The sequence below is a fragment of the Paramisgurnus dabryanus genome, chromosome 12 (genome assembly GCF_030506205.2).
Source record: "Paramisgurnus dabryanus chromosome 12, PD_genome_1.1, whole genome shotgun sequence".
NCBI lineage: Eukaryota > Metazoa > Chordata > Actinopteri > Cypriniformes > Cobitidae > Paramisgurnus > Paramisgurnus dabryanus.
Genome location: NC_133348.1, coordinates 10,853,118 through 10,997,296, shown reverse-complemented (window position 1 = coordinate 10,997,296; position 144,179 = coordinate 10,853,118). Strand labels below are relative to the sequence as shown.

The 144,179-nt window shown below is 36.9% G+C and overlaps 5 protein-coding genes and 1 long non-coding RNA gene across 11 annotated transcripts in view; 4 read left to right on the top strand and 2 right to left on the bottom strand.

Moving 5' to 3' along the window:
• arhgap39 (Rho GTPase activating protein 39) overlaps positions 1-23,561 on the bottom strand; it is a 51,892-nt gene extending 28,331 nt beyond the window's left edge. For 2 of the 4 annotated variants that reach the window (XM_065256483.1, XM_065256485.2), the window contains exons 1-2: positions 23,411-23,561; positions 518-907 (exon numbers count right to left, since the gene is read on the bottom strand). In XM_065256483.1, coding sequence (XP_065112555.1) covers positions 518-907; positions 23,411-23,421 — 401 coding nt within the window. In that variant the 5' untranslated portion in view covers positions 23,422-23,561. Of the gene's footprint in view, positions 1-517; positions 908-8,483; positions 8,672-23,410 lie in introns of those variants that run through there. The other 2 variants (XM_065256484.1, XM_065256486.2) reach the window with 2 other exon arrangements.
• Positions 23,562-24,702: 1,141 nt separating this feature from the next.
• On the top strand, positions 24,703-27,394 carry c12h8orf82 (chromosome 12 C8orf82 homolog). Its single transcript, XM_065256487.2, has 3 exons — positions 24,703-24,962; positions 25,044-25,092; positions 26,071-27,394. Exons 1-3 carry the CDS (start codon positions 24,828-24,830, stop codon positions 26,520-26,522), a joined length of 636 nt encoding a protein of 211 aa, XP_065112559.1. The 5' UTR covers positions 24,703-24,827; the 3' UTR covers positions 26,523-27,394.
• Positions 27,395-27,966: 572 nt separating this feature from the next.
• naprt (nicotinate phosphoribosyltransferase) lies at positions 27,967-36,972 on the top strand. The gene is made up of 13 exons (XM_065256489.2): positions 27,967-28,314; positions 30,355-30,482; positions 30,564-30,646; positions 30,762-30,892; positions 31,787-31,902; positions 32,061-32,254; positions 32,607-32,747; positions 34,640-34,724; positions 34,812-34,892; positions 35,770-35,872; positions 36,303-36,463; positions 36,551-36,658; positions 36,757-36,972. The coding sequence occupies exons 1-13, from the start codon at positions 28,065-28,067 to the stop codon at positions 36,841-36,843; spliced, it is 1,668 nt and encodes a 555-aa protein (XP_065112561.1). The 5' UTR covers positions 27,967-28,064; the 3' UTR covers positions 36,844-36,972.
• A 1,115-nt stretch (positions 36,973-38,087) lies between these two features.
• rhpn1 (rhophilin, Rho GTPase binding protein 1) lies at positions 38,088-51,800 on the top strand. Its single transcript, XM_065256490.2, has 16 exons — positions 38,088-38,496; positions 40,176-40,291; positions 40,498-40,626; positions 42,152-42,227; positions 42,318-42,395; positions 42,476-42,600; positions 42,689-42,855; positions 46,232-46,329; positions 46,876-46,965; positions 47,114-47,270; positions 48,517-48,627; positions 48,703-48,897; positions 49,002-49,078; positions 49,163-49,306; positions 49,422-49,568; positions 50,816-51,800. Exons 1-16 carry the CDS (start codon positions 38,395-38,397, stop codon positions 50,999-51,001), a joined length of 1,998 nt encoding a protein of 665 aa, XP_065112562.1. The 5' UTR covers positions 38,088-38,394; the 3' UTR covers positions 51,002-51,800.
• Positions 51,801-60,522: 8,722 nt separating this feature from the next.
• hlx1 (H2.0-like homeo box 1 (Drosophila)) lies at positions 60,523-63,831 on the top strand. Of its 3 annotated transcripts, none has more exons than XM_065256491.2 (4): positions 60,523-61,199; positions 61,658-61,840; positions 62,112-62,296; positions 62,965-63,831. In XM_065256491.2, exons 1-4 carry the CDS (start codon positions 60,731-60,733, stop codon positions 63,274-63,276), a joined length of 1,149 nt encoding a protein of 382 aa, XP_065112563.1. In that variant the 5' UTR covers positions 60,523-60,730; the 3' UTR covers positions 63,277-63,831. The 3 variants fall into 3 exon arrangements, with proteins under 3 accessions (XP_065112563.1, XP_065112564.1, XP_065112565.1); XM_065256492.2 differs by having other exon boundaries at positions 60,550-61,199; positions 61,658-61,837; positions 62,965-63,829; XM_065256493.2 differs by lacking the exon at positions 61,658-61,840 and having other exon boundaries at positions 60,576-61,199; positions 62,965-63,825.
• Positions 63,832-66,885: 3,054 nt separating this feature from the next.
• LOC135738526 (uncharacterized) lies at positions 66,886-109,094 on the bottom strand. The gene is made up of 3 exons (XR_010528712.1): positions 109,015-109,094; positions 108,695-108,774; positions 66,886-66,973 (listed from the first exon to the last, which is right to left on the bottom strand). It is a non-coding gene; the product is annotated as an uncharacterized lncRNA (long non-coding RNA).
• Positions 109,095-144,179: the final 35,085 nt, after the last annotated feature.

The window sequence follows — 144,179 nt, the reverse complement described above, 5'->3', positions numbered from 1 at the left end:
ATATATCAAGGATCTGGCGTGGCCTAGCCTGTTTCCAGACCTAAACCCAATATAGAATCTTTGGAGGGAGCCCAAACTCTGTGTTTCTCAGCGACAGGCCAGAAATCTGACTTATCTACAGAAGATCTGTGTGGAGGAGTGGGGCAAATTCCCTCCTGCAGTGTGGGCAAACCTGGTGAAAAACTACAGGAAACGTTTGACCTCTTCAATTGCAAACAAAGGCTACTGTACCAAATATTAACATTGACTTTCTCAGGTGTTCAAATACTTATTTGCAGCTGTATCATACAAATAAATAGTTAAAATTGAATTCTGGATTTTTTAGATTACGTCTCTCATAGTGGACATGCACCTACGATGACAATTTCAGACCCCTCCATGACTTCTAAGTGGGAGAAATTGCAAAATAACAGGGTGTTCAAATACTTATTTTCATCACTGTATGTGTCGCGAATATGAAAAAACGTGAACGCCCAGTCAGTGTGACATATTGAGCGATGTTTGCATCCTCGCCCACCTCTCTCCCTCCTCATTGGCTGATGTTTTCTCCTCCTGGTCCTGCGACGATGTCGTGCTGACGGCACTGCGGGCGGGGCTGCTGTCAGCGGAAGCGCTGGTCGTCGTAGCAATAGGGGGCGGAGTAGTGTTGGTGTTCTGCTTCAGGGTTTGGAGCTTGGCGAGGGGAATGATGTCACAGCTGTGGGGGCGGTGCCAAACGGTGCGTTGGGTCGAAGCGTTGTAGTAGTAGAATCTGGACGTTTTCGAGTCGAAAAGCTCCCACCACTGGTCCTGTCCGCTGCGCTTGATCCGGACGCCGGCCGGGGCGTCCCACACGCACTCGCCCGTCAACAGGTTGGCATACATTCGCTCTCGAGTCCGCGGCTCGATGATCTCCACCCATTCCAACCTAAACACACACAAAAAACACTTTGGTGAGGATGCATGCAAAGCAAACAGATGACAACAACAAATCTTGTTGAACTCACATTGTGTATAAAGCCTATTCATTAATTATTTTTATTATTATTATTGACCTCATCACACAGGTTTTTGATGTTTATGAAACAAAGACATGTGCTGAAGAATGTTGCAGTTATGACTTTATTATAGTGTTTGCCATTGAGTGATGAGATTTTAATTTTATTGTGTATTTGTGTGTGCATGTGCATGTGCATGTTTGTGTGTGATCATCAATCCCTTTAAATCCCATAGTAAATTTCTTTAGATCACATAATCAGATCTAATCTGCTCTAATCCTGAATAACCTGATCGCTCAAATCCTGTTGAAAGCATTTTTGGGAAGCTGGTCAGAGGGGATTCTGGGTAATTTGATCCGTCTGGATCATCCGTCTGAATGTGCTGAAGCATATGATCAGATTCCTCTCTGCAGAATTTCAATATGTTGAGAGTGCACACCTAATGGATCTTCAGATGTGTATCAATGTCTATTCATAAGAGAAGTGCTCACAAGTCAATCGTCTGGAGACCACAGATACACCAAATGAGTCTGCAATGAAATACACTACACAGTGCCGTATACTGCATAGTGCTGAAAATCAAAGTCCCTTTGGGAAAGTCGCGCCACTTGGCGGCAATGTTTCCAACACCTCTAGGCTGTTACTTCAGTCATGTAAGACTAAAGTCCTATCTAATGGAAAAAGACAGATATCTTTAAAATTGCGTGCTAAAACCGCTCCCTCGTTCACTCATTCACTATTCCCTATAGCAAAAAACAATTGAGTCCACTGTAGACGGTTTCAGCAGTAACAACATAAACAAGCGGCTTTCGTTCTTTTAAAGTAGTTTATTTATATAACAAGCAAAATTAACAACACGTAGATTACATAGGAACACAAAACATTTGTTATTTTCGATGAGGTATTTGTTTAAGGGCGTTTTCACATTAGCACTTTTGCTGCGCACCCGGGTTCGATTGACATCAGAGTTCGGGACATTTGGATGATGTGAACGCTGTCTTCCGAACTCGGGTGCGCACCCGCAAAACGTACTCGAGTCCGCTTAAAAAGGGTGGTCTGGGGTTCGTTTCATGTGAACTCCAGATCGGTTTTGCTGCTAATGTGAGCGCAATCGTACCAAATCGCGGAAGTGAACCGCTGTTAATTACGTATTATATGGAATGTCCCACCAAAACAGACGTGTGTGTTTGTGTGCGTGCACTTACATTGACAACAAAATGCATAGAATGCGTGCTTTGGTTTTGTTTTCAAAGAAATAATACAGAAACGCACTTTCGTCTGTCTGCCGCAAACATACTAAAGTCGTTTCGATGACAACGCGGTCTGTCCGCCGACGTCAATTTTTGCGGAGGCATTCAGAAATCATCTCTCTGCTTGCAGTTAGTCAATCACACTTGTCGTCTTCTCTTTTACAGCGGTTGCCAAGCAACATGAGAACGCGCCGGCTGCAGCTTGATGATGTAAGCGTACCGCGGTTCGGATGCAAAAATAATATGTGAACACAGTCCATGGGGGGCATTGGTAGGGGGGAGCAATCGAACTCGGGTTCGGACCAGGCAATCGCACCAAATATGAAACCGCCCTAAGAGTTCAGTTTCAGCAACTAGTCAGACCATTAAACAAACAGAAACTGGATGTAAAGTTCGGACCAGACACTTATCGCATCACCGGACGTGTGCCCAATGGAACCGTCTATATAGGGATGAAGGGAACGAAAATGAGTGAGCGATTTCGGACACTGACGTAAATACCATGTGTCAGAAAGCTGTCGCAGAGATTCGTCATAAACCCTTACACCTGTGTGGCTTTATGGATTGTACTGTGAAACGGTAAAGTCTTCTTTCTTACCGTTTGTCATGTTTATTGTATTAGTTAATAATAAAGAGAACAAAACAACTGCTTGTCATATTTATTTATTGTTGTTTATTTATTGTTGAATAAAAATATGTATTAGATTTTAAATAAAAGATATTGCAATTATTTTTTATTTGTTTATTTAAAAAAGCAGAAAATAACTGACAACAAGAATATCCTTTAGCTGATTCCAGTCACGCATTCGTCTCCCGTTGCATCATGGGAAATATGAGTGAGCGAGTGTACATCGAATGTACCCTCAAAATCAGAGTACATTATGGGCAAAAAGAAGTGTAAAAATGTAGGGAATGAAGTTGTTCACTCAAGTTTCGGACACCACTACAAAATGGCCGACCCCCAATATAGACCCCCAAAGTGCACTATAGAGTGGATAGGGAGCGGTTTCAGACACAGCTTGTGACATAATTTCTTGTTCTTAAATATAAAACACATTTATCGGGGTTGTTTCGGCAACGACACCCTCGCAAGACTCTATACAGAGCCCCTCCCCCAGATAATCGTTATCGAATGTTGATTGGTTCTTTTAAAAGAGCAGTGTGTAATTTTTAGAAGGATCTCTTGACAGAAATGCAAAATAAACCCCTTTCATAATAAACCGTAATCTTTTTATTACATTAGAATGAGATGTTTTTATCTACATACACCGAGGGTCCCCTTACGTGGAAGTCGCCATTTTGTGCCACCATGTTTCTACAGAAGCCCTTAACGGACAAACTTTTTTTACTAAGTTGCCTCCGACGATTACATGTTTTTCCGGTGACGGCTACCATAATTTCTCTATGCGTTTTAAAAGCGAAGGGTGAGCTGTGGACTGAGCCGTTAGTTGCAATTCGCAACTACACCACTAGATGCCGCTAAAATGTACACACTACACCTTTAACTGGAAGGCGGGACTTTCATCGCCAGAGCAGACAAATATGGAGTGTTGCATTGTCATGTATTCATAGTAATAGCACGCTCAATCTTGTTATATCCAATATCTTTGATAAAAAAGAATTAGAATACAATAATAAAACACTACAAGATATACATTTTTAATTAGGGCTGTGCAATTAATCGTTTTTTTTTTATTCAAACGATTACAAAAACTATAAAAAAATAAAACAGCCCTACTATTAATAATTTTAAATATTAGTATGCTACTGTACATTGTTAACTGATCTCACTATGATGCATGTCTAGTTATTATTAAAGCCCTTAAGGAAGTCACGTCACTGCGCCGCCATATTTGCAATTTTGAACAAAAAACGAAAAAGTCTCTCTCTTATGGGGCATACTCACCGAACATGAATTAAATGTTTTACCCGAGTAGATTACATACAAAGTTAATGCAAAGACACGAATAGAAGCAAACTCAAGCGGGGCAATGCAAACGACGCAAATTGTGCAGCGTGACTGTGGTGAAAACATGCGCTATTCGCCTCAAACGCGGATTTGCGCAAGTTGAAAATATTCAACTTTTGGTTGTTTGGTGTGGAAGCAGCATTAGAAGAATCCATTCTTTAACGGTTGGCGATTGGCTTTTTTTACTGGGAGGCGGGACTAGAGCGGCCATTCTGACTATTGTGATTTCCCCCGTTCATATGTATTCCAGTGACGCATCTTGTAAACATCAGATATCTTTGTTATTAAAAATAAATAAAAACTTAATAGTAATTTCATTTAAAAAATCTTAACAAACAGTAAGCTAGGATATAATATATTAAGGTCATGTGACAAGATTTAAATCTAGCATTTTTATTGCTACACGTATAATATACTGTACATTATTTAGCAGTGCCTTAATCTGTGTGCCTTGACTGCATACTTCATCTATCATAGTAAAACCTCGCTATGTACAAATACTGCAGTAACAGTATAAGCAGTGGGTTAACTTAATACATCATTGTGAACAAATCCCAGGACAAATACATAGAAATATGAGCCATCATTAAAGGCGAACAGTGTGATTTATTATGATTTATCATTTAAAAAATAAACCATCTCTTACTAACTGACTGTATTTAACATGTTGTGGTCTGGTAAGTGGAGATCATTTACAGTTATAGACAGCGATCAGTGAAAGATCACATGTTCTGACTGTGATCTTATGGGTGGGGTCGCAGCAGATGTGCATCTATTGATTGACAGGCGGTCCGCTGCTGCAGTGCTGTTAACAGACGCCATCTGCACCAATTACAGACTCCACTTCACAAAGACGACAAGGAGGTGAGATTTAGAGCTGTCAATCAATGTGTCACCGCTATTCACCGCGTACTTAAGGTAACCGCAGGGGTTCGGATGAATTACAGCCAGTCTTTAAAATCAAGTCATTTTCATACAAATGAGTTCAGGAAAATGTATGTGCTTCATAAAAACACAGAATTACACGACTTTGATCTCTTCTGTATGAATGATGATCGTTGTGAAAATGCTGGGTTATTTATAACCCAGCATTGGGTTAAAAAGGAAGTTGGGTTAAATATACCCATTGTTGGGTCAAATATTAAAATTTTTAGCCCAGTTAATTTAACCCAAAGGCACAAACTCATGGTAATATAAAAAACACATATGCCATTTTATTTCTATGAAAAAATACTACTATTACACTACTATATCTTTACGAATCCTAGATCTGTCCTCAAATGTTCATATTTCATGCTGTTGTTCATCAGGGCTTCAAGATGTTAAACAAATGGCTGCCCACATTGGTTAACAGACACAGTTTTTTAAGTTATATCAGTGGATCGACAGAAACATATCATTCATTCAACTCCATCCATCATTAACTGACATTTCATCTTTGTATTGTCTGACTGTAAGCATCTTACTGTAAATTCAGTATGAATGTTCAAACACAATGATCCTGTGAGTCGAGTGTGCGTGTACGCAGCGAGACGGCCGAGCGTGATTGTATCAGTACAGGAGAGAGAGTGATGAGTCTATCAGGACTGCCACCATAAAACTCAATTAACACAAGCGACACTGACATCTCATTTCAAACAGAATTAATGGACCAATCACTGTCCTAAACTCATCCTGAAACTCAATGTAAAGTCAAATCTATTTATAGATCAGTGAGGTCAGAAAAGAGTCTCAGATGCTCTTAACAGCAGATAAAAAGATTTTCAAGAACATAGGCTTGGGAATGCTTGAAAAACAAAACGCTGCAGGGCTATTCAATTTAGTCATGGTTTCGTATGTCAAACAATTTTGCATACGAAATTTGCCTTATTTGCCTTAATAATTCATCATTTACGCAACCTCATGTCAATATGTGTGAAACACAAATGGCGCTTTTCCATTGGATAGTATGGCCCGATACGGTACAACATGGCTTATTTTGCTTTACTTTGGCACAGCTTGGTTTTCCATTGGAGTTCAGTGCGGCTTCAGAGTGGGTGGGATTACTTATGTTGCATACACACCAAACTTGAATCATCGCATTCCTTACTCTAGATTTAACTTCATTTCATACAAATTTTTTGCTTGAGTTGAAAATTTTCAACACATTTCAGGATTAGCGCATTTTCATGGCAAACGTGTTACCCAATTCGCGTCATTTGCATCACTTGTCGCAAGTTTGCATCTTTTCGCATTTTTGGATTGACTTTGTATGTAATCTACTAGCACAAATCGTTGAATTCAGGTTTGGTGTGTACGCCCCATTGTTTTCATAGTTACGCCATGACATCATAGTAAAACCGGGAGTATTGGAGCATATCGCTTGAATGGTGTTCTTGATTCTCGGCATGTGGATGTTTTTTCCTGCTAAAAGAGAATATGGGAACTTATACAATGAGGCACAGATGACGACATCACTTGGTTTGCTCGACGGCGCACGAGGATAAGTTAATTTGCATTTAGCAATGACGCTAATAGTGGCGATTCTCTCTAACAAGTCAGTGATCTGCAGTGTTACACGTCTACAAGTTTTAGCGTCAGTACGGCTCATCCAGTAAATAAAAGTAGGTATCGGGTACTAGGTACTGTACACATTGGAAAACCCCCCAAAAGTGAGCTGTCATACTATATAATGGAAAAGCGTCAAATGATTTTCTACGGATCTCTTCTGCATGCAATGAAAGTTTATAAGAATATTTGTTACATCATTTACAGCGGGGAAAATAAGTATTTGACACATTAGCATTTTTATCAGTAATTTCTAAGTGGGCTATTGACACAAAATTTCCACCAGATGTAGCCATCAAGCCAAATATTGAATTCATACAAAGAACATTTAAGTATACAAGTTGAGTCATAATAAATAAAGTTAAATGACACAGGGAATAAGTATTGAACAGACTTTATTTAATACTTTGTAGAGAAGCCTTTGTTGGTGATTACAGCTTCTAGATGCCTCTTGTATGGAGAGACCAGTGGTCTGCATTGCTCAGGAGTGATTCTGGCCCATTCATCCACACAAATAATCTTTAAATCTTGAAGGTTCCTTGGGCCTCTTTTATGAACTTTTATCTTCAGTTCTCTTACTGTGCCATTCAAGCAACTTGATTTTCTTTCTTTGAAACCACTTCATTGTTTCCTTGGTTTTGTGTTTGGGATCATTGTCTTGCTGTCTTGTCCACCCTCTTTTCATTGTCAGCTTTCTGGTAGATGGCAGCAGATTTTTATCCAGAATGTCCCGGTACAGTTCTACGTTCATCCTGCCTTCAATAATATGAAGTCTGCCAGTACCCCTTGCTGAAAAGTAGCCCTAAACCATGATGCTTCTAACCCCAAACATAACTGTTGGTATGGTGTTCTTGGGGTGGTGGGCAGTGCCATTTCTTATCCAAACATGGTGTGTAGAATGACTGCCAAAAAGTTATATTTTGCTTTCATCTGACCATACTATAGTCTCCCAATGACCCACAGGCTTCTCCAAATGCTCTTTCGCAAACTTTAACCGAGCTTTTTGTTCAGCAATGGAGTCTTGCGTGGTGAGCATGCATGGATGACATGGCGGTTCAGTGCATTGCTTATAGTTTTCTTGGAAACAACAGTACCTGCTGAAGCAAGGTCTTCCTGAAGTTCTTGGAGAACTCTCCTGATAATTTACTCAATGTGTATACTTAAATGTTCTGATTTCTTTTTATGAATTCAATATTTGGCTTGATGGCTACATCTGATGGAAATTTTTTGTCAATAGCCCACTTAGAAATCTTCTTACTGATACAAATGCTGATGTGTCAAATACCTATTTTCCCAGCTGTATCACAATAACTTAACAGCTTTGAATGGTTCAGCTTCATTCATGCAGAAATTGGTAAATAAGTATTTATTTGTATTATTTGGGTGGTGGTAACGTTTCGAAAAGTACACCTTTTTTACCTTAAGGGTGCACATTAGGATCTAAAGGGTTATTGCACCAGTGACTGCAGTGCATTTGTACATTTTTTTCTGAGAATGTATTACATAAATATTATATTAATTACTAGTTTTTCTGACATAATTCTTCTCAAAGCACAAAAAACATGCAATTTGTGCTTCTACTTTTAGAAATGGTAATGTGACATCAAAGTCTAATTTATGTATGCAAATTGCAGCCAAATTGATAGATGCACTTATCATAAAAAAGCAAAATTTTATTGATCGTTCAACAAGATAAAGCTTTATATATGCTTGATATTATATCTGAAATCATGCACTTACACCAGAATACAGAATTATGTTGAAGCAACAGAAATCCCTCTTCATTTTCCTCCTCACTGCTCTTGTTTAATATTCAGCGTCTCAGGATGTTTTAGTGCTTTAGATTTATTACCAGAGGTTAAGTGTGAGATGTAAGAGGCAGGGAAAGCCATCCTACAGTCTGATCTCCGTCCATCCCTATTTGACAACTGATAAGAGCAAACGATAATGATTAATATCTCAACAAGTAAATGTAAAACTAAATGGAGACAGATAAATGGGTCAAAAAACTGGACAGGCCACCACACGAAATGAAATATATATACTTCTTCTTGTTTCAAGGTCAAAGAAGAAAATGTCTGCTGTCTCTCTCTACTCTGTTCTCCAGACATAATCTGACCGCTCGACGGGCTCATGATCAATATTAATCCTAATAAAAGTCATATCTGCAGAAACATCTCATCCACTTTCATCTCTCAAAACCTCCTCCTGTGTGTCGCAGGAGCTCTGCGTTTACTTTGACCTTCACAAACTGAGAAATCTCATGAAAACATTCATGATCTGGAGACACAGTCCATCACTGTGTGACTGTAACCGTTATCTGTAAAACAGACTGCAGAGATTCGGTCTCTGAATTATAGCTGATACACCCAAAACAAAAACTAGTTTTAGCTTGTGCTCAGTTAGACAGACGAGGTAAAATGGCAATGACTGAGACACACAAAAATGTAAAAATAAAAAAAAATTGTATATATAGTCATTTTTAAAGACTTTTGAAAATGTAAGCGGCAGCCCCAAATCTCTATTTTGGTCTCTAGACATAGCTCAAGTTTCTCCAATGTCTATAGACGGTTTCATCGGACGCACGTGCACTGACGCAATACACTTCTGGATCCGAACTTTACTTCCGGTTGCGTTTTTTTTAATGTTTTTTTCCTAAACTCTTAAACAAATGCCTCGTCAAAAAGAACAAATGTTTTGGTTTCCTAGGTAATCTATGTGTTGTTTTTTGCTTGTTATATAAATAAACTAATGCTGCGCCCAAAACCGCCTACTTCATACTATATAGTACGCAAAAAGCAGTAGGCGAGGCGAGTAGTATGTCCAAATACAGAGTATTCGAAAAACAGTATGCGAAAAGTACCCGGATGACCTACTACTTCGGGTTAGATTTTGCAGTGTGCATACAATGGACACTTCACTATCCCATGATGCCCCGAGAGAGGAGTTATCCAACGAAAAAGAAGAGGCATGCGGCTGTTTTCGCGCTGGAATGGCATGACGTGATGGCGACGTATGTCACGTGATGTAGCAACATGGCAGATGTAGTACGTCCGAATCTCATTCATACTACCAAGATTCATACTATACAGTACCTACTGTTTTAACAGCAAGTAAGTAGGTACTTCATCTTATTCAGTACCTACTGTACAGTATGCGGTTTCGGACGCAGCCTATGTTTAAAGAACTTTGTTGTTATTTATTCTTAGCGGAGTTTACCGGGAGTTACGTGCATCCGCTTGTTTATGTTGTTACCGCTGAAACCATCTATAGATCACAGGTTTTTAAACTCCCTTGACTTAAATTATTTACTTAAAGTATGTGATTTTAAGTAAATATTGTATTAATTTAATAGCACATTTGCATGTTTAACTTCAAAAACTTTTATCAGTAGTATTTAACATATTATTATTACTTATTACATGGCACTCTAAAATTCTTGATTCTGATTGGCCAACCATGACATTCCAAGGTGTGTTATTACAAGATAACAAACGCCTGAAACTAATAACACACGGTAACCTGTATGCTGCAAATTATTTTGACAGGTAGAGTTTAATATTACACAAAAATTAAATATAAATAATTTAATAATTATAATTAGTTACATTTATATAGCGCTTTTCCAGTGCTCAAAGCGCTTTACATATGAATGGGGGAATCTCCTCAACCACCACCAATGTGCAGCATCCACCTGGATGATGCGACGGCAGCCATATTGCGCCAGAACGCCCACCACACACCAGCTTATTAGTGGAGAGGAGACCGAGTGATATAGCCAATTAGTATGAGGGATGATTAGTAGGCCAATGGGCAAGATCTCAGATCTACCCACATTTTCAGTTAACTGCGAGTGATTGCGGGCTCCGCCAACTTTGGCCTTACAAGTGACGTCATGGACGGCATGTTCATACATATTTTAGCTGAGGTTCATGAACCCTGGTGGTTTATGGGGGAATTGCATGGGGTTCGTGAGTTGATGAAAAATTTATCGATTACAATTAAATCATAAAATACTTACTAAGCAAAATATATATTTTATTTGTTTAATCTGCATGGCATGTGAGCATGAATCTTGGTAGTGTGAATGAGATTCGGACGTACTACATCCGCCATGTTGCTACATCACGTGACATACGTCGCCATCACGTCATGTCATTCCAGCGCGAAAACAGCCGCATGCCTCTTCTTTTTCGTTGGATAACTCCTCTCCCGGGGCATCAAATATGTGTTAATGTTAATAACGTATATGACAACAGTGTGTTCATGACATTTGAACGTCTTAAAACCGAAAGTAAACGGGTTTTCCTCGCTGAAGGTCTGCATTTTTAAAAAATGAGCAAATAAAATATGCTTCCCCGATCACACTGTCTGGGCTTTTTTTCCTGCGATGATAACCTGCTGCCAATACATTATCCTTCAAATGTTACTGGACCTAATGGTGCGTTCACACCAGCCGCGGAAAAGGCGGCAAGCACAAGTGATTTAAATGTTAAGTCAATGCAAAGACGCGAATGGGCATACTGCAGCGCGGTAAGTGCGGACGGCGCAAATTGAGTTGAAAAAAAAGTTGAAAAATGTGAACTTTGGCAGATTTTAGGTCCGCATTAACCAATCAGGAGCTTGCTCTAGCAGTGACGTGATTACAGGAAGCGAACAGAGGCAGAAAAACAAAACAACAATGCAGGACAATCATCATCGCTACACAAGACATCTTCATACTTTTACAGGAAGTAAGACGACCTTGATTGGAAGAAAGTGAGTGAGGAGGTCGAACAATCTGGTAAGTTTACTCAATTTTAGCTGTATAAGCCCCTCCCATTACGTGAATTTACGCGTGAATGTCTCGAATGACTAGAATTTCATGCGCGAATGAAGCGAGTAAACTCAAAATGTATTCTACTCATGTATATATAGCTCGTTCTTTTTTATTGGTACATTAAACGTACAGTTTGCATGAGTACTCAGTTGTCTGATATATTGTGATGTTGTGTAATGCTCACATGCCATGCAGATTAAACAAATAAAATATATATTTTGCTTAGTAAGTATTTTATGATTTAATTGTAATCGATAAATTTTTCATCAACTCACGAACCCCATGCAATTCCCCCATAAACCACCAGGGGTTCATGAACCTCAGCTAAAATATGTATGAACATGCCGTCCATGACGTCACTTGTAAGGCCAAAGTTGGCGGAGCCCGCAATCACTCGCAGTTAACTGAAAATGTGGGTAGATCTGAGATGCCTGGTTGCTGAAACCACGCCCCCCTAGCTTGACGGTAGTGACAGCAGCGGCATTCCATCCGTCACTCAAGTGGCCACGCCCTTAATTAATTCAGATCTTTCAGGCTTAAAATAATTCAAACGGATGAGGGCAAAATTAGCTATATAGACCAAAACACTTTTTCTACCAGGCTGTAAACATAAACATATTTATTTCTGCTGTTAAGTGAATTTTAACATAGGGGTCTTTGAGGTTGACTCCCAGTGTCTAGTGGCCAGTCGATGAACTGCAGTTTAAATCACTTCTGTGTTGGCTTTACGAGAGAGACAGTAAGGTTGCCCTTGGTTTAAATCATCAAGTATGAGCGGCAGTAATAGTAAAACATCACTAAACATCTGTAGGTCATCTGTATATTTCAGACCTGACACACATTTTGTTCAGCGACAGGTCTCAGAATTACCGGCATGACCGATAAATCAGTCTATCGTCTCTATTGTACGTTCATAACAACACTGAATATAAGCAGACAGATACACACAAGCAAACAGAACAAATATGAGCTGATAATAAATAAAAGCTGTATTTCTTATCAGAAATAAGATGATGATAAAACTGAGCATCACTGTGTGCGGTCCACATGAATCTCGCCTGTCACTCATCTCTCTGGTTGCTAAGGGCTGAACGCTACTGAAGCAGTCATCTAGCCAATGACTGCAACACACCACTGCGACTGCGTCTGCGAGATGACATGAGATTGAATCAGCACAGGCAGAGAGAAATCATTCATACATTTACAGAAAGTTGTACAAACGTACTAATGTGTGTTCAGCAAATATAAAGATGTCTTGCATCTGTAGGGCTGGTTGGGATCCTCACACATACACACAATCACAGTGTTATACTTTAGTCACTTCAAAGTCCCGACTGGCGATGCCAATCCAACCCAGGAAATGGTACTGGGGAATATTTAGTTCTCGGGAAATTGCCCCAGTACTCGTTCTGGTAAATTAGCACCCAAACTAAGCGGTGTGAAAGACCCTATTAAGACCTTTTTACTGCCCAGACCATTTTGTAATCATTTTTTTTTTTACAAAATAAACTTCTTACAGGGGACAAACACAAAGAAAAGATATGAACACACAGAAAACTGTTCATGTTATCGAGTTCAAACCTCGCCTGTTGGATCGGTGACAAATGGTCGGGTCGCCTGGCTGCAAAAGTGACATTTGAGATCTGAAAATAGCGCTGTCTGTTGGCCCTGCGTTGAACATGTGTGCGAAAATCCAACTGTGCAAATAAGCATTTCGATCATATTTAGAGTGTTAACGTTGCTAAGAATATAAATTATCAACACACAGGCACACAATGCTGTTGCAGTTGTCATCTGATCGTATATAACACGGATACAGATGGCTCTTCCATTCTTGGATTTCTTAAAGAATGACCACATCTGTCCTTTTGTTGTCTTTTTCTCACTGTGCTTTGAGAGTTTAAAGGCCATCAGCCCTTTTTGGCATACTTGACATTTTGCAAAGATTCATCATCCATACGGTCTTTTGGAGATCTACAATCTGAATCCAAAGCGAACCAAATACATACAGATACAGCCGTTACTTGATGCTTTTCCATTAACCTTCAAATTGCACAAACTGAAATTGCGAATTGAAAATGTGCCCACACAACAATTTTGCAAAAAAAAGTTTTTTACACTCGGGTGACATGGTTTGAAAAAGGAATACCGCAAAACTGCAATTTTTGAATTTACAGGTCAACAAACGTGCATAAAAGTCACATGATCATTCTTTAAATATGGCGCGGCATGTTTGATTGGAGGACAAGACAGAAGAGTTTTGTTCGACTTCATGTGGTGTCACAACCATGACATCAAGCGCATGACATCAAAATACAGCAAAACTATTTGGGAGTCGACTGCTCTGTTTTTGAGTCGTTCTCGCTGTATTTGGTTGTCATCCGCATGTCAATCTGTGAGCCGCCGTATGAGGTCGAACACATCCATTGCCATTGTTTTCCCAAGACCACAAAATTACGTTATAGTCGCATAACATTGGTTAATGGTAACACCGTCATTGCGCAATAGTTTTCAGCGGATATTTATAAAATAACGCTAAAGTTTTGCGCAAATTTTTAATGGAAACAAAACTACTGTGATGTAAATGTTGTAGCTCATAGACATTCATCTACCTCCCATAATAAACAGTGAGCAACCCATTCATACAGTAGTTGTTTTACTATTGTTGAAATCTGAAGAAAGTCAAAGTGCTGCTCGTCTGCTTGTGTAAAAACACTTAATAACTCCTGAGTGATCTGGAGGGTTGTCGGATCGTTGCGATTCAGTTGCTAAGGTGTTTTAAGTGTCTTGAGGAAATTGCTAAGTGGTTTATTACAGGCCCAGGTCAAATATCTGATGATCTTCTGCTCTCTGCAGGCACCTTTGAATGTCCACTAGGTGAACGCCATAACTTAAATCTCTTATAAAGGTAAAGCACAGCGTCCTTTACAAACTCAGATAATGTCATAGTTGAATACTTAAAGGTTTTACTGATCTTAAAGCAACTAAAATACTGTATATAATCATAACCATTTTTGGAGCACTTAGTTTGCACCACTTCGACCTCGGCGCGCAGTAACATCATCACTCCTGACTACTCCACCTCACGCTTAAACTTCCAGCAATATTACAATATTATTCCAGCAGTATTCATTCGTCTAAGTTGAGGTAAGAACATTGTAAAATATTGAAACACGGTGGTGTTTTCCTTTAAAGGGGCGAAAATCTGATTTTTGAGGGAGCACTCACACTATCCAAACCAAACCGCGCTCGGGCGCGTTTGACCCCCAAAGCCTGGTTTGTTTGACTGATGTGATCGCTCTGTTCCGCACCCGGGCGCAGATTGGTTAATTGCGCCGCGGCCGGGTTGCAGAGGTGGGCCGGAGCGCGGTTCACTTAGGCTCAGGCGCGGAAGGCTGTGGTGTGAGCGCAATCGCGCCTGAGCACGATTCAAAAGGTGAAGACGTCAGTTGCGCGACCACTCACCTTCATCTGCCGCCATAAAAACCTTTTGATGCGAGCAGCGGGGTTACCTGAATGTCTGAGCTGCGCACGTGACAGATAAACTAAGCAATATGATGACATGTGAGAGGGCTGTCTGTAATCGCGCACCAAACGACTCTGAATAAAAAACACAGACTTATGATTACGGTGGGTTCCAGTGTTAAGAGAGAGCTTTACTTCCTGCTTTTTTCAAAACAATTGCATCTTAACTCTTTCACCGCCATTGACGAGATATCTCGTCAATTAAGAGAAAACGCTTCCCCTTCACAGATTTCCTAGTTTCATTGAGAAATGCGATCGTCAAATACACACTGACAACCCATCAAAATAAAAGTCTGTTAACGGTAATAAAGTTGACAGAAATATATTATTATTGTATAGTAAAATCTACTTTACAAATAATAAACATAAAGAGTTTAAATTATTTTATTTCTTAAGTATTATAATTGCCCTAAAAAAATGTGTACGTTTTTATTTAAAAAAGTTTTGTTATGCAGCAATATGACAAAATATAAAAATGCAATGTTTTGATGAAAGTTAATTTGTTTTATTTTTATTTGATTATTGTAGAAAATATAAAAAAAAAAATGAATTCAGTTTATAAAACATGCTGTTTTGGTAAGTGAAATGTAATTAACCATTAAAAAAATAAAAAGTGAAAATACAGAATCCAGAAAAATTAAAACAGAAACAATTAGATTTGTGAAAATAAAAAACTGAATTTAAAATGAATAATTTAAAATAACATTAAATGTTTTATAGGGCTCCGTGAACCTGTATGTTTTAAGCATATTAAGAGCTTGGTTAAAAATGGGACATGCGCAAGTGTGTGGCAAATAATTTTAGATCAAGTTGATTGTTCAAGCTTTTAATCTTCAGGATGATGAAGTTGTGTTGCTCCTATAATTTTTATTGGATGCACCTAAATTTTTGCGGGTGCTCCTAACTTTAAATTTGGTAGCACCAGTGCTACCTACTAAAAAGGTAAATTTTGAACCCTGAAAAGCATTTAAAGCTATCTATTTCAGTCATTTTAGTTATAATTCTGGTCTAGATGACTGCACAGAGAGTGTTTGTGCTGGTCATGTCCTTTAGAAGGTTGATCTATTTGAAGTTTTTGGGTCAGTCTTACTGATCAAAGAAAGCAAGGTCTGCCACACACACACACACACACACACACACACACACACACACACACACACACACACACACACACACACACACACACACACACCTTACATCAATGTTTAAGGTTCACTACATACAGAATTCCAAACATTCCAAGCTCTGTGAATTCATTCCCCCATAGACTCCCTGGAACCTTCTGTCATTCATACACACACAGACAGAAGTCTGCTGAGACATTAACACCCATCCCCCTGATCACAGATTCACACATCTCAAACAAACCACCTGCTCCATCATTTCAAACACACACACTTGCATTAAAATGAAAAAAAAAATGATTTACAACATTTTAAGTGGTTTGATCTTGAAACACACATAAACCCCATTCACACAGCACTTTGGTCCCAGAAAATATCCGTAAAATTGTCAGAGGCTTCTGTGTGAACACAAACATGTAAATGTTCTGGGATCGCATCCGTAAAGAGGACCTAGTAGCATTGCCATAACATTTACGGAAATTATCCTGTGTGAACAAGAAGCAGAAAAAATTCCGTAACCAGAAGTTATGGTTTAGCTTTTTGACATAGGGATTTAAATGCAGATCAACATTTACAACGAGGAATGTCGGCAAACTGGAAATGACGAGAAATGTCGGCAAACAGGAAATGGCATGAAATGTTGGACAACTGGACTGAAGCAGAGATCAGAGATCATTCACCAGCATGACAGAACAGCGCATCATGTGCTCCTTATGAGCTTGTCATAAACTAAAATGCAAGCCTATGGTTTCTCTTGAGGGAAATCACGGATAATTAGCAAACTTAAGACATGTCATGTGTCGATTTTTACTGTATGTGTGTGAAAGCATGCATAGATTCCGTAAAAACATTGGCGGTGTGAATGAACCAAAAATCAAACGACACATCTTTTGTGTATTTTCCGTAATCTCTTTGTAAAAAAGGACTATAAAGAAAGACGGAAGCATCTGTCAGTGAAAGGAAAGTGTGCGATCACTGACTGACAAACAGAAACGATTACTAGAAGTCTTGTATTTCCATACGATAATTCATTCATAAACACCTGTTTACACTTTATCACTCGCTAACGGCTTTCAGGATTATAAAAACGAGCTGATTATGTTGATGAAACTCAAACACATCCCGCATCCTTCCTTCATTCATGAAAATACTTTCCTGTCTATTCCTGAAACTTCAGTTCCTGATACAGCAGAATTATAGGAGACCTTGTTTAAGTCACAGCATCGCATCTGTGCTTTACAAGTAAGACAATCCTAAAATACAACATGACAAGCGTGGTGAAAACATCCCCCTAAAGTGGCAAACACTGGGAAATCCAGCTGATAGATGTACTTGTTAAATCAAACCCAAGCTTTCTGTGAAGAGGTTAAGAAGTATTATGCAGCAGTATTTATATCAGTCAATTGTCTGAAACACACATTAGTGTATCGTATCGGTGGACTTAGCAGCGTTACTTTCATTTACAAAAACAATGCAATGTTTCCATCTCTACAAAACTAATTCAACCTCTAAAAGAGCAAGCAGTCAAGGTATCCTCTAAAAATAGCATCACTTCAGATTGTGTAATTGTGTGTGGGTTGTGTGACCTCACAGTTAAGGCTACTTCTATAGACATCACCATCTCCAACAGACAAAGACATCCCGGCAACAGTATCCTAGCAACAACAGCCTCCGCAATTCCATGACCCCCATATTCCACATCTGTAGATCAAGCCGTAGAGCAAGGACACACACACACACACACACACACACACACACACACACACACACACACACACACACACACACACACACACACAGGTATTCTTATAAAGAGGAGCAATGTAAGCATTTGGGCATGAGGATTTTTATGATTTTACTCTCGACTCGGTGAGCCGTCTCATTCGTTCTCTGCTCGTCTCTTTCTCTGTCTGGTACTCTTTACTGTTCTCTCATCACTGTCACTTTGAGTCTTCAGCTGTGCGGGTCGGACTATCCTGCGTTTACTCTGAATGTAAAACTTGACTCTTTAAACTTGAGGGAGAAAGAACATAAAACAAGATCTCTGAACTACTTCTAACTTCAGCTTACAGTTTTTCAAGGCATCAGAAACTTACATTTTAACAAGCCTGATCTCACGGAGTTCGTACATATTTTACAAATTGCCAAATTCGTAAGAAGCAGTGGCGGCCGTGGCCGGTGACTTCTTTTTCAGAGGGTGCTCGATGCGAAGTTTGTCACAACATGTATGTAGCCCATCATGTGTGTGTGGTTCCTTTTTTCAAAATGTGTGTTCTGCGCATAGAGAGATCCTGTGTGCATCATGTGTCTTGTCAAAATAAGTGCCTGCTGCAGATGGGTCTAAAGGGTTTATGATAAAAGAGATGCTCGCGTTTGCCAGATACTCGTATAATCTCATGCATAATCAAAGTTTACTGTTAATGGAGTGTCTTGCGTGTATTTTGTGAACGTGAGCGTCTCTTTTATCATAAACGGTTTTGACACGCGTGAAGCAGGCACTTATTTTGACAAAACACGTGATGCACATCGTTCACATGACGCAACAAACAAATATTTTGAAAACGCAAGCAACACACATGACACTCCGGACACATATTTTGAATTAGCACCCCTCGGATGAGCAGTCACAAGCCGCCACTGGTAAGAAGTTAATCAAACAAAAACGTACAATTATTATTAGAAATAAAAAATAATGAAACCCTGCCCCTAACCCCAGAGACGAAAAGCAAATTGTTCAAAAATATATGAATGTGGCTGCACAAATTAATACAAATTAGCCACCTTGTAAGATACGTACACATTGCCAGGTGATTGTGATGGATTTAACAGCCGTCTCTCAAAAGATTACGAAACAAATAAATTGTATTTATTTATTTTTTTAATACTATTCCAGTATTCCTGTAGTTATTACAAGAACTAGTTGGTCTATACCCAAATTAATCTAAACACAAGTTGCGAACCAATTAAATTATGCTGTGTAACAAAATATACATATTTTATTTTCATGTTATCAATTAAAAAAGGAAGAAATTGTAAATCTTAATTTTGATTTTTACATATGCTTTGATTAAGATGAGCAAATTAAAACATATTTCACATTAAGCCATTTACCATGCACAGTATTGGCCTCACAGTGCAATATTTTGTTTTCCTCTCATATATATTGAGATGTGAATTATTAATGATGATTTATTCTAGAATGAATTTGCAGGGAATTACATCTTCCAGAAAACAACTTGTGCCTTGCATTTTCATATGGCTACTTAAGATTAACAGTCGTCATTTACATGCAACAAACGCTTGGTAAAATTAAAGAATAGTAATGTGAACTCAATACATATACGTTTAGTACCTTACGACAGTGGTTCTCAAACTTTTTCAGAGTGCGCCCCCCCTTGTGTACGGTGCATTTCTTCCCGGCCCCCCTAAAGAAAATTTATGACAAATTTGTTCTAAAACATAACATTTTCATTAAACAAAACATATGAAATTATACAAAGTAGTGCTGTTGGTTAATATAAATTGAATTCATGATAAATTAATGTATTTTATAAAATGTCATAAAACTGGGGCCCCACTGGCACCATTTCAGAACCACTGCCTTACGACGCCGTATGACTATTGCAGATGCACGCATTGCAATGTCGAAAAAATATACTGCTCAGCCCTATCTGTGATTGGTCAAAAGGCAATGCCTATCAAACCATACAGACTAAAAAGTAAACATTTAAGCAGCACAGACGAAAATGAACTCTAAATGTATTACCGTAAGATAATTGTGACATTATTCCTCCCGTTATAACACACGGCCATGCATTATTTCATCATTAGTGCTGTTGATTTTTCTAAAACCCTCTTTACTTAGTGCGTGCAATCTGTTAGTAGCATGATGATCTGCTGATCTGCAGTCTTTTTCCTGCTGCAATCTGCATATTTTACATGACTCAGAATGATCAAACAGACTGTTATCTCTACTTTTGTACTTGCGCCTTCAAATCGTCTGTTAGATGAAGTGTACATTAATTACAGACACTTAGACAAATGACAGCAGTGGTTTTTATGTTAACATCATGTTACTCCGGATTAATAATGAATTAATGAGCGTAGCTCACGCTGTGCGTCTACTGCTTCCACTAGGACATTATGCAAGTGAATCTCATAAAGATGGCCCGGTCATACATCACCCCAAAATCGATACAAAAATAGATAAATTGTATTTTACATCAAGACAGATAGGCCCATTTTAGGCAATGTAATATCGGTTGCACTGTATCATTATTTTCCCATCACATTTGCAAATATAGTTAGCACAGAATTTTTTTCTATTAATGGTTGTAAAAACAACATCAAGATGATGTCAATATTGTAATTGTCCTAAAACAAGCATCATTCATTTAATTTAATCATTTCTCTTCTAGTTCTGGGGTGAATTATGACCTGGACATTTCTTTACAGTTCAGGGATATATCATCGTATAAATAAATGCACTTCTCATCATTTTCATTTAAACATATGTTTCTATAGCTTGTGGGTTACTCATAGCCGGACTACATCAAGTCTATAGTTAACCTAACAATGAAATAATGCCTATTGCCTCCAAGCTGTTTGTTTGTCTCAAAAGTAGCATTAAAAGTGCAGTGTGTAATTTTTAGAATGATCTCTTGACAGAAATGCAAAATATTATACAAAACTATATTATCAGGGGTGTATAAAGACCTTTCATAATGGACCGTTATGTGTTTATTACCTTAGAACGAGACCTTTTTATCAACATACACCGAGGGACCCCTTAAATGGAAGTCACCATTTTGTGCCGCCATTTTTCTACAGAAGCCCTTAATGGACAATTTTTTTCCGACAATGACATATTTGCTACCGTAGTTTCTCTATGTGTTTCAAAAGCGAGGGGTGAGCAGTGGACTAAGCCGTTGGTTGCAATTCGCAACCTCACCACTAGATGCAGCTAAAATTTACACACTGCACCTTTAAAAGAATATGCTAAAAATAGTGCTGGGAAAAGATTAATTGCGATTAATCGCATAAAAATAAAAGAGTTTTTTTTTTGCATAATATATGAGTGTGTGCTGTGTGTATTTATTATGTATATATAAATACACACACATTCATGTATGTATTTAAGAAACATTTACATGTGTATATATATATATATATATATATATGTATGTATATTTTTATATATTCACTATTATATATAAATAAATAAAAATTATATATAAATAAAAAAATTGGAAATGACTACACGTATGTGTGTGTGGTTAAATATACATAATAATTACACTCAGTACACACACACATATTATGCAAAACAAAAACACTTTTATTTTGAATGCGATTAATCGCGATTAATTTTTCCCAGCACTAAAAACATTAAGTATATATTTTAGATAAATCATTGAAGTCAGTAATTCGGCAAACCTGACTAATCAAATGATTCAATCTACCTCAAAATGATTCAGTGTGGCACCCCTGCACCTTCACAACATGACTTTGCTTAAGGGCAGGAAAGTCCTGCGAACCACAACCCCTTGACTTTGCATTTAATTCAGGCAATGTGATTATAGCTATCTGGAGATTCTCACCAGCTCTTGTCTGGTTTGTGTACATTATACGTCATACAGCAGCAGCATACAGACTGCGTCTGGTATGTGGGTGTGTCATCTGAGATGAACAGGTGCTCGTCAGGTTGGATGGAAGCCAGGGATGACCAGGCACCTGTGCACATGGCCTTTGAATGTTGAAACCACAATACACAAATGACATTCATACCAACATGATGGTGAACGGCAGAGGTCTGAGATTAATTCGAAACAAATGTCTGCTGATAAAGACCAATGAGGCGAGAGCGAGGCGGAACAGGATGTCTGCGCTCCACCCAGCTGTGGTTTCATCCATTTACACAGCCGACCTCTTCCTAACTCGACATGTTTCAACAGATGGACGCTGAATTGGAGAGCAAACACGGCATGTAATGCTCTTTCTAAGAGGAAACAAACATGAATACAAACACTTAAACACAGTTTGAAAAGAGTGGATGTGGGATGGGGGGCTCGCTAGTGAATTGCTGAAGATGAAACAACATTCATCCAGTAGTCCTACATGTGAATGAGTGCCTGAGCTATTTGCAAGCGTATTAAAATAATTATTTTCTTATATTAGTTATTTGACATTTTAATAATTTTAAAAATTTTATTATTATTTTTATTTTTAAAGGAATAGATCAATACATGAAAAAAGATTATCAGCCCATGTCCTGGGCCCTATGAGTATGCAGTACTCATGAATCAGTACATAAACCGACACCTGCTATACCATGATGCTACAAGAGTTAATTATGTGAATTATGTTTATAATGTATGGCTATTAAATGAAACCACCCCATCTCTTAAACCACACGCCCTGTCTAAAAAACCCTGCCCTCATAGATGCAATAATATCACTTAAATATCTTTGATCATGATCAGACATTGGTTCTGTTATAGTAAATACGTGAATGCATAGCAATAGATGATCCCTGACCATCCCCAGTGCGTCCTGTGTCGTGGCCACTGCTTTGTTTGCCAAACACAAGGAGGTTTCCAATAAAAATGACACTTTACATTTGCACATGGATCACTGACTTGCGTACCCTAAGCATTAATTATTAAGAACCACAAGACCAAGAATCAGCCATGACGTTTTTGTATAACGCGACGCGGGTGCCGCAGGTGTCCGCATCTCCATCATGACATTCTGCTGGAGCTCACGGGCTTAAGGTGCTGCGCGTCCTCGCATCCCATCGCCCAGCAGCCGTGTGCGCGCCTCGAGGGGACGCATTCGGTGGGTGCGTTTCGGTGATGCGCGTAAGCCCTTGCGAAGGAATGACAGAAAATCAACAACGAAGCTGTTTAAACGGATCTCGTGAGCAGTGCTTTATGGGTGTGGAAGGTGTCACACACGCGCGCCGGGGTGAAAGCACTATTTAAGGACGCACAGTTCAAAATCTGTGTAAAAATGCACAACTATATAATAATGGCATGTCATGTATGTAAGGGATGCTCGTGTTTATATCGGTACGAGCATCAGTACGCAAGCAGTCTCACGCCCGTCAGTTTCACGGTCCCCGGTGTGTCCGGTCGCAGCGGACACTAAATCACCGCATTTCATTTCACACGCAGAAATCTGACGCGTTTAAGGTTTACCTCTCAGCCATGGTCCCTGTCGTGTCCAGTCTTAAACCGCAGTGATGTTAATCCACAGCGCGTCAGTCATGTTGCTAGATGCTCTGTCGCCGCCGACGCAGTCAAAGCGAATGGACGAGCATCCGGAGCACGCGCTGTCCGCCCGCCCGCGTCTCCGTCACCACAGACGACCTGACGTCATTTTGCGCTTGTGGCAGGCGAGCGCGCGTGGATGCTGAAAAGAGGAGGTTGCCATGGCAACTCGGGAACGCTCTTGTGATGGATATCACTACAAATCTAAAGACGTGGACTTGGTTACTAAACTGCCTAAATCTTAATAGTTTCAATACCTCACTTGTGCGCGAGTGTTTTTACACTAATGAAACGCATAGGTAAAAAAATAACTAAATCTATGTATCAGTGGCCCCCAGTGCAATTAAAATAAACCTCACTAAGGTCTTAAAGGGATAGTTCACCCAAAAATAAAAATTCAGTCATCATTTACTCACTTTCATGTTGTTACAAACCCGTATAATTTTTTTAGTTCTGATAAACACGAAGGAAGATATTTTAAGAAATGTTTGTAACCAAACCATTTGTGGACCCCATTTACTTACATAGTAGGAAAAAAGAATACTATGGAAGTGAATGTGTTCCACGAACGGTTTGGTTACAAACATTTTTCAAAATATCTTCCTTTGTGTTCATCAGAACAAATACATTTATACGGGTTTGTAACAACATCATAGTGAGAAAATGATGACAGAATTTTAAATTTTGGATAAACTATCCCTTTAATGTCATTATATTAGACAGGCATATACTAAATATTACTAGTGTGTACTTGTGAGGTATTTATTTTACATGTAGGCTACATTAAAAATCACATTGACAATTTGTTTTTACTTCCATTTATTATTCGATTATAGCCCTTAATTGGGCTGATATTAAAGGAAAAGTAACAACATGAGAGTGAGTAAATGATGACAGAATTTTCATTTTTGGGTGAAGTATACTTAACTTTTCTGTGTCTCCTTTTGCCATGTCTATACTTGGAGGACTGCATCGCCAATTAAATAAAAGACGGCGCCATCTAGCGGTTATGTCACAGCTATTAAAAATACTGTCAGGCGCGCGACTTCTGATGACTTGTTAAAATCATGTTAAATTTCGTGTTACAACTAAACATGGTACGATTTAAGCAAAGTTTATCACAGATATACAGTTATATTATCACATTTATATTAGCCTACCCCTGTTGGTATGTTTAAGCTGCACAGTCATTTTGCGTAACGGAACCGATGTGAATTGGTTTGTTTCCTGCGGACTCATGATCGGAACACAGCAAATAAAAACAAAACATCTTTCATGTGACGTTATAAGACAGATTTCATCGTGTTTACTACAATGAATCGGTTTTCTGTTAACTGAAATAGTCATGAGAGCTGTTATCAGATTGTTTAGTGATAAACGGAGGTTAGCGTTCTGCAGGAATGTGTCCTCATACATACAAGGACAGAGTCCAGAGCCAAGAATCCGAGAATATTTCTACTATATCGATCATCAAGGACAGGTACACCACTGATTATTACAGATGACTACAATGTGTCATTTATTGTCAACTTCATGTTTATGTTTATTTTCTCTTGTCAAGCTGTTTCTGGACGATACGAAGGTGAAGAACTTTGTCACCTGCTTCAAAGGTAGCTGTTGATCTCAGTTCACACATGCGCAGAAAGACACTGTGATTTAAACAGTTGAGACACACAAAAGAAACTTTAAAAACTAATGGTTATTTGGGCAAAAAAAGTTACAATATTTTTTAAAAAATGGTTTTGTGTATGATAACTTAATTATTTTAACTTATAATTATTTTAATTTTTTTAAAGTAATCTGGTCCATGATAAAGTGATCGTATTAGATGATTAGAGTTGATTGTATAATTGCAGGTACATTTGGTGTCCAAAGTCATTCTTTACGCTTTTTCACATGGTTATATTTTTGGTACTCTGTCATGGATCACAAGATGTTACAGGCCATAACAATATCATATTGTTTGGTAGAAAGTGTCATGTATAGCTGAAAATCATAATTTCCAGAATAAGTTAGTTCTGTTACTGTCAAACTCTCTTACCAAGCAGCGTTATTTTTGTCTTACTTTTGTAGACAAAAATTACACTGTTTCCAAACAGATTAATTTCAGTTAATAGAAAACTAAAGATTTATTTAAAATAAAAAATTTTAAATAAATGACTTTAACTGAATATTGAAGGAGAAGCAGCCAATAAGAGCCCAGATTAAATCTAAACTCCTTTGATATTCTTTAAAATTTATCCTGAGGTGAAAGTTCTTGATAAAATGCCATAAGTATGATTTTGCAATTTCAATGCAAAGGGTGACTGCATTTTTAGATGATAAAATATAACTGTTTTATGGATGTGGGGGATTCTCGCGAAATTAGACTTATGAGGTGTCATGAAACATTTTGATAGAGTAAATGCAAAGTAAGAGTATCAAAATAAGAAGCTTACAGAGAGGTCACATACTGTCAACACTGTTACTCTAGCTTGGTAACAAAGTTTGACAGTAACAGAATTGACACAAATTAATTAAAAAAACAAAGTACCATGATTTTTTGTTATATTAGACACTCTGTCATTTGTTTGTTCTTTGTCTATTAGACCAGCACTTTTTAGTTTTCTTCTTCACCCGTCTGAAAGCCAACCAGAGTGGGCGCTATCAGCAGGATTTCCCCTTCCTCTCCCTTTGTGGCCGTGAACGTAACTACCTGCGCTGTGACGATCAGCCCATTGTCTTCACTCACCTGTTATCAGAGGCGGGGACTGAAGAGCGTCTGTCATACTGTGGGGGCGGAGCTAAACTGACCGTTCCGTTCAGTCCAGAATCCCTCTTCATGCATCCGGTCAGCGGCAGAGTTTACCACCCTGGTCCTGAACGGGGAGGAGGGGTTGGGTTAGTACGTTCAGCTTTAGCAATTGAACTGAGTGCCCACTTTGAGTACATCACGGGTCAGGAGAGTACAGGACAGCCCGTTCATTTTCTGTGGGGAGGACATCGACACACTTTAACAAAAGAGTTAGCAAAACACTTCCCTGTCCAAAAAGATGTATAAGTACAGAGAATATCAATGTGTTCATATAATAAATGTTGAGATGTGATCATGTAAGTCCTTCTGAAATGAATGTATTATATTGTGAATATACTGCTGAAATAAATGTGTATATACTGCATCTTATGAGTTAACTGATTGATTTCTTAATTTTTGTTAAATTGTTCAGGAAGCCATTATCTGTCACCTAAAGCAATTATTGATGCTAGGCGACAATGAGGGAAGCAAACTTTTTAATAATTAGACTAAAATAACAAGACAAAAACATTTTTTCCACAGATAAAAAATGTGGGTGCACCTTGTTTCCAAAATTGTAATTCCAGGACACCTTTCCAGGTATACTCGATCTCCAGACCCACCAAAATATTGGGGGGGGGGTATACTTTCATTCCGTTTTAAGTTTAATTGCAATATCAAAATACTTTATAGTAAGATTAAGATATCAAACCACTGTCATTGCTTGCCATTATTTGACTAAACAGTGTTTTGTGTCATTCGCACAGTAGAAGTGGTCAAGTGAATTTGTGCTAGCAACAGATTAAATTTTGAAGAGTTTTGAATTAATTGTCAGTGATTCTAGCCACCCTCTGCAGAAGGGGTTTAAATTGTTAAATTGTTTCTCCCATAGGTTTTATCTGCCATTATGTTGAATAAATAGATATAAACAGTCTTTTGTACCAATTGCTATTAGGTTTCTGAATGCTTCTATAGACTTGAGAGTGAAGTTGGCTTTCTACTTTTTATTTTTTAATATTTATTACTGATTATTCTATTTTGTATATTTTATGTCTAATGTGTTTTTTGTGGTTATATGTTTCTGTAACCTGTGTAACAATATGCCCTTAGGGGTCAATAAAGTACTAACTACCTTCCAATTTTAAGTTCAAGTTTAGCTTTATAGCCAAAAGTAGCCTAGTGCTTGACCTCAGGCGGCAGCGGCAGACCGATTGTCAAAATACCGCGAGAGCGACTTTTAAGCGCTGGTCTTGACCCGTTCTCGCGATACGTGATGTCATGCGACGATCGGTCTGCGCAGAGAAACGCGCATGAATTCATAAAAATGTCACCGGCCAACTTTCGATTGACACAGTTTCATATAATCATATAATAGTGGAGTTAATTTTAGGCCCTGTTTACACATATTGTGACGCAATTTGAAGACATTACTGCACATTTATGAAAGTTCTGGAGAATAAACATTTTTACAATGGTAAGTACTGCACGGTTGTAACAATAAAATAATAAAATAATAGTGTACATAATAATAATAGTGTACAAAATAATAGTGTACATATAATATATGCATTATTATAGTATACTTTGTGTGCCTCATAAACACTTCAGAAAAAAGCTTTATTTCTATACTGTCATATATTTTACCTGTTTACAAACACACAGAGCAGTCATTTCTGGGCGGGGTCTTAAAAACTAGTAGGAGGAACCGAGATCAGGGTCACCGATCTCGAGTGTGGTGGGACAGAAGATTTACTACAGGGAAAGTTACCGAAGGAGCAAAAGAAAGTTGCAGAACACCATTCTGAGAAAATGGCGACATGTCAGAAAAACGAAGCACGCGCGGCTCTCAAAAACTCCTTGATGACCCGGGTACCGCCGTTACTTACGGACTTATACCAGTTCACCATGGCGTACGCGTACTGGCGAGCGGGCAGACACCGCGAACCGGCCGTGTTCGAGCTGTTTTTCCGTGACAACCCGTTCGGCGGAGGCTTCTCACTGTTTGCGGGTCTGCACGACTGTTTAATGTTCCTGGAGAACTTTGCGTTCTCAGATGAAGGTGCGTGTACACTGCGCGTGTCCATAATTTTAGTAGGCACGGGTTTAAAATACAAGTCAGCTGCTTACCTAGACATGACACTTTTGAATACTAGTGAGCTGTCAAAAGGCTTGTACGACTTCTTTCGCCTCCTCAAGAAACGACAGGCAGATGACGTCAAAGTACCGCGAGAGCGTTTTGAGAAATCAAACGGAGAAGTTTATTTCGACTCGCTCTCGCGGTACCTTGACGTCATGTGCCTGCAGCGCCGCATAAAGTTGAACAAGTAAAGGTGTATTTTTCTTTTGGGATTTTTAAACTAGTTTGAATGGGTTATTATTAGCTGCTCAGCTGACTCACCTTGAGCCGCATTTCTGTGGTTTTCTAGTTAGTAAGAATGTGGCAGCCTGTGGTGAGAGGAGTGCAAGATGAACCCACGTCAGAAACTTTATTTGACCTTTAAAAGCAGAGGTTTTCAATCATACAGCGTACAGAACAACAATAATAAACACACACTTATCAGCCAATTGCAGTCCTGCTGTTTACTTGAACATGAAAAGCAGGTGTGGTTGGAACCAAAGTCTTAAGGACAATGGATCTCCAGGAGTAAGAATGTGCACCCCTGCTGTAAGGGTTAATGCTTATGTTAGATCAGTTTTACATTCACTACAGAGTGCAGTCACATGTTTGACCTTGATGAAATGAACAACTTTAACCTCCACAGGTTTGTTAATGCATGTTAGACTTGCATGTACTTGTCCTTCATGTATGTGTCATGTTGAAACTACCAACAGGTTGCGTCATTGCACAAAGTTCAGGCAGTAAGTGATGGCATGAAGGACCACGGCTTACATTGATGTATGATTATAACCAGGGTGCGATCTAGGGGTGATTATGGGGGATTACCCCCCCCCCCGTCTTTGATGATTTTTTTTTACAAAATGTATGCCCCTCATGATTAATGGTCATCAAACGGCCTAAAATAAAGATAAGTTAATATACATAACATCTGCCACACAATAGTGCAAACAACAGTTAATTCAGGAATTGAGTATTACTGTCAGCACTTCCACTCCTGTGACAATAGCTGACAGTGCGTCTAGGTTATGTCATGATCCTTTTTTAAACTATGCCTGGATTTTCCAAATGTTGCCGAGCACCAGTGCAAAAACAGCCAAATAATACAATAAAAGAATTCCAAGCAGCAAATCATCATATTTTACATGACCGTCACAAAACAAATCCGCGAGTAGATTACATACAAAGTCAATGCAAAGACGCGATCAGATGCAGCCTTGCGTGGGGCGATGCGGATGACGCGATATGGGTGGCATGTTTGCCACGAAAACATGCGCTATTCGCTCAAACGCGTTTCGGCCCAGGTTGAAAATATTCAACTCGAGCGAAAAATTTGCATGACACGAAGTTAAATCCCGCGAGAAAATTTTGAGCGAGTAACGCGATGCCTCGCGTTTGGTGTGTACGTACCATAACTGTGCGTTCACACTAGAGGCGGCAAGCGTGAGTGATTTACATGTTAAGTCAATGGAAAGGGGCGAATAGACATCCTGCAAATGTCTCGAATTACTAGAATTTCACGTGCGAATAAAGCAAGTAAACTTAAAAAGTTCAAGCATCCAACTACGTGAGAATAGCACGTTTTTGCCGCCTCTACTGCATCTGGTGTGAACGCACAGTAAGTAGGCCTATATAGGCTATTTATTGTTATATTGAGAGTATGAAGCAAGCGCATTGCATTTTTTCCATTAAATATTATAATTATTAACAAGTGTTTTTTGCATGTCTGGCGTAAAGAAGGAATGCATTCTGGGATGTACAGGTTAGGTTCCCATTTTTTTTATAAAGTTTCTGTATTGGAGGCCAGCTAGTTAGAACCGTGCAGTAAAAGTAAACCTCACTACCCAATCTCAAGAAGTGATCTAGCGACAGGCCTGTGGTTCATAATTTATCTTTATAAATACACAAAAATATTTGAAAAAAATCCCCCCTCTATTGTGTTAAAAATCTATGTAATGTAATGTGTGTGTGTGTGTGTTACAGATGTGGAGTATTTACGCTCTGTGCTCCCAGCAAACACTGATCCAGATTTCTTCTTGTATCTGAAGGAACTGGACTGTTCATCTGTTTCTGTCTCAGCAGTACCCGAGGGCTCAGTCGTCTTTGCCAGAGTACGTAAACGGTTGAGCGATGAAGAGCAAACAGACTGAATCTTTTAGTGTGACACAGTTTATGTGTGATGTGTTTTGTAGGTTCCTTTGTTAGAAGTATCAGGACCGCTGGCTGTAGTTCAACTGTTGGAGACCAGTCTGCTTTGTTTGGTTAATTATGCCAGGTGTGTGCTGTTCGTGTTTATGTAAAGTGCCATCTGTAGCTTTTGATTGTTTCAGGTTTTACAAATTAAATGCATAAAGAAATAATAAAGTTTCTATATTGTCTCTTTGTTTTAGTCTAGTATGCAGTAACGCCGCTCGGTTTCGTTTAGCTGCAGGTCCCAGGCGTAGATTAATGGAGATGGGTCTTAGGAGAGCTCAGGGTCCAGATGGAGGCTTGACGGCATCACGCTACTCATACATTGGAGGTACGTGACATAAACACACCACTTTATTGTAGAAAGCATCTTTAGTTTGTTATAGAGAACTTTTATGATGCTTTTGGGTTATTAAAGGTCATTAATAGGGCTGTGCGGTATTGAAGGAAATGCGATATGTAAACTTGTTAAATTGTGCGATATACCGTATGCAATACAATAATGCTTTTAAATTTGTTCAAATTAGTTTGAATAATGATAAAATATATTTAAAATAGAAAGATTAATCACATATAAATAAAAGTGAGTTTTTGCATAATAAATGAGTGTGTGCTGTAGGGCTGCATAACAATTAAAGTCTCAATGAAATTGAAATGAAAAATGATATATATTTTTTAATATTGTGGTATTATTAACAAATGACTTATCTGTGAGCTTCGTTATTTTTAAAAAATTCCTGTGTGCTCATAATCTTTAATCAAAAATGCAAATCTCCTCCCCTCCTCAAAACGATCTCTCTTCACTTCCGGTCAAAAGTATGGCAGGTGGGCGGGGTCTGGGAGAAGATCGCAGCGATTAGCAGTTAGCAACACGACCCAACTTCAAACGATCCAATCAGATCTCGATGGACAATTTCAAATCCAGCCCTGCCTTATTTCATCTCAAAAGCCGTTTCATTCGGATATACGTCACCAGGGGGAAAATAAGGCAATCGCTACTTCCGTATCATGGCGACTTTAATCGCGACTAATCGTTTGGAGAATAAAATTTTTTGTTTACATCATATGTGTGTTCTGTGTATAATAATTATGTGCATCGACCTAAAAAATTGACTACTTTACTTTCAGTTATTGCAAACCATTGCGGTATGCACATTTGCCAAATTGCATTTTGATGTATCAAACCGGAAACTTAAATGTTTACCTCAATTCTTCATGTTTCCAGGTTTTGATTTGACAAGTAATGCCCTCGCGGGTCGTTTGTTTGGAATTCCAGTTGCAGGCACCATAGCGCACTCTTATGTTACTTCCTTTTCCTCTTTGGAAGAGGTGTGGCCACAGGTGTGTTGTGATGTCACTTTCTCTTATTTAAGATGTCTGACTGTTATATTTATATTAGAGTTTTATATTCATCATCAACTAGAAAATATGGCATTATGAAATATAAAGTCGTAAAAGCAATGGAAAGCATTTATGTACTAGTTGATTTGTTTTGGCAGACTCTGGTTCCTGTGGGTGGTGACAGCAGTATTGATTTCATCAGTCTGGTTAAGGGCTGGCTAACCTCCGTGTGTCAACTATTGGGCTCCAAGACGAATCTCATCCGAGAAGGCGAACTAGCGGCGTTCCTGTCGTACGCCATTGCTTACCCTCACAACTTCCTGCCTGTGATTGACAGCTACAGCGTCACCTGGTAAGACAGTCGTTGCTCAGGAGACCTGATGGAGATATATCCGATAAATGAAATGACTTTGCCTCAGACGTTTTGTCTTAAAAAAAGCTAAAACAATCGGGTTACAGGGTTCCCACACTCATTGGAAAATCTGGGAATTTCAAAATGATGATTTTCAGCTGGAAAACCCATGCAGATTTCCACTGGAAATCATTTTTTGTAGTTATCCAGTAATCATAACTAAAAACGTGAGAACCCTGGACTCTAGAGTTGTCATATTTCACTTTAATAGAGTTGTGATCATGAGCCCTTTGTTTAATGTTTAAGCAGTCTGTAGATGATTGTGGTGTGTTTGTGTGTTTTTGTCGTGCAGTAGTGGTTTGCTGTGTTTCTGTGCTGTGGCATTGGCTCTATGTGAGCTGAAGTATCAGCCGCTGGGTGTCAGACTGGACAGTGGAGATCTCTGCAAGCAGTCACTGGAAGTGCGGCGAGTCTTTAAAGAATGTAGCAAAAAGTGAGACGCTCTTCCCTTTATACCACAACTTTATTTAGGGGCCATTTACATGACAACAACTTTAGCTGTAAATGGGAAACCTCCTATGTGGTTGGTTGTTTGTTAAAGCCTGAAGTATAGTTACGTTTTTACGCATACATAAGGGTCGGTGTACATTGCCCTTAACGCAAATTTCGTCATCAGAAGAGTATGTGGTATGTAGGCCAGGAGAGGTATTGCAATTTGTCCCAATGCAAATGCTTTGAACGTCTGTGTACACGGAAAAGTCTAATCAAATATGCTTTGCAAGGCTGTGCGTTCAACTGTGCATGCACATAAAAATACTAATATATAACGCAATAATAATAAGACGATACCCCAGGCTTAAACAAAGACGGTGTTTTAAAGTTTTAAAACGCAAACTTAGGGTTTCAAAGTGCAAGTTTTTGATAACGATGCATTGTCGTCTTTGTAAAAACGACGTAAACGTGAATCTGTGATAAGGGTGACGTCATGTGCATGTGTTAAAATTTGTTAGTTTACAAAATTATGTCCAGGGTCACTTCTGATCAATGTTTTGCACCATCTTGATTGTTTGTATTTATCGCTCTGTAGAAGAATGCGAATGTGCGAAGGCATGTACTGTTTCTTTACATTTCTTTACGTTTCATACTACATCGGTGTAATGTAATCATAGCCTTTGAGTACAGGCAATGTATTAGTGATGTTTGTTAAGGTTGAGGCAAACGTCTAACCCAAAGTATTACATACTGTTTGTGCTGTATACATAACTGATCCTTAACTCATGAATCTTGATATGGTGAAGTAAGAAATTATTGTTGATGCCCAATTTTAACTCGACAGACAATAAAACGGATGAAAAAGACTTGCATTGCAGGACAAACTTGAGTCATAACTAGTTAATAACCTGAATATTATAGGGACTTCAGGGCACCCAAGCAGGCAATCACATATGCCGCTTTTTCATTGCATAGTACCCCATGGTTTGGTTTGGGTCAGGTCAGCTTACTTTTGGGCACTTTTCCATTGGGTGCAATACGTAGTACCCAATATTTTTTTTTAGTACCACCTTGGTTGGGGTTCTAAGCAACTCGAGCTGATACCAAAATGTGACGCGAAAACACTGTAGATCACTGATTGAGCTGAGAGAATCATCACTACCAGCGTCATCGCTAATAATGTAAAAGATTAGCTTTACCTTCATGCTAGCTTGCGCTGTCTCGAGTAAACCTGTTGTAAATTCTCAATCTCCCGTTTAGCGATGAAAAACATCCACCGGTTGAGAATCAGGATCAACATACCAGTTTTTTTCCAGAATTGAAGTTTGTGGCAGCACACGATACGCACGTCCGCATATATGCTTAAATGCAACTTAAATGAGGCTTAGCGGGGCGCCGTCGACTGACGCCACAGGTCGGGTGTTTATACAGAAACTGTCAAGTGAGACAGAGAGAACAAAAAAAAAAACATCTATATGTGGTGGTCAATTTAAATTTTGTGGAGGACTGAGAAAAAAATGAATGTATGGGAATGTACAACAACGCTCTCTCTTGTAGGCAGCGCAAATATAACGACACGCCTATAATCCCTCCCACTCCGAAGTGTTACTACACTTCGATGGAAAAACTAACCAAGCCAAAGTGAGGTGAGCTGACCAAAACCAAACCGTGAGGTACTGTGCAATGAAAAAGTGCCAATAGTAACGCATTAGCAGAGGTATAGCAATGCTCTGGCACTCACTAGCAACTGCATAACAACGCACTGAAAACCTCAAGAAAATATAAAAACATTCAGAAAACCCTATTAGCATTGTACTGTGAGCTATGCATAACACTTGCATTCTTTTCAGACACTTTAAAAAACTCCTGTTTGCTTTGTTTGTCTGTCTGTAGATTTTCCGTTCCTCAGTTTGAGTCTCTGGTCATCGTCGGCTCAAACAGTGTTTCTGAACAGAGTCTCGCTGAACTCAACAAAAAAGTAAGAGCTCTTTACATGATGATCAAACTAATTCATCTGCTTAACAGTACAGTACATGAGATCTCTTCTTCTCTCAATCTCTCTCAGGATAATGAAATTGATGTTGTCGGGGTGGGAACTCATCTTGTCACATGTACAAGTCAGCCCTCTTTGGGGTGTGTATATAAGGTAACATTTTACCAATCTAACCTTAAAGTTAACACAACATCAAAACGTATTACTTTATAAATATACATTCCTGGTCTTATTGTGTACTATTCAAAAGTTCATCTTAAACTTTCATCTTAAAGCCCAAAAAATAAAATGACCACATTGCAATGAAGATCACTGTGAATAACAAAAATCCTGTGATAGTAATAAATAGATACGTTTACGTGAAACCAAATAATCAGTTTGTAATCAGATTGATGCGATGCGATCATCAGAAGACAATTGCGCATGTAAACGCTTGACTCGTAGTATTTTCCTCAATTGGATCCAAAAATACCATGTGCACATGTGCAGGGGAATTGTGTTCATGTTAGCGTCTGGTTAGTATCGCATGATGATACTCGTTGCACAAACATGCAGTAGTGAGACATTGGCAACACTTTTTAACAAGGGAATGGGGACACACGCTGAACATACAGTATGTAGAGTTCATAACATTTCTTAAACAACTTTCATAAAAAAATCCAGATATTACTCACCCTCATGTCATCGAAGATGTTTCTCTTTTTTTGTTCAGTCGAAAAGAAATAAAGTTTATTAATCTGAGAAAATCCTGGAATGTTTTCCTTAAAAAACTTCATTTCTTCTCGACAGAACAAAGAAAGCAATAAAATAGCGTTGTGCAATTTGAAAATTGTGTTTCCAATGCACACATCTGAACAACTTTCTACAATCCAACTTTGGCTTGTTACATTCATCCAGAGATGAAGCGTGAACTTGATAACAGACGCTACACGTTTGTTCGGACTTTAAATGTAAATAAAGATTTTATATATTATATATATATATGAAGATATTTATATATGATATATTAATTATATTTAAATCATTTCAGCTTATAGAGGTCAGAAATCAGCCCAGAATGAAGATGAGTGAAGATCCGGAGAAGAGCACACTGCCAGGCAGAAAATCTGTCTATAGACTTCTGGATGCAGATGGTCAGTATCTTCTTATCAGCACATTTATTTATTCTTTCTTTATTCTATTATCTGACTTGATATTAGTAATAATCTATTATCAACGATTTGTCATTCCTACCTTGATATTTAAAAGTACATTAATTTTTCATACAAGTTTTGCTGGTTGATATATACAGTAACAGTGCTCTCTCTGACTCCTGTTATCCATACAATATCATGCATAAGCAAAAAGTTTTAGTTACTGATGCCATTATAGAAATATCCTATTCACATACAATCACAATTTATATTTATGATGACAATTTGAACTGATTTACAATAATAAAAAAATCAGTGAAGCATTTTTGACAAAAATGATAAAATGTTATACTTAAATGATATACCTAGATTTGTGTTTTTTAAATGTGAAAGTCTTTACTGGTGATTTGAATGAATCTCTATTACTCAGGTCATCCTCAGATGGATCTGATCTGTCTGTCTGATGAAGCTGCACCGACAGCAGGAGTTTCATTGAACTGTTATCCTCTAGTACAGGATACAGGATCAGTTCTGTCAATCACACCTGCTCAAGTTACCAGCTTACGATTGGACGTCTTCACCTGTGGTCAGGTAAATTCTGTCTTTCATTTGAAATCTCTTTAAATGGGCTTTATTTTATACATTAGTTCATAACAGTATTTATGATTTTGTGCACAGATCACATATCCCATAAGCAGTGCATCAGAGAGTCGTGAGCATGCTCAGATGTCTTTACAAAGGCTGCATCCCAATCACAAGAGATTACAAGGAGCGCACAATTACACAGTAAGTTTGCTTATATCAGCACATGAAGTTTTTGTAAAAATTACCCACATGGCATCTTTAAGACATTGACATTGCCTGACTGAAACCTTTTCTTTAAGGTGGCTTTATCAGAGCGGCTCAACTCCCTGATCTTTGATATCAGAAGAGGAAACAGTAAAGGCAGCAACTTCCTCCTGTCTAACTGATGGAGAGAAATGCAGTCAGGATCTGACTTGATAAAAGATTATTATAGCTGTGAATCTTAAAGCTAATTAATTCATTGTTTTAAGAACAAATTTGTATTTGTATGTACAAATATATATTATTTTTACTGACTCTGGACTTTTACATATCTGTTAAAACAAAAATCACATTCAATAGGTTGTACTGAGCATAAGAACATGGTTGATCTTATAAACTGCAGGTTTATATGAAGTAATAAATTCATTGTTCAGATAATTTTAGGATTTTAGATGCAGTGTATTAATGTGATATTAAACTCTATATGGTAAGCATGTATATTTAGGAAAGCCCAGTGTTCGAATTATGTCAAAGATTATGGTGTTGTGCCCTTCCCGGACAAGCCCCCCATCATTGCCGTGATTTCACAAAGTAAGATTTCATCCTGGTTCAACTTTTAATCACAGAAACCCCAAATTACCCTTAACTCAAACCCTAAACATTTTCACATCAAATTAATGTGAAATAATAGTAGATTTTTTTAAAAGCCCCTAACTCATTCAGACAGAAATCTTTTGAATTAGTTTATTGCGAAATTGGGACAAATAATGGCCAGTATCGCTTTGTGGCAGCACAGCACAAGAATGTTAAATAAATGTAACAGTTAGTAATTTAATTTGAATAATAATCAGGGGATCCCCTATTTTTTGTGCTTTATCCGGGTCCATCAATGCTTATAAGGAGGTCCTGGGCCACCCAAGACCCCCCCAATCCGAACCCTGCATGTATTTACCTAACCTTCTCTTACATTTGCTTCCTTTGTGGTGCTAATAGATTTAGTTTGGTTTTTGAAAAATAATCCATATCATAAATGCTATCCAGTGTAATTTATAGCATTATTTAAAATGTATTATGAATAGGTCGAATTAAACTATCGATATCTTAAACGACAGTGTAGACTTAATTTGGTGTCCATTTTAGAGTTTATAAAAATGTAATCTACATAAAGTCTCATACATACAAAATATAATCTTGATTAATGTTGTTTTCATGAGGCCTTTATTATCGAATCTCTCTCTCGCGGATGCCTTGGTGTTGCTAGGGGTAACCATTATATTTTTCCGCTCCAAATCAACCTTACTCCCACTGCTGTCCGCTTATTGGGTCCTTCAGCTGTCAGTCCGAGCTATTTGTGATCTGTGATTTGCCAATGTACATGTCAGTCAGAAAAGTCGCGTTTCTATTGGTTGAATCGCTCCGACTGGAGTCTAGAGAGATCAGCTGCTGCTCGTACGCGTACTGCAACAAGTGGATTTTTTTATTTCGTGTAAAATCGTTTAAAGATCGCGTTATGGATATAAATTAAATGTATTTACACACAAGCAGCGGTAAGATCGTGTCAATATTTCATGAAGTGAGCGGAAGGAAGCAGTTAAATTGGAGTTTGTTATCTGATTGCTGTGTTTGGGGGGATTTACCGTTAAACTTGCGCAGTTTTGTAATGTGCACGCGACCCGTTGCGTTGTTGTAAGTGCACGCGCCTGTGCACGAGCGTTTTTGTTACAGGTGTAAAGACAATGTTGCCTTTGGGTGAATTAATGATGTCTGATTCTGGATCAGATGACGATATAACTGGACTCAAACCTGAGGAGAAAGGCTCAACAGAATCCGTCCGGAAGGTAAGTGTGGACTTTTTCAGGGCTGTTTTTACGTTTTTCAAATGCTCTTATGCTCATACCATATTTTATAAAAATACATTTATATTGTATTCAAGGACTTCAGAGAATAACATGGTAAAAAATACTAAAACATGGTGTTTTAGACATGTTATTGCAAAGTTTAAATTAAGAGTACCATTTACCATACCGTTATATGAATATGATAATTATTTAGTACCTTGGTATATATTAAAGTACTATTATAACCATCTGATACTTTAACATTACTTACCATAGTACCAGCACAATACTCTTGTTATTTTAATGAAAATTATTGAAAACTAGTTAGTGGGGAGATGATACAGAGATACAGTTAAACCAGGGGTCTTCAACTACTTTTTAAAAAAGGGCCAGATTTAAAAAATATAAATATGATGCGGGCCAGACTTTTACGCCTATGTTTACCTCTTATATATTGTTTACTTTTGCATATATTATATAAAGTATATATTATAGGTTAACGTTGTTTTTGTTTCTTTTTGTTATGGGTCATATTAAAAAACATAAAAAAACAAAAAGGATACACACATCTTGTATCTAGTATTTTGCTTTTTTAATTACTGGAAACGTATACTTTCTTTGGTCGCCATTTGTCTTGTATAGTGGAAAGGCAGCCATGGTGATTTTAAATCAGACAAAGATGACCAGCGGGCCGGATAAAGATGGTTGGCGGGCCACATTTGGCCCGTGGGCCACCAGTTGACTAGCCCTGTACTGTAGGTCTGTTTATGTCTAAGGGTATTTAAGCCATTTAAATGTTTTTATCAAGTACCTATACATGTCAAGAATATACATAACCAAATGGTTAAAATGAATGTTTGAAAAAAGTTTGATTGGATCCAATGGATCCGTGTTTTCAACTCCGGACCGGGACCAACAAGGGGATCTAAACCAATTTACAAAGGCGCCTTAAGATGACTTAAAACCAAAAAACAAAGGATCCAGCAATGTATCTGCCTTTAATCGGTATCGGCAGATAAAAGCTATTTTTCCCACTGGCGGACATCTGCCGATTGTTTAAAAACATCTGATGATCAGGGCAGATTATAACTAGGATAATAGTTTGAAACGAAGTAAAAAACAAACTATCAGTATCTATCGGTATCGGCAGATGTCATTCTAACCGTGGGTTCACACCAGCCGTGTTTAAGGCGTCAAATTCGCGTCAACCGCATCTAGTTTGCCGCTTGAACATTTTGAGACTCGCTTCATTCGCGCATGAAATTCTAGTCATCGAGACATTCACACAGAAATTCGCATCATGGGAGGGGCTTCTGCGACTCTGCTCGCTTCCTGTAATCACGTCACTACTAGAGCAAGCTCCTGATTGGTTGCCGCGCTAAACGCATCATTCGCGCCGCGAGACCTCCAGATGCGTGTCAACGTGTCTTTACATTGACTTAACATTGAAATCACTTGCGCCTCTACCGCGGCTGGTCTGAACGCAGCATTAGTAATCAAATATCAGTATCGGCACAGAGATTTTGTCTCAGTGCATCCCTAAAAAAAAGAAACTCTGTATTTCCAATTATCTAGAATATTATATTAGGATTAGGGGTCCTTAAAGTAAAAAAGATTCAGAACCACTCCGATAGATACATATTGCAGGTGATTATATGACGGGTGTTTGTGTGTTTAAGGGATGTGACCCTCTTGTTTCAACCCAGCGCAGCAAACTGCAACAGCGGAGAGCTAAACTCAACCAACAGATCAACCGTGAGCTTCTTCTACGCACCGGAGCAGAAAATCTCTACAGGTATATCAGTATATGCATGTTTGACTTATGTACAGGTGCACGCTCTGTACAAATACACATAGTGTGAAAACCACCCAGCATGACCCTGAACTAACAGGAAAGATCCTCGGATCCGCCCTGTTTATGTGCCACGAGTGTGTATTTTGGGAGGGGTGTACTGTATATCATGCTGTTGTACTTACATTTGCTATTCAATATATTTCCAGGGCCAGCAGTAATCAGAAGGTGAAGGAGACGGTAGCATTAGAGTTAAGCTTTGTCAACTCAAACCTTCAGCTTCTCAAAGAAGAACTCGAAGAACTGAACAGCAGCATGAATGTTTACCAGACCGAGAGGTTTGAAAACAAGAAACTCACGCACTTTACATTTTGTTAAGTCATAATAGTGAAATGAAGCGCATGTTTGAAACCACCTAGAATCACTTATAAAGTCATTTGGTGTCTAAATGTTTCATCTTTGCAACTCTGTGGATGTCTACTAGTCATTTAGAGTGTTGATCAGATGTCTGACTGCGCCTTCACACCAGATGCAAATGATGTGAATAAATCGCGCTATTCGCACGTAGTTGGACGCTTGAACAATTTAAATTTATTTGCATCTTTCGCACGTGAAACTCAGACGACAATGCACTCAATCTGCTGGCTTTAGCTAGCTTGTAGTCTCAATATGTATGTATATAGTTCAAATTGACTAAAGAGCATTTTTTTATACAACTAACCAGATTGTCCGACCTCCTTACTCACTTTCTTCCAAGCAAGATCCTTTTTATTCCTCTTTCTACAAAAGATGTGTCGTACAGCTCTGGGTGTCCAAATACAGCAATGATGATTTTGTCGTCCATTGTTGTTTCGTATTTCTGCCTTGGCTCGCTATGTCGCAATCACGTCACTATTAAAGCAAACTCCTGATTAACGTAGCGTGAATATCCAGCAAAGTTTAGATTTTTCAACACGCACAAATGGCGTACAAAATGTTTTTGCATTGACTTAACATGTAAATCACTATGGCTTAAAGGAATATTCCATTTTCTTAAAAGAAAAATCCAGATAATTTAATCCCCACCATGTCATCCAAAATGTTGATGTCTTTCTTTGTTCAGTCGAGAAGAAATTATGTTTTTTGAGGAAAACATTGCAGGATTTTTCTCATTTTAATAGACTTTAATAGAGCCCAACACTTAACACTTAAATCAACACGTAACAGTTTTTTTCAACGGAGTTTCAAAAGACTATAAACGATCCCAAACGAGGCATAAGGGTCTTATCTAGCGAAACGATTGTCATTTTTGACAATAAAAATAACAAATATACATTTTTAAAGCACAACTTCTCATTTAAATCCGGTCGTGATGCGCCAAAGTGACCCCACGCAATACGTTATGACGTCAAGGTCACAGAGGACGAACGCGAAACTCCGCCCCAGTGTTTACAAGTGTTGAGAACGAGGACCGTTCCTACGTTGTTGTATATCAACTGATACTAATTAATGTCTTTGTGTCAGTTTATTGTTTACAATGGTCCGCAAATGTGCGTGTTATATATGTAACACGTGACCTCCCCTACTCATTTACGTTAGGTCACGCTGGACCGGATTTAGACGAGAAGTTGTGCTTTAAAAGTGTATATTTGTTATTTTTATTGTCAAAAATGACAATCGTTTCGCTAGATAAGACCCTTATGCCTCGTTTGGGATCGTTTATAGTCTTTTGAAACTCCGTTGAAAAAAACTGTTACGTGTTGATTTAAGTGTTAAGTGTTGGGCTCTATTAAAGTCACTTCACTTCATTCGTGTCTGGTGTGAACGCACCATGACCTCTGTTAAACTGGCAGGCATTACAGACAAATCATCTTTCTATTACAGCGAGACGCTAAATGTTCCCATGATTCCACTGGGGTTGAAAGAGACTAAAGAGATTGACATGACTGTTCCTCTTCAGGTGAGATGAATCTTCACAGGCCTAAATTCACACGCACTGTACTGAAGATGCTTTAAACACATTCATAACACGTTTACGCTCTCTCATCAGGATTTTATCAGTGAACATTTTGGTGAAGATGCCTCTTTATATCTGAATGAGATCCATGAGTTTACGACTCTGAGACAGGTGAGAGCTAGAGTCGTCACAAAGAGGCAAAATATTATTTTTCCGACAGTGACTTAGACGTACACCTGATCTCTCCTCAGGCCATGCGAACTCCCAGTCGGGATGAATCGGGTCAGGAACTGCTGATGGAATATTACAATCAGCTTTATTTCCTGGATCAGCGTTTCTACTCGCCGCACAGAACTCTGGGAATTCATTTCCACTGGTGACAGATGCGTTACAGCATATCAAATACATCAGTGTGTGTTTGTGTAGAGCTGCTTTATAATAGATCATGTTTACTCTTACTGCAGGTATGATTCGCTGACCGGCGTGCCGTCAGTACAGAGAGCGCTGGCATTTGAGAAAGCGAGCGTCTTATTCAACATCGGAGCTCTTTATACTCAGATTGGAGCCAGACAAGATCGTTCCACACTGACTGGCATCCAGGACGCTATTGATGCTTTCCAGAGGGCTGCAGGTACTGTCTGTGATTGTTAAAACTATCAGTAATAAAACGGTTTGCTATAATATATAAGAGGGATGATTCCCCAATTGCTCTGTGCATCGGCATAAAAAATGTATGATGTGATGCATCAGTTTAAAAACTGTGCATTGGATACAAATTAGCACTTGCATCGCGATGCATCATTTCTAACTTATACTACGGGTCAGTTGAATGCTTGAATCTGATTGGCTGATGAACGTTCTGAAGTGTGCAATTATTTTCTGGGAAACGCACGGCGAACATAGTTCCAGGCAGCTCTCTTGACCACATTGAAGTTCCATCTCACTTTGCATAGTTAACTGTAATAACAGACTAACAAAAACAACATGACAGACAATTTTCTGAGGCAATAACAGCGCTGTTTAGAGACGCACAGAGGTAGCCTCGTTCACACAATCTCTCTTTCTCTCTCGCTCGCCCGCACTCTTTCTTTCTTTCTCTCTCTCTCTCTCTCTCTGTGTCGCTGTCGCTCTTTTCCTAATAACTTCATTAATAACTGCATTAGAATGCTATCAACAGCTCAAGCCTCCATTGCAGCTTTAAAATGATGTTTTGGAACAGGCAAAAGAGGCATTGGATCAGACGCGGAAGAAATAGTCCTACTCGCAACAGCAAAAACCAGACAAATCCCTTTAAATATATCATGTGATCAGTGTCTTAAGGTGTGTTACCGTAGTTTAAGCAGAATAATTGATGACGGGCCGTTGAATTATTGAAAAATAATGCACACCCGAGGTGTATATTTTTCAAAAAAATTTAACGGCCGTCGTCAATTATTCCTTACATATTTTGCATCGGTAAAAAATGATACGGAATTAAAAAAGATTTATTTCTGTATAATTATTAGTGACTTATCACCTGCTGGCGTATCACAACACTACACTGCAAAAACACTACACTTTCTTACTTAGTATCTTTGTCTTGTTTTCAGTAGAAATATCTTAAAATTCTTAAATGAAGATGCTTTTTCTTGAGGAGCAAAACGACCTAAGAAAATAATGAATAAAAATATACAATAGAAGTGAATTTGTGCTTAAAACAAGCAAAAATATCTGCCAATGGGGTGAGAAAAAATCTTGAAATAAGTTATTTTTTTCTTAAACACTATTCAAGAAAAGATTCTCACCCCATTGGCAGATATTTTTGCTTGTTTTAAGCACAAATTAACGTATATTTTTTGTCTAAAAACTAGACTTATTTTCTTAGGTCGTTTCGCTCATCAAGAAAATACATCTTGATTTAAGAATTTTTAGAGGGATAAAGAAATGACATGAAATGTGCTTTTGAACATCTCTGATGTCTATCTCATTTTGGAGATGTGCCATGACTGTAGTTGTTATGGTTTTGTCTTCCATCATCTCGCTTTCTTATTGGATACTGTTTCGTTTCACGTGATAATTTCAAGAGCGTGCCCTCAGCGTTCCCCCCACACATCATGGGCTTCATTCATAAAGTGTGCGTACGCACAGAATTGATCGTAAAGCAAAAATCCACGGCAAAGTCCATATTTATAAAAACTGTCTTTAATGTGGAAAAGTGCTTAGCACCACGTCAGGATCTGAACAGACGTACGCACTTTTGCTTGTCCGATTGCTGCAAGTTTTTGGCAATATAAGCCATTCTTGCTGCTCGAAATTGCCTTTAAACATTGACAAGTTCTCTTTTATATGTCTATGACATCATCGTTTAAAGGCGGAGGTCTGAAACTGCTCAGCTGCGCACAAGTTCAAGATCATTTGCGATTTATAAATTTCACATCTGAAAGAAAGGGATACGTGCGTTTTCTGTGAGTAAGTTCGGTTTATGAATCACACGTGCGCATTTTTGATAAATGATCGTAAGATCAAATGTAGGATGGTTTCTACGCAGCATTTTATAAATGAGGCCCCAGGATTTTGAATCGTAAATATAAAGCATGTTTAATATTTACGATTCGCGATCGGGGCGGCTCCGACGTTCTTCCGATAAGGTTCGGACGCTCTTAACACACCTTACACCAGGGGAAAATCTGATAAGAACCATGATCGGGACATATCTAGGATTGTCGGAAGGGGGCAAATCGGCCCAAAATCAGCCCGATTATCTTTTGGTGTGTACCCAGCATTAGTGAGTCATTGTTTCAGTGTACAGAGACTAAGGCGTGTCATGAAAGTCACATAGAGCATAACATGGAGCTGTTATCCACAAGTCATTACAAATCCATGGGTGTCGGAAGCAAAACAAATGTGTGTGGGTCCAAAGCATTTACTGGTAGTAGATGCCATTTTCTTGTATTCTTTTAATTAAGTTATTGCTTTTATAGCCTTAAGCTTTGCTTACCCTGTTGTCTTGTGGGAGTACAGTTGGCGAAATTAGTGAAAACATGAAATGGAGTTTAAATGATATGGACTCTAAATGAGTCAAGTGGAATGGAAGCAGCAGTAGGAAAGTCAAGGCAGTAGCTAAAATGCAAAATGGAGTTTAATTTATTAGGTTATTCCTCTTGTGCAATGGATTTGACTGACGGCGCTCTAACAAGTGAACAGACAAATGAGATAAATAAATAAAAAGTGAGTGGGTCCAATATCATTACACTGTAAAAAAAAAAATCTTTGCTGCCTTAATTAAATTTAATTAAATTACATTTTTGTTTAATCAACTCCGTTTTACAAGTCATTTAAACTTACTATTATTTATCTTGACAAGAGATGAGTTACTACAACTTAGAAAATGAAGTTGATATATTTCAACTATATTTTACAAGTTGTAGCAACTCATCTTAAAATGTTTCCGATGCTCATGCATAAATCCAATCCAACTATCTGTACCATATTAAATTGCATAGCATCATATTTTTTCATTGCGTCATACTGCATTGAATGAAATTGTGTTGAACAGAATTAAAATTAATGTACCACAGTGCATCGTGTAATGAGGTGAACAGCATTGTATCGGTAACTTCTTCATATCTTTAATGTATTGCACCGTAGGCTATGCATCGAGATGCATATCACATCGGACCCAGTTATGGAGATATATAAACAATAATATAATATATTATTGTTTATATATCTCCATATGTAATTTGATATGCAAAATATAATGCTCCTAAAATGCACATTATCTGGTTTATGTTAGTTCAGTTTATTTCAGAGTACATTTTGCTTTGGCTTAATTTAGAGAACTCATTTGGTTTGATGTATTCAGAGAATAAACCTTAAATAAAAGTGAATTCAGCAATTTTGCCAAAACTTTCTGCAGACATAGCAAAAAAGCTATTTTATATTGCACCGTTGCAGTGATGATTTTTAAGTACTAGTATGATTTAAGTGCTTCTATGAAATGCAATGTTGTGTGTTTGTGTGTACAGGTGCATTTCTTTACCTGCAGGAGAATTTCTCTCATGCACCCAGTCTGGATATGAGCAGCTCTGCTCTCAGCATGCTGGTCCGGCTTATGGTAGCTCAGGTAACAACGAAAAGTGTTAAAGGATTACTCCACTTTCATAAAAAATCCTGAGCATTTACTCACCCTTATGTCATCCAAGATGTTTATGTCTTTGTTCAGTCAAGAAGAAATGTTTTTTGAGGAAAACATTTCAGGATTTTTCTCCATATAGTGGACTTAAGTGGACCTCAACAGTTTACAGTTTCAATGCCGCTTCAAAGACGATTTCAACCGAGACATAAGGGTCTTATTAACAACAACTTCTCGTCTTGCAATAGCCGTGTGACCCCACCAAGCGCAACCTTATGCATTACGTAATAACGTGGAAAGTAATCACGTGGAAATCCTGGAATGTTTTCTTCAAAAAACTTCTCGACTAAACAGAGAAAGACATAAACATCTTGTATGACATGGGGTTGGGTAAATTATCAGGATTTTTGTATGATAGTGGAATATTACTTTAACGTGCGTCAAGTAGTTTTATATAAATGGTCTTAAACCTTAATTCAACATGTATGTATGGATTCATTTTGGGTTGTATGTACAAGTCTCGTCTGTTGTTGGCAGGTTCAGGAGTGTGTGTGTGAAAAAGTCATACTGAACATGCACGAAGAAAAACTTAATGAGCTTCTGCAAGCAGCCCAGGAGGCAGCAAGGGTACAAAAACACACACACACACACACACACACACACACACACACACACACACACACACACACACACACACACACACAAAGATCTTTGAAGATGAAATGGTTCTCATAACCTAACCCTCACATAAATCTGTTATTGTGTGTGCGTGCAGGTATCAGACGTGTATTCTCTGGTTCTTCAGGCGATGTCAGTACCGTTACTAAAAGACTATGTTCCTTTCTCCTGGATCTCAATGGTTCAGGTCAAAACTCATCATTTCCGAGCTTTGGCCCATTACTACACTGCTGTGGCACTGTGTGACTGCTCAGGTGAGCTTCTCTATATTCTGTGTTATCCAAAACATTAAAGGGGTCATATGATGCGATTTCATGTTTGTCTTTGGAGTGTTAAAAGCTGTTAGAAGATCTGTAAAGTCTCAAACCCAAAGAGATATTCTTTCTTTTTTTCTTAGTATTTTTGTCTTGTTTATGGTACAAATTAGGGATGTAAACAATTAATTGATCTGTAATTAATTGTCGACGAGAAATAAAATCGATAAAACTTAACAATGGTCGTGTGTGTGCACCGCCTGCGCAAAACACATACAGCCGAAGAAAAAAATGAAGCGAGCGCGCAGAAGTTAAACTAGCCATGATCACACTGATGATGGATGCAAGCACACACCTGGGCTTTTTATCGTCATGCTCTCGTAGGCTGACTGCCAACGCAACGAAATGGCGTCCCCAGTGGATCTGATAGGGCCCAATACAGAAAATGCAAATACGGTTAGCCTACCGAAAGCAAAGACCCTTTCTTTGATCGTTAATTTAATCAATCATCAAATATGGTGAATTGCATAAATTGGCATCCCTGATAAAAATATCAAAAAAATCTTAAATCAAAATGCATTTTTCTTGATGAGTAAAATGACCAAAGAAAATAAAAAATCTAAAGCAAAATAATCCACCAATGGGGTAAGCCAAAAAACATTTTTAATAAAAAAAAAATTATCTTACCCCATTGGTAGATTGCTTTTTTATGCACAAATGCACTTAACTTGTATATTTTTATCTAAAAACTAGACTTATTTTTTAAGGTCACCAAGAAAATGCATCTTGATTTAAGAATTTTTTGATATTTGTACGCAAAACAAGACAAAAATACGAAGTAAGAAAATAATTTTTTTTTGCAGTGTAAAAGCGAATGCTCATCCTAAAAAGCCTGATTCAAACACACACCCACAAAACCACACAACAGTGTGTGAAGATTTGCATTACACCACCCAAAGGTTCACTTTTACACTTGCTGTAGTATTGACGCCACCGCCATGTCGTGGAGACGCTGTTTTTTGGTAAGGGGTGTAACATTTCCGTCACACACTTGAGGTATTCGGCCAATCACAATGCACTGGATAGATGATCAATCAGAGCACACTGCGCTTTTCAGAATGATAAGCTTTGTAAAAATCAGTGTGTTTCAAAAAGGTGGGGCCAAGAAGAATGACTAGTGCTGTTTTATGTTGACTTTAGGTAATAGACTAGTTAGATTAAATTATGGATTTTTTTGTCTCTTCAGGTTTGATAGGTGAAGATGATGACACTCGAGAGATTAAAGCTCTTGTACAGATTCACACCAGACCCCCAGACAGACTGAATTTTCAGGATCCAGAGCACAAACAAAGACTCGGTTAGTCTTTTGAATGCCAAGCTGTAGTTAAAGTCTGGGTTAGTGGTCTTAATGATGTTTGTTTGGATTGTTCAGGTAAAGCTCATCTGCGTAAAGCCATCATAAGACACGAGGAAGCCCTGCGTCTTCACGGCGTGTGTAAAATGCTGCGTAAGATGGACATCCTACAGGAAGTCCTGTCGCAGGCTCACTCACGATCCCTGGAAAAATACTCGGATATTGATCAGGAAGATGATTTTTGTGAGGTCGCTGAAGCTCCGGAGATTCAATGTGAGGAACATGCTGATCTATCATCTATAATGAGGATACATGAAGGCTTGTGGTCTACAATACGTTTACAACTACTTATGGTATCATTTCTGTGTATCCTACAGCTCACACACAGCAGAAGCCTGATATTAAAACTCCAGATTTCAGTGCTGTCAGAGTGACTGATATTTTCCATCGACTGGTAACTTACACAACATGCACACACTTATAGATGCCAATAGCGCAGATAATACAGAACCGTGTGACATTCGGCTCTGTTGTACAGGGTCCGCTACATGTGTTTTCTGCTCGAAACCGATGGGTGAGGCGTCACGCGTTCTTGGTTCGAGGAGAGGCGGGACTTGGTCTCACACTTCGAGGTGATTCGCCGGTTCTGGTTGCCGGGGTGTTGCCAGGGGGATGTGCTGCGGTACGTAAATTTACGGCCAAAAAACATTTAGCTATTTTTCCATTCAGCCATTATTTGTGCAGTTATGGGCTGTAATGCTTTGTAAAATCATCATACATCACATTGCATGTTTTAGGAGGCGGGGCTCTGTGAGGGCGATTATATCATAGCTGTGAATGGTTCAGACTGCAGGTGGGCGGAGCATGCCGAGGTCGTTCACATGCTGAAGAGCTGCACGGAGAAAGGACTAGAACTCGATGTCATCGGTCTACAAACGCAAGAGGTACGTAGACGTGCAAATCTGCAAACAGAAGACGGCATGAAATCACACTTCACCTAGTCTGAATGTATATGATTCATCGGACATGATTTTAAAAAACTTTATCTTAAAGTAATACTCGAAAGTAATAATGAAAACAACAAGGCCATGTGGGGAATGCGGTTAAAGTTCACCTAATTCAGTCATAGACTTCTGAAATATGGCCATTAGATAATGCAATCATTTAATGTTGGTTAACATAAATTAAGTTTATAGCAATAATATTGATAGATTTGTAAATAAACCAAATATTAAAAATAAGCGCCCCGGAGGGGTTTGACCTTTAGCTGCCCGGTTCCTAAATAGCTATGTTAACATGCACAAAAGTTTGTCAATTCAAAAATAATTTAATTTAATTGTGGGTTACAACAGTACAGTTTACATGTAAGCTTAACATTTGCAAATTTGATTAAAATGTTAGTTTACATGTACATTCTATATAATCCATCTTTGCAAGCGCACAACCAGGGTTGCCAGATTCATGTATCAAAACCAGCCTAACAGACATTCAAAACTAGACCAAAAGCATCCCAAAGATTATTCATAGCCTAAATACCAATAACTAATAAACAAAATCCTTTCATCTTTAACCTGCAGAAAAAAAATCAACTTGCTGAAACAGTTTAAAAGTAGCTCAAATCTGAAGTCCGCAAAAAAGCAGAGGACTTGGCAACGCAGCACACAGCATCTCTCTTCGAGTTCACACTTTATAACACTTTTTGAAAGGCACAATGCTATTTTATTGCTTTATGTAATGTTATTAAAGACATGAATGCTGCAGAATGTACAGCGCGTGACCCCATTACATTAATAATGTGTGTTGCCATTGCCTTGCTATTGTATGTTTCTGTGAATCATGTGATACATAAATAAGATGCAATTATAAGATGTGAACTTAAGCAAAATTCTCCTGCGCATGTGCACAATGTATTAATGCATCCGATTGAGAAAATACTATGATTCAGGCGCTTGTGCACATGTGTACTTTTCTCCTGCTGATCGGATCACAGATCGGACTACACCGCCCCTTTCAATACGATCAAATTTGCATCCGATCAACCACAAGTTTTAATTAAGGTGTTTACATGAAGACTTTTCAATCCGTCTGAGCCATCAATACGATTACAAACGGATTATTTGGTTGCGTGTAAAAGTACCTATTGAGACACCGTTACCCTCCCATAGTGTATCTAGTAAATGTTTTCATACAGATTGACAGAAGGACGATTCTTTCCCCCACCGGTGATAAAGAGAGTCAGTCGGGCGGTCCGAGGAAACAGGGCCGGGATTATGAGCGTTCCTTATGGAGCTGGAGGAGCGGAGCGGTCACCAGGAGACTCGGAAGCACTTTCAGTCTTTCTTTCGGAAACTTTCGCGAGAGTGAATCCATTTACTGAGAAGTTAAGCACTTTTTAGCTTCTGGAAACATTGAATACACTAATCAATCAATATAGCGGAGCACAGATACGGTTACGTTTTAGGAGCTGAACACACATCGATTGAGTTAGAAGAAAGTTAACACAACACTACTAGTTAGTGTAGCAGGACAGAGTACACGTGAAGAGGTTATGTGTCTAGCAAAATGATGTTCGGACATTTGAATTAAAAAACAATCTGTAAGTGTCATCTGCACTTACCATGCTGGAGCTTTTCTCAAAACTATAACTTCACTTTGAGATGTGCTGGCAATGACTTTTAAGCATCTTAAATAAATGTCTTTTTTATATCCAACATAATGACATTTTCCACAACAGGATTTTTAGTAGATGTCCCATTACTTTGTGTGGCATTGTAAAAATGTCATAGATCTTTTTATGATCTTGCACAAGAAACATTTAAAAAAATATTTTTTCTCCATGTTACAATGTGGTTGTCTCCATGTATGTTGTGTTATGCGTGTCTTGTGTGAGACATACTGTAGAAAAATGTCTAGCAACAATAAGAAAATGTGTATTCTTGTACTCAAAAATTTAGTTTATGTTGGTAAGAGCAAGAATGGCATTTGTATTAAGAATGTATTTTTGCACAAAAAATTATAGTGTTTTTTTGTTTCTTGTGTGTTTGTGTGTGTGTTATACTGTATGTGCCTGTTTTGTTTTGTGTGTGTGATTTTGTTTTATAATTGTCAAGATGTGATTTGCATTCCCATCACAGCTGCACTCTGCCTTGATGAATTAAAACAGTATTTTCTGCACAGTTCCCATGTCATTATTTACAATAATGTTTCCAGCAAAATATGTATATAATTAAAAAAAAGTTAAATGTTTTTAAAATACAAAAACATTTACTTAAACAATGACTATCATTTTCAAAGCAGTGAGAGAAATAATTCAATACAATAATGTGATTGAGATGTCGCTAAAGAAAGCAGTTTAAATATTTTATCATGAACCCTTTGAAGGTCTGCGAAACCATTAGGTAGAGTTAGTAGAGTTACAAAAACCATTAATAAACTCTAATATGAAGAACCTAACACCTCAGATGACCACTAGATAATGCAGTGAATATAAAAAAAATATATAAAAGGGGATCCTCAAGATTAGATACACTCCTAGAGGGTTTATTTAAGATAGAGAAAATTAAATATTACCGGTATAGAAAGGTTTATTTATTTTATTGAAAACCAAATGGTTAAGATGGCCCAATAAGGTACAACTGCTAATAAGAAGTTCAAACTAATATGAGGGTAATGAAACTGAATGACATCATTAAAATATTATCATTACATCATTAAATATATGTTATAGCAGTGGTTCTTAAAATTTTTAGCAGGCGGGTCTACATCCTTTGTATCCCCTCTATCCCCCCATAGAAAGTTCATGAAACACAAACATCTCAAACTTAGAATTCTAAATAAATAAAAACTTATTAAAGATACAAAGTACTTCTGTTGGTTGGTAGCTGTATTTTTCCTAAGTATGATTACACAGAATTGATGATAAATGTTTTATAAAATGTCACCACCTAGTGGCCCCTATTTGCTTATATTACTATTGTAAATAGGGCTGTGATGGTATTGCGGTATACCACGGTAATGCCATGGACGATTATCGGTCGGTGAACTAGGGCTGGGCGGTTTAACCAAAAATTAAATCTAGATTTTTTCCCAGATCATTTGACCGATTCTCGATTCAATTATTTTACTAGTCAACTTAAAACATGACTACACCAATACTGCAGTAACTTCTCTTTCCAATAACATTCTTTTAATACGATGCAAGAACATCTGGTTAAAGGAACTCCAAGTGCACTAAAGGATAGTTATCAACATGGTATAAAATGGTATAATTCACTTTTTTGAAATATCTATGCAGGAATAAGTCATTGTTTTCATTGTTTGATTTCATTCAGCCTGGGCAGCTGCAGTTTCATATGATTTGTTTAAAATTTTATTTTATTTTTCTATTCTCTATCCCCTGCCGAAATAAAGTTAAAATCTGCCATGGGAAAAATAATACTAGTTTTGGTGTCTGAAAATGGCCCTGCACTTTTCCCCTCCCATTTATGCGGTTCATTAGGAAGGACAGATTGGTTTATTCTTGTCTAATCATTTTGTTCAAATGGGAGATGTTTAACTTTATTTTATCTTAATTTTTTTTAAACGGTAGACTCATATCTCCATTAAATGTTATCTTTTTCGTAAAATGTTTGATCTAATAAACCATATGTATAACCTATCTGTTTTCATTTATTTAAAGATAATTTTAGCTGATGTTTATAATAATAATGGTTGTTTAATAGTGTGAATTTTCTGAGACGATTATAATATGGTAAAAATCTCATACTGTTACAACCCTAATTGTAAATCTAGAATTGATCACTTTAAGACAGTGGTCCGCTAGATTGTGCCGGGAGGCACCAGTTTTAACATTAATAAAATACATTAATTTATCACAAATTCTGTGTAATTAAACCTCAGAAAAATAAGGCTACTAAACAACAGCAATAGGTTGTATAATTTAAAATGTTTTGTAAGTTTTAGAATTTTTTATGTCATAAATTTTCTTTGGGGGGGCCGCGAAGGTCTGCACTGTACACAAGGGGGCTGCACGCCGAAAAAGTTTGAGAACATGTTAACATGTTTTGAATGTTTGCCAGACTATTGCTATCTGCTTACAGAAGTGTTCTGGTTAGTTTTAAACACGTTGCTGTGTTTCTGAAAGGTCATTGTAAGGCATTGAAACATCTATGGGATTTGGTTGGCCAGGGAGAAATCTTAACATTGATTACTTATCACTTATTTAAGTAGAACAAAGCACTAATACCAGGTTATTTTCAAGAGAGTAAGATCAATTTAAATGGGTAATTACTAAAATGTTAAACTAAAACCTGAACTACTCTATACATCTAGCTTGGATAAAAACTAAATGAATATTTCCTTTCTTATAATCCTAATAATGATGTTTAAAATCTTGTGCGTTTTTGACAGCGTCTTAAAGCAGACGCCATAAGAATAACGTATATGTGGAAGCGTTCTAACAGCTGACTCTTGCTGCATTGGGGATTACAGGAATGAGTGTGCAGTAAACAATGATGAAATATGAGCTATTGCTGCCAAATGTGTTTGGATTCTACACTGAGTGCTTCCCCAGATACACTATTACACTGGGAAATAAGTCAAGGGTCAAAACTTAGACCAAGTTTCAATGCTGCAGTTAAATAGATAAAGCAAAATAAAGCAATGTAGTGGGCAGATGGTGCATGACAGCAGAAGTTAGACAATTTAAATCTTAAAGGGACATATCATGAAATTCGGACTTTGTGCTATAACGGGTCCCTAGTGCGTCTATTAAGAAAATATGCAAAAGATTAACCCAGTAACTTAGTTTTAGTAAACCATTCTCTGCCCAACCCAATCTCACAGAATTTTTTATTAATGTTTTTTGTGCCACTGGAGCACGATTGTCATTTTTTTGTGTCTCCCAGCATAAATGTCTATAAACAGTTTTTTCGTGTTTGTGGCACAGCTTTATTGTGTCATTTAATATTTTGTTTTCTCATTGTTTTTCCCCATTGTCGCTTGGGGTTAGAATTACTTTCTGTGACATCCTAACCCAAACCCCAACTCTAACCCCAACTCCAGACAAGAATAGTTTTAAAAGCAGAAGAAAAACCAATGCATAAAATTACATCCTAACACAAACCCTGAATCTTACCCTAACCCCAAGTGACAATGTTTTAAAAATAGGAAAAAAGAATGAGAAAAAATATAAAATGAATGACACAATAAAGAAAGTCGTGCGAAAGCTGTTTATTGAAATTCATGCTGGGTGACACGAAGACGACATTTGTGGAAAATCGTGTCAATAGCACAAATAAATTAATCAAAACTTTTGTGACTATAACACGATTAGCCGTGAGATAGGATAGCCTCTGCAAGCATGTCAAAAAATACCTCATTAATATTTGGCTCCCCTTGTGATGTCAGAAGGGGATAATACCGACCCTTAATCTGCACTATCCAACCACGGCGCTGACATTTAGTGCAGAGATCAGCTTATCTGCATTTAAAAGGACACAGCACATTTTTGCTCACACCTACAAAGTGTCAATTTTAACATGTTATAATCAAATTATCTATATGATATTTTGAGCTAAAACCTCACTTACGCACTCTGGGGACACCAAAGATTTACTTACATCTTAAAAAATTTTCGTAAAGTGTCCCTTTTAAGAGAAATTCATCAGGTTACTGCAGGCACTGAAACTCTATGATCAATGTGTCATACTTCACTTGACCACTAGAGAGCAGTCTCGTGTCATTTTAATGAGATGAATGTCAGGTCTCAGTCAGGCTAATAAAATGTTGGTTTGAATGCATAATTATTATTTTTATTATGTGGTTTAACCCTGAAACGCTGTATTTTACTGTTTCATATTGAACCAAGTTGTGAATACAACTGCAATGGACAAAGTTTAGAGAGATATTGGAGTTGTTATAAGATAATTTTTACCTAAGTTAAATCCTGCCACAGTTTAGTTGCTAAACAAAGATTATTCATATAATAATAAAATACTTATTTAAACAGACCATTTTAGAAACAAGAACATGTCAAAAACAAAACAATGTACGGAGGATAAATGCATTGATGTATCGCGTATTATTGGTAGTAGGCTATCATTTCATAAAAATAAATATGAAATAATATTTATATAATAATGTATTAAAGTATAGATAGGCTTATACAAGCGTTCAGTAGTTTAAGTTCACTTGAAATGTTTTTATTGACCTTACAAAATCTTTCAAGTAAAGGCGTATACGCACTTATTTTTCCTGAAATTAGTTTTTTGTAGACAGAAACATCATTGCGCATTAGTTTCTTTCTTTACAAATTAAATAAAAAAATAATTGTAATGTTTTTGAATTGGGTGACTTGAACCGAATAAGAAAGAAACGCATCCAGACAGAGGCCAGAATAAATGTGAACTCAATACCGTTTAAAAATCATCTCAAGCTGAGACCTCAAAGCTGTTTGATCAAATGTTTGTAAAAGATTTGCAAATTCTAAACAATGCGTAAAACACTGAAATATATCTTTAATAATGAAAAGAAAATCAGTTGTGTTTTCCTCTACTAAAGCAGTTTTTTAGGCCGATCAGATGGTGGTGAACAGAGAGGTTCATGTTCTTGAGCTCCAGGAATGATCTGGTTTCCTTCAAGAGCGATGCGTTCAGTAAACAAGTGCACAATCGATCACCGGGAAGCATTTAATGGTCTGATGGGGACAGCAGGAGCTGTTAGGGTGTCGCTGGATCTCCGCCAGTACAGGGAGTTTAGTGGTTTTAATGGTTTGTTATGATGACCTTTCCGCGTTTCCATTAGTCTCGCTGTTATTCAGACTGGCGGCTTTGATTTAATCCTGTGTATATTAGACGAGAAGAGTAATTAACCAGACTGAATTCCTTTCCACACGAACTGAGACACAAACACAAACTAATCGTTAGAGATTTCTGCCATTTTGGAGATTAACCGATTAACGGTTTAATTTTAATGATTTTTATTTTAAAGTAAAACACTTTTAGTTCAATTTAAGTGAATATTGTAAAATAAGTGTCTTGTTTATTTTTAAAACTTCAGGCTGCGTCTTATTTGCTTTTATTGAAGTGTTTTAGTTTTTCTAAATTATTGGTCATATAGGCCTAACCAAAAAAGACACGATCACTTCCTTTAATGATTTATCATTCTGTTCTTGATTTAAATAATTGAATATGTACGAAATAATTGAATTTTGTTGAATTATTCGAAAGTAATGGACATCCAAGGTGGTAATTGCACAGCCTATATGCATTATTTTCAAATAATTCAAAGAACCAATTATGCCGCTTATACCACAGACATTGCTAAGGCATTGCTCTGGTGGCTCTTTTAGACATTTGACAGGTCAGGTGTGCATTTATGAAAAATAATGCATACCTGTGTAACATTTCTCAACCAAAAGCATTCAATAGCCTCATGGTATAAAGAACAAAAAATGCTTTTCTATTCCAATTTTTTTCCGCCAACGCAAACTTATTTTTTTCAAAATTAGATACTGAACTATTCGCTTACCAACCTTAAAATAAAAAAATGTTTTTGCTGCTTCAAACTCTGTGTGGCATTGCACTAATAGGATTAAGTTACTGAATGATTTCCATTCTGTCAAGGGTGCATTTAAAAGTCGCAATTAATAATCCGTAACAAATGTTTCCCAAACTTGTCAAAGTCCCAGAATGAACCGCAATAGTCAGGCCAGATTACCATTAAACTCTCAGGACGGCGATTTCATCGACCAGGGGGAATTTGGACAAACAAAGCAATTCCACAAGGTCTCCAAACTTTCCCATGAATCGGTATTTAACGATTATGATATTTTATTTGTTAATATTTCCGGCATGATGAGCCCCGTCACTGTTGACAGACTGATGGGTCATCTGCTCTTATATTGTACAGAAATAGTCATTCTCAAAGGACCATTGATGATGTTATCATAGCAAACACGAGGAGAGAGGGGTTCAAGTTTAAATCACAAAGCGTTTGCAGCAACTATGAGGTTTTATTTAAACCACAACATAGGCCTACGTGAAATCTAACGCGCGCTCTTGTTTCCTTACTTTTCACACGTGGGAATATATGAACATACGAAGAGGAAACACTGAATGGTTTGTCTTTTCGTTACAGGTCAGGAAGTGAGAAATAATTATTAAACCACACTTAAAGGATACAGGCTGCTGTACACAATGACCAACTACATCTTAAAATAGACCAGAGCTCTGATGAGGGTGAACATGACAGCTATTTTTGGATACCGTCGTCCTGGATGAATATTTCGGTTCTTGTGTTACTGTACTTACAGTCTCCACCCACACTATGCTGTGACATTCATGCAGCAGTTTAATTACTACACCAGATGACCCTCTGTGCTTTCAACACCAGTATATTTATCACACGAGGTTGTACATACAGATATGGAAATTTACAGTAAAGGTATCCGGAATCGCTGGACTTTACGTTCAACTTGAACGTTTTTTCTCCGTAGACAATTTTATTATTTGTTGAAATTTTCATCGTGGATATTTTGTCCCGAGCATTGACATACCAGTATATCAAATACATATGGTAGGCTATTTCAAAAAAAAAAAAAAATGATACAAATATGAAAAGATGATCTTGGGTTTCATTTATTCACTTTCGCGCTGTTTTGTGTTCTTTATTTTACGAATGCTTTTTTAAAGAAGGTAAAAATAAAAGGCAATCGAAATATTTTAAACGGACCTGACTTACAATGAAAAAAATTAAGAAAAAGTCATAAGATTATAATAAACCCCAATTTGTTTTCTCTCACATGAAAAAAAATACTGTACTTTGTCATAGTAAACGGTATTAATATTACTAACTAGTGTTTTTAATTCTGTAGTATCAAGTAAACTTTTAAAAATAAATGTTGGTAAATCGTGAAGAAAAGTAAATAAAATGGTAAGAAAGAAATGTTTTTAACCTTTAATTCAAAATGGTTCTTCGTTGCTGCAAATAACATCTTTTTACGAGTGTAGTTGGTATTAGTGTTAATAACACAATAGTTTATATGAACTTGATTCTAGTTTACCATAGTAAGTAGGCCTATTATTCTGTATTTTATAGTATTTTAATAATACAATGTACAATCATTTTTATGTGGGTTATAATGTGCACTTTAATGTTTTTATAAGGTTCAAATTTTATTTCAAAGAGTATGACGGGAGTAGCCAAGGCAGGAGATTGTGTGAGATTTATAAACAAAGAACTACAAAAAGCACAGGTAAGTTTAGTGTTAAACCACAATATTGTTTAGTTGTAAAAGAAAATGTAAAACATATTGAATTAAAAAAATAACCTATAATATAAAGGCCTTAAAATGTGAGTGCGTAAAAACCCTAAATTGATTAATATTTCTCATGCGGGCTCATTGTTTGTAAATGACGCTCTCGATGTGTCAGCTGTTGGTTTTATCATCTCTCTCCCTCTTTCTCTCTTTGTATTGTCTTATTCGTGAGATTCAGAACCTTCACATTTCCAAGACGCGCCGCACCTGAAATAACGTGCGTGTTTTAACCCGCGGCGCGTCTTCCACATCCTCTTCCCTGGATTGTTTTGACTGCTTGATCGAAAGAAAAGCGTTACATTTCATCTCTAAATTTAAACCGGAATGGAGTCACTCGAAAACACCGTGATAGAAGGCCGTCAGGGTCATAGAGCTTTCCGGTAATGAATCACGCCTAATGAATGCAATCTGAGGAAGAGACTCTTTTAAATAAAAAACAACTTATCTATAAATATTCATCTTTAACATTCCAACAATTTGGCAATTATGAGCACACACACACACATAACAGCGCAATGGAAGCATTAATTATGTAGGATATTAGTAAACACAATTATTAATAAAAATATTTATATTTTTTATTATTATTGTCCGGCCTATATTATTATTGTTTTTATAGTTATTCATGATAAATGCCAAATGCCCTCTAATTTTGGCACAGTAATCTTAAGCTGTCAAGACCTGAACTTTTACATATGGATGAAGTATCTCTTCTGAAGTTGATTGTGTTTTCCTTTCAGAGGAGAATAGATTTCCTCTGTTTATTATAAGCATGAGGACGGATTTGCGTCACCGCGCGACTTGCGAGTTGAGATAAAGTTGCACAAATATTGAAAAAAGGAAGTGCTAACAGCCATTATAAAGTTCCACCTCTCTGAGCCGGAGGAAATAAAGCTCCTCTGTTGTATCCTAAAATACTAAAACATTTTCTATTTTTGGCCTAAATCTAGCAGGAATATCCGCTCATTTAGCTCGAATCAGGGCTCATCAAAAACAGGATGACCCGCATCTAGAAACTCCTGTTTCCTAATCTCAGCAGAGGAATAACATCAGAACTCCATTACAGTCCAGAGACACAGTATGAGTCACTATTACAAATATTATACAATAATTATAAAATGTATTAATGTATTATGTTGCTTGCGTGACCTAATTTATACGAAAACATTCTCAGGGCTTTAGTTCTTTAGGGCGAAAAGGCAGATAACCATCTCTAAAAAAATATTTAAAACAAAAAAAAGTAGTAAAGTAGCCTATTTAACCAAATTAATTACTAATTAAAACTGAAGTTAAAATGTTATCTTTTACATAACACGTACTAAAATAAATTAAAACTTTTTTGGCTACTTTGTAAATTATATATATATATATTAATATTTTTACTTTACTAATCTATACATGCATTCTTTTTTCCACAAATTGTTTATGTATTTAGTTTGGTCTCACGTGCAATTACTGCTATTCTTGATATCCAATAAATAATTTAAATGCAATTTGTGTAATTGAGGTGTGTTATATGGGTCATTTTAAATAATAGCCAATGAGAAGTGATTTATAACAATCGTAATGATCTATTTTTTCAGTACAAGTGTGTCTATCAAATGCTTCGTCTTTGGGGCGTGTTGGATCTCTCTATGAGCGTCTATTGGTTCAGAAGGAGCCAATCAATAACGAAACTCTTGCTTAGAGCTTTGTGGACCACCGTCTAGAGTTTCATAGTTGAGAAGAAACGCGACACGAGGCAACTCCTTACATGACTGTCTGTTTGAACTCATTGCATGTGATTGTATGAGATCCTCTGTCATCCGTACTGAAGGTTTGATTTCTCCCGCAAGGATGTACACGACGGGACTGAATCCTTTTTACGCATCGAATTTTAGCCTTTGGACTGCGTACTGTTCGGGTGGTTTTGGGGTGGATACCATGAAAAAACCCTCGTTTTGTATCGCTGACATTCTACACGTTGGAGATGCCGAGAACATACCCGGGTCATCGGCTCTGATGGCCCACATTGGTGCCCGGGGGCAGGTTCATTCGTCGGGATCTCCGCTGCGCCCGTCCCCGGTCGCTCCGGACGCGCGACTTCACCCCGCGTCAGCGTATCACAGGCATGGAATACACCTGACATCTGTGTCCAGAGCCGCGCTTAACGCGCAATCCGCGCCTCCGCCGTCCAGTAAAGACCTCAAGTTCGGGATCGATCGGATATTATCCACAGACTTTGAGCCCAAAGGCAAAGAATGCACATCACTGCGAGGTAAGACAGTGTTTTAATTGTGCTGTCACCAGTTTCCACCACATCGTCTCTCACCCATAAAATTAGTTTAATTAGATTAGATGTAAATAAATCTGTTGAGCAAAAGTTTCCTTTAAACTGGAAAGTTACAATTGGAGTGCTTTTGTTTAGTAGTAGTTTTTGACATTGGCGAATAGAAGTTTGTTTTGGTTTATTCCCACGGCTATTACTTAATATTTATCACTGGGGGAGACTGCATGGGACAAAAAGTCAAATAAATAAACAGACAAACAAACAAACAAACCAGTGTGATTATTGGTGAGGACGCGTCCGGTGTGTATTGGTTATGGCCCTGTTTATGCCTATAAAATACATTAATAAACGGCAATAAATAAAGACAGTAAACTATTCCTGGACTACATGTGGATTTATTTTACATACCCAGTGTTTGATTCAGATCTTTTGTCGTTTTATAACAGATCTCACATCGATTGTTAGTCCGAATCGGCAGCAAGCAGTCCATGTGTCTGTGCAGCCGCCCGCCAGCGTGTACTTCGCGTCCATAGACCCGACCATGAGTGATACCTCCTCCGTGATGGGTTCAATAACCAATGCAGCCAGACAATCAGGGCAACATCAGTTTCAGGACACCTTCCCAGGTAGTGTAGAAATATCCCCCATTCCCAAATTAATTTAAAGGAGCATGAGAACTTGCATATATACACAACATAAACGATTGCATTGCCTTGATTTCCTCTTAATTTACGCATAGGCCTGTGCGCATCTTAAGTTGGATATGCAATAAAATAACATTGCAAATAATGCAATTTGTTCATATCACGCCTCTTTTGTTCGTAACTCTCAATTGCATAACAATTTTATTAGTTTCAGTTCAAGTTCAAGACTAACTCTGATGCTGTTTGACTTAAACAGGGCCGTATGCTGTGCTATCCAAAGACACAATGCCACAGACGTACAAGAGAAAAAGATCTTGGTCAAGAGCCGTCTTCTCCAATCTCCAGAGAAAAGGACTCGAAAAGCGTTTCGAAATCCAGAAGTATGTCACTAAACCGGACAGAAAACAACTGGCTGCGATGCTTGGCCTTACAGATGCACAGGTGAGCTGCAATTTATCATCTGCTGATCTGGCTATATAAATAAAAATGCATCTCAGCAATTATGATGTAATTATTAACTTCCTTAATAAAATGACAATAATATATTTTTATAATGCAATTAAACATCAGTATTTATGGCAACACATTTCGAGTGATACAAGGCTTATATATATATATGCGAAAACGCATCATTGCGACATCCACATTTCGAGGGAAATGAAAGTCAATTATAACGAATTATTGCAAATATGGGAGGGTTACAGTTTTCAAAAATTTCAAAACATTCCGGTTGAAGATATGAAGCAAGAGTTTCTGTTTTATACAGCCATTTTAAAATGTGATGAGAGGACAATTTTAACTCTTCGGTAAAATATAGAAAAAGGTTTTCTGTCCGTCTAAAATTATTTTTTACTCTCCTAATAACTGAATCCAGTTTCTATTCAGTGAATTTATTTCGTATCGAAAGTCTAAACGTATGCAATTTTGTATTGTATACGTTTTGTAAATTTGTGCACATGTAGGTATGCAGGTGCATGCAAATCTTTTTTACGCAAAAAAAAAAAAAATTAAAATCAAATATTTATGTAAAATCAATACATAAATATTCTAACATCAATGCATTGTTCGTTTATTAAAAGTATTCAAAAATATTTTTCTCCCTCCTTTAGGTAAAAGTTTGGTTCCAGAACCGACGGATGAAATGGAGACATTCCAAAGAAGCTCAGGCCCAGAAAGACAAAGATAAAGAACAGCCCGACAAATCCACGACTGAAACCGAGCAAAAAGATCGCGACGAATCTGAATGCGAAAGCGAACCGAGCGAATCCGAATTCGAGGATGGACCGGATGACAAAAGTGACGTGGACATTTGTGAACTGAACAAAGCCAGTGTGATTATTCCTGGACCTGTCCCGATGAACACAGATGACACAACAAACATCACGACAGAGACGAGCACAGCGACACAAATACTGCTGTGAGAAACCATGAACCCAAAAATCTGATGTGAACGCCTAAGATCACAAATAAGACTCCGGCCTACTTGAGTCCTGGTTTCATATCAGTGTGAAACAAACTCTCTCATGGAAACCACTGCCGTTCTTTATGACGATTTGGGAATTTAATATTCATGAATTAAGACTGTTGATAAACTTGATTGTATTATATTTTGTCTGTAAGTATTTGCACTGAAAATGTAAATAAAAGTTTGTTACTGTTCCAAGTGGTGCATGTATAAAAATGATTCATGCACTTTACACACAATTCAGTTTAAAGAGATTAATATAAACCAAAACTTATTATAATCATGTTAATAGTTTGTCTATTTGTTCACAAACCCCAATGAACTCTTGCAAAACTAGACTTCTCTTTAAAACGTATTACTCAAGTTATAACCGAGACATTTTCGCAAGAAAAACACACTCATTTAAACTCATTTTATTGTGACATTTTCTACAAAATGGCAAATGACATTGCAAATAAATTGGGAACCTTAAAAGAGGCAAAAAACAGAATGCATCCGCCATGCCAAGAAAATTTTCACATGGGTTAAATTTTACATTTTCAGTTGTTTCAACTTAAACAAATGTTTTTTAAAAACATTAAAATATATTTATTTTTACTGAAAGTAAAAATGAGAATCTTTTATAAATGTCAGGTGGGGCAAGTTGTCACAGGACACTTAAGGTGATGTAATTTTATACAATTTATTAATTATAATTCTGCATGCCAACACTACACTGTAAAAAATGACGTCAAATCAACATATATTTTTATGTTACTTTAACTTAACAAATTAAGTTAAACAATTTCAACTTGTTTTTATAAGTTATATCAATTTATCGCAAGTCAAAACTGACTTTATTAACTTCATGCTGCATTAATATTTTTGTTAATTACATGTTTGATGTTTTATAATTGTTAATACAATTGGCTAAACCCATTAAATAGCCCAAAATACATTTTATACAACACTGTAAAAAATACTTTGCTGCCTTAAATTTTTTTGTTGAATCAACTCGGATTTACAAGTCATTTCAACTTACTATTATTTATCTTGACAAGAGATGCGTTGATATAAATACAGATGAGTTGTTATAACTTATAAAATTAAGTTGACTTTTCTCAACTATATTTTATAAGTTGTGACAACTCATCTCTTTTGACATGACTTGTAAAGTTGATTTAACAAAAAAGGCAGCAAAGTATTTTTTTACAGTAAACATACAGCTTTTGAATTTGTATAAATAGTTCACACACACACAAATAAACTTATTCTTGCAAAAAAAAAAATGTATCAATAAACACCATCAAGTCCCATTGTGACAACTTACCCCTGACAACACACTCTGCGTCAGTTTACTGTTTATCTTTTTTATTTAACTCTGTTTGCATCATAACGCTCTGATAAATGGTTCAGTAGACATCATTTGGCCCGTAGGACCTTTTTGAGTCAGGTTAATGTAATTCTGCCAGGGCTTTTTCGACCTGAAAAATGTGAGCTGGCCGAAATTTGGCGTCTAACAATAAACAGAGAGCGAAGAGCTTGGATTTATAGTTTGTGTACGTTCGCCGGCTCCAGATATCAGCAGTAGAGCGGATGAGTATGTTTTATGAATGTACACTGTAAAAAACAACCTATAGAATTTACTCAAAAAAATTGTTGTAACAATTTGCACTCACTTTGTTTGAGTAAATTATATCCTATATATTTGATTAAAAAGTACCTAAATTTAATTACTATGATAAAGTAAAAAAAATTAGGTAAGGTCTACCTATTTTTTCATAACTAATTACTTATAAAAAAATGAATAACATTAACCCTATTGGTATTAAGGCACAGATCTATTAAATTATTATTAATAATGATAAGCCATTAAGAAACATTACATATTACTTATTCAGAGAGGGTTGAATAAGAAAATAGTCATGCACAAGATTGCATAAATTGCTTGCTTTATTGACCAAATAACATTCTGTAAACATTTAAAACTAATTATTGGACGTATAATAACCCCAATACATTTCAAGTGAAATACAACATATCATAGTTTTACATAAAGCTTCTTGAACATATTATTTCATAAAACAAAATAAACCAAGGCTTCATGAGATGTTAAAAAACCATTAAAAGCAAGATTCCTAAATACTGTTCTTCACGTTATCATTAGAAAATTAAAGAAGACAATAATATGAGAGGAAAAACTGATCTCATTTACCTCAGTAGACTAGCATGCTATGTCGATACAAACAAACATTTCAACTTCATTTAAAACTTATTAAGTGCAAAAATACAACTTCATATTATGCTATAACTCACAGTACACGTGCATAAAACATTGAACACTAACAAGAAGTACTTACATTCAATTTTAAGTGATTCAACTTCATATACAAGTCTCATATATAACATATGAACTCCGAAATACTTTTTTGAACAGACATTAAAAAGCGAAAGGCAACGTTAAGTATATATCCGTAAATGATAATAATAATAATAATAATAATAAAATGGCTTCATAAATGGATCCCTTCTAAAACAAAACTCAATATATTAACAGATAAATGCAAGAAAACTTTTACAGTAATTATCTAGCATCGACAGCTTTACCGTTGTTTGTTTGTCTGCTCGACGCCCTCCCGTCTGTATCGTACATCAACCGTCCGCTGCTCTCTCTCGTCACGTGGCTTGCTCAAGTTCAACCACTCATATTGAGCAGCTCCGCTGTTCACGAGATTCAGACATGTAAATAATAATAATGGAAGTTAATATTTTAATCATAAATATGGATATTTATTCGTATTCGCAGGTGCAAGAACTGGGCGATGTTTCATTCAAAGCTAACCTGACTGACATATTCTAACCTATCAATCTGTCAACAACAGAGACAGAGAAGCACGCAAATGACTAAACTTCTGGTAGATTTTACAGTTAACCAACTTAACATTTCCATTCATGATGATATCAACAAGTTAAATAAAAACTTACCTGTCAACAAACCGCAGTTCTCCCGCCGATATGATATGAAAAAATGGTGACTCGAGTCCCGCCTGGATGTTGATTCATGCGCACTTTGCGGTGCTAAGGCCAATATTTTGGGGTATATGTTACTTATTTTTTTAGTATTGCAGTAATTACTGTTAAAAATTGGATAGTGAAGGTAGAATATACCCATTATTTTTTATTTTACTTGCTAGCTTATATACTTAATTAAATTATAACTAATTTTCATGGGTTAAATTTAACACCCTCCAGAGTAATTTTTTACAGTGTAGATTCAGAATCAGAAACTACTCCATTTATGGACTCTGGCTGTCTAAGCTACAGTTCACATGCCGTACACTGAAGTGGAGTGTGTGTAATGTCACTGCTGTAATTGCAAAACTATTTGAGGATTTAGACAATAATCCATCCACAGATATTATAGGCTCGTGACATTACTATTAGTGTGTATTTTACATCTTCAGATGAATTATTATGCATTCAAGTAAAACACACTTTAAAACACATCACATCCCCTGAAGGCCTCCGATACAATCCTACAGTTTATTTATAAATTGATAAATACAGCTACTACAAAAGCAGTCTGGTTGTACTTTAATAATATACAGTCGAAGCGTTATTGTGAGCATTGCATCAAGAACGTCAGACGGTCCAGCACACAGAAGCTCTCGGGTCTATAATCACAAACAGGCCTGTTAAGAGCATTAATGTCTGGGAGAATAATTTATAAAACTCAAACATTTACTCTGTCCAATGTAGACAACAGAATCATCATGAATAGACATGAATGATGCCAGCACAGTGTGTGTCTATACAGTAGATGTTTTTATATCTGTGCCGATCGTGTATTTCCAGGCTGATCTCACAAGGATTCATATTTTATGAGAAGGCTAATTCTTATGAATTCCTATAAGTGAATCGTACAAATAAGTATTATTATTATTAAGGAAAAAATAACACAAACAATGAAACCCCACCCTCTAACTCCAATGTCACATGACAAAAAAGTACAAATGTGGTCTTACGAATACGAATTAGCCACGTTGTAAAATGCGTACGAATTGCTATGAGATTGTGTTGGTAATTCTGACTAGACTGTAAAAAGTAAAACGTTGGATCAACTTAAAAAATGACATTAATTGGTAACACCTAAAAAAATTAAGTAGTTCCAAATTAAAAGTTTTCTCCTAAACTGAAAATTTAAGTTGAAAAAACTTAACAATTCAAGTATTTTTTTAAGTTGATCCAACTTTTCACTTTTACAGTGTAAGTAACTTTGTAATGTGAATATGAAATTATGATTATATTCACATATGCATTTATTTATTTACTAGATACTTAGTGACTTACAAATGAGAAACTTAAATAATGTGATAATGTGAAATATATTTTTATTCCATTTTGGATTACATTAATTGGCTAATATTTGATGCCTTATATACTATACAAATTTCTATAATAAGAGAGACTAAGGCAACACATTTTTCACAAGAGTTTTAATTTCAAAGTTTTCTATATAGGCTGTACGATGATGAAACCTATCGAATCGGAGGCTTTGATGACTGAGACATCCATTAGCGCAACGTCATCAGCATGTGCAAGCGGTAAACAAATACCGGTATGTAGGTCATAGCAGCAAACACACTGTGGAATAATCATGCTGAATTTCTGACATTGACACAATAGTATCTTGTTTGGACGCAAGACCGGGAAAACGGACGTCTTCAAACCTCTTTCACTGTACAAAATAGGACCACCGATAAGGAGCCACCATCACAGAAAAGGTACGTGTGCCATAATACACTGTATCATGGTACGATACAATGTTGCAATTCTTTTTTAATCAAAAATGGAGATTAATTTTTTTACTTTTTTATTTAAAGCCAAAGTGCTTCCACACGTTGACTTTGAAAGCTGCAGGTGTTTTAACATTTTTGGCCATTTTCTCACTCCCGCTAACTTCTGAGACATTGGCCGAACGGCCGTATATGACAGACAACTGGACAGCGACAACTACAGCAGTGGCGGAGGAAGTCATTTGACGCACACAGAGGGATTATAAAATAATAATAATAATACCGATAGTAGAGATTGAAATATCAATACACTGTTGTGGAAAAAATTTCACGATAGTTAGCTGTATCAATATTTTTGCACAGCCCTACTTACGTGTGTCGCAGCCGTCACCAGGGTTGAGTAAGTTACTCAAAAAAAGTTATTAATTACTAGTTACATCTAATTAGATTACTGTACAAATTACTCTCTCCAAAAAGTATTTAATTACTTGTTCCGGATTACTTTCTAAATGCTATTTAAAAAATCATACAAGGACAGGCATGAAATTGCTCTTTTAATTCTTTCGAATAAATCATATAAAACGACATAAATTATTCTGGCCCCACTTTAGGGTCCAATTCTCACTATTAATATAGTCCTAATTACTGCTTATTAATACTTAGTAAAGATGTTGTTAAGTTTAAGTTTTGGTAGAAATTGGGTAGGATTGAAAATGTAGAATAAGGTTTTGCAGAATTAGGCATTAATATGTGCTTTTTAAGTATTAATACACAGACAATATCTCTTAATAATAATGCTAAAAACGCTAATGCTAATTAATAGTGCACTGTAAAAAATACTTTGCTGTCTTAAATTTTTTTGTTGAATCATCTCGGATTTACAAGTCATTTCAACTTACTCTTATTTATCTTGACTAAAGATGAGTTGTTATAACTACAGGTGAGTTGTTATAACTTATAAAATTAAGTTGACTTTTCTCAACTATATTTTATAAGTTGTGACAACTCATCTCTGTGGACATGACTTGTAAATCTGAGTTGATTTAACAAGAAGTATTTTTTACAGTGTGAGAATTGGAAACTAGACTTAAGTGTTACCATTTCTCTTATTAACAAAGTATTTAAAGTAAGAACGATACATAAAGACATTTTAATGTTAGAATATTTTAAGTAGTCCCTTACTCTACTTTTTAAAGGAGAAAGTATTAAAGTACAGTAACTAACTACTTAGGAACTAGTTACACCCAACACTGGCCGTCACATCCTCCGATTCAATAGGTGTCATCATCGTACAGTCTACATGCTTGTCGTACCCAAGTTTAAACGCATCATGTCTCACAGGGTGATACCGTAATGATCTTTAAGGATAGCAAAAATCCTGCAGTGTATCCCGGGCTTTAGACAGCAAAGTAGGCCATCTTTGGTTCCGTCTTTAAACCTCTCTCACTGTACGACATAGGACAACCGATTCAGAGCCATGATCACAGAAATGACCACAATTGTTTCACAATGGCAATCTTTCGTCTGGGACAGCAGAAATCATGCAGTATCCCGGGCTTTACATGCACAACTATCTTGAAAGACACTATGTTGAAAACACTAATACACTAAATCTAAATAATCTTAAAACAAGTCAATTGAATTTCAAAACGAAAAATGGTTCAAAAGGTTTTCCATTTATCTATTAAAGGCCAGAGCCCATCTCACATGCACACACACACACACACACATACAAACACACACACACACTTCTGTGTAAAAGATTTCACCGAAGACCACCTGAAGCACTTCTAGTATGGGGTCTTTCAGTCCGGAACAGAGTTTGAAGATCTCCTGAGATCATCGGTTTTTCTACTTAAGCTCACATATTGAATTTTACTTCCAACTAACGCTGTACAAATGTATTCCTCTGACCTACTGCAGCAGGTAACAGAGTCACATGATGATGGTTTATAGGTGTTAAACTCCATCGAGTCGGTTACTGTAGTTACAGATGCTGACTTGTATTTTACCTCTGCGTTTACAGTCAGGGTTAAATCACTTTACGTGGAACATTCAGCCGTTTTTATCAGTGAGCTACACAACCGCTGCCTCCTCGCATAAATCGCCCAGCCGAGCCGAGGTGTCACCTTTAAATTCTCCTTTGCAAAGTTGTGAATTACGCTTGTATGCGCAAACATGCAATAACAATAACAGTGCAAACGCTTAACATAATACTTCAGCTTTTGATTTGTGAACTGTCTTCTGAGCTTTTATGACCAGTATGAGAAATCCCATCTGGCCCAGGATTTCTTCACTATTTAAAGAGCCGTTTAAATGTCCATCTGACCTCGGCAGAAAAAGGCGACAGAGGGCAGATTAACACATTTCTCTCACGGACTAAAAGATTTTGAAAAAGTAGCTGCTTTAAATAAATGAGGACGATGTGTATTTCGCCTCCAAATACATTTGGATAAATGATGTCGTCTGTGATGTGAACGAGACTCCATCTTAAAGATCTACAGAATATAACACTTCATTTATTCATTCAAATCATTTCTCATCATATTCACCATATATACTGTATGTAAGCCAAACATATCTAAATCTAAATCAGAGCAAAAAATGCATATGGTCTGGGCTCATCCATATGTATATAACCCACAAAATCATAAGCTATACATATAAAGTTTCCAAATTAATTTTTATGCCAAGTTTTTTTTACTCGAATGCCAAATATTCTGCAAAGTCCAACCTCTGCCGCAAATGTAATGACCCAAATGGTCCGTGTTTGGGTCTGATCCAGACCGTAGATCCCAGAAATAGGCCTTAAACATATAGAAAATACATAAGTCAAATATATTACAGTTATGTTTATACAAAGCAAAGTTTTAGAGGGGCTTGAAGATCTAAAAAAAAAAACTTACGCTGAGATTATGACAAAAACCAGCATGTAATATTCTGATAAATGTCAAGAGTCAGGAGGAAGAGTTTTAACCAAATAAAGCACTTCTTTAAAACAAATCACTAAATCTAAACTCGCATATTAAATGTAGGAATTAAACAAAGACTGTCAGTTGTTTGTTACACAACTATTTGACAGTATTTAAACAAAAATAATGATATAACAGGAAGGTGAAAACTATGATGTTATGTGAATATACAGCCAGATTTCACAGGAATTTGTACATATTTTACGAGTTGGCCAATTTGTATGAATTTGTTCTGAGTGAATCATACAAAAATGTACAATTATTGGAAAAATGGCACTTCGCCAGGGTTCGTATACAATAAGTGTCGGAAAGGTTTTTTTCGAATACGTCTTTTTATGGGCACTTCCTCCAAAAAAGCACGCCCACATGTCAATCAGCGGGAGAGCAGAGGATGCTAAATTCACACGACAGCTTTGTTTTATATTCAAGACTCAACAATAGCATGAATAAAGAAGTGTGTTTTTAGATGTAAGGAGAAGAAAGACAGCATTATGGGAAAAAATGGATATAGTTTGTTTATCCGGGGTAGCAGCGGAGTTTTGCGTGAATTTGTTTAACGCTGGATTTTATTGAAAAGTCTCAACTGGGTCATGAGTTGTATGCGCTAAATCAGACTTCTGTTTTATGTTGGAAATAGGCAAGTAAGTGCATATTATATAAATGACACGAACATGTTATGTAGTGAATCGTAAGTTATCCAGTCAGTGTTGTATAAAGTGCTGCATGACTCGTGACTCGCTCCTCCCGCAGCTCGTAACTCCTCCTTCCGAATTTTTTCTTATGTTATTGGATAGAATCGGTAAAGCTAATCTGTCTTTCATAAATCTGATAAAACTAAAGACTCTTCGGAGATATGAAGGGTATAATACTACTCAATAGGTACTGAAGAAAAACCATTGCTTCACCAATTGTAATCAACTATATGCCAAAAAACATACATTTTGATAAATCAGTGATCAAACTTAAAAGGCTGTCATCATTTCAAATGTGTAGTATTTTAAAGAGAAGGAAGAAGTTGTAAAATCAACACTAGTCAAAGTTGAATTGCACCTAATGATTGTATTAAATTAGGATTATTGAATATTACAATTATCTATCTACCACCATGCACTTATAACTGTACTACTGTTACTCTGCAAAGGTTATACTAGTTAAATTTACTGTATGTAAAGTATGGTTGTACATCTAAATGATGTGTTTTATTTGGTTTTGTGAGAGCTGGCGAAACATAACATTATCCAGTATTCACAGTGTGATGTATGAGGTAAAGGAAAGGTATCCTTTCACAAATGACACACCTCAGAGGAACAGTTTCCACCTACAGAGGGAAAAAAAACCTTTTTGCCTGTAATTTAACAACCTGTCATGATGATTCAATAACCACTGCAGTTCATTTCAGAAGAATAACACCATTGAATTCATTTGTGCTGTGCTGGTTCTGTAAAAGATATTCATCGCGTTTTTTGAGAATTGTGACTTTATATACACTTAATATATCTGAACTTAAAACCAACGGTTTAGATTCAGTAAATACAGAACGTACAAGAATGTGGATTAATCTCGATAAATGGTGTTGAAACCACAACCGGAGGCAGGCGGATATTGGCTTTAATTCCCATTTCTCCATTTTGCAATAATGAATTCAAAAATGAAGTTCAAAGGGCTTTAGTGCACAGAGTCAGTCGACCCTTTACCTTAACCTTCAAGAACTTGTCCAGATATCATCTTAATCAGTCAAAAATAAAAAATTTATTACCAATATATTGAACCATTTGTTTATAATTAGCTAAACCCCTGATGATAGAGTCCAGACATCTGAAAAATATCAGTCTGCATGAAAAATACTTTAAGAGACAACATACTTTGTAGGAATTCTGTGAATTAAAATGCACAAACCAGAAGCAATAATACCCAACAAATAGCGAATGGACGGCTTTTAAAATAAGATTTTATTTTTGTATGCGCATTTATGAGCAAGAAACAACGTTATGACATTTCAACGCAATGTTATGGCAATTCGTATGCATTTTCAGAGGTGGCTAATTCGTATTCATTCGTACAACTACATTTGTGCATTTTTGGTTTTCTTTTTACTCCTGTGATGTTGGGGTTAGGAGAAAGTTATGGGTGGGCTTTCATCATGGTTTTTTATGATAAATGTACGTTTTTGTATGATTCACTGCGTACAAATGATTATGAATAAGCCAACTCATTAAATACGTACAAATTCTCAGGAGATCAGGCTGGATTTGTAACAAAAATTTTGATTAAATTATTCGTGTTTGCTGACAAGAATTTCCGCTGTTTTTCGTGTCTCTGGAGACTAATGTATTTTTCGTCCATCCCAGCACAAATTTCTATCAATGGCTTTTCGTGTCTGTGCCACGACTTTCTTTATCGTGTCAATTTATTTTTTTCTCATCATTCTTTCCTATTTTTAAATCATTGTTGCTTGGGGTTGGGGTTAGATTCGGGGTTTGCGTATGTAATTTTATGCATTGGTTTCTACATGTTTTTCGTCCGCTTTTAAAACTATTCTCGTCTGGAGTTGGGGTTAGAGTTGGGGTTTGGGTTAGGAAGTCACAGAAAGTGATTCTAACCCCAACCCCAAGCGACAATGGTCAAAAAAATTGAAAACCACGAAGGAAAAAAATATATTTAAATTGACACGATAAAGAAAGTCGTGGCAGAGACACGAAAAGCCATTGATAGAAATTACTGCTGGGAAGGATGAAAAAGACACTAGGGATCGACCAATATGGATTTTTCAGTGCCGATGCCGATACTGATTTTTGTTTCATCGGCTTTAGCCGATGACCGATACAGGCTGCCGATTTTCTTTAGCCGATATTTGAAGCCGATACTGCTTTTGCTCACTCAATTTACATCATAAAAATTATGTAAAAAAAAGGGCACGTTGTTAAAAAGAGATGTTATTAGTTTGGACAGTTCTTACATTTATTTAAGTCTAGGACTACTAATCCCTGTCTGGGAAACCACCCCATAGAGATAAGAAATAAAAACCTCTTTGTTCAGCTATGATCAGCTGTTAGGCCGAGCTTTCATGGAAAGGTTGGTTGTTTTTAGTCACATGACCTGCAATCGATTGGGGCTTCCAGCATTCTGTCTGTAAATAATGGCGTAAAAAAATCGGCGAACACGGCAACCATGTATCGGCCGATGCCGATACACATAAAACTCGCAAATATCGGCCCGATATGCCGATATATCGGTCTATCACTAAAAGACACTTGTCTCCAGAGACACGAAAAACAGCGAAAATTTGTGTAAGCAAACACGAATAAATTAATCAAAATGTTCGTTACTATAACACAACTTGTCGTGAGACTGTTGCAATGTGACAATGCTCAAAGCTGCACTTTAAACCACCAAATATTGACATCTGAGATACATTTTGGTAACTTTAACATTTGTATGTAATTGCTCAAAAGCTGTTTATGCCTGAATGTAAATGTTATGAAAAAATTATATTACAATGAATCTTTCTTTAAAATCAAAATGACACATCATTCACAGTTCATTCAAGGTTCATATTTTTCCAGTGACATTTTAAAGAAAAAAAATCTCAAGGATTAAAGGGAAAAGTCATCAAAAAGAATCTGCAAAATAATCTGCCAAGTCATTATACATGAACCCTCTCATTTGGCCACAATTGATGAAATGTTCATAACACTTTTAAAAAATTACCTATTAAACATTTCCTGCCTCAAAGTGTTAAACACTCAGCCGGTCCGAAGGCTTAACCTAAAGCTACACGTTGATGGTGCAGAAAAGCGATCCAGCGCACGGGAGCTGTCGCCACATTACAGAAAGGTGCATTATCGAGTGCTTTTCTAACATGCTCGCAGTTTCCAAGCAACTTGGCTTTCCACAAACCAAAATCCTCTGCCAGCCAGCACGTAGAGAGAGCGAGGAAAGAGCAAAAAAAAACGATAGACTAAGAGGCATCTAAAGTTAAATTTAAAGATGTGTTTCTTTTGGACGCCTGTCTGTGAAGCCATAAACCAAGGGAGACATTTTCATACTCAACATTTTTCATGGTTGCGTTCAGAGTTTCCTCCCTTCCTTGTGCTCCACCTTGGCTTTGGTTACCTACTGCCGTACTGGCTACAGACCACAGGCGACGGGGCATCAGCGCCTCGTGAAAACCCCACCGCCCACCCCCTTTGGACGGGGCCCGGTTGTCCTTGGCCGGCTCTCGGACTCGGGCCGATCCTCAGAGACTCGCACTACTGAAGAATGCTTTCAACACCCGCGTGATTTTAAAGTAATGCCTTGTGCGCACACTTAAGTCCAATCGCAGAGCGTTTCTGGTGCTAATCTAAAGAGTCCCAGGCCGACGCTGCCATGCCAAACAGGCTAATAAATGGGCGTTTTCTGCCAACTCTGTGGCACGTTTGGGTTGTAGTTTGTTATTAATTAACACTAAGCGCTCCTCTGGTGAAGATTTATCACTTGCCCTTTACGTCTCCACAACGGGCGTATTTATGCCGGTTATTATAACCTAGTTCAGCGTGCAATGATATAAAAAAACAAAGACAGAGAAGCAAATTACTGTCATCAAAGGTGGAACAAAGAGGATATTTAGCTCGGTTTCTATAACCGAGACGCCCGTGGCTTTTGAATTTATTGAGTTTCAACTTAATGGTTTCAGCCATGTGGCCTATAAATGGCAAAGCTTTAAATGCATGTAAAGTATGAAACAACTCAACTAAAGTTTATATTATCATTAATCCCACAGGAGCGTCACAACACTGGACTATTTTAACCTTAAACTGTACAGACGAGGCCAGAAAATTCTGAAATTCTGTCAAAAAACCTGTACAACTCATATTTCACCACAAATAATTATAATTTTATTATAAGTAATAAAATAATAGTTTGCTTCAGGAAAATGAAGATATTTTTCACGACCTTGGCATTTGTTTCCATTGTGAGATTCATGACAATTATGTGCGTTACCATAATGCAAATCAATAATGCAAGAAAATCAAACTGAACTATAAAGTATTTATACATCAACACATTTTTAACCTGTCATTGTTTGATAGCACTTTTAATGTTACCCAACAAAATCTTCTGTATTATAGTCATGAGAATAACTTTTTATAGTAATGAGAATTACAAAAATAACCTGTTTACACATATGGTCATGAGAACAGGAATTAAAGATATGTCATAAATGGGTTTACAAGTAATTGTGACCGATGAGCAATTGTTTTAAATGTTGCTTGGGGTGAAATTTGTCAGGTTTTTCCTGTAATGAGTTTGCGAGTTTCTATTTTCACACCACTTTAGTTTGTGCTTTCTCAGTTCATCAGAGTCTCATTTTGAAGACGGGCCTACTGTAAAACACCAGGCCACAAGGATGATTATTAACAATACAAATACTATATAAGCAGAAATGCTTCATTAGTTTTTATTTACAGTACATAATCACTGTACTCATTTAGAAGAAGAAATCTTCAAACAGAATATCTAATAATAGCATCAACGGCGTTTAATGTTGTCAGGAAGATGAAGGAGATGATGGCTACATTATAACACATACAATATAACTCCTTCTGATATCAAAGCAACATTTAACATTAAATCAGAAAAAATCCAAAGTGCTCAGAAATAGCTGAAGAAATTATTTAGAAAAAAATTGGAGGTGCTCTTTGGTATAGGGTATACAAAACGTGAATCCAAGGCACTCTTCGTATTTCAAATAATATTATAAAAACCCTTTATTTAGACATGGCTATAACATTAAAAACATTAAACTGGGCAGCAACCCACTTGTCTTTAACATTGTTCAATATAAGTGGCCTATGCTGATACTTTACTCTTTAGCACAATGGTCAAATATAAATTATCACAATATTTATTAGCCCATTCTCATGAAAAGCATATAAAAAAATAGCATGCAGTGTGCAAAAAATACGCCAATTTCCTATATGAGACGCTAGTCCTTCCTGTTCACTTAATAGACCCCTTTTGCGCGGACGTCACAGATATGTCACGGCTCTAGCTGGAGGCAAAACAAACGGAAAACTTACTGGAGGCGGCTAATACAAACCAACACAGGGTCGGCTACACAAGGAGCTTTTAAAATGTCGTCTTGTTGTGTTGTTGGTTGCCAGAATCGACGGAGAACAGGCAATTTGAAGTTTTAACGGATACCTGCTGCCACTGCCAGACAAAAAAAAAACGACGACAGCTATGGTTAAAGCTAAGAAAACTCCAGACCTGCAAACTCCTCAGAGTAAAAAAGGTGACAGTGTCGCGCGCGCGGGCTTTGCTTATTTTTTGTGATTTTAATATGATTCTGAGCAGGACTTAAAAATCTGCATACTTTAATCAAAAATCAATGTTAAAACATCCTTGAGGCTTAAGGAGAACGACACATTTAATATTTTACAAATGCTTTTATTTACAACTCACGGAAACGCCTGGAAGTGTTGTGAAGCATGAGACTGAAATAAAAAAACAACAAGAGACAGACAGAAATGAAAAAAATATATATTTTGCTGATGTTCGCGAAAGCCACTTTGTCCTCAGCCGGCATCTGTGCAAGGTTGACGATGACGGGCCATTGTGAATGACAGTGAGTGCTCCCCCAAAGTGCCCAGAACCATTGCCTGAAAAGAAATTAAAATCATTAAAATATAACCTTGCAAACTATCATACATAGGACTAATATGATAAAACAACATGTCTCCATACTGTATGAATGATATGCAGTGAATATAAAAAATACATTTCTGTTCAATAATTATAGTAATAATGCATTTTATATGTAGGGCTCCTTACATTGAATAAACAATCTCAAAGTGCAAGTGTTCATAATGTAAATTCAACAAACAATACAATGTAAAGATTTTAAATGACAGACTTTGATGCAAAATGTAGTCCTTTATTATACAAAAATTTGCTGTTGGTGTATTAGCCTAGGACAACACGCTCGCCAGGTTGTTTTATCTAAATAGCCCTATGTTGTTAGAAATTACTGCTTAGTAACTGTTACACAGCCACCAGGAATGAATGGGGCTATGCTAAATCCTAACACATTCACAACGCGATGTACAAAGATTAAGTGCATGCATTGAAAAAAATAGGTATGTATTAATTAGTATAAGTTGAGGTAAGAACATAGTAAAATATTGAAAAACTGTGGTGTTTTCCTTTAACATTACTCTCGCATCAGCTATTGTGTAAACAGTCACATTTACCCACAACACGAATGACTGCCTGCGCAAGCGCGCACCACAGCCACCATGCATAAGTTATTCAGGATAACGGTAGCTCAGAATTCGAGTAGTAACGTTAGCCGTACATCTCGGAACTCAGGGCAGAGCACCTGGGTAACGATAAGCCTAGCTAACAATCGTCCTTGCTAAGTTAGCTAACATTAGTCATTTTGCTCGAAGCATAGGCAAACTTTAATTAGGTAATTAAATCAAGCAAACAAATAGTTGTTGTTTTTGCTCCAAAAAAGTTGACTTACCTCGAATAAGATGGTTCCTTCACGTTAAAAGTGTCCATCAGACTCGCGTGGTAGAGGTGTGTCTCTCATCCAAAGGACCGAGCTGTCTTCAAGATTCTGAAGGAAGTGCTAAGATTCCGATTGGCCCAGAGAAAAGTCAATTATAAGAATTATCCAATAATGTTTGGCAATTATAGCCCGCATGGCATTCAAATGAAGGGCAGCCTCCCGACCCCCCCACCTAAAAAAAAACCAAAAACTCTCCGGTTCTACGCGATTCACGTGAATGACCCAATTGACCAAGAAAACGCCGATTGTCGCCGAAAGGGACAAGTTTGCAGGTCTGAAACTCGCTAGCTACCGTCTGTTAAAGCGTTGAGGGGAATCTTTCTGCCTCCAGCTAAGCCCCGCCCACACAAATACGTCACATTGTTTATCAACTGTAAAAGGGTCTATACAGCACATGGATTGTAGGCAACATTTTAATTCCTGGGGCGGTTGACGTGGACAAGATCAAAATGATCATAATTCCTCCCGCTTCGGACTCACTGCAAACTAAATCCTGTTAGCATTGCATTGTGACCAAATCCTTCAAACATGGTAAGGAGCGTCACAAATACATTGTATTATGGACGGTTTCAGCAGTAACAACATAAACAAGCGGCTGTCGTGGTTCGCACGTAACTTAACTCCGCTAAGAATAAATAACAACAAGGTTCTTTAAACGTAGTTATTTATATAATAAGCAAAAAACAACACATAGATCACCTAGGAAACCAAAACATTTGTTATTTTCAACGAGGCATTTGTTTAAGAGATTAGTTTAGCAACTAGTCATACCATTAAAAAAACAAAACCCGAAGTAAGGTTCGGATCCTGACGTGTATCGCGTCAGCACACATGCGTCTGATGAAACGGTCTATACCAAATACACAAAATAACCTTGTTTTAGCAATGAAATAGGTACACTTTAAAGGAAAACGCCACCATTTTTCAATATTTTACTATGTTCTTACCTCAACTTAGACTAATTAATACATACCTATCTTTTTTCAATGCGTGCACTTGTACAGCGCGTTGTGAATGTGTTAGCATTTAGCCTAGACCCATTCATTCCTTAGGATCCAAAACAGGGATAAATTTAGAAGCCACCAAACACTTCCATGTTTTCTCTATTTGAAGACTATTACATGAGTAAGTATGGTGGCACAAAATAAAACTTTTGTTTGGAGCCATAGCAATGAATGGGGCTAGGCTAAATGCTAACACATTTAAAAAGCGCTGTACAAAGATTAAAAGTGCACGCATTGAAAAAAAGATAGGTATGTATTAATTAATCTAAGTTGTGGTAAGAACATAGTAAAATATTGAAAAATTGTGGTGTTTTCCTTTAATTAAATTGAACACATTGAAAATAAATTGTGACAAATGATGTGGGTTTTTTTTAGCTTTATTACCATTTTGTATTAACTAGAAATTAAGTAAATTGGACAATGAGCAAAGTTAATTTTTTGAATTTGCCCTTAATAAACATGAACATCACTCATGATTTTGGTCATTTGAAGGTTTTTGGGTTAAATAAACCTATAACCCCAAGTGTTAGACAGTAATTTATCACTGTAAAAAAATATTTTTGCACTTAATTTTTTAAGTTTAATCAACTGGAAGTCATTTTAATTGTATTGACTAGTGATGAGTTGCTGTAACATAAAATTAAGTTGACATAACTAATGCAAGTCCAACTTGATTTAATACGTTACAGCAACTCATCACTTGTCAATGACTAGTTTTTAATCCTGACTAAATTACTAATCCTAGTTGATTAAATTTAAAAATGTAAGTGCAAAAATATATTTCCTTGTTGCACTTAAATGTTTTAGTTTAAACTACTTAAATGAATAAGTCAGTTTAACTTTTTTGACTAGTTAGAAGTTGCTAAAAATGATAAAAATAAGTTAAATTAATAACTTAATTTTTTTTTTATTCCAACTGTCAGATAAATGGTTAAAATGGTCTCTGGGGCAATACCATTTAAAGAGACCAATATATACCAATTTTTGTACAAATATGTATACAATTGGTACCAATATGTATGCATTTGAGGTAATAATATAATCTATGTACTTTTTGAAAGGGTACCAGCCCAGTGACAGCTATCAACTAGCCTACATAGCAACACCCTAGAAACCTTTGAAAAGATATTATTAAATTTAGCACTTAGCAATAGCATGTTAACCATCCTACTACACACATTACATTTTATTTTATCTTCATTACAACACACGTACAGCAGTGAAGCTTAATTAAAACGCTCAGAAACTACCAAATAACAGCAATATTTACTTTGTTAGTCAGCTGGATGCAGTTCAGAAGAAAATCTTAACGTATCTGAGATATGATTTGTTTAGAAAAAAGGACATTTAACACCAGTGTAATGGAGTTTTAGTGTGGACGGACCACCCTGAGTTTCTCCGCTCTGGTCTTTAATGGACTCATTTTTCATGAACGTAACGATAATGAGCGGATTATCTGTTTCACAGCGCCCACACTGACGGACCGTGAGGAGGAGAGAGAGACGGATGTGTGTTTGTGTGTGTTTGATGGCTCTGCTTGTTAAAGCACGAGAGAAGACAAACACCACACTAGCGGAGTTTGTGTTCTTTGTGTTCCAAAGCAAACATTTAAGATTACAGGAGACGAATGAGATGCTGTGAAGGAGAGAAAAGGGAGTAAGAGAGTAAATGAGAAATCTGTGCTGAATGAGGTGTCGCTTTATGAATGCTGGGTGACTGTAACACGTTTTAGCAACATAACTCAACTGTACTGTAAAGTAATCCAGTGAATAAAATTAAATCTGAATCATAACACCAAAAGTCATGGTATAATGGAAAGCTCTAATGGAGTGTTTGACATATCAATATGTAAGATAGTACGTCCTTCCAAAAAACAGTGTTTTTTTGTGATTGTTGCGTGCAAAAATCCTTGATCTTGCTGCTAAAAATGCAATGGAATATGCGGGATATTTATTCAATTTTATGCAATGAAATTGCGGGAACTTGCAAAAACTGTTGGCAACTTTTCAATGATGTTCATGTCACTTCATAATGTTCCCATAGCAACAGGGGACATGGCTGCACTTGTGTGAAGTAAATGCAACACTTTTCAACTTTCTATGTGATTTTTACAACGAAAATGTGGGGATTATGAAATCATGTACGCGCCGCATATTTTGTGAACGGAAATCTACAATTTATGTTGCGAAAGTGTGGCATATTTGAAAAAATGTGGCCCCGCATAATGCCGACTTTGGCTGATTATGCGTTGAAACATGCGATCGCAGAATCGCGTTTTTCTGGAGGGACTGAATAGTTTCAATTTACACTCTTAGGGCCCTATTTTAACAATCTAAGCGCATTGTCTAAAGCACACAGCGCAACGTCTAAATGGGCATGTCCGAATCCACTTTTGCTAATTTAACGACATGAAAAATGGTTTGTGCGTCGAGCGCATGGTCGAAAAGGGTTGGTCCTATTTTTTTATGAGTAATGGGTGTGTTTTGGGCGTAACGTGCAATAAACCAACGAGAGTCTCAGCTCTCATCCCCTTTAACTCTTTCCCCGCCATTGATGAGATATCTCGTCAATTAAGAGAAAACGCTTCCCCGCCAATGACGAGATTTTCCGTCTTTCCGCAATACCGCTATTATCTTCCGCAACTTTTTAAACCCGGAAGTATTGCCCTATGGCAAGCGGCTGCATGTCCGTGTCTGTTTTAAAGATCGCTCTGAATGGGATCTCTATGAAAAGTCCGTCACAAAAATGGAATTATCTCTGCTTTTTGCATAAAATGTGGTGTTTTTGCAGAAACCTACCCATATTCAAAAGCTGATTACAAAAGAACCACTAAAGGTACTTTTTGTTTGAAAGCAGAGGGTCTGTTCTTTCATTTGGTATATTGTATGTTTATATATTTAAAGAAGAACATTTTCTGGAATGCATTAAACTTTGGTGAAAATCATGAAAAACGCTGGCGCTGGCTGGCAACTTTTTTTAAAAATGCTGGCGGTGAAAGAGTTCAAAGCCAGTTGCGTTGGCGCTATGTTTAATCCCTATTTAGATGACGGACTTTGTAAACTGAAAAACTAAGCGGAGGAAGAAGATCCCCAGTTTAAGATTAATGTTAAATAATTGTGTAGTTTTTCACTTGTATTGAAATAGTTATTTTTTTATTAAAACCTTTAAAACCGGTTTTCTTTTAGTCATGGAAGTAAAACAGCAGGCTTTTATTGCTTTAAATGTATGGCTATCCAATATCATCAAAACATAATTTACAAGTATGCAAGATAAGGTTTGTACTGTAAAAATACTTTATTTGTAACAAACAGGAGATAAAGAATTTACAAACGGCTCTCCGCACGTTTCAGCACTTGGACAGCATCAGTTTTTTTAAGCATTACTTAAAGATGTTTCTCATCTCACCATATCCACAGGTACAGAGTCATCATATACAATAAATCCGTGAGGTAGCATTAAAAAAAAAACATTTAAAAACAGATGCATTTGTTTAAAGCAAAGCATTTATTTACTTACCAGGCTGCAGGTGAAGCAGCTCTTTGCGCGTCTAACGTCTCATAATCGGTCCTCATTTATGTCCAAGAGACTAAATAATAATCTTTTACATTCAATCCTTTAATCCTTCATATTTAAAAGCGTTTTTGTGCTGCTGCGCATTCATGTGTGTGATAAGCAAACCCGCGTTGTCTTCCTGTTTATAGGTGCATATTACTAATGCGCTCTTTAGATAACAAAAAACATAATGCGCCATTGACTTTAGACTTTAGACCAGGTTTTAGTTGGTCGATGGCGTAGTCTATTTTAGTTGCCTCAAAATAGCAACGCGCCAAAAATGCGCCATGGGTGCAAAAGGGGCCGCAAATGCATTTGCTATTTAAACAACGTGGCGCTAAACGTGAAAATGATAACTGCGCCGGGTGGAAACTAGCAAAAGACACTTGCGTCGCGCATTGCGTTGCATTGCACCGGGTGTAAGATAGAGCCCTTAAAAATAAAGGTCCTTCTCAGAGATGCTAACAAAGATCTTTAACCTTTTCCAGGCCAAAGACCCCTTAATCGATAAAGAGGAGGAGAAGGGACCCCCAGAACATGTGTCAAATTAGGACTGTTAACATTTAATGAATAGATTTTAACATGGGAACCTTCACTTTAAGTTTAGGTTTTAATTTTTACTATGTATTTATGTAGACATAGATGAATAATAAATGTTCTGTACATGGTAATGATATATCATGAGCCTCAAACACGATTGTACAACCCCAACATTAAATTACACATTAAATTAAGTAAAATATTGTAACAATGCTAAACACAAAGTTGTGACTGATGAGTTAGCGCTATATGCTAGTTAATGCTATATGCTAGTTAATGCTATATGCTAACATTTAGGCTGAAGTTCTTCTATTGACGTTACAGTTACGTTTTGCAGGTCCATACCGAAAAAAACACAAACTTACCACTCCATGAACAATCTCCAAACAATTGATTATTCCTCAAAATCTGATACAGACTTAAACATAAGATCTGTTTACACACACACAGAGCTACTGAAGGAGAAACAGCCAATCAGAACAGAGCTCAACATTATTATTCATGACCCTTTCAGATAAGATAATATTAGACCATTTCATTCTGAAGGACCAATCCTAGCATTATAAATGGCCATGTAAAACTGTCTCTGGATCAGTTTTGCACTTAATAAAGCCACAGACCTTCTATGTAGATATCAGAGAACAATTAAACAAATTATTTTTAATGCATTCTTTGGCACCTTTAATGCATTTTTTTAATCAAACAATATTTGGAGGACCCTGGTAATACCAATACACATGCGATAGAAGAACCTGTGCACCTAAAGAGTGCATATTAGTACCTCAGAGGTTGGTACAAAATGTACAAATATGTGTACCTAAATGATACAAACTAGTGACAGCTCTAACTATTTTTTCTGACACATGGAGCACGCAAACTCCACACAGTAAGACCTCCCGACTAGGCCAAGGCTCGAACCGGAGACCTTCATGCTGTGAGGCAAAAGCTAAAGTAAAGTGTGTTTATAAATGAATACTAGAAATCAAACTGATTGTGGTGTCTGCTATTAAAAACAGACATTGTGTCGGGAGTGTGTCTACTTGACTATACCTTAAAATACTAGCAGGTAGTGGTCTTTCAAACAGAACTAATGCACGATAAAACCATCATTTTCATATGATCTGAAACTTATCTTTTTCATAAACACATCCTGCACATCAATCAAAGGATTATGTTAAAATAACCCACCTAGCAGACATTCAGAGCTCAGCTGTGTACCGCGTTCTGCCTGACGGTTACCACAGAAAGTCTCATCCAAACACAAGGAAAATAAGGTGAGCGATTTTTAGAAAGTTACTTGGTTTCACATCTCCTCGCAAATTCCTCATTTGACAGATTGTAACGCACGCAGGCCGGTCGTGTGCTAACAGTTATTAGAGTTCACAGTTGCAAACTTTCATCTGATGGGACTGTTGTGTACACAGAGAGTGAATTTACAATACACCCCTGCTCTCTGTTATAACATTCATGTGTGCACAGGTCACAGTTCAGTCTTTAAGAGTCTTTGGCAGTATTCTTGTGTAAATGACAGATTTTATCAGCTCGTGATGGATATTCAAACAGCAGTATGCTGTTATTACTGTACAGAACCTCTCCTCATTGGATGTTTAATTCAATAAACATTGTGAAGGTATCATCTCAGAAATAAATAGATAGTAGCAGCACTACTAACTAAGATATTTTACTCAAAATGTGGGGGAGAAGCAAAGGAAAAAGAGCCAATCGTCAACCGTAAAAGAATGACATCATCTGGGGGAGGGGCTTTGTTGATTGCGTATCCCCAGTATCTTACAGGTCTTGCAAATATGTGGCGTAGTGACGCGACTATCCTAAAAAGACTTTGCTTTTGCTCAAACTTAAAAGTGCAATGTGTTTAAGAAGCACCATAATGACCACTGGCTGTGTTTCCATTACCTTTAAATTGCTTAAATTGAAATATCGAAATGAAAATGTGCCCATATATCACAATAAAGTTTTTACACTCAAGTAAGATTTTTCAGGCAATTTGAACAAGGAATATCACACAACGGCAATTTTCGCATTTACAGGTCACCTGTCATCCGTTAAAGTCACAATATCATTGTTTAAATATGGTGAGGTATGTTTGATCGTTTCATATGCATGCCAAATTGGAATTTGGCTTATGTATTGCATGATTTTCTCACTTCATGCTATTTATACGCAACTTGAAGACAAGATAAAGGAGGTGTGGTCGACTTTATATGGCATCACAAAACCGTCAGGGGAAATACGAACGCAGTCTCACAGAGTTGCGTATAAATAGCACGAAGTGTGAAAATTGTGCAATACATACGGCAAATTTCAATTTGATACGCCAGTCCTTCCCATTCACTTAAATGGCGCATCATTTTTGTCATTTTATTTATTGGTTGACACGTTTGGGGCGAATAGCCATATTTTCGTGGCAAATGTGCTGCCCAATTCACATTATTCGCATCGCTCTGTGCATGTTTGAATCTATTACCGTCTTTTTATTGATTTTGTATGTAATCTATTCATGCAAATTCGCGCTTTGTGTGTATGCCCCATTAGTCACATGGCATCTGTTAATTTTGCATTCGTTTTTGTCAACATTTTAAAAGTAACGGTAAGGTTTTGGGGAAATCTTTAATGGAAACGCAGCTAATGACAATGTTGTGTTTTTTTACAATCTTTTTTGTCGTTTTATTTATTGGTTTCTCAATTTTTTTCTGTTTTTTAAACCATTTTCGCTTGGGTTTAGGGTTAGATTTGGGTTAACTCTGCTTGATGGATGACAACAAGGTTGCATAAAATGCCACATATTTACATTAAAGGCCCAGAATATCACTGAAACTTGAGATCAGAGCTGACTTTGGCAAGAAAGCAAAATCTAATAACCACCCAGAACACTTCAGCAACCACAGCAACCTGACAAGCACAAATCACATAATACACTTAAAGACTCAGTACAAAGCTACAATACAAAGATCTGAAAGGATGATGTATTTTTGTAGGCAAACCCAGAAATGAGTTAGCATTTTGGGAGTTGCTATATGGGACTACAGACGTTGTCAGGAACTTCAATGTCATCAGGCATCTCAAAACAATATAACATGGGCACAATTCCCCAAAAATATGAATCCACATTTCCTTATCAGGAAACATGTTTTTAAACATTTGTACGATGGACGTTTGGTGGTGACTGTGATGTAGTTCGCCTAGCCTAAGGTTAGCATTTAATTTCTAGTAAATGTATTTCAACTTAAAAGTTGTGTCAAACTTTAAAAGATGTGTTAATTTGGTAAGATTATTTTGATGGACAAAATGATTAAGTATCATAACCTTGAAGCAGATTTTTTGCAAAAAAAAAACTAGAAAAATCCCTTTGACGTTTTGTGAAGGAAACCAATGTGAAGCAAACTTTTGGGTTGGCCTACAAAAATACATCACCCCTTAAATTTACTGATTTATTTTAACATGTGGTTATTTAATAAAACAATTTAAAATATAATTTCACATAAAAGATTATGGCAATACCACCCACCCCTACAAATTGCCATTTTTAAAGGTTCCTGTCAAATAAACAACACTATATCATTTGTTTCTCTGCGTTATCTCTCTCTCTATCACACTCGTCCGACACATGTTCGAGACATCTATCAGATAATCATTACAACCTCAGGTCCTGACCCCGACACACTCCTAGACTAAACTCAAACCACCCGCAACGATCTTTGATTGAAATGCAGCGCAGACTGCAGGAAACATCCAGCAGAAATCATCCTCTGCACGTCATCTCGAGTGACTCTTCAGGTTATTTATTTGCATATTTGGGTGGAATTCCCCAGCGATCCGTACATTACCCGGCAGATGAGCACGTTTAGGATGATGTAGATCTGCTGAACCTCATGTGACCTGACAGACGGACAAACATAAACATCACTCCCATTGTGTCTGGAATCTGACTTTATCTGTGCCGTGGCAGTTTTAGCAGGACGGGCGTCAGACCTGAACACACCCCTCTAATAACACTGTGTTTTGAACAATCACACCCTTGTAAAGGTGCTGCTGTGATCAATCACTAGCTTTGACAACACACATGTGTTTTCCTTCAGGTCCTGGAGCTTGATGCAGGGTGAAAATTAAACAGCAGCAGAAACATCAGTGAACTGTTAACTCATCACTACTAAACATAAACTCCTATTCATAAACTCATCAAAACCATGCAATGATACAAATGTTACTATAGGAATTATAAAATCCAAAATCAATCAAAACTAGTCACCTTTTGCCTAGAGTAATAAGCAGAAGTTTTGCAAATGTTTATTTTATTTCATCAAACAGCTTCTTGAGGTCTTACAGTACATTCACACGGGGCGTAAGCGTTAACGCTTAACGGAAGGCTTGTCTGAAGCGTGGCCAACAGCCAATCACTGTGGCCGCAACACAAGCTCCGGTCTTCCATAAACGTAATTAGCTGGCTCTGCCTAGGTTATTTGCATAAGGCGATATGATTGGCTGACGCACGCGTTGCCGCTTGAAAAGTTGAGAAATGTTCAACTTCTGCCGCGAGCAACGGCAGTGACGCGGCGCCGACGGATCCACAATTCAGTTCGCCAACGCTTGACGTCACTAGGGCTAGGCAAAAAAATCGATTTTTCGATTAATCGTTTTTTAAAACGTGGTCGATTCAGAATCGATTCTCAAAGAGCAGAATCGATTTTTTTCTTTCATATTTATTTCTGCAAACATTGAACGAAAGATTAACATTAATCGAATAACTAGTCTTCTTCACTAGATGTCACCCTCTTTTTTGCCTAGCGCATGTTACCAAGGAGCAAGAGCCAAGCCTGTCATTCATTCATTCAGTGCTTAAAATGGCAGTTTCAGGTGCTTCGTCGATTTTATTAATTACGCACTTGTAACCTACTGTTCACTGTTCTTTTTATTAATATAGTATTTGTATTAAATCTATATTCATTGAGTTGAATAGAGTATAAAAACTGGTCCGAGAACCAGAATCGAAAATTGAATCGAAATCGAATCGATTTGGCAGCTTGTGAATCGAAATCGAATTGATCTGGAAAATCTGAATCGATACCCAGCCCTAGACGTCACCCATTAAAAGTGAATGGGAAGCGTCAACGCTTACGCCCCGTGTGAATGCGCCGTCACTCTGAGATTATGATGCACTGACAAATTGGCCTATAATCGGTATTGGCCGCTAAAACCATATTTTCCCACTATTGGACATTCAATTGTTTAAAAACAAATTATATCCTGACAGTAAAAAAGGATGGAAAACGCATCAGAACTCAAAATGTGTGATTATTTTGAATCAGGACACAACTGCAGTTACTACTAGGATTTCACAACATAATAATTTGAAATAAGGAGCAAAACTATTGGTATCTATCAATAAATATCATTCCAAGCAATTGAATATCGGTATTCAATTTTGTATCGTGCATCCCTATCCCTATTTAATAATACAAATCACCCATTTACAAAATATTTTAAATAAAAAAATAAATAAATTACATAATGGGTCAGTTTCCAAAAATGCATATTTTAGCTGTCTTACTTGAAAACTGCTTGCACTGACCTATCTTTAAATATATCAGGGCCATTGTTTTGTCTTAAGATGCACACAAGTAATGTTTTTTGTAAGGTATGCTTGTAAAAACCACTTAAATGTCCTAATATAACTAATGCCTAGTCCTGGATTAATCTAAACCCTGTTTGGGGAAACCACCCAAATATTGGTTAATGTGTTGGTCAAAATTTCAGTCAAGTAACCATACATTTTTATATAGATGAACTATGCCAAAAAATGTTGATGTTAAGAAGATGTGCGCTCTTAAAAATCAACCTTGTGATTTTCTCCGGGGTCTCCTAAAATCCTATAAACTTACATTGATGGACGAATTCAAGCAATTTCTACAGATAAAAACATCCTAGCAATGTCCCATCTGTCATGTAGCAACTGCAAGATCACATGCAAAAAACAGAAAGACCAAACTGGTGAAGCACTAGATATCATCCACTATTTGCCTTCAGCAGTACTATAATCAATAACCAATTATATATGATTACACTTTATATCAAATTTATAAAAGATTTTCATCAACAAACAATGCATTTTCCTTTATATGGCTCAAGCGTGCGTTGTCATAAAATATTAAGTATTAATTTTAAGATAAAAAAATGTTTTTAGTTTGATATTAGGGATACACGATATATCGGCCGGCATATCGTTATCGGCCAATAACGGCTTATTTTTAATATTATCGGTTATCCGTCTGATAGCAAAATTAGGCCGATAAATGAAAGCCGATAAATGATGGATTATTTCGGTTTTTTGAACCACTTCACTTGCTTATTGCTGGCCATGTGGAGCTTTGATTGGTGCTTTCTGTGACATACTGTAGCACGAAGATGACACATGTTGCGGGCTTAAGAAGAGTATGCTAGTCTAGCGCAAAGACAAGATGTCCACGGTCTGGGAGTTTTTCATTGTGAAATTAATATGAATATTTATCGGCCTATATATATATATATATATCTGTTATTGGCCCCCAAATATAAAGATTTATCGGCCAAAATTTCCATATCGGTGCATCCCTATTTGATATTGATGGAAATTACAACAGCAAGACATAAACACTTATAAACTAACATGGCATGACATTAAATAATTATCTATATAATTTAAGTAAATAAAAACAGCTCCACTGAACAGATCAGAGAACAGTTGATTCTCTTTATATTGAGAAAAGCTCTGATCCGACTTGAGAAAAACCCAGCAGTTAAGACATGACCGTGACCTCAGGCTTTAGTCCAGGAGTGGGGAACCCTGGGTCCTGGAGGGCCACTGTCCTGCAGAGTTTAGTTCCAACCCTAATCAAACACACCTGAATTTCATTTACAAGTGATCCTTAAGACTTAAATTAGATTTTTCAGGTGTGTTTAATTCGGGTTGGAACTAAACTCTGCAGGACAATGGCCCTCCAGGACCAGGGTTCCCCACCCCTGCTTTAGTCCATCTGCATTTCAACAACAACTCTTATTGGGAAACTCTATCGGCCTGACAGTAAAACGCTGAATCATTTAGCTGCACACCGGCATTGTAAATTGAGGAAGCATTCAAAAAGTTTAGTTTTAATTAAAATGAATCTAACCGAATGATTGTGAGAAGTTAAACTAACCACTGAGATCACAGTCAAACTGACCGCTGTTCCTTCATTCCAGAACCACTAACAATGTTTCAGATGTAATATAGTCTTGATAATAAAAATAAACCAGGTCTGGGTAATGATTATCATTGCTTCTCTGCTCTTTTTTCCTCTTCTCATTTATCTATTGAATCTATATACATTTGCTTGCCTGCTCGCTTAATGCCTTTTAACATTTTAGTAAAACTGTTATGACATAGGTTTCAATTTAAAGGTTTAAATATTTTATAGCATTTCAACCGAAGTTACTTGTGTAATGTTGTGAACAAGTTTTCAACACATTTTTATGGAAGTCGAGCGTTGTGATTTCACGGTGGACTGTGGGATTGATGTCGTGAGGTTGTGAGTAGCATCTGTCAGATTTCTTCCGTGGCTATTAAACGCACGTTAAAGCTCCCATAACACACGCTGTTTCTGCTCATCTCATGTTAATCTGGAGTACCTATAGAGTAGCATTACATCCTTCATATCTCTAAAGAGTCTTTAGTTTTATCAGATTTATAAAAGACAGATCAGCTCTAGCGATTGTTTCCGGAAAAGCACGAGATCCTGGAGGCATCCAACGGGAGGAGTGAGTCACGAGCAAGCAGCACACACAAAACATTATCCCACTATCTCTGGATAAGTTATGATTCACTACATTTTTGTCTCGTTTACATTATTTGCACTTATGCGGCAATTGCCAACCTAACACTGAAGCAGTTTTACTTACCGCATGCGACTCATGACCCAGTTGGGACAAAATCCAGCATTACGGTGCGTTCACACCAGACGCGGAAAATGCGGCAAGCGCCAGTGATTTACATGTTAAGTCAATGTAAAGACGCGAGTAGGCATCCTGCGGCGCGGTAAGCGCAGCATGGATGGTGCGTTCAGTGCAAATTTAGCATGCCGTGCGAGTTGAAAAATCTGAACTAGAGTATATCTGTGCTTATGAATTTAAAGATAAAATGAAAAGATGAAAAAAATAATGTATTAATTCTCTTCTATTCAAAGAACGGACTACAGTATTTTATAGTGCCGTTACAGTAGCATGTTTAGTTTCATCCTCACTGAGCTAATACATTTCATATCTTTATCTCATTTTTATGTCATTATCGCTCATCATGGCATATATATTCTGCTGTTGTATCATCCATCTTTCTAAAACGTCTCTCCGAAAAGCATTCACTAAAAAGGGTCAAGACTTGTGCAAAAGCACTATTACATAAACAGAAAGGTTTTAAATGAAGATAACATTAAATATTGAGCACGGGACAGGCCAGTAAAGGTAGTTTACATTCTTAGCCAAGTCGTCTTGATAAGAGGCCAAGGAAAATATAAAACGTTTAAAATGTGTGCATTAACATTATTTATTGGGCTCCTACTAAGCTCAACCGTTCTCCGATGCTGTCCCTTTTTTGGAGGGGGCAGAGACGAATGTCGGGCCCCGCCTCGAGAGCGAATGGGAGTAAGAAATCACCTACAGTCCGTAATCGCTTAAAACAACACTATATTTACCGACTAATAAGCACCCAGTGTTCCAGGCCTTCCCTTCCCTGTGAAAGGGATTTGGGACCTCCGACGAAAAAGCCCACTTGATTTACGTCAGGTTATTTGGGAACGCTTTCATTTAGTGTAGGGAGGAGAGGAAACAAAGAACACAGAGATTTCATAATTCTTTGTATATGTCTGGAAGTCTTCCACACATTCCGATTTTTAACCAATTTATGTCCAAACAGAATGACCCCGGAATTAATGAGGCTCTCGCCTCGAGTTCCAGCACAGCCGAGGTCAAGTAAATCATCCTCAACGGCTCCAATCTTCCTCTGCGTTCTCCCTTTTTCACTCACATTTTGCGATAACAGACAGACGTGGACCCTGAGAAATCCCACCTCATTGACACGTTCTGTCTATCCAGCGGCACATATTTCACTCCGAGCGCTGTAAACGGGCTTTTAAGGGAGTTTTCGGCCGGTGATGTATGAGTAAAGGCTCAGCGTAGAGGTCGGAGGTCACCGTGTTAGCTTCACATCGCCGTCTCTGGCTTGTTGATGTTATACACATTTTTCTCTCCGGGGGCTTTTCCTGGTTTCCCTTCCCCTCCTCTTTATTTTTGTTTGGAGTATATTGAAGTTTTATTCGTGTGATTAAGCAGCTCTTTTGAATTAACATTTTGGAGAAGTAATTGTTAAAACATCCGGAGCACATTTATAAGCGTGAAATGATGACATCACGGACAGTAATGCCTAATAGAAAATCACCTCACTCATAACCACATGAAATAAATCAGACAGATTTTACACAGCAGAAGGGTGCTGTCACGATGTCTCAAAGCTATTTACATTCGATATATTTTCCAATGATAGTGTTTTACAATCAAGAGGAAAAGAGTGACTACGTTTCCCTTCAGGACCTTTTAAGCAAATATGTGCCGGCTAACATGTATTAGTGCACGATTTACAAGATCTGAATACTGCTGCATTAGCCTGGAATGATTTACACATATACAGCGCAACGGTTTAAATAAACATTTTTTAAACATGTCACGGATGAATGGTTTTATATACTTCGATCAGAAGTGCCAAAATTACAAACAGAGATCACATCTTTGTGTTGTCATGGTACCAACATTAAAATATCGCACTTGGCTGTTGAATGCTTCATTCTGATTGGCTGACAAACTTTCTAAGGGTGTGCATTATTTTTCAGTAAATGCACACCCACAGTATGAAGTAGTTCCAGGTCTGTCAACCGCATTGCAGTTTCATAACACCATGCGAAGTTGAACTAAAACAAATTAAAATGTATAAAACAACATCTCTCTGTGTTAAATAATGCTTTGAAATTAGCAACAGAGGCCTTAGATGAGATGCGTGAGAATTTGGCCTACTCACAACAGCACTTGAAGTGTCTTAAAATAAAAAACAATGGATCTCATTCATTAAGCATGCGTACGTGAGATGTGCGTACAGATGTTTTCACAAACAAATCGTGATTCAACAAAAACTTTCATATCAAAATTTTTTTCTAAATGTAAGCAAAAATTAAAGAAAACCTGAAACCACTTGTATGCAATAATCACGTACGCTATAATCAAATACTAGGCTATATTAATAATGTATATAATAATGTTGATATATAACATTTACATGATTATATTTTATATTATGTTATTTTCTGTATTATATATTATTTTAGTGATGGGCAAAAATTTATCGCAATTAATCGCATACAAAATAAAAGTGATTTTTTGCATAATAAATGAGTGTGCGCTGTGTGTAATTATTACGTATATATAAATACACACACATTCATGTTTGTATTTAAGAAACATTTACATGTGTATATATATTTATTTATATTTTTATATATTCTATATTATATATCAATTTGAAAAATTTATATACAAATAAAAAAAATCTGAAATGAATATATGTATGTGTGTGTGTGGTTAAATAATTACACACAGTACAGACACATATATTAGGCAAAAATACACTTTTATTTTGTATGCGATCGCAATTAATCTTTTCCCAGCACTAAATTATACATGAAAAATATTATTATTATACAGTATACATTATAGTATGCATTTTAATTTTAGATACAGATGCGCATCTAATGTAAAACGAGTATAAAAACAAACTCAAGTGCGTACGCACGTGTTGTGATTTAGGCAGAAAGTTTTTGTGAGAAGTTCAAGTGTGCGTATAAATACGAAAAACGTACGCAATTATTAGTGAATGAGACCCAATTTACATGTACACTAATGATGCAACGTAAGCACAAATGATGAACGCACATATAGACGGTTTCAGCAGTACCAACATAAATAAGCGGCTGTCGTGGTCCGAATGTAACTTCCGGTAAACTCCGCTAAGAATAAATAATTCTTTAAACGCAGTTATATAACAATGAAAAAACAACACATGGATTACCAAAGAAACCAAAACATTTGTTATTTTCGACGAGGCATTTGTTCAAGAGATCAGTTTAGCAACTAGTCAGACCATTAAAAAACGAAACTGGAAGTAAAGTTCGGATCCAGACGTGTATCGCGCCAGGGCACGTGCGTCCGATGAAACAGTCTATACTGTCCGATGTTTTTATGGACGTATTTCGGTATGTGGTGACGTGCTAAAAAGACGCCTGTAACAGTTTTATACGTTGCTGTCGAGTTATTTGAGCTAGTGGGCAAATCGAGATTAGGGAAAAATTCCTAATGTCAAGTTTAAAATGAATTTGCGCTTAAGGTGAGTGACAAAAACACAAACACACCAGTTAGTGTGGTAGATGCGATAAACTCGCTAACTGGCATTGTCCCGTGATTAGGACACCAAAGTTTACTTTAATATTTTTCAAGTAAATGTTAATCAATCACAACAAACAATATACTTTATTTAGCAGTAATAATTGACAAAAACAATTTTTCTTATTTAATATTTTCACCTCCAGACACAAAAATGCGTATATGAGTTAAATTCATTTGAAGGGGTACATCACTCAAAAAGGGCTGTCCCAGGTAAAGGGTAAGTGTTTACATGGCGGCATACTGTGATAAAAACGGCGTACGCCACCTGTTTTAATAGATTATACTTACTGCGATTGTGAGCTTAATCGCTTTATTTTACGTATTTACATGAGGTAAAGTACAATTGCAATATTGCCAAAATCCAATTATAATTGAATTATGAGGGTGCCTATGTAAACGGTTTCAATGTCTTATAGGGGTGGTTTCCCGGACAGGGATAAGCTAAAGCCAGGACTAGGCCTGAGTTTAATTATGAAATATAACTATTTTTAACAAACATGCCTTACTAAAAACATTACTTGTGTGCATTTTAAGGCAAAACGAAGGGTACTGATAAGATATGTCAGTGCAAGATGTTTTCAGCTCTTACAAATGTTTTAATCTTGGATTAGTTTAATCCCTGTCCGGGAAACCGCCCCTTAGTGTACTAACCATGGTAAAAGTGGAATAATTGACTCCGGTCCACTTCATATCATCTGGGCATTACCACGTGGGTGTGCATCAATTTTGTTTTTTCAAATAATTCAACAGCCATTGTCAATTAATCCTTACTTATTGAGAACAGTAAGACTGTAACATTTGAAACCACCTGACACATTTTTTTTCAACATATCAACCTAAATATTACAAATATGATATTAATAATTTTTAAATAAATTTAATATCTATTATATTATATTTATAATTATTTTAAATTCATATTGATTTAGTATTAAGTTACAATATATTACATTTATATTTATTATTTGAAGGATTAAAATATTTCTGAATCAAGTAACATGGCTTTTTGTTTACTAGATTTTTTGGAGTATTTTTATATAATATGTAAATGTAAGCTTACAACAATACATTTTTTGTGTCATTATTTACTCACCATGTTTAAAATCTGTATGTGTTTCTTTATTCTGTTAAACACAAAAGAAGATATTTTGATAAATGATGGTAAGCACAAAGTTGACGGTACCCAGTAGGAAAAATGTAATCTATGAAGTCAATGGGTTCCATCAACTGTATGCTTAAAATAATTGATCAAAATATCTTCTTTTGTGTTCATCAAACGAAAGAAACTCATACAGGACATGAGGGTGCTGTAAATGTAAATTTTTGAGTATACTATCACTTTAAGTCACTGATCCTGTCCTGCCACTGATAATGTCATAGTTCACCCAAAACTAATCTGCATCACAGATTAAACAACCTGATTTACTCAACTAAATGTTTGTCTGGTGTAGTTAAGAGTTAAACTGATTTATGGATCATCCCTCCTGATAGTTGTCTGTATAAATCCGTTCTGTCTGCTATTACAGCCATTACATACTTCAGGCACTTTAAAATAAACTACACGATGATGTCAGCCCGGCGTTCTGAGATTAAGCAGCGCTGCAAAGTTCTTGGACGATGTTTCCAAGGGAACACCTTGATGGCTATAATTACTGTCATCTTCTAAGAGTGATGAGAGACACCAGAGGTCCAAATAAAACGTAAAATGCTTTCGATATAATAGATGAGGATCTTTTTGTTTAGAAATTCCACAGACCATCTGCTGCACATCTAGGGAGCAGCGAATACCCTCCCTCTTTCTCTCTCTCTCTCTCGTTTCCATAAGTGATTTTCTCTTAAGTCATCACGGCATCGTCCAGGATTATGGTTTATTGAAGGTACATCATGTATGTTTAAGTATTACTGAGATTCTTGTAGTCCACTTTGATGATTCGCTTGTGCCAGTTAAAAACGCTCGGACAAATCCAAAGCTTTTGTTTATGGAAGCTGAAGGACTTTGTTGGCATGCCCACTGTCAGCAGCCGAAGCATCTGTCATCTAATGCTTCTACTGCCTAAAATGGAACGGACATAGACATTACAAGCCAGACGGGTTTCGAGATCACGATGACAAGGCCCGAAATTCCCATGCAATTCAATTGGCGATTAAAAAACTTCAAAGGAGATCTGCCTACTGCAATCTTTCATAAGCTAACGTATGACGCTAGTTTGTAACATTAAACAATATTTACAACCACCGTTTCGAGTGTACTGGGTAAGAGATTTACCTGACAGTGCCTAAAGGAGCAGTTTGGAAAAAGTCCATCTATATCTTCATGTTAGTTTTGGCACACGAATACAGGAAAATCTGTGGGTGCGTTTAAGTCTGGGGTGGCACGATAGATCAGTCATTTTGTGGCCCAAACCACTATTTGATGTTGCCTTTCATATGAGTTTCTATTTCAGTCTTTTCTGCCCACACTGCATGGTGCTTACACTTATTTAACCGTGGAAATATTGTTAAGCCATTTACAGAACATTAAAGTTCTTCTCCTTTAAATTAAAGCATTCACAACCCTGCAATGTGATGCTTTTTACATGGCAGGTGGTTGGATTGAAACTTTTTAGAGGTTGGTGATATCGGCCAACACCAAAAGTTGTTTCAGAAGTGCAGCAAGACATTACATTTACACATTGAGGAGACGTTTTTACACAAAGCTACTTACAGCGTTACAATGCTATGTGTGGTCCCTTGGTTCGAACTGGGGGGGGGGGGGGTCGGACCGTACATCGCGATATGATACCGTATCTGTTATCTATAACGACGATGTGATATTTGCAGTACAGCTAACTTTTCTTCAATGCAATTACGAATCAATTATCAATACTTTAATATTACGTACCAAGTTAAGCGGTTACATTATTAATAACTCACGAATGCAACCAAAATATATGACAAGAACATTTAACTAAACTAACTAAAAAGGCGCAATCTCTGTCCAAATTGGGACATTTACAACAACAAACTAAGAAAAAAATAAACTTTTTTAAATAAAATAAATAATGACGGAAAAAATGTCACATAAAATCAAGCTTATGATGGCAACAGTCAAAGTCTTTAGTGTTTCAGCCGGTGCTGGCAATGGTTTTCTGCCAAACTGTCCAATTTATTTTCCAAATACTAAATATTTCCAAACCCACGATTTACATCCGATAGTATTCACGACGTCTTCTGCCTCTTTCGCTGTGTGTTTTTTTTTTTCTGCTACAAACGCTTTGTTGCTGTATTTCATTCACTTGCTGACACTAGCACACAAAAGTAAACAAAAATGCACGCTTTGGCGTAAATGCAAATGACGTTACGTCAAGGAATGAGAACGCAGAGTGTCAAAATACCTTATCCAGGGTTCCCACTTAGTTAACTTCAAATTCAAGGACCTTTCAAGGACTTTCCAGGTCCAATACCCTCAAATTCAAGGACTAAATGCGGGGACACATTTCAAGTGAGAGCAAGGTTACATCGTGTTACCTTTTAAGATACATTAATACAGTTTTCTTTTGAGGGAACTCGCGCTGCGTCACTGCGGTGACACTTTGGGGACGCCTCCAGGGGTAAGTGCGTCTGAATGTGTATATCAAATTCAACCAATGGAGAGACTTAAAGACAAAGACAGGGTGACGCGGGAGGCAGGAAGTATATCGCTATCTGAAATAGTGCCAAAGACGGCGTTACAGGAACACAGGAAGTATGGCGGGGAGACGCAGCGTCTCGTTCCCTTCTCAGGGAACCACAGTTACATACGTAACCCGAGACGTTTTCATGTGTCAAACACAACTACGCAACAAAGCATTTTGGTATGAATCAACATTCACATACAGAAGATATAAGCATTGAAAGAGAACAGTTTAGCATGTGTGCTTAAAAAGTCTAGAATTTTTATGATATTATCCTACACTACACAGGGAATAATATGGATTTTTTTCCAGAAAACTTCTTACATAAAATAGATTCAAGCACTTTCAATGACCTGTATCTATGTATGTATATTTTCAAAAACTTCCAGGGCCTTGAATTTTTCCCCCCAGATTCACAAACTTTCAAGGATTTCAAGGAGCCGTGTGAACCCTGCTTATAGCAATATTTTATGTGTGGCATAGATGCGTTATATCTTAAGAAACTGAATCGATGGATCAATCCATATCAACGTATTGTTATCCCCAGTTCAAACTAGAGGTCTTCACGGGTCCACTTAGATCCGAAAACCCGAGGTCAAACCCGAGACCCGATCGGATTCGGGTCTAAAAGTTTCACATGTGCCTCGGACACGGGTCGGGTACAATAATAGCGGCATCGGGTCTCGGGTAATTTAAAAATGAATGTGTTTTTGCTGAACAGACCCGAGAAGACCCGAACTCTCTCGCCTGTGTGCGTCAATGTCCTTTTCAAACCTCTCATCTGCTTGCGACATTGTGTGGTTGTCGAAAGGTTCATTTTCGTTGAGACAAACATATCAGTCAATTTTAAATGTACATTAAGCGGTTACGTTGGTGTCGTCGTCAGATAACAAAGTAAAATGAATGGAGCAGCTCGCCAAATTGGTTGCAAGGCCACCGGAGTTTCTTTCTGTCTGACTGCTGCGCATGGGTCTGCAGAATGCACACACGTCAGTGCCGTTTACATTCGGTTCCAGTCGGGTAAAAAAAAAATTTCACTAGTTCGGGTCGGACTCGGGTCTAATTTTCTCGGGTTTGTCTCGGGTCGGGTCTTTCTTTAAAAAAATTTTGTATTTATGCACTTCAGGTTCGGGTAGGAAGTGATTCGGGTCATTTCGGGTTGGGTTCATTTCTTTGGACCCGAGAAGACCTCTAGTTCAAACCCATGACCATTTGCACTGTTAACGCAATCCTCTACCACTGAGCAATACAGGAGCACAATATTACATTTTGCTGAAATAATAAAACAAATATGATAACCGATGACAGTATAAAGGGTTAATTTTGAGATCATGTAGTGTGGACAGCCTTCCTATCATGTTACACACATAATCCAGTTGAACTGCCAAACAAAACACCAAAAAACGTGGAGTGTTTGCAACCCTACATATATTGGTGCCAAAATTATACCAGGCCCTGTGGTACAGTTCTTATTCCTTATAAAAGCCGTCTAGGCCCCAGCGTTGCCATCCAACAACGGCTTTGTCTGACAACAAAAAATTATAACTCACATAATCTCCACCACCGAGTGAGGATTTTCCATTTCCCAGAGCCTAGAAGTCCATGTTGTGCTCAAAAAACAGCCGTGACGACTTGAAGCCGAAAAGCCATCGCTATGGATCATCCTTCTTTCAACACGAGGGGGAACGCAAGGGTCTCCAATTGATCTCTTTTATTTCAGAGCATGTCAATGAGTAAAGTACTCATTCAAAGATTCAGAACGGCCTGGTAACAGCACAACTGCTGAGACAAAAAGGCCATTCAAAACCACAGGTATGATTTATGAATGGGGAATAGAGACCAGCACAAAATTAATTGTAGGAAATGCAAGAGTAGGCCAGAGATACGTCCAAGATATATTTTCGCTGGCTCCTGGACCTTTGGAAAAGCTGGGTGGCCCTTATGACCGCTTCCTCTGGTTTTCCATGGTAATGCAGTCGATTTGGTCCGAGGGACCGCCTCGTCGCTACACGCGAGAGATCGGGTTGACTTTGTTTGCATTCACGAACTCAACAACAGCTTACGTGCTGGCGGCTAATGGTTTCCAGAGCAATGTTTATTCTGGTTGCAAAAGCAAATCAAGCCTTGAATTAGTTTTGCATTGGTTTCAAAGTGTGGAAAGCCACATAAGACATTATGGTCAGTGGAGAGTTTTGACTAACACTTAATAGTTTCTCATGAAGGGTGTAAAATATTGGTCAGAGGTCTTTGCTTTGGATCGAGTGCGGAGTGATGCTCAATAGGTGTGACGCTGAATCACTGCTGCTCAGGTCATTATATCTTCATGTCGGCTGATGAAAGATTTTGCAAAGATGGAATGCACTCTTAAAGGTGCCATGTTTTCCTGTGTTTACAGTGCTCAATACAACATGTGTTCATGATTTGTGTGTAATTTTCACACAGTTTACTTATCTCTATACGCTGTCATAAAAACGAGCAGATGTCTTCCTTGTTCTATGAAGTCCCTCCTTTATAAATACGTAACGAGTTCTGATTGTGTAGCTGGTTCAGTGTGTTGTGATTCGACGACAACAGCTTAGCGCATGTTGTCCGGAAAGGTCACGCCAGATTGAGGAAGCGGTCCACAGCAAAGGCCAAACAAAGTGGATTTTACTCTGGGACGAACATAAAGCGTCTTGATGGCATGGTGACAAAAACTACTAATGCAACTTTTCCTCTTCCCCTTTTTGGTGTATTCCTGTTAGGTGAATATTGTTGTCATATACCTGGTGAGTAGACGGTATATTCCTTGAAAAGCTTATTATGTTAAAGAAACTATATTGTTTGCCATTGAACTTTGAGCTTTATAATTTTGCAGGTATTATTTGTGCACCAACAGCAACATTACACACTAACTAAATGTTTGAAAAATGGGATCACAAAAAATGCAATAGAAGAACCATTTTTGGCTGAATGGTTCCATAAGGAACCTTAAAGAGCACCTATTGTCCGATTCACAATTTAAAATTTCCTTTAATGTGTAAGTGTGTATTAGTACGTTAACCATATGCAAAAGGTACAAGCCCCAAAGTAAAAGATGACGCAAGTTATCGTCTCCAACGTTAATCTCTTTTCTTGGACTACAACAAACACACGGATTGTAAGCAACAGTTTACTTCCTGGGATTGGTGATGTAGACATTACCATAATTCTTCCCACTTTGGACTTACAGCCTGTAAATTAACTCCTGTTAGCATTGCATTGTGAGTGAATCTTTCAAACATGGTAATGAGCGTCACATTTCCGGCTGACGTCAGAGGTATTCAGGCCAACTTGCATTGTAAATAACATTGTTTTTTGCAATGAAATAGGTGCACTTCAAACATCTGAGGAACCTTTGACTTAATAGTTTTTTAAGGAACCAAAAATGGTTCACATCGCTGTAAAGAAACTTTTAAGGCCAAATTTCCACTGGTCCAACTCCAACAAATTTAAAAATTCTAAAGTCTCATTTACTTTGATCAAACAACTTCCAACAAGTGTTTCACACTGACCCAAAAGACTCCTAAAAGATGCGTCAGAGGCATGTGAATTGGCCTTTAAGATTCTGTATGATATCCAATATAAAACATCTGATAGGGCCTAAAGAGCAGTATCTCTGTATGTTTAGAGCAAAACAGCAGAAACTAGGGAAAACCAACAACCTAAATCAGCAGGTAACCAGTACAAATACTGAGGATCCAAATGATCATTGTTGCCATTGATAATGTTGTAATAAGACATTATTTTCTACAAAAATATAGGATGCTCCTGCATAGTTTACTTGCAGAGCACTGCATGAGCAGCACAAAAGGTCATGGGTTTAAACTCAGGGAACACAGACTGATAAAAGAAATTATACCTTGTAATGCACTGTGAGTTGCTTTGGATAAATGCATCAGCCAAATGCATAAATGTAAATGGATGAATATTTTTTATTTATATATGCCAATATAATTATTTCAACCCAGCGTTGCGTCAAAAAGGGATAATCCCAACAAATTGGGTTGTACTTCAACATATGATGGGTTGTTTCAAGCAAAAATGCTTTTTTTAAACCCAATATTGGGCCAAATATAAACATTTTTTTTAAATTTAAACCAACGACTAGGTTTTGGTTTAAAAATAAGTGTACACTGAAAAAAGGACGAGCCCTGTTGTTGGGTTGAATTAACCCAGAAAATGTTTATATTTGGACCAACAATGGATTAAAAGTGTTGAAACAACCCAACATTGGTAAAATTACAACCCAACGGGCTGGGCTTGTCCCTTTTTGACCCAATGCAGGGTTAAAAATAACCCAGTGTATAAATAAACATAAATATTTTCTGCTAAAATATTTGCATGAATCAAAAAATATGCAGATTCTTCTGTGAACGTTTTTAAACAAACTCTTGCACATGACATCCCATTAAAAATGTACGTTTAGCATCATCAAGATTGCTCTAAACTAGGCATTTTAAGATAATTGCAATATTAAACTCGATTACCGTGCTGGAATCCAAATCACCAATTCCCATTACAGGCGAGGACACCCTGCAGATGTCACTCAGGGCCTTTCGGTTACCATTTTAAAGCTGGCACCATTTTAAGAGCCTCATGTTTTGTGAAATAACAGAGGATGTAAGGCCCATTACTCTATATTTGTAATATTGTAAAGAGGTAAGTGGAAGCCAGTGGAACATTTTGTAAATCTCGAGTCACCCCAAACCGCCGCGTGGACGATAAATGCGTTGGGCTCTCCAACAGGATATCCCCTTAGACTCGCTCGCCACAGCCGTGATGAGAATAACAGAGAGAGCATTATTTTTCCTCAACAGTTCGGGAAGGTGATAAAGGGCTCTCAAATCCTCTCACAGGGTGTAGTGGTACACACGCATTAATTCACATCCACAAAATCCTCTGTTGCCTTACCAAAGACTTTTCTCTCATTTTTCCCAAGTTTAAACTATTTGTGAACGTTTTCTGTAGCGTTAAGCGAGTTGTGTATTTAACATCCAATAAAGCCTGGAACCTCAGACCTTAAACTTTCCCAAAACCAGAATTTCATTAACATTCAGACCCGCTCATAACTTTTATGAGTACAGCCTCACGTCAACAATAGTTCAGTTTCTATGTGATGTTTTTTTTTATGTAATTTATAAATTAATTGTTGGAATTCTATTTTAGTTTGGGACAGGACAATGTTTAATCTAAGATAACCCAAGTTATAGATCTCATTCCTGTGGGATTTTATCTGTTTTTTTCCTCATTTACAAAGCTCCTTGGAGCAGGAAGTTGTTCTTAATCTTAAGTATCGGCACTTTCAAATATTTGTTTTCTTTGCATTATTATTGCACTGATCTCATTTTACTGGCGCGTGTAGCACAAATACACCTTTACATTTCAAGTCTGATGTAAAAACCCTCATAAACGATAATTTTACCTGTGGGATGTGAGATTGTTTTTCCCTCTTGGCAGGGCCGCATATGAAATATTTGGCAAACCATCTGCTAAAATTATTACTAGACGTGGCTTCCTTTGAAAAAGTGCCTGTTGCACAAAACTGTGTTTGTCAGCCGACTCTTTGCTCATTCGGTGAATGTATTTTCCTGTCATCTGTTCAGTTAGGAATATTATGAATGTTTTAACTGTTTACCGTTAAGCATACAATCTTAACCATGACGGAAATACTTTACCAGACCCAGCATTCAACTGGTAGCCTAATGACAAAATGGTCACTTTGGTGTGTTGACATTTGGACTCTTGGTCTCGGACTAGAAAACTCATATTATATTTCAAGAGAAAATAGCACAAAATTGCCAGCTGACTTATTTGTTAACATCACTGATGTGATAAGATACAAAACTTCTGGCTTTAAATGCAGTCAATAACTTGTTTCTTATTTGATTTCTTTTGTTACTGTTGTACCAGGTTAGAAATGAATGTGGGATTGTGTGAAAATGGCCCCAACAAATTCAAGATATGATTGGAAAAAAGTACTAATACAAGATCTTGTTTTTTATATTATAAAATCATATCTAAAAACAAACGGTGCTAAATTGCATTAAAAGTGGTTCTTGGCTCGTAATCATAGAGGAACCATTTTTAGTGCTATATGGCACCTACAGTAAGCACCTATGAAGAACCATACGGGGGTCATATAGCACCACTATACCACCACATATGGTTCTACATAGCACAATATGGTTCTACACAGGTGCTACACATGGTACTTCATCGGTGCTAAATGGCACTTAAAATGGTTCCTCTATGATTACGAGTCAAGAACCACTTTTAGTACTATTTAGCACCATTTGTTTTTAGAGTGATACACATGTTTTACATTAACATTTTTGACTGAATTTTACACAAGTTTTTGATCTATTTCAACATTGACAATATTTAGAAACAAATCCATATCATTTCCTAAGTATTTGTTTACTCAAAAAAGCCAAAGGTAAATCCTACACATAAATTTTGTCTTGTCCTGGGGCCTCATTTATAAACGTTGCGTACGCACAAAAGAAGGCGTACGCCACTCTCTACGCAATACTTGTTATTTATAAAAAGCAAACTTGACGGGAAAATGTGCTGTCCGTCACGCAAGCTCTGACCCAGGCGTACGCACAAAACCGGGTGAAATGAGAAATGGCGACACCGTCGGCAGATGGAAGAAACACGTGAAAGTGAAAATGACAACACTGCCTCTCATAAATAACATGAAGACTTCATAAAGCAAGTCTCACAATTAACAGTCTACACGAAAAACCGTTTGATCGATCAGCAGTGAAAAAAAATAAATACATCGAAAATTACAACAGAAATTCAAATGAACACATATTTGATAAAAGAAAAGTGAAATATGTTCTGCAATAATATTGGCATGTTGTGCAATTCATCCTCATAAAGAATATAGTTAACAGAACGAAAACTGATATTCTCGTCAATGTGTCCGTCTGGCGGAGCAGATATAGATGCAATTACATAGACAGATAGATAGATAATTAAGGAGATATATAGATAGATAAATAGATAGATGTATTAATTGTCCACTGGGGAAAGTTGTTTTCATAGTAAACCATATCTTCATAATCTACGGAATTATGGTATTCATGCATATGCCTTTAGTGTGTTTTATTTTTGATAAAACAATGTATGGCGTATGTCTCAACCATTCAGAAAGCAACAAGAAATTACATTTGCGCTGATCAATGTCCCATTTCCACGTTGTTTTATTACCGACATCTGTAGCTTGTCAGATGCAATTAAATGGATGGAAATAAAATGCCCCATCACAATGCGTAATGCCCACACTGTGCCCTCCAAACAACATTTTTCTCCTCTTTTCCACCTCGCCAACGATAACTTCCAGTGTTTCCCATACATTGATTTATTTGTGGTGGCCCACCACAGAATCAACACTGGCCCCCACAAATAGAATTTTCATGATTCCCATTTACATTTTTATTTCACCATTTAAAACAGCTTAATATGCTTTAAAATATAATTTAATATATAATACAGATCAAATAAAGATACAGATCAAAGAGTAAAAGTGAAACATATTTCAGGTGCCAACACTAGATCAAACTCAAACACAACATGATGACGTCACATATATGCTAATAAGCGGGTGACGTCATCACCACCACAGTCTCCTCAAAATCCTGTGGGAAACACTGACTTCTACTTCACATTGAGTGAAGTTACGTTTTTTTGATTTCCTCTCTGTGTTTGCCATGATTTCGCATTCAATGCATATTAAATGTGGGCGTTTCACGGACTATTTATGGGCAACTACGGGCGTGTCATGAAGCCGCAAAAGCTGCGCTACATTTAGAATTGATTGTGATTTATTAAGGGAAAAATGCGTAGGATGTGCGTGAGCATGGTTTTATAAATCCGAATATTTCTGTGCGTACGCGCGTCCTATGTTTCATATATATATATATATATATATATATATATATATATATATATATATATATATAAAATGAAAGCTTTTTATCTTTTGATTTTATATGTATATATTTATCAAAAGATAAAAAGCATTTCATATTCACTTACTAATTACTCTTTAGTTGTTCTTTGGATTAAGTCAAAATCTTTGTTTTTAGTGCAATGGTGTACAACTTACAATATTATTTTTGTTCATAATCTACTGAAGCTCTGTGTCCAGCTCTAAAATATTATATTAACTTGTTCTTCTCTATAAAACGATTTCCAAAAAATTACATTTTAAAATATTTTAAGTTATTAAAGATCAGGAAAAGTCATGGAAAGTCACAAAAGCTTCGAATGTATTTTTGTTTCAAATATTATTGTACAGTACATCCTAAACATTTTTTCACATTTTTGTTCTGAACAGTAGCCTGACAATGAAAGTTAATATGCCCTGGAAGGCCAAAATATGATATATTTTATTATAATATGCAATAATGTAATAAATTTTATGATGAACATCTTTTACACGTGGGTCAGTTTTAATAAGTTAAAAAAATCAGATCCGAGCAGAAATTTTAATTTGCATAATTAAACATTTTTATAACGTTTGCGGGTCAGGACTGAATTTGTTAATAAAGTGCTAACAATTTCTCAACACCGACTTAAACACTTCCTCTCTCTTTATCCACAAAAACACCGCGTTAATGACAGCGTGTGTGATAATCACTCGATGTGCAAAGACTCAGATAAAGAGAAACAGGAAGATGAAACAATGTGTCATTTCCAGAATAGGGAAGTTCATTTGCCACAATGGTATTAATACAGTTACTTGGAGAAAAGTTGGAACAATCACTGCGGTTTTTCTAATCGAAGATATTCGAAAACAAAACAACATAAAACATGCATATTTTCAGAAAGGGCTTACCAATGTGTGACATACAGGAAATCAATCCATGCATTGTTAATATATGCATGTATACTTTACCACTCCACATAACAGAAAAACATGGTCTCTCTTCATCGTTACCTGATGCTTTTGTAATTTAGAGAAGTGACAACCACGTTCACACAGTAAGAAACCAAAGTGTATGTACACATAGGCAGCTGGCTACTCTAAAATGAGGGGTTTCAGTTCTGTTTTAAGACACCTCCAATAAGTTGCAACATCTTTGGCCGGCCGTTGAAATGTTTAGATCATATCGTATGAATTGCAACACTGAAATGCAAACCGCAATTAGTGTGTACTCGAGATGTGTCATTGTAGTCTGGGCAAGATCTAGTGGTCTGTTTTGCAAAACGAGAAGTTCTTTGTTTTAAAGCCATTTTATATGTTCATCGAAATGTGTTGTTCATGTGAACCAAACGTTGCCACACTCAGTTTCCCATAAATGCATATAATTCATCAGTTTCTCTTCTACATTAGAGTTATTAACACCTGAGACTCACATCACTGTGATTTATATAGACAAAAAGACGCACAAGGCTGTGCTGGAGTGTTCATAAATAACGTTTTGGGTTATGTAGGCCTCGGAGTGGCCTGAGACAGGTGTATGATTATAAACTGATCCAAACACAATATCTAATGGCATATACTTTGCAAGATTAATATGTATTCATATACAATTTCATTTGTATGTTTTAGTACAATCTGCTTTCGCCCCAATGACATTGGATTTTGGGGTGAGGCTTATTCTTGTTCTTTTTGTACGATTCACATAATACAAATTCATACAAAATCACCACCAACTCATAAAATAGTTTAGATTAACATCAATACTTTGCTTGGTCATTATCAATTTATGCATCATAAGTTTATATAGTCAAACGAACTATTAGTTATGAATGTATGTGACACGACCCCCTACCTCCCTGTTACCTTTTGCAGGTATGTGACGTGGCTGTTCTTGATTGGCTGTTTCATAACGTAGCGATGGTGACACCTGAGCTGTATAAATAGCAAAAAAATGTCTGGTTAGTTAAGTTTTGACATGAGTGACCTACTTATGTCGTAAAATTAATCAAGATATAGCCTATTGCATTTACTTTTTAATAGATGTTTTACAAATAGAATCATAAGTTTATAAGCATATAAAATATACACGTTTACATTACATATTTGTATCATATTTTATCTATATTGCTATAGGTATATGAGTGTAAACGTTTAAAACTGTTTATGACTAACCAGTGAGGAGGACAGAAAGACGCGTGGCTCCAAAACGACGAGCATTTGAAAATAACGCGCCACACGTGTCACTCACCGCCTCAGTGAGTTCACTGAGGGAGAAACAAATAAACAAACACAGATTCCGTCGTCTGAATAACAAATTCCTCCGTGTTTATCCAGAACAGACTCGACTTCACTCTGTGCTCGCGCATTACTACTACTTCTTCAAGTTTAATGGCGTTTGGCAAACCAAACTTAAATGGTGCATTCTGCTCGCACGTTACGCTAGCTTTGTTCGACTTCAGCGCTGCGCAGACTAATCGGCATATGACATCACAGTCTCGCGAGAGCGGTTCTGTAGGTGTGGTGTGCTATTAAAGGAATATCGCGGTAATATGATGTCATGCGTCGAACATTCTGCGCAGTGCTATGTGAAGTCGAAGACATTTTTATAAAATACGTTTAAATTCAATAGAAAAAAATCTTAATTGTGAAATGCTCTGTCTGACTTTTACCTCACCGCTCCAAAAAACACAAAATATATTATATTTTTGTAATGTTGTTTTTTCGTGTGTTTAGAAATTAATAAACCTGCCCAATTTGTTTCACGTGACATTTTAATAATGACCAAGTTTAGCATGGCTTTAATGTTGTGTTTTTTTTTTCAACAAAATTAACATGGCAACAAAGTTCAAAGTACAATACACCTTAACATTACATTATAAGGAACAGGTGCATACGACAAGTATAAAATAAATAAATAAATAAAACAAGTAAACAAAACGAAATCTAGACTGTCATATTCTTTAATTATGGAAAAAATATAATAAGAAAATTTTAGTGGCATTCTTGTTTTTCATAATAGTAAGGGCTTTGGTAAAGGGAACAAAATCATTACAAAATGCATGAAGTAACTTTTATGTATTTTGATTTGTGTATATGTAACATTTTCCCAACATGAGTATATTACTAACCAAGTACTCATCAGTATTATAGTCCTAAATCAGTCCATATGTAATGTTCTGTAAGAAAAAACTTTTCTGGTGAAAAAGGCATTTTCTGGTGAAGACAGTCATAAATATCCAGTCATAGTTTGCTTTAGTGTTGTGTAGGTGTGAGTAAATATACTGTGTAATGTAGGCCTATGTCGTTCTTTGTTTGCTTTCTAATAATATTTATACTATTTTAACTACCAGGCACGTGCACACATAGACATCAAAGGGGGCTTGAGCACCTGCCCTTTTTATTCCTGGAGAGAAAGTGCCCTTTTTTTCTGGGGTGCTTTAAAAAAAAAAAGATCTTTATTCATATAACAACTGATGTCTGTCTGTTTCTTGTGTTTTTTACTTGTTGCTTATTTTAATTTAACATGAATTCATTCAGGAATAATTTAAATGAAATTTAAACTCTTAAATAGAAAAATAGCGCTATTTGTGGCACACAAACGGTTAACAGATGAGTCCCGCCTCCAAAATGCACATCGCTAATATAATTGGCTTTACCTTTCCTAAGTCCCGCCTCGATGACTTACTGCGCTTTATGATTGGTTTGTCCACACTCGTGCTGCATCATTCGCGCTTCAAGCGCCAAAGCTCAGCCTGCCCTGAACGAGACGCGATCATGTGCATGATTATGCAGGCAGGCTATCGGTAAGTGTTTGAGGATGAAAGCATTCTTATATTAACAGTTTTATGCGCAAAATATGGGACACGTTGTTACACATATTGATTCAGGGACATTGTTTTCCATGGCAATCCCATATTAAGCTGAAGAGTTGCAAACTTGTAACAATGTAGTGTAGTTTAAACAGACTGCTCAGAAAATAATAAGGCACAAACAATAAAATAATTGCTAACTACAGTAGTAAGCTTTTTTGTTTGCGTTTTTTGTAATGTCTGTTAAATAAGTATAATGTGTTATAGTGGAGTGCTGGAGTAGATTGGGAAGAAATCTGATGGTTCAGTATTTTACTTGCCCAGTCTGAATTTTCACCGACATCACAAAAAAGTAAAATATAAAATACAAATAAAATAGGCCTAATCTATATTTGTTGTTTCTGACATGTGTAACCCTCATAAATATGAAACCTAAGATTAAAGGTGCCATAGGATGTGTTGTCATAGTATGTTAAATTGTTCTTTGACAATTACATAGAAGGTATGTTGCTTTATTAAGTGCAAAAATTATCCAGAAACGTTTTTACATGTCTATTTACAACCCTAGAATTTGTCATTTTAATTAAATGGTCTATTTCTGCCCTATTTGAAAGGGTCATGAATAATAATGTTGAGCTCTGCTCTGATTGCTCTGCTCTGAGGCTCATGCCAGAAGCTCACATTAGTAAACAGACCTTATATTTTGAGCCCTTATCAGACAAAAATACATTTTGAGTAACAACTAACAACTTATCAGCTAAACGCTAGCATATGATATAGCATTTATTGGCATGTAGCGCTAACTCAGCAGTCACAACTTTGTTTTTAGCATTTTAACAAATTTGTAATTAATTTGTAATTTAATGTTTTCAAAACATGCACATTGTGTAATGGCTTCCTTTGCTGCTCTATAAACCTAGACTACTAAGGAGACCATGGTGTCTGTGTGAACTGATTATTTTGTAGACATATTTTGAAAATTAAACAATTGTGTGAGTTTGAGGAAGATAAAATTAATTAACGTTTTTAATAATTAAAAAAAAAAAGGAAGTCAGAATTGCGTTTATATATATACTTTTGTTTAAAAAAAAGAAAAAAATATACATAATTATGAGAAGTGCCCTTTATTTCACTTGAGCCCCTGCCCCTCAAAATGTCTGTGCACGTCCCTGTTAACTACAATAACTGATAAATTATGGTATGTAGGCCTATCATCTTCTGACCGCAGTATGTAAGTGTAATGCAATAATTTTATAAAGGTGAACGATTGTGGAATAATCTGAAACATTTGGACTTTAATGATGGGAGAAGCACAAAATCTTTCATCGCGAGGGGTCATGAGTATCGGACTCTCATTGTTAGTATATTCCCAGCATTACCACTCATTACTGTAGGAGTGCAGTGATTTATACATGCGGCTGGGATTATGTACAATGCCTAATGTGCTTATGATTTAAACCGCTCTGGAGAACAGTGGTCTGTATATGAATTCATATTTACACAGCTTGAAATGCACTTCCTCATAATGTCTGATTTTTTTCTTCATGTGCCTGTAGCTCGGTGATAGAACGCTGAACGGAGAACGCGTTTCAATAGACATACGTGTAGTTAAGGAACGTTTAACACGATGAGGGATGGAAATCGCTGGAGGTTTCTCCTCTCAGGGCTTCTGCAATGCATTTATCAAAGTCTCTGTGCAAGGGCTCATTTGTAGCACAGCTGTTTCTATATATGATGTGTTGAATCCCTCAATCAGAAGAAAGGCCAGGACAACTTGTGTCTAAAGGCCCTGAAAGGTCCATCCAGGGAAGGTATAGCATTACACAATCGCTATGTATTCTTACCTTCACATGTGTATGAAGCAGCTGTTAAAGGAGAACAAAAAGTGCAAAATCTGTCATCGTTTACACCCAAATGTTCTCCCAAACCTGAAATATATTTGACAAAATTAGACGTTTTGAAGATATCTGAAGAAAGCCTGTTGTGACCATGTGCTGTCAAAGTACAAGATGCCTATAAAAGCAATATTAAAGGTGCAGTGTGTAATTTTTAGAAGGATCTCTTGATAGAAATGCTAAGTAATGTACAAAACTATATGATCAGGGGTGTATAAAGACCTTTTTATAATGAACTGTTATGTTTTTTATTACCTAAGAATGAGACGTTTTTATCTACATACACTGTAAAAAATAAATTGTTGGCTCAATGAATTATTTTTTAGTAACTAGTTCCACAGAAATTTTACGTTCACTCAATTTCTGTCTCCAAAGTGTTACCTGGATTGATGTTTTTTAGTTGGCCCAAACTTGACTCAAATATAAAAAAGTATGTTTGCTCAACTAGCTTTATAGTTCATTCAACTAAAATGTTTTAATCAGTTGAATCTTAAAAAACTTACAGCAAATACTCTGTCAATTAAAATGTAAGTATTCACTCAATGTTTTGTGTGTTACTTCAATTAATATTTATTATTTGGGATTTTTTTATAACATTTTAAAATTATTTATCAAATAATTTATGCTGGTGTTGTTAACAAAATAATTAACTTCACATGAAACGTCACATGAAAACAAAAGCTTTTTATTCACTTATTCACTTATCATACAGACTGAACATACAGAATTAAGTCTTATCTAAATAGAGGGCATTAAACAGTCCAAAAAGCACTCCAAAGTCAGTCAAAACATCTCCAGGGCCATTTGGGAGACTTGCTTCAGCCCTCTGGTCTGCCTCCACATCATCACCGCTCTGGTTTGATAAACAGAGGAATATAAACACACACACATACATAAATAACATGTTTAATATAATAAAGCTTGATTGTGAAATACTTTATTCCCTAAAATAACGTTAACGTTAGGCCAAATTTCCCTCAGACATCACACATAATTAAACACTATTGGGTGGTTTTCTCGGACAGGGCTTTTCACTGACTAAAATAACTTACTGACATCTCTTAACATATGAGTAACGTCCTATTGTTTTGTCTCAAAATGCACGCCAGTATTGTATTTTATAAGGTTTGTTTGTAAAAATGTCCCAATTATAATAAAGACCCGAGTTCTAAACCCTGTCCGGTAAACCACCTATACCCAGGCTGTCTTTACTAAAATAGCTCTACTTTACTTTGGACACATAACATAACACACTTTTAAATATATCTTTACAAAAATATCATTACAAAAACGTCGAGTATTTGCGTCTTTGCCGATTAATATATTCTAAAATTAACATTTACAACCACTTACCTGACGTGAACTTGAGGAAACGGCTGATGACGATGACTTGTGTCCTGTGAATCAGTAAGTGATTCCTGCTATTGCGTGCGGATTGATCTCAGATGAAATGACCTGTGATACAGATCCTTCCGAATTAAGAGATTTTAAATTAAAAACTCACGCACATACTGTACATACACACGCGCGCGCGAGTGGGTCGCGCGCACGCGCGCGCGCACACGGGTACACACACGGGTATATTTAGAAGTTTTATCTAAGATTGTTATGATATTGGGACTATTTCTCCATCCGCTCCTTCAGCTCTGAAGTTCAAATTCGCATGCTGTCCGGTTATAACAAATGTAAAAGATATGAAACATCACTCAACAGCGATATCAATTAAGTGCAATCCTAAAATATGATTTAAAACATAACCCTTTCATTGTTAAGTATGAGAAATTTAAATGAATTAAATCACGTTTAAACGCCACAGAGCCAGCAGTCGTTTTCTGATGCGCTTGCCGAGGCGAGGCTGCGCTGGGCGGGGTGTGAGCGCTTAAGCGCCGGTGATTTTCTGGAGGTCTTCTGGAGCTCATCTCCGTCCGAAAGTGTCCGAGCAAACTTTTAAATAGACGCTATCTTTATTAACCGACCGCATATTTAAACTTTAAGCACACACATTCACGCCTGAACAACTCTTACAATTACATTTTATGACCAAATAACAGTAATATTTTGAGCATTTTGTTGTCAGGAAAAATAGCTGTCATAAGTCCACATATTTACCTGATTTGTCTTAATTAGTTCAGTCAACACTAGCCATTCTGAATGTTGACTGGATTTGAAAATAACCATTCATTTAATGTTTTAAACACAGATTTATCTAGACTTAAAATAATATGTCTTCTCAACTAGCTCAAACAAAAAAATTGGTTTAACTTATATATTTTTGCCCGTCCAACATTTCATTAATTGGATTTTTTACAGTGTACACCGAGGGTCCCCTTACATGGAAGTCACCATTTTGTGCCGCCATGTTTCTACAGAAGCCCTCAACGGACAAACTTTTTTTCTACTAAGTTTTCGTCAATTACATGTTTTTCCAGTGGCAGGTACCATAGCTTCTCTATGCATTTCAAAACGAGGGGTGAGCAGTGGCTGCAATTTGCAACCTCACCACTGGATGCCGCTAAAATTTACACACTGCACCTTTAAAGTCACCCGTATGACTCTTGCACTATGATAAAATTTTTGTGAAGAGCAGAAAATCTTCACCTCCATGATACAACAAATAAAATATATATTTAAAAATATATATATTTGATCTCATATAATTTATTGGAATAAAAAAAAATCTAATCTATATTTTTTAATCTAATTAGCAGAATAAATTTAAAATATTACATAATAAGGACTGCTGAAGGAAAAAGTCAACACAATCTCATGGCAATGTAAACTTATTTTACGAGGTGCCTAATTCGTATGACCACATTTGTACAATTTGCTTTCGTCTCTGTGGCAGTGGGGTTAGGGCCGGGTTTTATTATTGATTTTTTTTTTATAATAATCATAATAGTTGATTCACTTCATACAAATTAGCCAACTTGTAAAATGCATATGAATTCTCCAGAGATCAGGCTGGAAAAAATATAAGAAGGAAGAAACCTTTTAAAATATTTAAAACTCTCAAATCTGACAGTCCCATCGCATTGTGCTTTTATTTTGTAAAAGTCTGAAAATCCGGTTGAATTGATGTTTTTGTGTTTTAGTGAAGCCAAACAGTTTTAAGATAGCATCTTTTAAAGATGTAGACGTATTTTCAGGAAGAGAGATTTGGCAGATGCACAAGTAACTCAATTCAATAGCGCCTGACTATTAAAGCTCAATAAAGGCTGGAATCTCCATCGAGTGCTTTTTTCATATCTGCCAATCGAATGTCACAGTTCCTTCTTGAAGACTTTTTATCCTGGCCACACAAAAAAGTTTCTCATCTTTAACACCCATCATAATGATCTGTACACATAACCTCATTTACTTGATGAATTATTGATTATGCTATCAGATGTGTTTAGTACTTTTGAGCAGTGTTGTAGTCGAGTCCGAGTCAAGATGGAGACCAAAGGTCAAGTGTCGAGTCCGAGTCAATCCAGCTTTATCTGGACTAAGTCTTGTCACTCGATCTTTGGTCTTGGTTTGACTCGGATTCAAGTTAGACTTTACAAAACGTGGGGAGGTCTGCACGTGTGACGTGTTTGCATGCATGTAATAGAAGTTATAAATGGGCTGTGAATATCGTTTCACTGAGAACACAAAGGCCGCTAAAAGAACGTCAGTTATGTGCAGACTTGAAAAAAATCATAAAACCGGTGGAAAGCGTATTTGTCATCTTTATTATGTCTTTGTTGAACTACATTGAATGCAAATCATCCCTGACTTGAAGCTGCATTTCCTGCGACACGATGGCCTCTAGTGGAATTCCTGCGATTGACACAGACATCTCAATGGCTTCCCTTTGAGCTGCAACTCTGCCAAGCACAGCTGGCTATGACATTAACACCAGGCCATGACTGACAGAAACCTTGGCCTCGGGCCGGGGCCCTCGGGGGCCACCGCAGTACATTCGCCTCTCTTCTCGGCCCGTTGATTTACCGTCCTCAGTGGCTGTGCGTTGATCCATTTCCCCTTTCAGTTTGCTCACAGGGCACCCCAACAAAACGTCCCCCAGCAATATATTTGCTTTATGATTTCCTGAGGAGCCCGTGAAGGAAAACAAGCCCGGCTCCCCTGCACCTGTTCCAGTTAATGCGCGGCCCGGTCCGGGGCGCTGCTCGGCCTCTTTCTTGCCCCTGCGGCTGGGGATTTGAAAGGGCCCGGTGTGTCGCTGTGGATCTCTCGTTTACTCGTTCCGGCCCGAGCAGCGGGTGGACGGGACAGATAGCGCTCGCCGGTCCGCGTGTGTCCGTTTAATGTGTCGGTGAGACGGAGGCCCGGTCCGAGTCCCGCTGTGTGTGCAGGATTAACATGTGTGCTAGGTGTTTGTGTAAGGTAACGCACGGCGTGGCCGACATTCATAAAGCGGTTTACAGACGTCCTGCAGATGTGAATGTGCTAAGGTGTGTGAGAAAGACCCGTGGTTCATTTTATCAAAGATTCTTTTCAGAGTTCAGATTTATAAGACCACCAACATTACACTCTTAAAAGTAAAAATCTTTACAGCGATGATGTAATAGAAGAACCATTTTTGGTTCCTCAAATAACCAGTCAAAAGGTTATTTTTTAAATAATCTAAAGAACCTTTTATCACTACAAGTATAGCCTTTTTGAAACAGAAAGTATTTTTGGATGTTAAAGGTTTTTTTCTCTATAGTCTATGGCATCATGAAGCACATTTTTTAAAGAATGTACTTCATTACACTAATCAAGTCTGAACATTCAAAACAAAAAAATATATAATTTAATTTGTGCAAATATCTTATACTGTTTTAACGACTGGATACTGAAAGAAGAATTATCGTTAACATTAAAAATTCATTTTATTCCCTGGTCTTTTAACCAACTCATGACAAAACAGGCTTCAAAAACATATTTTTAAAAAATAGATGCAATGCATATTTTTAAATCAGAGATAACCCTAAAAATGCTTGGAAAGTGTAAAACAACTTTAACATAAAACTAACATTTGAGAGAAATACATTTAAGAGCAACAATTTTAATAAAATTCTAAAAACAATGATAGATAATCTAAGCTTAAATGTATCAAATTAGTGGCTTATTAAAATTATTATCTTAATGTTTTTATCTCATAGCGACATTTATTCCAGTTGGACCACCAGACTTTTGCTACTAATTTACATTAGGCTGTTTGGATGCTGGTATAAACTTTTGCCTCTGATATCATGTTCAAAAATAAAAATTTTGATTAAAATTAAATGTAACACAGCCAGGCTTTTTATTAAATATGCACTTTAGTAGTTTCTTTTGTCCTGCACCTGCCAGAAGGTGGGATGTGCACACAATTACTTGTTTAACATATTTTGATAAAATAGCATTTTTCATTAGTTGCACCACCTGACACAAAAATTCACCAGTCAACCCATTACATTGAAGTTGCTGTTTAAATCAGTATTAAACCTAAAATCTTGGCCATAAGGATCACTTGGGGTCCTCTGGATGATGTAATATCATGTTTACTATTTATGCTTGTTAACTTATTAATTAAAGGCCCATGATTGTGGTTGTACCACCCTGACATTTAAACACATCAGTAGGCCTATTGTTGGACAGAAGGTTTTTAATTATCCCAACAGCTATATATTTGTGAAATGGGATTTATTTATAAGGTTTTGAAAATAAAACAATGCCCATCTATAATTTAAATGAAAATTGCAATAGTTGTCTTATACTGTAATTTGTACAGATAGTTGCCCCACCTGCCATTTTAGAAGTTTGACCAAAACCAAAATTAGTATTTACTATTAAAAATGTTTTTAAACTTTATAGGTTTTATAGAAAAAAGTGACACATTTCATAAATGTTTCAAGTAATTTTTAAAGGAAATAATGTCCCTGGACACAAAAAATTGCATGTTACGTCATTGACCATATGGGTCAATAACAAATATGGCTGTGATAAGCAAATATATTATAAGAATCTAGTTTTAGCAGTCTAGTCTTTGTATTTGTTGGTTTCATATTTAAATTACAAAAGATAAATGACTTTAACCCCCTATCTGTTGTTGTCTTAATTTGGCCACAATTTTTCTCTATTTTTCATCAAATGGAATGATTTTTGGTGACAAATCTTATATTTATACATATTTTAAGAAAATGCATTGAATTTTTACAAAACTCAACAATATACTATGGGCAAATTTACTACCCTTTCATGTTGTTAGTGTCCAAAAAAGACCACTAAATTAACCTGCTGTAAAACTGTATCAGCTGAATATTTTTTTCAATGTTTTGCATAAATCTGTTAATCAGCCTCAACCCCGAAATTAAGCTCTGTTTTTTGCGCAGCCCTACTAAAGGGTTAATAGTACCACATGGCGATCAACAGTAAAAATTACAAATTTGACCTCTTTGCAAAAGGAAAAACCACCAACAATCCAGAAAGCATGATAATAAGGTGTCATGGCCCTGCAATCAAAAATCATCATTATAATGGAAGTCAATGGGGCAAAAATGGCCACGAACAATAAATGAGGGAGAAAAAATAAAATCTGATGCTGCATAAAAACTAAAAATTCATCAAAGCCAATGTTTTTACTAATCTTTTACATGCCCAAGGTAAAAAAAAATCCAGTCCACAATCACTTTTTTATATTGAAAATCAGTCATTTGTTCCCCCCCAAATCAGATCACTTATGAACTTTGTAATTAAAGAGTTAAAATCATGGAATATTTGTAAACATTTGGTAGTTTTGATCAGTACTGAGGTTGATTAGCAGATTTATGGAAAAAAAATCTTATAAATTTTTACAGCCGTTTAATTTAGTGGCCTTTTTGGCCACTAACAACACGAAAGGGTAGTGAATTTAAAGAATGCACATGGGTTAAAATGTAAAATAAAAATGCAGATCTATACACACACACACATAGTATATATTGAATGTGTTGCTCTGGACAACACTGCTTATCTTCTGTTCTCCATGTGTTTTTGTTGCATAAGTGGAATCCAATGTGATGACCTTGAACTGGTGCCGTTTTCCATTCATGAGTGTTGGATGTTAATAGATGATTGTGTTCTGTCATGACCTCATGTCGCTCTTTAACCTTCACTGCAAAAGGAAAAACCATAAAGAAGCCCTGACCACGATCTGAGGAAGAGATTCAATTCAGTCCGGCCACAGTCTCTCATTTCACATTCATTGTCTTACCGTCTGGACAGCTGAAATACAGACAGACCCGAGAGCGGTACGTTAACCCTCACCGTTGTTAACTTTAAATACACCACGTTCTGTCCACGAGCAGCTAAAGCATTTACAATAGTTCTGTTCTTATTCACCATATTGTTCTTCAATCAATTTATCCGCTTCTGTTCCCTCAACAGTGGGACAAACCGAAAACACACCGTCTATCTTTCTTAATAGCTTCCAAAGGAGATTTTCCACAACTAGAAATGTGAGAATGTCAATTACAGGCCTAATTTGAGAGTAATCTCACTTAGCTAATACAGCCCGGGAGGATCTCCAAAGATTCCTCATGACGTTGTTTATTTCGCTCAGGGTTTTGGGCTCCAGCTTGGCAGATCTCATCAGTAGCGCGCATTTGAAAGCTGTCGACGGATTTTGGCCCAACTCTATACTTTCCCTTGGAACGGACCCAGCGGTAAATGGAAGCTATTAGGTCAGGAAGAGAGGTGAATTCACAGAATTATGGGAGGAAGTTGCATGTGGCCCAATCTGTTATTGCTGTCACATGCTGAAGTATCTGACTCTCTGACAGAGCCAATCTCTTTTAAATGAGGGGGATATTTATGATGGGATTGTGATGGCAGGTATAAAAGTCTTTCTTTCATTACTCAGAGACATTAAGTAAATACAATGCTATACTAACAGTGTGGATACATCATTCAAAAGCATTCAGAAATGCCACTTACTAAAACAACCATATCATTTCCACATACATTCAGCTGGTGGAAATTACATGTAAACATCTTTGCAGAAAAATAACAGCAGATTTCAATAACATGCAACTTTAAAATGTTTCACTTGTTTTTTCATGAATATTGCTTTAACCCTTGTATTGTGTTCGATTTTTGTGACAATTTTGATGGAGCGGGTAAATTGACCCGCATTGGATTCAATGCAATTCCTTAAATATCACATTATGAAAAACAAGAAGGAATTAGGTATGAACTGGACCATTTTAGTGTCAGTCTTTGTCACACATTACAAACACTTAAAATTAAAAAGTATGATTTAAAAAAATGCATTTAACCATAATTTTTAACATGTTTGTTTTAACAAATGTTGCACAAAAACTTTAAATTTTAATTCAACATGTTTTTTTTAACATGCCTATGAACAATTTAATATTGCTGTGAAATTAAATGAAGCTTTTCTTTTCCTAAATAGGCTCATCTTTTGTTCTTGAGGCTCATTGTACAAATTCAAGAAATCACTGTTGACATGATGTGCACACATCAAGCATGTGCTTTCTGACTTCTTGCATTTTAAACAAATGATGCTTATTTTGGTGTCATGTTTTGTGGGGCACATCTGGCATCACCTGTATTCCCCTCTGGATTTACTGTGGGTCTGAATTCATCTGCTTTACATAGTATTTCATATACATTGAAAATAGAAATGATAGTTCACATTTACTTTTCTGTGTCTGAGGAAGTCTTTATCAGTACTGAAAAGCTCACTTTTCCCTTTCCAGGGTAGTAAAACACCAACATATACGCAATAAATGTATTTAATTTCTGTCTATACAGTTGCCTTGGAATAAACAAATATGAGTCAAATTGACCCGCGAACATCAAAATCGTAACAAAAATCATTATTTGTTCTAAAAAAAAAAAACCCCACTTCAAAACACATCAGTGTATCCTCACTTTGCATGCATGGCCCTAAATGAGAAAAAGTGACAAAATGTCTGGAAGAAAACGGTAACTTAAGTAGTATTTCATATACATTGTAAATAGAAATGATAGCTCACTTTTACCATCTGTGTCTGTAAAAGTCTTTTTCAGTACTCAAAAGAGTGAGGAGAAGCATTTTTACCCCATTTCAGGATAGTAAAACACAAATATAGCAACAAACACTAAAAATATGTATTTAATTTAGGTCTATAAAGTTGCTTTGGAATAAAACAAAATTGACCCGCGAACCTCAAAATCGTTACAAAATTATTTTGGTACACTTCAAAACATATCAGCATGTCCAAACTTTGCATGCATGTTCACAGAATGAAAAAGTCACAACTTTTCAAGCATAAAATCATAGGTTAACTGGTTTATCCGACAGCTTAAAAATAAAATGGGTCAAGTTGACCCGGAACATAATATGAGGGTTAATAATATTGCAAAAAATCATATTTTTTCCCATCCTGTTTGTTTTTAAGTGATCAGTCTCGCTCAGAAAATCTTTCAGTTGAAAGCCTTATGTAAACCTTCAATCCCTCGAGCTCCTTATTGGCATCCTGAAAAACATCCTGTTAATTGTCTTGCCATTGTGTAAATAATCAAGTTGCAATGAAAGTTGTGTTTCTCTGTCTATGCACTTGAATGCAACATTAACTTACGAAGAAGTGGTTTTAAGGAGGAGTTAAAATGCTTCTGCAAAACAAAAACAACCCTCATACTGTAATATATTTGTACTTCACGTCATGTGTTGAACAGGGTGTGAACCAACAAATCCCAGAATCATTAATCTTACCTTGAGCGAATCAGCGTGAACACTCACATGTGTGTTCATTTAAAAGCCAAAGAATTTAAAGGTAATAAAGACAGAAGGCGACTTTTTTTCACAGATTTTGGCCTCATTAATAAAATAGGTGCTTATGAAAACATAAAATAAAAGCAACCACCCAGACGCAGTGATTGCTGCTTCCTCAACCTTTCCACTTCATTGATGGTGATGGGAGTTAAAACAAGGCACGTAATGGAGACCCTGCGGACCCCGGGGACTAATTATGGTCACGTGACTTCCTCTTGGGCTTCCATGAAAATAACTCCATCACAATGGTCTGTGATATTAATATCAGCTTTGGGAAAGTCAGTCTCCGCTCAGGAGGAGGGATTCGCTTGAACAAACTCAAGAATGCCCAACATCTGACAGAAAGAGAGAGAGATGAGGAAACCCTTGTGTGCTGCCAAGAGAAGTGGAACCACAAACTGTGGAGAAGCGCTTGAAACAATTGGTGAGGATATAGAAAGACAGAAATTAATTATTTCTTTATAATAATAATATCAGATATTAACAATGATTATAAATCAATACAGAATTTGTTTTAATCAAAACATTTAAAATCTATTGAAATGTTTCTCTGCTTAGATCACATTTTCCAATGAATTTAAATGAAAAGATGTACCGTACAGTCGGCACGCACCACCGCTTTAATAGCCATTAAAAGACACAGGTGGTTAAAAATAAAAGATTCATAATTTGTGCTTTTTTTTTAAAAGCCTCAGTTCTCATATGAAACTGTCTTGCTGTCAGTTTGTGGGCTGAAGGGTAATAATCTAACAGCTGTATTTCACCAATGAAACTTCTGCACTTTTATAAAAAACAGGCCTTGTGCTTTGTTCAATACCTGTTGAAATAATCCCTTCACCCTTATGTCAGATCTCGGTTCAGAAACACATCCACAGACGCCTGCACTCTTGTATAAATCCTCACTTTGGAGGGTTCAATGGTTCGCTGTATATTCATATCCATCTTTCTTCAACTACAGCTCAGGAATTTATGAGACAGTTCAGCGCGCTTTATTTCTCATTTCTTATATAGCGTATTAAAAACTGTAAAATTGATTCGACATGTCTTTTAAGGGCCATAATGAAAATAACTTTTGAGGTTTCATTGTTGTAGGCACTCGAGTGAAGTCTGGATTTAAGCAGATGTGTGGAGTCTTAGGATCTGGAACTCCTGAATGGGAAATGTTAAACAAATCTTTACAGATTCAGTATCTAGAGATGATTATGTAGTACTACTCATCATTCAAACATTGAAGTGGGATCTAATCCTCCCCAACCACAATTTAAACCGTATGACATAAACACTTTTCATTTATTCTTGTCACTTCATTTTAATTGGACTGGATTGTGGGATTTTAGCTGGTGTAAATGACATACAGATTATAAGACCTGCTCCCAGTCAAAACAACGTTTTGGACTCATTAAGGTTTTTAAAACACAGGTCTTGTAGAGTTACTTACACCAACACAATCTCACAGGAATTTGCACAGATTTTGGTCAATTCATAGGAATTTGTATGATCTCATTTGCCCTTGTGACATTAGGGTTAGGGCTTTATCACTGCTTTTCTCTACATCATGCTTCTTAATCCTTGAGGGCCAGGATTGGGAAGCACAGATCTAGATACATTTATATGAATTGGCCACCAAAAGTAAAATACAAACAAATTCCTGTGAGAGATCAGGTTGCTTTCATCCAGAGAAATTGATAAGATTAAACTACACATATAAACGCTGTTGTTACTATAAAAGTTACTGTATGCACACTGTAAAAAATTAGCTGTAATTATGCAGCTGGTTGCCAGTAACTTACTGTAGAAGAAAAAGACTAAAAATGTTTCATGTTTATTTAACTTTGAACAAACTGTTGCCAGTAAATAACATTAATGTAAAATCTACAATAAATTAATTACAGTGCAGCTGTTTCCCAGTAACTTACTGTAGATTTAAATTGATGTTATTTTCTTGCAACAGTTTGCTCAAAGTTAAATGAACATTAAACATTAACAAGTCTATGTTTTTACAGAATAAAACTGTAAAATAACAGCCTGACACCTGACTTAAATTTTTTATCTATCACAACAAACTATATATCATTGGAAAGGTCTAAGCCTCTAGAATACATGTTTCAACAATGTTTTATAAAATATATTATGTAGGGAGAGTAATTTCTTTATTTATGAAAAGAGTGTGCCTCAAAACATTTATATACTGCTTAATGTCACTGTCCCGCCAGTGGGACGCCTTTACTTCAGTGTTTTGTATGTGAATTCTTATTCAATCCTGACAAACTATATATTGTTTGAAAGCTCTAAAAGCGGTGTTTTCTTTTATCATCACCAAAGGAATGACATGGTGAGAGCCTTTTTCTAAAATGCCACGAGTCCACAGGTGGGCCCACTTTGTTGTTATATATTTGTTTCACTAATACCCTAAAATCTTGACAAACTGTATATCAGTGGAAAGCTCTAAGAGTTTAGTTTTCATATTTCATCACATTTTGAGATATTTATGACGTAGTAAGAGTCAGTTTCTAAAAAGTCACAGGAACACAGGTAGGCCAAATTAGTTTTTACATATTTACTGTATAACACTAAGCCCCTACTAAACCTAAATCATTCACTGGAAAGCTCTCAGAAGATAGTTTTCATATTTCAAGGTCATCTGATGATGATATAAATAATGTAGTGACAGTTTTTTGTTACATGACACCCCCCATAGGAATACATATTAATTATGATTTATTCATAACACTATATCCTATTATAAATCTTCAAAAATGTTAACACACTATGAATCATTGGAAAGCTCTAAGAAGTAGTTTTCATAGTTTAAAACCATTTTGCATTATAAAGAATGCAGTGGCAGTAATTTATTAATTTGTGACAAGAGTATGCAGCAAAACATTGACACCTAGCGGCTGTTGTTGGTAAAACCACTAAAAGTGTGACACAAACCTTATTTTTTGTGATTTTAACTTTACTTGAGACTTATGGCTTCATGTTTTTATTATTACTTTTGTGAAACATTTACATTTTTATAATTTTATTTATAAAATGACTATGTTATTGCATTGTTTTTATTTCTTAAATAAAAAAATCTTTTTATTTTTTAAATGTAATACTTTCACCTCCAAACACTTCTGTGAAAAACCTTAAATTGTCATCTTTAAAACAAGACCAAGAGGAGGCTTCTACTGTAGACCAAAATATCTCCGAGTAATATTAATTTGAATGTGTACATCACAGTTTCACCCCCCACTCAAAAGGGATTTGTGCTCTGCACTATCCAACCACAGCACTGCCAATTAGTGCAGAGATCAACTCATTTGCATTTAAAGGGACAGACCCAAAAACTGCACTTTTTTGCTCACACCCTAAAGTGTCAATTTTACCATACTGTAATAAATTATCTGTGGGGTATTTTAAGCTAAAACTTCACATATTTACTCTGGGGACACAAAGATTTCTTTGACATCTTAAACAAGTCTTGTGAAATGTCCCCTTTAATGTTCATATAATTTTAAACAACATGTTGCCAGTAAATAACACAAGTTTAAATCTACAGTAAGTTGATGGCAAACAGCTGCTAGTAATACTGTCATTTCTACAGAAATTATTTACAGTGTAGCTTTCTTCTATAGACGATGGCAGCGGTAACAACATAAACAAACAGCTTTTGTAGCCCAAACTCAACTTCTGATCTTAATCAATAACAACCGAGTCCCTCTAGAATAGAATATTTCTGATAACAAGCACAATAAATAACACCTAAAGTACTAGGGCATATCTTATCAACCACTACACTGAGCTAACCTTTCTGTGTAAATGAATGTAAACAATGTTAGTTACAGATCCTTAAATTCTTGCCTGACCACCAAACCTCTTCAGTGGTTCAGTGATGTTTATTTTCAACAAGGTATTTGTGTTCAAGAGTTTCAGTTTATCCCCTAGCCAGGCGAAAAACAAACACAAAGCGCAAGTTAACCTCGGGCCAGGCGTGTGCATCCAATGAAACGTCTATATTGAAAATATTTTCTACAGTGGACTACTATAATGCAATGTTTTTTTTAAATAAAAAAGTTGACTTTATTGATATTAACGATTCATGATGCATGCTATGCCAAAGAAAAACTGTTTGCCTTTGTAATTCCCAAAAGAAAAACAGATGTAAAAAGCACTATGAAATTAAAATGTTTCAATTTTTAAGCACCATGACTGCAACCATCTGTTTTCCCCAGCGAAAATCACATGACTTCACATGAGATCTATAACCTCAGTAAATACAGTCAATCCACAGGGATTTCCATCATCTTGTCTATCAAAATTATATTTGGGAGTGTCCTGTGCCAAACAGTGACCTGCGTCTGTCATCAGAGATTTATCAGTAAACACAGACGTAAATCAGTTCAGACTCCCTCTTATTATTACAGCGTTACGTTGTGGCTGGATTGAAACCGGTTAACCACAGGATGTAGCTGGTAAACTTTCCCAGCTTATTTGGCCATTGACTTTTAAGATGCAAGAAAAATGATGGACATTCCTTTGAGTTGGACGGTTCGGATGGCCGGCGCCTCTCAAAGTCGTGTCGTCAACTTGACTGTACTGATGGGATCGAGTCTGTAAGCCATTCAGCAAAACCAGCGTTAATGCTCAAACCATCCACACAGGTTGTGACCCCGAATGTCTGTTTTAAGATCGTTCCCTCTACGGTTTGGCCATTCGTAGCTGCTTTTACAGAGAAACCTTGCAAACTGTCATTCGGTACGTCTAAGTTACAAGAGACATTCTCACAACATTCAAATTGTGATCCGTAAGAAACGACAACTTTATTGCACTCGTAAAAACGTCGCAATTGCCCCGAAGCATGCTGTATTTCCACCGAACAATTTAAAGCGACTTAGATCGTCTTCAGACCCAATAGAGACAGATGAGATTGGCAGTGTTAACGTGCTCTTTATATTTTAAAGCTGAGGGTTTTTCCTGCGAGTCTCTACGGGCAGGAGCAGTAGGGAAAAGCAACTCCGTTCAAATATTTGTCAACCCCCATTAGAAACATTTAATAGTAATAAAATTTATGGCTGGACTTTCTGCGGGATACTGCCACAGAGAAGCATCATTGTGGAAATGATCATAAATGCTACCAGTGTTCGCCATGTTTTGAATTATTATCAGAACATAAAACCAAGCTTGAGGGAGTTTCTCTCCAAGGCCGATGTTAAGAAATCACCCTTCAATTCTGCCTCGAAATACGGTAAATCCTCACTTCGTATGCATCAACCTGATGGGAAAAGGAGACATTAGTGAAATTGGTGAAGGGTGTGATGTTTACATTGAATATACACACATATACCCCTCCTTCAAACATTTACACCATGAATAATTCCTCAAAAGGGATGATGGGAATAGACAGAACGGTGCAGTAAATCAGATGTCTTTCTGCAGGAAGTTCAATGATGGCAGCAGGAGGTTCCTCAGGAATCCACGGAAGCAGAACTTCCAATATTGAGTTCCCATATGGCAGAGTGCAATAGTTAGTATCTGGAGACAACTAAAAAAGAAGTGATGTCAAATGTCAGGCTTGCCAAAATCATTCCAGAGCTTGAAATATGTTATTATTCAATACTGTTTACAATAATGGACGTTAAAAGACAATTTGTTTCTTCAGAAAAAAAATATTTTATTCTTCTGAAAATATTTACTAGTATGGTAAATATACTTTGACATAATCATGACAATGGACAATATTCAGGACAGAATGACGTGCTGAAGCTGGCTGACCATCGATCTAGTGACCCCATAAAGTTTTTTTGCTTTTAATATGACTATAGCTGCGTTTTCATTGCAGACTTGCGCAAAACTTTAACGTTATTTACTAAATGTCGACAAAATATTATTGTGAAATGACGTTTCCATTTATTGATGAAATGCGACTTAAACATAGTTTTTCCTCTGGCGATAAGGCATTCCAAACATCATATTGACTGATGTTGGTAGGTTAACTAATATCCCATCCACCGCACTTGCCATTGTTTTTAACCAAAGGAGACATACAGTAAGAGTATTATCCAAACATTAATGCAAAGGAAAGCCCCATACGCTGCGTTCACACAAAACTCGAATAGGGCATCTGGCGCAAATGATTTGAATGTTAAAGGATTAGTCCATTTCTTAAAAAAAAATCCAGATAATTTACTCCCCACCATGTCATCCAAAATGTCAATGTCTTACTTTGTTCAGTCGAGAAGAAATTATGTTTTTTGAGGAAAACATTCCAGGATTTTTCTCATTTCAAAGAACTCTAAACAATCCCAAACGAGGCATAAGGGTTTTATCTAGCGAAACGATTGTCATTTTTGACAAGAAAAATAAAAAATATGCACTTTTAAACCACAACTTCTTGTCTATCTCCGGTCCTGTGACATGCCAGCGCGACCTCACGTAATTACGTAATGCCGTGGAAAGGTGACGTGTTACATATATGAAACGCACATTTGCGGACCATTTTAAATAATAAACTGACACAAAGACATTCATTAGTATCATTCCACATACAACAACGTCAGAACGGTCCTCTTTCTCCACACTTATAAACACTGGAGCGTAGTTTCGCATACATCATCAGTGACCTCTTGACATGATGAAGTATTGCGTGAGGTCGTGCTGGCACGTCACATGACCAGAGATATACAAGAAGTTGTGGTTTAAAAGTGCATATTTTGTATTTTTCTTGTCAAAAATCGCGTCGCGTTAACCAATCAGGAGCTTGCTCTTGTACTGACGTGATAACAGTCCCAGAAGCCCCACCCATGACGCGAATTTCCACGTGAATATCTCGAATGACTAGAATTTCACACACGAATGATGTTTAAGTGTCCAACTACATTTGGTGTGAATCCAGCATTATACTTTGTGAGCAGACATGCATTAAGGTGTTTCTGGGAGGTTTTATTCAAATAATAATTGTGACTCACATACATCAATTGACCTGAAAATGCAACGGTTTCCATTTCAGTTTTGCAAAATCCACCTTTTCCGAAGTGGCAAACACTTCTTGTGAGCATAAAAACTTTTTTTTTGCGATATATGGGAGGTTGTGCAAAATGTATGTGTTTTCACTGGCCGTATTTCCAATTTGCAATGTTAATTTGCACAATTTAAAGGGTAATGGAAACGCAGCTTTTCTTAGCCATCAGTATATTGATAAAACAGTGTGCTCCAAAACATTGACAACATTGCATTTAAAAGATATAAATATTCAAAACAATTGACTATTTTCACCAAATACAGATTTTTATGGCATCATCCTCCCTATTAACATCTCATCAGCTTTTAAAGGAACAGTATGTAAGAAATGTATCTCAATTAATCATAAAATGGCCCTGATATGTCACTAGACATTAAGAAATCATTAAGTGGAGTTGCAGCCCTCAACTGATGTTTATGTTGTCATTTTGTGTATTGGCCCCCAGTTGGGTGATTGCAGTACCAGTTTTAGCCACAAGTTTTGTTATTGCAATACCAGTTTTGGCCACAATCCTACATACTGTTCCTTTAACTAGTAGCCTAAATAGAATAACTTTTAAGTTAACGCAAACAAATACACAAAGCAAGCCATTTTGTATTTTTCTTTGGAGAATCATGCACCAATAAATCTTAGTATGAGGTGGCGAGTTCGTATAAACTCGTACGATGTAACAAAAACGTTCTGTTATTATAAAAAACATTGACGATAACCCCGCCCCTAAACCTAAAAGCAAATGGTAAATTTTTTCGTACAAAATCATACAAATTAGTCACCTCGTAAAATACGTACAAATTGCCATGACACGGTGTTGATTCCATTACTTCAAACTTTGTGTAACATTATAAAACAACTTACTCATTTCATGGGCTTGCGTTCAAAGTGTAAACGTTTCATTAGACGGCGTGGAGTCACACATTATAAAGTTATTGAAACAGCGCTCAGTGTGCTGTGAATCTGATAATATGGGAGAAAGGAGGACTGGGGATCGCAGCCCAAATGAAAAATAGGCCAAGCAGGAGTTGTAAAAGTCTTGCGATGAATTAGTTTGTATTCTTCTCTTTTTCTCTTTTTTTTCATTCGGAGACAAGGAAAAATTCTGGGTGTTTTCTCTCGGATGTGCAGCTTTGTCCATTTAAAACCTCAAGCTGTGCATGCATAGAATCAGATGATAATTTAAAGCTCTTTTGAGTCCTGCGCAGGTCCCTAATGGAAATCTCTCAAGCTGCCTAACAGCGAGTCTGCGAGGTCACAAAGGAAACGCAACAAAAAACAACACAAAACATCCGCAGTCCAGTTGCGGTGGTAACATCAATCAGCTCACATCAGTGCAGAGGAAATGTTGTTAAACTCATTATTGTTTCATTATAGTTAAGAAGTCATTCAACAGATAATCACAAACTCTCTCATGGGTGCACAGATAAGTGCCTGTTATTTATGTATACAGATGCATGTCAAATTCTTTCTATAAAGCCAAGTATCAGTTTCACTATGCATAACATAGCTTTTTAAATAAATGTGAAAACACTAATAATACTCTTGAACTGTTAAAAAAACTACATATCCCATAATTCTCAGCAACATACAGGGCTAAAGAGGAAGATCCCTATAGTTTGGCAAATTCTGCATTCAGACACAATAAACCCATTAATAATGATCAGCTATACTAAAAGAAGTGAGTGTTGTGAGCAAAGTGTGCAATACGCCATCTATCATCTCAGAGAAACACAATATAACCTGTGCAATATATATGCCAATAAATCTGCACACATACTTATTTGTATTTGGCACATACAACAATCTTTCCTTCTGAAAAGGGGAGAATGCCAGATCCCAGATCAGCCCTAAAACTGTAACATGGATATGAGCTAATCTCTGGTTCACTTATAATGCATGAAGCCAAATGATTCAGTGATGGATTCAGTAAAATGATTCATCAAGAAACGTAACACCCGAATGCATTTAAAGGAACAGTGCACCCCAAAATATTAAAGAGCTGTCATTATTTACTGACCCGCATGACTGAATTCTGTGGAAGGTTCATCTTATTTGGGGGTCGCTGGCAACATAAAGTTTATAAACCCTTGTGTTAGACAGAATAAGTTTGAACAAAAACATTATTTTTAAGGACTAGGCCTTAGTTTTATTAGGGCATTTAGGTCGTTTTTACAAACATACCTTACCAAAAACTTTACTGGTGTTCATCTTGGGACAAAACAAAGGGCACTGATATATGTTTAGATATGCATTATTTTTATTTGTAAAGTTTTAAATATGGATAATTCACATCGATTACTCTCAGTATGCCTTTGTTTATCCCCCTGGAGCCATGTGGATTATTTTTGTGAAAAATGAATGCACATTCTTTGGGCTTGAAGGAAGTAGACCCCGTTTCCCCCATTATAAAGCTTGGATGGACATTTAAAAAAATAGTGTTTATCTGTAGGATGATGGAGGGCTTGAGGTTGAGTAAATTATAGGGTTATTTAAATTTTTGGGCAAACAATCGCTTTAAGGATGCCAAAGAATGCATTATAAGAACACGTTAAATTGTTCTCTGATATCTACAAAGAAGGCTTGTAAATGTATTAATTGTAAAAATTATCCATAGAAATGTCCTAGGATTTCTCTCTTGAATAAAAGTGGTCTATTATTGAATACATGAATAATAATGTTGAGCTCTGCTCTGATTGGCTGTTTCTCAGAGCAGGTCCTTCAGTAGCTCTGTGTGTGTGTAAACAGATCTTATGTTTGAGTCTGTATCAGATTGTGAGGAATAATCAATTGTTTGGAGATTGTTCATGGACGTTTCTGAGTGGTAAGTTTGTTTTTGTTTTTTCAGTATGGACCTGCAAAATGTAACTGTAAACGCTAGCATATAGAATTAATAAGCATGTAACACTAACTCAGCAGTCACAACTTTGTTTAAGCATTGTAACAACATTGTAATTATTTAATGTGTAATTTAATGTTGGGGCGTACATCGCATGCACAAGGTTTACATAAGGAGGAAACAATCGTGTTTGAGGCTCACGATTAGGGTTTTGCCGATAGACGATAGTATCGCGCATCGACGATCTTCAGCCATAACACCAATGGCAGGCTTTCATGGCGATAGTCATGACGATAGTTGGCGAATGGTTATCATTAGGGATGCACCGATACCACTTTTTTGGAATACGAGTACGAGTACTTGCATTTCAGTACTTGCCGATACCGATACCGAGTACTTAATAAAAAAACATGATTTAAATTTACAGGTAACAGCTTTAGTCATATAATTTAACAAAAAAAACAAAGGACTAGTTTTCCAGTTTGTTGAAAACTCTACCTCTTTGGACAACACAAGAGGCATTAACCCCTTACACGCCGCTCAAACATAGACATTTCTCAGACGGTGGTATCGATTCCAGGTATCGGGGGACTTTTAACGAGTACTTTAGAAAATGTGGTATCGAGGCCGATACCCGATACCAGTATCGGTGCATCCCTAGTTATTATTATTATTATCATAGTTTAACATCAACATGCACATTGTGTGCTTTTCCTCGCATGAGGGTTTGTAGGCTTCACTTTACGCGGAGAGCTTGTAGAGAGAGGATTCCTTCTTGCACGTACCTGTACTTAATGCACGCATCTTGGACTCCTTCTTGCACCTAAATCTAGCGCGTCACAGCTGCGCTTCTCTCTGTCTCACATGCACGCGCTCTCGCATCTGTCCAAAGTCTAAACATAAACTAAAGTAGTAATCCTTATGTATTTGTTCAGTTTAATGCGTTTCATGCGAGCTGAGGCAAACTATCCCTTTTGTTTAAAATTTAACCCCCATATTGGTACCTCTTTCACTCTCGCGGACGTGCAGAGAGCTGCGCTCTATCCGAAGTCAGATCACTAGGTATGATATGCATTTCAAGGAGTTGTAGCAATACTTCCCTTGTGTTTGAAATATGATTGTGTTTAAAATATGATCGCGTTCCGCTGGATCCGTTTAAAAAGGCACCAGAGAGGTTATTAGCGCGCAGAGGGTTAAAACCAGCGAGTCTCACTCCATGGGAAGCAGGACATTTTAGAGTGCTTGATGACGCGCTCGGATTAATGGCATCAGTTTTAAGAAGGTTGCGGTCATGACGCAGTTGCCCTTTTCTTTTTTGTCCAACAATCAAGTGACTTGTCATAATGAGTAAAAAAAAAAAAGAGTAAACTACTGCCCCGCCCCCCTACACTACCGTGTATCGCCGATCTCACAGGCTGACAATAGGATGATCTCAAAATGGGGCATATCGCCCAACACTACTCACGATATGTCATTATCATGCACAGAATAAATAGTTTTACATTCTACAGCACCTTTAACCCTTTTCCAGGAAACTGGCCTTTTTTTGGTTTCATTTATGGTAAACCTAGGAGTTACAAAGGTTATCTCTTTAGTGTATGATACAGCCGAAAGGTGAGTTCTGTTTAACATGCTATGTATTTTTATTTCCTATTTTTTAGCAAACTGTCTAATCCAGCCTCTTTCTAATTCATAACGTACATATTTTTTATGTCTCTTTGGCAAGCTTAAGTTGTCTCCTTTGCAAGCATCTCAACAAAGAGATAATTGTTAGATGTATGACAAATTTACCACTTACCTCATGCAGTACTGTTTAATACACACAAGTCAGGGCTCAACATACTTTAAAGGACTACCCGATGGCCCGGGGCCAGAGTGAGAGATGCTCAGGGCAGTAAAGTACTTCACCCTCAGGCCTGTGGCCATTTGTCTGTATGTATTTTTACGCAATGTTACCATCGAGACACATTGTAAGCGATGCGAACATTAACTTCTCAGCAGTGTCATACGTTTTCTCCTTCCCTTATTGGTTGTTGTGGACACTGTTGTGTGTGTTGCGTTAATTTTCAGAATTAAAAGTTTACATTTAAAATTGCCAATTGTCTTAACAAATGATGAATAAAATGAATAAAAACTATTTTTGAAATATTATTTGAAATATGTGTTACTGAAATCTTTTTTTTTTGTCAGGGCAAGTGAAAACCTGAACCACAGTATACAAAATTCTTTGCATTGAGCTTTGTTAGTACCAATACGCTCTCTAGTAATAATCAAAACGTATTTTACCAGACGCTTTTTCTACATCCTTTCCCGTAATGACAGGCACACAGCCGCCTCTAAACAAAACATCAATCCTAAAGCCCATCTGTATAAATGTGGCCCGTCTGAAGTGCACAGGAAGACGTCTGAGCTCATCTGACATTGTTTACTTTTAAAAACCTCCTCGGTCTAATAAAAGAAAAGGAAACGGTGATGTCAAGAACATCAGCTCAGTTCATTATATCTGTCTGGGTGAAGAGCGTAAAACTACTGACCTACTTTAAACAACCAGTAGTTGTTTTCCCAACACCGAAATGTCCAACGTGTGGCATCAATTCTACAATCACGTTCATCATACAGTACGAGGTCCCGAAATGAAATCCATCCCGAGCAGCAGAACTTTAGCTTCCTGTCAGGACCCTGGTGAAATAAACCATTAAACCGTAGGGAGGGGAGAAAACCTGTAGAGCACTAAAATAAAGTTATGTCAAAACCATTCAGGTCTTCCTGCTGTTGCAGCTTAACCTTGCGAGTATTCTCCGAGGGCTGGAGAACATTACAGGCCATTCACAGTCTATATGAATGGGCACTAACAGACTTTTTTGCCATTTTGATATGTCTAAATTTGCAGGCATATCCTGTGGCCCATCAGAAACAGCCTTAGTTTCAATTTAGTGTCTCCCAAAAGGATCTGGCTTCCTATTTCAAGTGGAAATTGTATAAAGTTGTTCCCCCCAGTGTTCGTATCTTTACTGTTTCTAAAGCACGGGACCCTTTTACAGGAAAGATGTATGAGCTGACAGTTTGATGTCTCAAGCAAGATGGCAAATCATTTGCAGGCATAATAAAACAAACTTGATGTGATAAAGCATTTCGGTATCAGACGCTGTCGCTCTTGCGTTTATAAACGGGTTTCATTTAATAAAGCGATCAAAGCCTGTGTGTCTCTTTGACTCCTGAAGTAAATGATTAAGGTCTATCTGGATCGTCACATGGCAATTCTCCATAAATGTCACACTGTTTTAAGCAGCAGATGTTTAAGGGATGATGTCAATGTGTCAGGACAGCCATATATCTTTCACAACTTCAGTGAAGTGGATCAGTAAAGATTGAGCTGTGGATTGAGTCGTCATCAGGGTAATGTCCATCTGCACTCCTGCTAATTGTGTTCTCATAGCTACTATTATAGTTATAGACGCGTGTAACAGCTGAATCACATCAGTATTAGTGCTGCTGGATGAAGGCTTTACAGTAAACGGCCATGTTTGATTAAAGATACAAGGTTGTATTTTCACAGAATGTGCTTTACATTACAGTATGTAAGATGATTTTATGTAGACAACTGCAAATCACAAAATTGACTTTGGCTGGGTTTTCACACACAGACAATTTTGCATTTAAAAGATGTCTAATAGTCGTCCAAACACAGACGTCTGAGCTAAAACAGGGCAAAAATTCGGCCTGTCAGTGAAACCTTAATAGCGTTGACTTTGGTAACATGATAAGATGTCAAGTTATTTTGGCCAAAAACACATGTAACCATATTCAAGTTGATTTTCTTAGTGGGTTACTCATAGACGTACTATATGTGACCATTAAAACCCAGCAGTCATAGGGGTCTGAGATTTATACGTAATCTTAAAGTTGAATAAATAAGCTTTCCATTGATGTATGGTTTGTTAGGATAGGACAATACAACCCAGTATCACGAAATTACGTACCTATAGTCTTATGCGTGATGTTTTTCCGCCTTTTTGTTACTCACAGGTTCCCCACACCTTAGTTAACTTCAAATTCAAAAACTTTCCAGGTCCAATACCCTCAAATTCAAGGACTAAATGTGGAGACACATTTCAAGTGAGAGCAAGGTTACATCGTGTTACCTGTTAAGATACATTGTTACAGTTCCCTTTCAAGGGAACTCGCGCTGTGTCACTGCGATGACACTTTGGAGACCCCTCCAGGGGTAAGTGCGTCTGAATGTGAATATCAAATTCAACCAATGGTGAGGCTTAAGGACAAAGACAGGGTGATGCGAGAGCCAGGAAGTATATCGCTATCTGAAATATTGCCAAAGACGGCGTTACAGGGACGCAGGAAGTATGGCAAGGGAGACGCAGCGTCTCGTTCCCTTCTCAGAGAACAACAGTTACATACGTAACCCGAGACGTTTTCATGTGTGAAACACAACTATGCAAAAAAGCATTTTGGTATGAATCAACATTCGCATACAGAAGATATAAGCATTTAAAGTGAACAGTTTAGCACGTGTGCTTAAAAAGTCTAGAATTTTTATGTTATTATCCTACACCACACAGGGAATAATATGGATTTTTTCCCAGAAAACTTATTACATAAAATAGATTCAAGCACTTTCAATGACCTGTATCTATGTATGTTAATTTTCAAAAACTTCCCAGGTCCTTGAATTTTTTCCCCCAGATTCACAAACTTTCAAGGATTACAAGGACTCGTGGGAACCCTGTACTCAACTGTTTTGTCCTATTTTCTTAAGCAAAAGACTTACAAATTTTTTTTTTGACTATAGGTACATAATTTTGTGAGATACAGGGTTGGACAATATCTGTCCGAGATACTATTCGAAAATCTGGAATCTGAGGGTGCAAAAAAATGTAAATACTGAAAAATTTGCTTTTAAAGTTATGAATGAAGTCCGTAGCAACACATATTACTAAAGAAAATTTATTATCTGATATATTTATATTTATTTTATAGTTTCATGAAACATAATCTTTACTTAATATCCTAATGATTTTTTGGCATACATAAATTAGTAACACTTTACAATAAGGTTCATTAGTTAACATTGGTTAATGTATTAACTAACATGTACAAACCATGAACAATACATTTGTTCCTGTCTTTATTAATCTTTGTTAATGTTAGTTAATAGAAATAAAGCTGTTCATTGTTTGTTCATGTTAGTTCACAGTGCATTAACTAACGTTAATAAGATTTTAGTAATTAACATTAACAAAGATTAATAAATGCTGTATAAGTGCAGTTCATTATTAGTTCATGTTAACTAATGTAGTTACATAATGTTAACTAATGAACCTTATTGTAAAGTGTTACCAATAAATCAATATTTTGATCCATACAATGACTATTGCTACATATATATATATGTGCGACTTATGTATGGTTTTGTGGTCCAGGGTGACATATCGGGTCACCTAGTCAATTAAATGATTACTATTGCTTGTTGGGATATAATTTTTTACAGTTCAGCCAAGAAATATCATACATGTCAGAATGTGGTAAAAAAAAATACTTAGCAACAAATATTAGTGTGTCAAATATTTCAAATCATGGATGATAACCACTAACCTCTTATCTTACACAAGAATTAAATGTGTTCTTTTATTGTTTATTAATAGTATGAAATAACTCAAATTCATCTGCCTAAAACTTTAACCACACTGCATTACACATTTTAAATAAATTTCATATTATTTTATTATATATTCTTTATGATGATTAATATATATTATAGTTTAAATTAAAATTAACATTTGTGTAATCCTGCCTCTGCTCTATCAAGCTGCTATTTTCATCAAACGTGAACGTATCTGATCTCTTTAATGTGCTTGCTTGTAAAATCTTGCGCATCTGCCCTAAAATAAAACATCATGTGGGAATGATAAAACCTCATGTGGTGGTAAACTGGATACTCGTTCAGGGACCGTGCGGGAGTTTGCCGATGTGATGGTAATGAGCGTTGTGCCTTTGCTCCCGGACCCGGGGACGAGCCCAAAGCGTAATTAACATAGCAGGCATTGCAGGCCGATGTGTTGAATAATTACCCACTCCTCAATGACACGCCGGTTCCTGCAGCACACAGGTGAAAGAGTAACCTTATACCAGACAGCTGCCACTTCTGGGAGGCCGTCACGAACAACTTGACCTCAGCTAGATGCTACTAGAAGAGCACAAAACACACGAGCGACCCATTAGTGTCTGTAATACAATTTAAACGGCATCATATTAAGAAACTAACTGTGAGTTAAATAATAAAAAAGAAAATGTATAGATTAATAAAATGTTAATTTAATTAAAAAAGACTGTATTTGTATGATACACAATGAAATCACTGTATCATCGCATACACATATTATTTGTCAAATATATTCACATAAACACAATTAACATTAGTCTAACTTCTTCAAAGTGGCCCGGTGTTTATCGTTTACCGTCATTAACATAGCTGCTGTATTTTCTTTCGAGTCGATTGCAAGAACATGTATTAATATAGCTCATGCTCTTGTACCATCGCATACAAACTGTTAGTCGACCCCCCGTGTGCTGCTCTTTATGGGTCCCATTTGACTCACTGTGATTCCTTGCGTCTGATCCCATTCGACAATTTGCCTTGAACTGGGAAAGACGATCGGCTCGGGTTTCCCATTGGAGTTGACTCTCATCTGCGACTGCTTTGAAAGTGTCTCCTGACATTCTAATTAAGCTCGGAGCAACGTCCCTATGGGAGGTTGCCCTTCCGCAGCCATCCGGCAGGTCAGCGCTGAGTTATTTGCGCTGGTTTTGTGGGCAAACCTAATAATTCCCCTAAGAAAAAGACAGACTCTATCAATCCTAAAAGCTGAACACAGTTACAAGCAGAAAAACGGCAGGTTGAAATGAAATTAGCAGCGAGCGTGACTTTGACATAATGGATTTGGACGATGAGGTTTTTACCTTAATGTTCTGGAAATCCTGAGGTGAGACATCCACAGGTGCAAAACACAGCTTGGTTTATGTTTGCTCTTCACCAATTAGTGCATGCCGCTCCTGACATGAGACAGGTTTTGGTTTTATCACGAACAAGGAAAGAAATCTGGATATGCTAGAAACAAAGATAGGTTAAAAACACATGGAAAAACGCTTTTATGCTAATTTAAATGTAAATTCATTATTGTACTGTAATCTTACTGTAACACGGTTAAACCTGTATTACACTAAACCACAAAAAAGTCCAGTAGTGATGACTGTTCAAACTTTAAGTTTATAAATAAAAATGTTATTTTCTAATTTTAAATCATTATAAAAATATTCAAGTTGTCCAGTTCTCAAAGTTCATCGCTTACCTCTTTTTCGATGTTGTTCTCTGCACAATATGACCTCTCGCTGTTGTCACTTGAGAGATTTATTGCGGCCACATGCAATGTGATGGGCCAGCGGACCTGCCCGTGACCCCCCTTTATGAGCTTTCTGGACTAATGCCACATAATGTCTGTAAGTTAGCCTGTGCAATTATAAAGCCTGTGGATTGAAAGAGAGCTGTCATTAGGATGTGCTTAAAGACACCGGGCTGCAGAGTTTGGCCCCGGGACAGGATGGCAAATGGACTGAGGCGTAAGATGAGCCGGGCCAGAAGGGGATCATTAGAAAGTTTTGTCCAACACTGTTGATATAAATATGACAAAAGCCCCTCCTGTTCCTTACCAACACACACACACACACACACACACACACACAGACACACACACACACACACACACACACGCACACTAGAGTCACCATAGACATCACTAATCATCATGTTCAACAGGTGCTGGGCAAATGCGACGGGCATGAAACTGATACTCGGTGTTTCCTGCAAACTGACAAACATGCTAATTAATCCTGATTTTCTTCTCTTATTGTTTTCCATCTGTTTGTAGCGTGTGAGGCCAAACTGAAATCGGTCTTTCGTGCTATATGGGAGTGATTTTCTTCTGTAAAACTTAATATGAGATGCAATGAAAAGAAGCGATGGTGATTTATATAGCCAGGCCACAAATACAGACATAAACAATTGCCATTTAACAGTTGCTTGGACAAAAAAAAACGCTTTTTACAAAAGAAAAAGATCTGAAAAAGTACGGAGCCTGGGACATGCCTTGCAGGAAAAATATATTGTGTCCACAAATTAGGAATTTGTTTTCTCACTTTATTAAAACATGGGTACGTTTTATTAATTTGTTCCTTCATTTAAGGTAAATCATGGGCACTTTTTTTATAACTTTTCGTTGCCTCGTTTTAGGTCAATCGTGGGCACTTTTTGCATTAAATCGTTCCCTCATTTTACTAATTTAAGGGAAATCATGAGCATTTTTTATTAATTTGTTCCCTTATTTTAGGTCAATCATGAGCACAGATTTTTTGTAATTCATTCCCTCTTTTTAGGTCAATCATGGGAACTTTTTGCATTAATTCGTTCCATCATTTTAGGGATATCATGAGCATGGGGTTTTATTAATTTGTTCTCTTATTTTAGGTAAATCGTGGGCACTTTTTTATTAATTAATTCCCTATTTTTAGGTCAATTGTGGGCATGTTTTATTACTAAGTTATATAATGAATACATTTTTTGAATAAATGAAAATATAATGAATAAATGAATAAACATAATATAATGATAAAAATTAAATTGATAATAATAAAAATAATATTAAATAATCATATGGATAACTAATGATTATAAAATGATTATGTAAATAAATGATTTAAAATAAACACAATAATAAAAACATTCTGCACGTGAGGATCTAAGGTAGGATCCTTCAGTTTGCTCAAGTTTAACGCCGTATTGTTGCCAATAAAGCCCCTGTCTCTCAATATGCTAATTAGTGAAACGTAGAAACAAAATCCTAATTCGTGGCCACAATTAAAAAAATTCACGTCATGTGCACGGCTGCGTAAAAGCAGAGAAAATGGTGCATTTTTTGTGAACTAACCATTTAAGGGAGGGCACAGGATAAGAAAACCTCCTTCTGACACTGTCAGTAACACACTGGGAGTAAAAGATTGATTTGCCTTCAAAAAACTGCATGAAATTTAAATCCAACATGTTGCTTTCATATTTCACCAAATGATACGGATAGTAACAGAATATCCATGCCAAGCTCCCCAAGCAGTAAAAATATGGATTCATCATCCGTTATAAAAAGGATTTTCCTTTACTTACTGCCCAGCAAGCAATAGCTGTTATTTCGTCATCTCTAGGTTAACTATAGTCAGGCTATCAATAATCCACTTCTAGTCATGTGCTGGGCAAAGATTAATCGCGATTACAGTAATCGCATTCAAAATACATTTTTTGCCTAATACTGTATATGTGTCTGTACTGTGTGTAATTATTATGTATATTTAAACACACACACATACATATATACATTTTAGAATTTTTTTATTTATATATCCATTTTTATTGTTAATATATAATATATAAAAATATAAATGAATATATATTTATACACATGTAAATGTTTCTTAAATACAAACATGAATGTGTGTTTATTTATATATACATATATAATTACACACAGCGCACACTCATATATTATGCAAAAAAATCAAATTTTTTGTACGCGATTAATCGCGACTAATCTTTGCCCAGCACTCAAAATAAACTTTAATTTGGTTATGTGTTGTTTTTGCCAAAATAGCTTGTGAGATGTCTGATAATCCACCATTTAAGCAAAGTTAACAGTGATTACAAGGTGTTTGGTTTCACATATTTTTTTATTTGATTTATTTATAAGACGTCTATTAAATTTTCACTGACAGACCAATTTTTCCCTTGTTTAAGCCTAGACATCTGGGCTGTGTTTGGACGACTATAAGATGTCTTTTAAATGCAAAATTGCTTGCTGGGTGTATACAGAATGTTAAAGTGTAATACCTTAATTATTGCTTTCTTTGTGCTCTTTGTTAAAATTGAATTTGTATTTAGGGAATTGCAATTTGAATCTATAAAAAATGAATTGAGGCATGAGATGACATTGGGGAGGATAATGACAAAACATGTGACAAAAGTTAATAAGAGGAATATAAAAAGTTGCCTAGAGCTGTGTTTTACTTGTGTTTACACTACAGGTGATGTGTTGGGCCTGTTATTTGGACTATAAATCATATCTGACATTGTTACCTTTGTGTCCAGACAGTTCCAGCATCCTGTCCCGTGAATCTCTGCGAGGGGACATGAAGAGCCACGAGAGACCGCTCAACTCCAGGCCTAAATTTACTGTCAAATAATGGATCACTGGGGAACAAGAGAGAAACAGAAATAAAGACAAAGAGAAAAAAAATGGCTCACATAGAAATTTACACCACTTCCAAGAAACTGCTGGAACAGTTGCAGTATTATAGCCGGCCCTTAAAGTCGTTTTTCCATTTAACTCGAACGGCCTGTTGACCAAAATGTGTGATTATCTTGTTTCATGTCAAATGTGCAAGTGGCTGAGTCCTTGACGGTTCGTCGTGTGGGTTGAAGGAACAAGCAATAAAATGTGGACAGTTTTTTGTGAGCAGAATTCAGTGTCATTAGCGGTTTTGCAGAAAGCTGATGTTGGAGGCGAAACGACGGCGTACGCAGAAGTGCCGTCCAGCAGGCCTCCGGTTAGCGATGGACGCTCGTGGTTTCATTTCTTATTTTTACAAGAAACGTTTGTCCACGCTGGCACTGCCGACCAAAGGGTGGGTCTCCGGATTTGAGTGATTTATGAAGACGAGTAAAGAGGCCACGCGGTCGACAGCGCTGTCACATACAGGGGAGGAGTAAACCGCATCAGAAAGGCAGGCGAGCGTTCGCAGCCGTGGCCAAAACTGCACGCCGAGGGCCTCTTCATGACAAGGAAATGAAATCTAGCTGCTGCCCGGCGGGATGAGGAGCGCTGGGAGGAAGCGAACACATTTCCATCAAGTGAAAGCAGACAGGGGAAAGTCTGCGTATTTCATCCAGCACATGTTTTGTGAGTGAAAAGAGCCAAAACTTTTCAATTTTTCATCTTATTATTTTGTTACCCTGAATTTACCCATTAATGCCGTACATGCAGCCGCGTGCACCTGCATTAGAGACTTGATCCCGCTGCTGTGTTCCTCTCCAGATGTGCATCGTGCTCTTCACATGTATCTCATGCTGGAATGTGAGATATCCACTGACCAACACATCATCCAAAATCCTGTCCAACAGAACAATGCTAAACATTTATTCCAACACAAGACAAATGAATCCTTGATTTAATTTGAATTACAGTCAACATTAAATCAAAATTGATCTGATTTACTTTCTTAATACCTGGACTTATACTGTAAACATCAGTGTATATTTATCTATAAAAATGTTATCTTTCATCAAAATTATTTAGTACAACTCATACAACCACTGTCACCAAGACCTTTTTTTAAATCTCTAACAATCCAATATATTTTTTTCAAGTAATCTTAAAAATAGCTTTATTTGCCAAGTGTGCAAATACAGGAATTTGTTGTGGTTTCAGATCAGTGTTCATCTTTTTTTACTCAGAAACGTGACTCATTACAAATGTAAAAATAGGTTGTGAAAGCCGCATCATACTGATTCTTAGGTAACACTTTACAGTAAGGTTGTATTAGTTAACATGAGTAAATGCATTAGCTAACATAAACTAACAATGATCAATATAGTATATTAGCATTTATTAATCTTTATTAATGTTAGTTAATGTCAATGCAATTGTTCATGTTAGTTTATTGTGCATTATACTACGGGCTTGTTGAATGCTGTATTCTGATTGGTTGAGAAATGTTCCATGGGTATGCATTATTTTTTGAAAACCTCACACCTAACATTTCAAATGTCTTAAAAATAGGCACCAGAGCAATGTTTGTATAAGAGGAATAATTGACTCCGCTTTGCGTCGTGCTGCATAACCACCTTGGGTGTGCATTATTTTCTTATAATTCAATGGCCCGTCTTCAATTATTCCTTACTTAAAAGTGTAGCGGAGGATTT

Coding starts and splice junctions, on each gene's coding strand:
- hlx1 (XM_065256491.2), top strand. CDS start 60,731: ATGAGATCCTCTGTCATCCGTACTGAAGGTTTGATTTCTCCCGCAAGG. Junction 61,200..61,657: donor AGAATGCACATCACTGCGAG/GTAAGACAGTGT, acceptor GTTTTATAACAG/ATCTCACATCGATTGTTAGT. Junction 61,841..62,111: donor TCAGGACACCTTCCCAGGTA/GTGTAGAAATAT, acceptor TGACTTAAACAG/GGCCGTATGCTGTGCTATCC.
- rhpn1 (XM_065256490.2), top strand. CDS start 38,395: ATGTTGCCTTTGGGTGAATTAATGATGTCTGATTCTGGATCAGATGAC. Junction 40,627..42,151: donor AATGTTTACCAGACCGAGAG/GTTTGAAAACAA, acceptor TTTCTATTACAG/CGAGACGCTAAATGTTCCCA. Junction 49,569..50,815: donor TCGGTCTACAAACGCAAGAG/GTACGTAGACGT, acceptor GTTTTCATACAG/ATTGACAGAAGGACGATTCT.
- c12h8orf82 (XM_065256487.2), top strand. CDS start 24,828: ATGAGAGCTGTTATCAGATTGTTTAGTGATAAACGGAGGTTAGCGTTC. Junction 24,963..25,043: donor ATATCGATCATCAAGGACAG/GTACACCACTGA, acceptor TCTCTTGTCAAG/CTGTTTCTGGACGATACGAA. Junction 25,093..26,070: donor CTTTGTCACCTGCTTCAAAG/GTAGCTGTTGAT, acceptor TTTGTCTATTAG/ACCAGCACTTTTTAGTTTTC.
- naprt (XM_065256489.2), top strand. CDS start 28,065: ATGGCGACATGTCAGAAAAACGAAGCACGCGCGGCTCTCAAAAACTCC. Junction 32,748..34,639: donor TTTAAAGAATGTAGCAAAAA/GTGAGACGCTCT, acceptor GTCTGTCTGTAG/ATTTTCCGTTCCTCAGTTTG. Junction 35,873..36,302: donor TAGACTTCTGGATGCAGATG/GTCAGTATCTTC, acceptor TCTATTACTCAG/GTCATCCTCAGATGGATCTG.